At 35.9% G+C, this 105,541-nt stretch overlaps 6 protein-coding genes across 8 annotated transcripts; 4 read left to right on the forward strand and 2 right to left on the reverse strand.

Annotated features, from left to right (window-relative positions):
• Positions 1 to 13,368: 13,368 nt before the first annotated feature.
• foxb2 (forkhead box B2) lies at positions 13,369 to 15,363 on the forward strand. The gene has a single exon (XM_058785666.1). The coding sequence runs from the start codon at positions 13,684 to 13,686 to the stop codon at positions 14,632 to 14,634; it is 951 nt and encodes a 316-aa protein (XP_058641649.1). The 5' UTR covers positions 13,369 to 13,683; the 3' UTR covers positions 14,635 to 15,363.
• An 8,720-nt stretch (positions 15,364 to 24,083) lies between these two features.
• LOC131546238 (C2 calcium-dependent domain-containing protein 4C) lies at positions 24,084 to 30,088 on the reverse strand. The gene is made up of 2 exons (XM_058785665.1): positions 28,967 to 30,088; positions 24,084 to 25,265 (listed from the first exon to the last, which is right to left on the reverse strand). The coding sequence occupies exon 2, from the start codon at positions 25,239 to 25,241 to the stop codon at positions 24,084 to 24,086; it is 1,158 nt and encodes a 385-aa protein (XP_058641648.1). The 5' UTR covers positions 25,242 to 25,265; positions 28,967 to 30,088.
• Positions 30,089 to 30,561: 473 nt separating this feature from the next.
• On the forward strand, positions 30,562 to 53,437 carry LOC131545353 (glycerol-3-phosphate acyltransferase 4-like). The gene is made up of 13 exons (XM_058784079.1): positions 30,562 to 31,072; positions 32,508 to 33,015; positions 35,386 to 35,458; positions 35,729 to 36,062; positions 39,546 to 39,620; positions 39,746 to 39,835; positions 41,746 to 41,839; positions 41,934 to 42,049; positions 42,224 to 42,279; positions 43,004 to 43,089; positions 46,587 to 46,715; positions 47,256 to 47,335; positions 48,891 to 53,437. Exons 2-13 carry the CDS (start codon positions 32,848 to 32,850, stop codon positions 48,997 to 48,999), a joined length of 1,410 nt encoding a protein of 469 aa, XP_058640062.1. The 5' UTR covers positions 30,562 to 31,072; positions 32,508 to 32,847; the 3' UTR covers positions 49,000 to 53,437.
• Positions 48,890 to 87,399, forward strand: inpp5l (inositol polyphosphate-5-phosphatase L). 3 transcript variants are annotated; one of them, XM_058784081.1, is made up of 16 exons: positions 48,890 to 49,018; positions 67,775 to 67,816; positions 69,400 to 69,500; positions 72,778 to 72,865; positions 76,103 to 76,166; positions 77,475 to 77,578; positions 77,917 to 77,969; positions 78,299 to 78,418; positions 79,507 to 79,591; positions 79,684 to 79,779; positions 80,505 to 80,579; positions 80,672 to 80,745; positions 81,298 to 81,409; positions 81,547 to 81,615; positions 81,718 to 81,784; positions 84,731 to 87,399. In XM_058784081.1, exons 1-15 carry the CDS (start codon positions 49,010 to 49,012, stop codon positions 81,757 to 81,759), a joined length of 1,134 nt encoding a protein of 377 aa, XP_058640064.1. In that variant the 5' UTR covers positions 48,890 to 49,009; the 3' UTR covers positions 81,760 to 81,784; positions 84,731 to 87,399. The 3 variants fall into 3 exon arrangements, with proteins under 3 accessions (XP_058640064.1, XP_058640065.1, XP_058640063.1); XM_058784080.1 differs by lacking the exon at positions 48,890 to 49,018 and adding an exon at positions 60,432 to 60,877; XM_058784082.1 differs by lacking the exons at positions 48,890 to 49,018; positions 80,505 to 80,579 and adding an exon at positions 60,420 to 60,877.
• Positions 87,400 to 89,012: 1,613 nt separating this feature from the next.
• On the reverse strand, positions 89,013 to 93,326 carry nkx6.3 (NK6 homeobox 3). The gene is made up of 3 exons (XM_058785076.1): positions 92,134 to 93,326; positions 90,761 to 90,930; positions 89,013 to 90,475 (listed from the first exon to the last, which is right to left on the reverse strand). Exons 1-3 carry the CDS (start codon positions 92,549 to 92,551, stop codon positions 90,245 to 90,247), a joined length of 819 nt encoding a protein of 272 aa, XP_058641059.1. The 5' UTR covers positions 92,552 to 93,326; the 3' UTR covers positions 89,013 to 90,244.
• Positions 93,327 to 98,679: 5,353 nt separating this feature from the next.
• On the forward strand, positions 98,680 to 104,789 carry LOC131545879 (uncharacterized). Its single transcript, XM_058785079.1, has 11 exons — positions 98,680 to 99,546; positions 99,633 to 100,130; positions 100,229 to 100,357; positions 100,478 to 100,600; positions 100,709 to 100,947; positions 102,055 to 102,198; positions 102,330 to 102,544; positions 102,660 to 102,927; positions 103,010 to 103,170; positions 103,386 to 103,624; positions 103,726 to 104,789. The coding sequence occupies exons 1-11, from the start codon at positions 99,543 to 99,545 to the stop codon at positions 103,989 to 103,991; spliced, it is 2,286 nt and encodes a 761-aa protein (XP_058641062.1). The 5' UTR covers positions 98,680 to 99,542; the 3' UTR covers positions 103,992 to 104,789.
• The last annotated feature ends 752 nt before the right edge of the window (positions 104,790 to 105,541 follow it).

Consider the following 105,541-nt stretch of genomic DNA (forward strand, 5'->3'; position numbering starts at 1 on the left):
CCCGCTCGCCTCTTACTGCAGCTACAGCGCGGCTCACAGACGATTGATCGCGCTGATAATAGACAGGGCAAACGTCCTCGGTAGATCTGTTTAATGTTTTGACTACATCTTGCCTTGTTTATTCGACAGAGATCATGGAGAGAGCAGGGGAATTGGATCCTGACAGGTTGCAAGCTGGATTCGAACCTGCGTCACCCATGTGAGCACCAAAGCGCGACAGAATGTGATGTGAGCTTGCGGGGTTTAAGCAGACTAAATGAAGAAGTCGTTTTTACCAATATTACCCAAAAAAAAGGTTTTTAGGGGATTTGTTTAAAGGAACAGATACGATCATACTTTCCCCAGCTGATTAATCACAGTAAATTAAGTCAATTGTTTTGTATTACAAGTTTAAATATGCAAATGGGGTATTATATTTGCATATTTATGTTCTAATTTGCATACATTTCCAGAACAGAAAACTGAACATTGGATAAAGCCAAGTTCAAAACCGTTTCATTTTATGGACACATTAGAGTTTAAGGTTTTTACAGGATTTTGGATATCTCTTTTGATGAATATGAAAGTACTGTTATATTTTTAGGTATAAAATGTTATAGAAGTCACAGATGATTTATTTTGCTGATAATAGACAGGGCAAATGTTCTCAGTAGATTTGTTTAATGGGTGACACTTTAGTTTAGGGTCGAATTCTTACTATTAAAGTTATTTATCAGCATACTACTGTTTATCAGTACGTATAAAGCTCATATTAATGCCTTATTCTGCATGACCATATTTAAGATCCCTTAATTCTACTCCATACCTAAACTTTACAACTACCTGCTAACTATTAATAAGCAGCAAATGAGCAATTTACTGAGGCAAAAGTTGAAGTTAATAGTTAATAGTGAGAATTATTCCCCAAACTATAGTGTGAGTTTTGACTACATCTTCTTTTGAATATTTTATTAGACAGAGATCATGGAGGATGAAAGGAGATTGGATGAAGACGGGTTGCAGGCCAGAATCGAACCTTTGTCACCCACATGAGCACCACAGCTCAACATATCTGACATGATTACGGCTTTAATGACACAGTTCTGGAAAAACCAGCCCCGATACCTCAGGATTTAAGCTGTGTAAGTTGTGTTTTTCATTTGTCTTGCATCATCTGTACATCATGGGTGGTAAATACTGACATTCTGTTCAAAAAATATATCCATTTATGAACATATCATGAAATGAAGATACATTGGAGGTCATACAAAACTCTCAGGTTGAAATACTGAAGGTAAAGTGGAATTTGTGAATATTACTGTTGTCCTCTAAGTACACACGTGAAGAAGTGCATTAAAAGTTGCCCCCTCTCTGTGCAAAGTGTACAAAGTGCGCTAGATGAAAAAGTACAAGTGCCACAGCACAGAGGGGGTACAGAAAGCCAGACTTTTTGATTAATACTCCTCTAAATTAACTGTTTACTCTACAGACTCTTAACATTCCCAGATTATGATAATTTTGTGACAGGCAGAGAGATTGATGTTTGAGAGCTTGTTTTAATTAATGGTTTTGTTTGTCTCTGGAGAATGGATTTTTTTTGTTCTTCTTCATGGTTGCTTTTGAACACTTTTTTTTAAAGAAGCTTTACAGCGAAGTAATGGGACCCCCATGTGTGTTTTGAATAGAAGTGAAAAAGTGTCTACAACGATTATTTCGTGTTTGAAGGAGAGGCTAATCACACATGCCGTCATGTTTGCTTTTTTTACTTTAATGCTAGAGTGTTTATCGCATTTTTATGACTTTTGAAATGATAAAAAAAGAAATTTGATTGTTTTTGAACGTGTGTGTGTAGCGCAATTGTTAAAATCTCTTATTTATGTGTTTATCGTCGAATGTACCATATTCCCTCAAAGTTTTAAGTAACTTTGTTTGAAATGCACTTAAAGTAACATTATTTCAAATCTTGTTTATGTTCACATAATCATAATGTTATGTCATGTCTTTATTAAAAATGCACTTACGTACTCCTATTTTAGGATGAAGACGAGCATTGTTTATTTTTAAATCTACCAGTTAACCTTTAAGAGATCACTTTTGATTGATTATTTAAATTTTATCTTAATATTCAGAGTCTTAATAGCATTGAATCAATATTTTACACCATGCGTTCGTTATCAACCTATTTTGTTCACTTCAGATTTTGTGGTTTTATGTACTTCAGAAGCTCAACTAAACACAACAAAAATACTAGCGTTCACTGGTGATGAAGGGACATGAAGATGCCGTCACCTAAATATCTAGAAGAAATCATTTTTAATAAGAATCACGATGGTTGAAGTTGCATTGTGAAAAATTACAGTAGTTTAAAGTTTATTATGTGGTGAATGACACTCAAAAATAGCAAATTTCATGCCGAAAAGCCACAACAAAAAAAAAAAAGCATATTATGTTTTTACAAAATAGTTCTGAGAGATGTTGATGAAACTATTTTGTTTGTATATTTAGATTCATGTCCTTGTAGGTCATTCCACAGGAACTACTGACAGACACAGATAAATGGAGAGGTTGGTAGGAAGGCAGGGAGTGAGGAAGAGAGTGTGGGAAAAAAAAGTAAAGCTGACAGGAAAACTGTGTGCATCCATTGCGTTATTACCATCTCTAGGACAGGGTCGTTTTTCACTACAGATACCCTGATGAGAGCTCTGACAATATCTAGTCTTAATACCCCTCTTAGTAACACTCTTCCAAACACGAGTTCTTTAGTAATGATGACACCTAAACGCGGGGCCGTCGTCAGGTGGACCGGGCCCTGCGATGTGGGGGCCCACTGTGGTATACGTTGGGCCTGAGGGTGAGAGGGGCCACCCTTAAAACTATTTAAATGATAAATCTTTATTAACCGACGAGACTTGTATTTTTGCAAGAGCAAAATATTTTTCTTCTGCCTTATAACCTTTCTAAATATGTAATGTTTTGTTTTGTTGCGGTTGTGCGCTCTCTCTCTGCAGGCCCTCCACAGGTAACGGCTGTTAAACAGTGAATTTCGGCTTCTCCGACCTGCCATCATTATGTAGAATCGCCTAAGGTCCAAACTCCTGCTCGATAACTCATGCCCCGTGCAAATTCCCATGCAAACACAGTCAATGCAAAACACATTTCCTGCTGTCAACAACATCGCTGGCGAGAATCAATCAACCGTTCATCCATTTACACTCTTTGCATACCCTTATGTCAAAGAAAAAAGCGCTCCGAGACTCCGCAGCTCTTCTGAGGCGATCGTTCCATCGTTCTGAAGAATCCATCAAGCCGCGTTTGATTGATAAGTCTGTCTGCGCGCACAGCAGTACAGCTACAGCAAATGGGGTGGCAAAGCGCGAGCTGACATAATGCAAGTCTGCGCAAGTTTGGGAGACAGACTGAGCGCGTCCGTGGGGGGTAAAAGTTTGATGCGACATGCTACAAGACACACACAGCACTCGTGATGGCACACACAAGCTGCCCCCCTGTCCAACCCCTCCACCAAGACGGAGTTCAGCATGTCTTTGTAAAAGTATTTTAGAGCTTGACACCATTGTGGGTTTTACGTCGAGATTTATTTTCAGATTTAACGGCGTGTGTTTATCAGTTGTGGCGCAGTTGTTTTTGGAATAAACTTTTGATACATCCAGCTTGTCAAATACTTAAAACATGGATAATTACAAAAATAAGTCAGGGTGGTTACTGCAGTGCCCCTTCCAATTTTTAGAGTTGGTCATGGCAGAAAAAAAGACATTTTATATATTGCGCAAGCAGTAGGCTATAAAGGCCTGTTTACACCAAGGACGGTAACTAAAATGATAACTATATTGACTATAACTATTAATACGTTTTAATAATTCTATGAGAATAGTAGCTCATTTCTGCCATGGATTAAAAAGAAAAAAAAAAAAAAATTGTGACATTTTATCTAATAATTCCAAATTTTTCCCTTGCAATTCTGAGTTTATATCTCAGTTTATTTTTCTTGTAGTTCTGGGAAAAAAAGTCTCAGAATTGTAAGTTATGAACAGTGTTGCCACTTGTGCTACTTTTATACTGTTGAAGCGAAAAAACAAAACAAAACCCATTCAATTCAATTATGACTGAGGTATGACCCCCCCAGAACGCAGTTTTGGAAAACTTTTCAAGTTTCTTCAGAATTCCGAATTATTTCTCAGAATTTTCAGTTTATAAAAAAGTCAGGATCGCAATTACCACATATTTAACGATAACGACAAAGAGCAATGATGACTTTGGAATCACTTTCACAATTTTTTTCCAGCTGATACATGCTGGAAATCAGAGCCAATCAGAATCCACCTGACTTTTCCACAAAACTCTAGTGCACACTTATAATAAACAGAACATTATCATCCATTGAAATGGTTGCTAATCATTATAGTTATATTTAAAAAAATAATTTCTAAATAATTATTCTTACTGTTAACTATTTACTTTTTTTCATCAAAATGTCATAAGTGAATCTTCCATGGAGAAAACAACATTATTCTCTCTGGTGACGTAAGCAGAATTTCTCCAATCATTTGGTAAACCCCGCCCCTGCAATGCCCACATCTCAAACAAGCCCAATCAAGAGCCAATGGATGGAACCAAGTCCTCACCCAATATTATTTTTTACTATTTTGATAATAGTTCATGTTTAATAGTCAATAGTTAACTCTAATTGTTAACATTATGTGAACGAGCCTTAACCCGATTACCAAAACTAATGACTCTAATGAGCCAGTACATTTAATAAATAGTTTAAATTAGTCTGAAACACCTCCCTGTATAATTTACAAAGCATTAACACAGAGAGAATTAATTTCTGCAAATTTAAGCAAAATTATCATTTTAACTGAAGTACACTGAAACGAATCACACTCCAAATCTAATGAGTCTGAATTAAATCAGAATCCAACTGAATCGAAATTATTCACCCTCCCATGAAACACAAAAGCTGTTTTTTAATAATAAAAAATTATTTAAAATAATGTGGCATTTTAATAATAATTAAAAATTAAAATATAGATTATTAATATTGAAATATTAGACATAATCACTTTCTATATGGTTAGGATTAGGGTTTGGCTTAGGGTTACTTGCATATAATTATGCAAAATTTATTGTTATTATAATAGTAAATACATGTAACGTATAACAAGTACACCTTAAAATAAAGTGTTACCTAATGTGACATTTTAATAATAGTAATGAAAACCTGAAATATCGCTCACTGTCTGTCAAGTTCAATTGCATGATTCCCCTGATTGTCACCACCAAGTCTTTGGATCCGATGAGATTCATCCAGTGAATTTCAGCACTTTATTTTGATTTCTATCAGCAAGACATGTCTTAATGACAAAGGTCCTTAAAAACAAGGCGATCTTAAGGCCAGCGTAATGGATCTCACACTAGGGGCCAGCTGCACACAATGCAACGCCCCCCGTGCGGAGAAACGCCCCCCCTGCATAAAACACATTATTCTTCGGGGGGTATGTCGAAGCGACACGACCCATTCGCCTGTGGGACCCGAGGGAGGAATATGGGCCCCCTCTTCAATCTGAGTCCCTAGGAGGGCCACCCAGCACCTGCTAACCCAGGGCAGTACTCATCAGAAAAGCATTTAGCGCGCTTGCTAACTCCAGGCCATAATTAGGGTGGGTAATTATTTACAGGCAGCACTGGGCAGAACTGGCCTAGCATAAACAAACAGGCGGCTTGGAGACACACGACAAACATCGTTAGCTCTTCGCTCATTTTCGCCCAAACGGCAAAAACACTAGCAGCATGTAGACTCACTCCCGGGGAAAAAAAATACCCAAAAACTTCTGGTCTGAAAAGCAATCGTTTCCCAAATAGCTAGCACATTTGAGACACGCAAGTAGGCTTATTGTAACATCTGTAATGTGCTACGCACACACACACAAAGAGATACACACCCAGACTCACACGCTCATGAATATGATAACGTGTGAAATGACAGATTTATTTGTGTGTGGCTCCAGGGTTTTATCTCTAGCACAGTTCATCAACTCCTCAGCACGAGGACTGCTAACCAACGCAGCGCCTGCACATGCTAATTACTGGACCATGGTTAGCTTCAAACCTCAGATCTGCTCCCATCATAATATGTGCCCTGCTTTTTGCTTTTATGAGATTTTTATCTATCTGTAAGAATGGGGGAAAGAGTAAAGGTTTAAAAGTTTAAATTAGACTGAGACTTTCCGTAGCCTGGAGTGCATGTTACAATGCTAATGATGCTAATTGTCACCAATCGGAATGAGCTCTTTTTGTACACACAAATGTACTGCTATCTATTCATTTTCAATTACCAGATTAAAATGAACTTTAATCTTCATAAAGGTGAATATTTCTCTCTTTTATAAATATTGTAATGAATTTACATAGGGATTCAAGCCAACATGCTGTAAAGATGTTCCTCAGACAGGAAGGATGACTGTGTACAGGAAAAAAACAAATTGTTGGTTAATCACCCCGTAACGCACTGACGTAATAATCATTTCAAGGACTGTAATAGTTATCAATTACAGTAGTCCTAAATTTCGCAGTGTGTGCTGTGTACATAGTGATAGTTTGACTGTAACTAATAAGCTACGTTGTTTTAGTAGGCCTGGTTGTTTCAAAATCGCTGGCTAATTCTATTTGAAAGTGCAACACTATTCACTAAGCCATTTCTCTAGTGCATATTTAATTTCACAGGCAGTAAGACGGAGAGAAACGAGAGGGGCTGAGAGTGCTCCAGATGGCTCCAACGCTCCGCAGAGAACTAGGCCTCATTGTTTGATTTTTTTTTTTCTTAAGTTTTAATTAGCTGCAAGAAAAAGAAAGGAAAAACTTGTAGGTTTTCTTTAAAGAGTGGGTAACTGACTGTTGTCAAGTAGAATTTGTGTCTACTGAGTGAAAAGTTAATAAATTAAACAGGCAGCGAAGATGATACTGATTATGTCTTTTAGTTAAAAATGCACAACAGTCAGTTTTGGTTGATATTGTACATGCTCATTTACCCTATTTTTACACTTAGATTACTTTCACTGTCATGTAACGCTTATTTAAAGTTTTAAAGGTTTGGTTCATCCAAAAATTAAAATCTGTCTTCATGTACTCACCCTCATGTTGTTTCAAACCCATTTTTTGTCCATCCATTGAAAGTCAACATTTTTAAGCTTGGCGAGCACGTTTGCACTTCTGTTTACCATATTTGATGTACTCTATGTATGTGTGCAATGAACAAAGTTTATGTATGAATAAAAGCCTAAATTAAATCTGTTCATAAAGCCGTCATGAAGACTTAAACTAACTTGATTATAGACTTTCAATGGAGAGTATTAAAAATATATTTATTTGTGTAACAAAGATGAACAAAAATCTTATGGGCTTTGAATGGATTAATGTGAGAGTGAGAACATTCATTTTCATTTTTGGCTGAACTTTCCCTTTAATCTTTAAAAACACTAATAATTTAATGTTAAATTAATCTCAATATGAATATCCATTTTTCATACTATAATATTATAATGTTGATGCTCAAATTCATTTGATTACGATTGGTTTTAATTTTTAGTTTATTTTGTCATTTATTTAGACAAACTAGTATTGACTATTGATTTATTATCAAATTTATTGATTATATTTAATTAAATATGAAAATATTTAAAGGTATTATTGGTATCGGTGTGCTTCCAAAGCATTCGTACATTGGTAAAGAAATACTGTCTTAGCTTAGTGTGTTTTAAGGCTTTCTGAAGCACTGGGATCTTCCATGGTTATTGTCACACTTGACTGAATAAGTATCATTCTGTCATCTGCACAAACACATACAGTGAACACACACACACACACAGACAGACAGCCTACACACACACTTTAATGCACTAATCAAAGCAAGCTTATTTAGTCTTTTGTAAAGCATTTACGGCCTGATCCTAAATGCTGTGCTCGTGGCTTTGTTCTCTTCTCAAACACAATTAGAAGATAATATATAAATATATACATACTGCAAATGACATGCATATGACGGCTTCATTTGAAGCCCGCTCAGGTCATTAGTAACCCAACAGGGCGCTACAGAGCCGCCGGTCCCTTTCTGCCAGTCGACCAGTGGAGATTTATTTGATATTAACTCCCTAATGGCCTAGCTCCTTTTCTGGTAAAATATGCACAAAAGTCCAACGCGAACACTGCCATTCAGTTGAATGCTTATTTATTCACTAAACGAGGATCTAATGTTCAATGTTCCCTGGACGTTAAGGTAGTTCTGGGGGAGGAAGGCTTCCCCCTACAGCTATATACATCATTTATTTTACACATATCCCGGTATCACACACTGGGCAGCGAGGGGAGAAGAACGACTTTATGAAAATCAGAACAGTGAGTGTTACGGGGGACATTAAGAGTTGGAGGGGGAGAGCTGTGAATGGAAGCGAAAGAGGGGCGAGCGAGAACATCGGTGCTGGAGAGAGACGATGTCTCTTGCCCACCACCCACAAGCATAGCGGGCTGCGCTCGACACCCCTCTGGTAGGAAGCGGGCTTTTGCTTACCGCGTCTCTTGAACTCCCAGGCCCTCGCAGCCCCGACAAATGGTCGTTATCGCGCAGTTCGGTTTCCACATCAACTTCTTTAAGGCATTAGGAAGGATGCCTATCTTGCGCGTTGTTAAACACACTGTTAATTTAGTTGTAGCGCTCATGGTCATGAGGCTGGGCTGAGATTGTGTTAAGTTGGCTCTGGTTTTTAATCAAGTCTTGTAAGATTCGGCATGAATCCCAATGATGACCTGACAGAAATTAAAAACTCTCATTAGCTCTCACCTGTTTCTCACCATCTATACCTAACACTTTCCATCCAGGAATTGGATCAAATCCATATAAAATCCATGGCCTATTTGTTTTAACCTTACTTTCTCAAGTAATACCTCAAAATAATACAATTTTCCTAAACTTTGCTGCTTAGACCATTGAAGCTCCACAAAAGCTTCAAATACTATTGCTATTACTAATCATTTCTATTGATATAATATTATTATTATTATTAATAAAAAGGTTCTGATCCATTACATGCCTACATCCTTGCATAAAACAACCAAATTAAGTTTTTTTCCCTTAAATTATGAAACCACAAATAATACCACTTTTCCCTATTTCACCTGTTAAAGCTCCACTCAGTATACTGTTAATACTAGTAATAAAAGTACTGGTAATAATACTAGTATTACTACTATAAATTTTATATATTATATTTATATTTATATATGAACTTTTATTATAATATTACAATATAATTTAATATAATTCATATTAAATTATATATTTATTATAAAAAATATAATAATTTGATTTGGTATGTCACATATAATATTACATATAAATAAAGTTTTTCAAATGTATTTTTCTCAAATAATACCACAAATACTACTACTAATACTATTTTTTTCCAAAGCCTTGTTGCTCAGAAGGCCTCATGTCACTTCGCTAGTATTTTATTACTAATATTAACTTTTATTATAATATAATATAATATTGAATATGTCCTTCTTCTTCTTCTTATTGTTTATTTATTTATTATTTAAATATATTGTTTTTATTTTTATCTGCTACAGCGTCAATGCTTGCATTACTAATATAATATAATGCAAGATAACTAATATTAAACAATATATTTTTTATAATTTTTTATCATTATCATCAATGAACAATCGATAGATAGATAGATATCTGATTCACTACATCACACACGACCTAACATAAAACAGTTGGACACATGCAGGACACTTTGAGTGTGAAGAAGGGTCTAATAGACATATGTGACATATAGTGACTGATTACCGGACGGTGTAGAAACCAAAGCTTCACTACAGTGTGTTTAGCTTATAAAGAGTAAAATGGATTTTCGAAGATCTGTTGGGAATGGATTATAGCAGGTCTGAAAATAGCAGGAATATGTTGATGTAGGTGCGAAATAAGCATAGTTAATGAATTGTGGCAGGTATAAGGAATAAGGAATGGATTGCGTAAGGTAAGGAGTAACTGTAGGGAAAGGGCTGTGGTAGGTAAGGGCCACTGACTGTGGGCCCCTGGGTGTGTGTGTGGCGGGGGAGACAGACTCTGCCAACTGCACGATTCACTAAGCTCACACCAGGGGAGAGAGATAGATAGTTTTAATGCGTATGTGTGAGTGAAATAGAAGCGAGCGAAAGAGAGGGAAAAAAATACAAACACAGAGAAACCAAAATGTATATTCCATATTAAGTACGAGAATGGCTTTTGTACTCAATTGTGTATGTCGGCCTGATCTGCAGGTAGGAAGATGAATGAGTTTGCCTGCATAAATATATAGACCGGAGGCAACGGGAAGGAAGTACAATTATATAAATCTACCTCAAGTGCGCCATCTTGAAGATATCGTCGAAGTGAGTGAGTTTATGGACGGATAAAGCCTAATTTTAAAACTTTGCTTTAGGGGTGAACCTTGAAATATCTCTTACAGAGTTTGAGCGCTAGGCATATGCCCTGATACAACTGATCTAGAATTCATAAACTTTAAAACGGAGCATTAAAGCGATCACCTAAACTTATGGGAGGACTGCCGCGTCACACTTAAAGCGATCATATGTTAATCGGCATCCATAAATCATTCGGTGGCCATGAAGTCCTCTTGCTGGTGCCAAAGTCCCATTTCCCAACAGGACCACTCTAATTGATTTAAATGCTTCGTCCTTGCGGCAACGCGACTATGCTCGCTTAGTAAGGGGTCTTTAACGTTATTATTATTACTACCGTGATTGCGGGTTTCTCCATTTCCTATTGTACGACGAGAGTCAGAATCTCTCGCCCAAAGCTGAACAAAATAATTATTAGCATCTTGGAACAAACAGACGAACCCCCCCACCCTCGCCTCGCGGCCCAGAGCCGACCCCCTCCTCGCGCGCTCATCTCCCCGTCTCCGTTTTTGCCACGTTCAGCCCTTAATTTATGCAAAATTAATTGATATATCTTTTATAATTGATGTGCTGTAAAATTAATGAGTAATTTATGTAATTAGTCAATTAAGGCTAATTCCAGCATATGTTCAATATGCCCAGAAGGTGCACTTTACAAGTTGTTATTTGTCCAGGAGTTGAATGCAGCGAAAGCCGTCTAATTAATTTCCTATGCATATCAGCGTGTTGTCTACTTAACACCGCGCTTTGTGGGAGCAGGTTTAATATTGATCTAAACAACACGGTGAGGAGGAACGGCAGCCTCGCAGGGGCCTTCCGGTGCCAAGCGCGCCGCGTGATGCGCGTGTCAAAGGCGCTTCTAAACACACGTTATTCTTCAGCGGTCCGGCGCTCAAGTTGCATTTCAAAAGACATTAAGCGCGGGACATAATGGCGCTGGGTGTGAAATATGCATGCGTCTCGTTCGCCGGTGACCCTTTAAACTAGAGGAACACCGGAGCTCTTCAGGAACATAATGAGAAAGATCTGTTGGCTAATTAATTGACACCGTTTTGAATATTCATCGCTAATATAACCACTTCGCCTTTAATTATATTGTTGGACATCTCTCTCAGGAAGGTAAATCACTGAAGGCTTAATTAATGTAATGTATTCGCGACCCGCCGGGAACCGCGTAAGAAGGCGCCTAGCGGGACCGTGCCGTGACACCTGGCCGCGCAAGAGCGGCGGCGCTTTTGTTGTTCTGTTTACCGGAGTACCTGTTCTCGGGGGTTGTGGTTAGGAAGTGTTTATCCTTGTGAAATACGAGCAAAGTGCAAACAGCTTGACAGGTTGATTCTGACTCCGCTCAGCGCCGGTGAAAAACGGGCGCGCAGACGCGTGCGCTTCTGAATGACTTGCCACAAAAATTTCACCTGAAATCACTCAAGAGTTGTGAAATAGTATGTAATTTTGGAAGCAACGTGTTTGTCTATTACTGGGGTCAAGTTTTCACATAAGGTATCCTGTTTATGATGGATCATATTCAGAGAAGAGAAATGATGAATAGATCCTTTTATCCTTTTGTGAAGATGTGGTTGTCCTGGTGTCGTCCCTTTCTCTCCCTCTCATTCTCTGCGGTCTCTCTCCATCTTTCACAACGATCTTTTCACTATTTATTTTTAGCTTAAGGGGTGAGCAAAAAATTGTGAGCAAAAAAAATCAGCTTTGATCTGCAGATCTGTGTCAGAAGACCTTAAGAGGACAATGTTGTGGTTCACAAAAATAAGTTAGGCTAAATAAATAAAAAGCCACATTTATTTCCGAAGCTGCTCATGATATTCTGTATGTTAATATTATGAATATGTCTTATTTCAAATGATAATTATAAAAATAATATAATTTAAATGGATTTTATATAATAAATAAAACTTTATGCAATTGTAAGAAATGGCCTACTGGAGAAGGTGATGCAAATAAATCATTTCCCCTTAAATATAAATCTCTGGTGCTTATTTTAAACAGAAACAGAAAATAATGTGAAAACCTCACTGTGAATTGTTTTGTCTGATATATACTGTATATAACAGAAATATATATATATATTAGATGGAATTTGTATGACTCTATTTTTCATAGTTACGTAACTGTATAGGCCTACTATAAATTTCAAAATATATTGATAATACAGAAGTGGTATAATGGAAGTCCATGACCTAAAGTTTATCAGCACATCGTCAGCAACTGTGGTGTAATGAGACAGAACACAGTGTTACTCACACGAACACAAATCACCATCAGGGTATTACACATGCATTCAAATAATGCTAGCAGTAACTAAACAGCATAAAAATCAAACACTCCAATGAACAAAACTGATAAAAAACTTAAAAAAAAACTAACTTTTTATATTATAGGCTAAATATAGAAATACATGTGGTGGTTTGCATGGGAGAATGTCCTTTTCTCCATAAATATTTATTTCTATTTTTATTCATACTGTCTTATAGAACGGCTTTATTTACAATATTCTACATTTGAACAGTTTTACCGTGCATTGAGTGAGAATTAAACCACTGTGCACAATGCAGGACAAATATTAACTAAATTCCCGTTTGAATAAAGTCTAAACTTCAAAAAAGTTGGATTTTCTGGAATTCGAGACATTTAAAACAATTCCAGTGCACTACAAAATATGGATCATTCACATTCACGTCATTAGTCTTGCAGTGTGTGTTATCATTATCAGACTCATTAGCGAGCGCGCTGCTCTTTGCCTCTGATTGGTACAGATGAGTAGGGCTAAACGCATATGAAGTCAGACCCTCCCCCTATTTACCCCTTATTCGTCCTAAAGTCAGTGTCATCATAATAAAACGCAACTAGCGGGGGGTCTGGACCTCTGCCATTCTTACAAAAGCGTCGCGGATCCTCTGTGAGTCAAAGCCGAGCGCGCGCATCCTCCGAGAGAACTTCCCGCGCTCTGAGAGGAGTAACATTAGACAGGTAACTTTCAAACGGTCCCGTTTTCTTTTACATACTTGTGGATTTTGAACTTTGTGAGATGTTTTTGTGACTAGCGTTTTATAAAGCAGCTGTAAACATAAAAAAAACTAACAAAAAAATAAACAAACAAACAGCTGAAGTCAATCGAAATTAGGCTATTAGTGCGCTGAATGACTTTTTTTTATGTCAACGGACGATATGCTGGCTTGCTTCTGATTGATCCTGAAGAGATTTTCAAAAATGCCTCGGCCAGGCAAGAACTCCTACAGTGACCAGAAACCTCCATACTCGTACATCTCTCTGACCGCCATGGCCATTCAAAGCTCCTCTGAGAAGATGCTCCCCCTCAGCGACATCTACAAATTCATCATGGACCGTTTCCCGTATTACCGCGAGAACACTCAACGTTGGCAGAACTCGCTCCGGCACAACCTTTCCTTCAACGACTGCTTCATCAAGATCCCCCGGCGGCCTGACCAGCCAGGAAAGGGCAGCTTCTGGGCCCTGCATCCGGACTGTGGAGACATGTTCGAGAACGGCAGCTTCCTGCGCCGCCGCAAGCGCTTCAAGCTTCTCCGGGTCGAGCATTCGGCTTGCAAGAGCAGCCCCGTGCTGCACTCCTACCACTCTCATGCCCAGCATGCCTTGCACCAATCCCACCACCATTCAGGCAAGCTGGGCGTGGGACACCCGGAGTACCTGGGCACCATGGGGCGGCTCTCGCACTTCCAGAGCTACACGCTTGGTGGTGGGCAGAGCGGCAGTTTCAAACACCCGTTCGCCATTGAGAGCCTGATTGGCAGAGACTATAAAGGAGTGATGGCCAGCGGGTTGCCCATCGCCTCGGTCATGCATCACCTCGGGTATCCCGTGCCCGCTCAACTGGGCAGCATGGTCAACTCTGTGTGGCCACATGTGGGCATGCTGTCTGAGCCGGTGTCATCAGAATACCCACCGTTCAATGTGGCGGTCAAGGGGCTGTACCATCATCACCCGGGAACCCAAAGCATGCCTGCTGTGCCCATGCCCATCAAACCCACACCAACCCTGGGCGCAGTCCCGTCCTTGACTGGCATGACGCCGGGAGTAACGCAGCTGTGCCCGAGAACAGCAGCGCTGATGGAGAGAGACGCAACAGCTCTTGTTGAGGAGAAAAGCGGGTCTCTCCATCCTGCTCTCCTGCAGTCCTGAGCCAAACGTTGAAGATTCAGACACGAGGGTACGTAGAGCATGTTTTGGGGACGGCTGTGGACTGATTTGAGATGCCAGCTTTTTTTGGAAGATCCTTTAAGAACTCTTTTTTTTTGTTTTGTTTTTTGGCTGTGTTATATTCTGCAGAGTGCAGATTGTCAGAATTTGGCTCTGCAGTTTTCTGCTTTATGGTATGTGTACATGTTTTAGCTTCTTTAAAAAAAAAAAACAGTGTACTGTACAAAGGACTGTATAAACTGGAAAAAGAAAAACATTCATGTACATTTTGTAAACCCTTAAACATTAAGCCTTATAAAAGCTACACAGACTGTGTATAATCAATTAAAAATGATGACTTGCATGCTTGTGTGCCGCTGTTGAAACAGTGGATTGCTGTGCGTCTGGGAGAGAGTCATGAAATAACCCAAAATGAATTTTTTGCTAAATTATTGTATTCATGTAACATAGAAAATACCTTTATGTTAAAATGTTGTTATATATTATCATAAATGTTATACATGTAAATAGGTGTAGAATATCATCACTTACAGCATTTGAATTGCACTTGTGGTATTTACTAACACAACGTTGAAATATTTTATGAAGATGAAACAATCAAATAGACAATTCTAGTGAATAAAAACAGGCCTGGTTTACTGTGCTGTTTTAAAGTGGCATGTGCGTTTCAAAAAAAGCAGTATAATTGTATAAGATTTGTAAATTAAATATTTTTAGAGGAAAATCACAGTTTCTGTGCAGTGGAATGTCTTTATTTCTTCCTGACTGTCTTTTTCTCGCTGATTTGTTCATTTGGTTATACCACAGCAACATCTCTAAGCTGAATTTGCTCTTATACATGTAAAATTATAAGCATATACATGCACTTTGCACATATGTGTTTATAAATTATAGGCAGTAATATGAGAACATTCTTTAAAATATACTTAAATAAAAAAGACTATTTTGTTTAATACAAAATTGCATGTTTATGAATAGGAAATAGTTATTAAATAATCTTTACATTGTGCTTTCACTGAATATTCTACTTTGTGAATTCTTTCATTTTGATCTGTTTCCCAGCAGACAGTGGCTGAACATCCACAAGCATAAATAGCTTAATAGTAATGGTTTCGCTTCCTCACCATTTTCGAACATTAAGACAATTGTTGCTCCAAGGCACAGAGACGAAAGACTGAGTCTATTTGCCAAACCACAGAAAACATGGCGCTGTCCAGCAGAGGAGCATTGACCTAATAATCCAGCCTGTTGTTGAGTGCTGCTTTATAAGTTTAGTGCTGTTCAGTTCACCGCTGGACTGAATTCATTTCCAGCCATCAGTATTTTATGTAACTTTCTAATATAGCCAGGAATATATTTCAATAGTGATGATGCATGCATACCTAAAAACATCTAAAATGTTCAAGACGGTTTTCCGTCATGTATTATATTTACCTGATCTTCCATTTGAAGTATACCAAGTATATGAACTTTCAAGAAGCAAACACATTTGTTTTATGTAGTTGAAAATGTCTATTCAACTTCAGTGTAATCATGCAGTTCAACCTGGTGGCCTGTTTTTTTTTTTTCATTTTCATTTGAATTATCTGATAAAAGTGACACTTTCTTAACATTTTGCTGATTACACGTGTAGATTTCATTAAAATAATGTTGATACATGAATAAGGACAACTAAAGGATCAATTCAATTATCAACTTAAATGTCAGTCTTTGTTGAAAGGTTATTCTATGTGTGTGTGTGTGTGTGTTTGTCTGGGATGCTGTGCTTCACGTAAAGCGCCGGTCGAGACGGCCGCATGACTTCAAAAGCAGCCGTCTGATAAAGTTGTTTTGTCCTGATCGTCTTGACATAAATTTCACCTTTGAAGTTGAGAAGCTGGTCCTCTTCACAACACAAAAGCTGCCAGTTGGGAGGCCATTTAGAGTGTCACTGTTTAGCATGGCAAAGGCTCTCTTATACGTCTTGATTTGCGCGCTGCAGCACACGCTCACACCAGGAGTGAGCCGAACCTGCCCTCTGAACAAATAAGATGCACAAGTGGCTGCCTGATGTGAAAACTACACCCACATCGCATCTAGTCAATGAAAATGATCCGTCTCTCTTTCTTGCACTCTCTTCATTACTCTCCGGATTCATTACTGTCTGACGGTAGCAATCTCAATTTCTTGGCATCTTAAACGACAAAAATTTGTCTTTTACCATAAGCAGCTACAGTGTAAATTTCAAACAAAATGTGACATTTTGCATATGTAAGTGCCTGTTGAAAATGAAGCATACGCCAAGTGAAAAAAGCAAATATGTGACCATTTCTTATTGCAATTATGATTACGCTGTGACTTTTTCAATAAGGAGGATATGCTGATTTTTTTCAACCCTTGAGTCTTTTAAATATGGATTATCAGGAAAGTATGATGAATAGGAATGAGGTCATCGTGAAGTTGCTGGTCTGCGGCTTGTTGAGGGGCAGAATTTGATATGAGATATTATTGTTAATTACTCTGACTTCAGCAGGGGTGGAGGTGACACATTCATGCCCGTCTTAATGACTGCAAAGACCTCGTCTTCATAATGAAGCGTTTAATTCATGAAGCTTCTTGCCACCATGAGCCCCAGCAACAGCACAGCAACTTAGTGCAATTCTTCATAAATGTTAGAATTCTGGCCACTAATTAAGTGTGGATTAGTAATATTATAATAGATATATTGTCTTAATTCCTCATAACACATAATTGAACTGAGAGATTCGCTGTTTAACCGGTCTGCCTCTTGAAATGTTGATATCAGGGAAATTTTTACTGTTAAGTGGCGTTAGTATAAAGACTGTTAGGTACGATGATGGAACAACAGCAAACTCAAATACCATTAGGCTTATATGCATTATACTTATACTTTTTTCTCAAAGGTTTGTGGCCGGAAATCTATATATTTTTTAAAGAAATCAATACTTTAATTCAGCAAGGATGCATTAAATTGATCAAAAGTGACATTAAAGGCATTTGTAATGTTACGATAGATTTCTTTTTCTTGTTCGTCAAATAGTTCTGAGAAAATGAATCACAGTTTTCACATATGTGAAGCAGCACGACTGTTTTTAACATTAATTATTATGAGAAATGTTTCTTGAGCAGCAAATCAGCATATTAGAATGATTTCTGAAGGATCATGTGACACTGAAGACTGCAGTAATGATGCTGAAAATTCAGCTTTGATCACAGGAATAAATATATTCAAATAGAAAGCAGTTATTTTAAATTGTAATTTTTTTTTTTTTTTTGTGATTCTTTCAAAACCATTAAAAACTCCAATACGAACCCCAAGCGTTATTCGTTTAATTTGGTTAAATATTACAACTTTCAATGTTTTTAACTTGAATTATATTGAATTTCTTTCAACTTTCATGATTTATTTAATCATTTATTTTTGCTACATTTCAGATGCCTTCATGCATTGTTTCTTGTTATTATTAGTTTCTTATTTTATTTAAATTAAAGACTTTCTTCTAGTATGAAATTTTATAATGAAAAATACACTTTTTCATTTTTAATACTAAAAAACTATGAGTGCATAAAAATGTGTGTATTATTTTCCCCTTAAATTTAAAATGTTCCTTAGTTCGAGACCTTATTTCCACTGACTGCAACCAACAATTTTAACACTAATTAAAATATTAATATTTCTAAACTATTTTAATTAGTGTCAAAATTGATCAAATCTATAGATGCAAACAACATGTTAACTGTGGTGACAGTGGAAATGACATATATTCAGATTCAGAAACAATGACAAAATGACATGTTTCTTTGGCGATGGATGAACATTGTTGGTAGACAAATTCAAACCGAGGGACGCATTCAAGTGTATTTCCTCACAGAGATGTTAAAGGACATCATACAGTATAGTTTCTTGCTCTGCAGGTTGTGATTCATGTGTTAGTGGCTCTCAGGTGCCGGAGTTCAGTGGAAGCACATTGATTTGTTCTTTCAGGGCTGAGTTTCATTACTTGGCGTGTGCCTTCTGCCTTTCCCCTTCAACACACCTCCAGCCATAAGTCAGCGGCTCATAATAAAAAGCTCATCTGCCATGCATTAACAAAAGATGAGTAGAGGTCACCAGAGCTGTAGTGCTGATCACTAAATCTCTCTTTCACAGTGACTCACTAAGAATAGACAGCCGTGTTCGGAATGCCCCGAGGGCTAATTGAAATGGTTGGAGGTTGTCCTTTTAACAAGGATTGTTAGATGCAGCCAAGTCCCGTGTTAATGGTGCTCAATATAGCAGATTGTCTGCTACTTCCTCTGATTACCTCCATGAATTCTCAAGGCATAGTGTCAGTGTTTCTAAGACCTTTATGAAGTTTTTAAGCTTTTCATAACTTTCAGCTGTCCTAAAAGAACAAGAACTAAAAGAACTAGCTGTCATGCTTTTACTCTAGTGAAAATTTCTGAAGGTGTGTTTTTTTTTTTTTAATAATGAGTATGGACACAAAAAAGATTATTGATATTTTTTCAATTAAAAGATTGTTAATGAATAAATAAGTAAATGTATAAATGTTGTAATATACTAATAAATAGCAAAATTATATATTAGTAATAAATTTTTAGTATAGTATTTCACAAAAAAGAGGGTTTTGAACTAGATGTTTGAGAGAGAGAGAGAGAGAGAGAGAGAGAGAGAGAAAATCCATGGCTAGAAAACACAATTGAGTAATTGGACATTTGTTTTAAAACCTCATATTTCCCGAGATTATAACATTTGTGACAACTTGCCCCGATTGCAGTGTGTTCCTCAGTTTAATGAAATGTATAATATCCTTATATATATATATATATGTATAATAGCCATATTTTGTGGAGAAATTTGGTCCCAGAAGTGAGAAGTGAGATAAACATGACAAAACCGCTTTTTTGGGTAGCATCCTAATTTGTAAAAAAAAAAAAATAATAATAATGAATTAAATAAATAAAGGTTACAGAACGTTATATAACTGGCTGTATATACAGTATAAAAACAACAGAAGTCTATGGCATGTCCCCATTTAGATGGCTAAGGGAGCATGTGTGTGTGTGTGTCCATGCATGCATGCTCATTTTTTAAGCGAGTGTCTGATGAGTGTTGAGAGATGCACACACTGCTCATTTCGAGTTAATTGGCTGTTGACAGCAGTTAAAGGAAAGGTCCTGCGCTGCCTCCCTGCACATTTATCTTGCTATTAGAGCAGGCACTTGGGTTTTTATTGGACTAATTAGCACTCTCTTTCTATCTGCTTAACACTGGCCTTACAGCATGTGCACTCCTACAACATGTGTTTGTGAAAGAGTTCATACACGGCACATCTCTGCAATGATTATCTCAATTAGGCAAACACTTTGGCCTCTGTTAACTGGTCTTCATTCTCCTTCCTGTAAAGTCTCAGAGTGCTTGAGGAAGTCAAAGCTGAGACCCGATAGAGGAAACTCACGCTCGCCCTCTTGTGTTCAGAGATTGTATTCAGTTAATGAAACAAGGCAAGCTGTCATATTGATGGTAGGACAGTTTGTTGCATGTCTTTTATTTTATTAAAATTCTTTTCTCCAAAAGAATCGTTTGCTATTTTGTATATTATCCCTGACGTTATTGTTTGTGTTTCCACATTTGTTTTGCTGTTGGTTTACCTGAAAAGCCATTAAATAACCTAGAACACATTTGAAATGTTTCTAGTTTGTAATTGAGTAACCGAAACTATAACAAATGATTTACTTTAATTGAAATAAAATAAATTGAAAATATTAGCTGAAAAACATAAACTTAAAAAACTAAAACTGAAATAAAAACAAATTAATGCTAAAAACACAAAATCTATTTAAAATAACAAAGTACATAAATTTACTAAAACTTAAACTGCACTGTAAAAAAAATTCCGTAGTTTTTACAAAATAATTCTGGCAGCTGTGGTTGCCAGAATAATTTTGTAAAAAATACAGAAAAACTGTAAACACATTTACAGAACAAAACTGTCAAATTTACAGTATAAAACTGCAATTTACAAACAGGGAAATTTGAATGTAAACCACTAAATTCAACAACACACACTGATATTAAAATCTGTTTTGTACCTTTAACATACCGACAACCACCATAATGATGCAGGTGGTAAAAGAGAAAGCCACATGAAGAATCAAAGATCATCGCAAGTAGCTTCGCCACAAGCAGAAGTATATACTGATATGTAGAAGGTGCACAGAGTCATTCATGCAAACACAAAACACCATCGTGGTAACACACATGATACTTAAATAATGCAATAAACTTTCATTAATCAACAGAAGATGTAACATAAAGCCCAAATGTACATAACTGATAACAAAAACTATTAAAAAAACATGATTATTTAAACAAAATACTTTCAAATGTGGAGTGTCACGCAGGGAATTCTGGGAATATCAGTTTACTGTAAATTATACATTGATTTCTTATGTTTACTTCTAAAAACTGTACAATTAACAGTATTTTACTGTAAAATTACATGAAATGTCTGGTTAGATCTTTTACAGTTTTTCCCTGTAAATAGTACAGGAACTCACTGTTAACATATTAACAGTTTTTTTCAGTAGCGTTTTTACAAACTTTTACAGTTAAAATTACACTTATTTTTTACAGTGTGAAATTAAAGTAAAACTTGAAAATATAAAAATATAAATGCTTTAATTGTATATAAAATAGTATATAAATGATACTAAAATGACACTGGAGTAAACAACAAAATAATTTTAAGTATTGACAAATCAGCAAATTTTATAGTTTTATTTATTTATTTTTAAATAATCGAAACAGACATCCTCTTTTAAATTTTGCCTTTGAAATTCTATGTTATTTCTGTACTTTTATGAATTGTTTTCTTTTTATCTCTTAAAGGGGTGGTTGATTGCAATTTCAGTTTTTTAACGTTAGTGTGTAATGTTGCTGTTTGAGCATAAACAATATCTGCAAAGTTGCAGCGCTGAAAGTTCAATGCAAACAGAGATATCTTTTAAAATTCTGGAAGTTTAATGCCTACAAAAACGGCTGGTAAGGGACTACAACGAACTACTTCCCGGGTCTGATATGTCACTGAATCGCGATTCTGTCTTCTATCGATTCTAATGGATTCACAAGTTTCAAAATTAATGTTCTAAAACAGCAGTTCTTAATACTGTTCCTCACCCTGCTCTGCATCTCTCTCTCTCTCCCTCTCTCTCTCTCATTCAGATCAGCTCCAACAAACTGTTCCAATAATACATTTTCACATAGCAATGAGAAGCGTTATACATGGGTATGCGGTTGCCGTACTGTATTAAAGCTTTAATCAGAATAAAACCGTATATTAAAAGCTAACATAAGCAGTAGCATAATAACAGCGTATCTAAAAGTATGAGACAACAAACAAGCAAACATACCATTAAGAGCCGTGCTTGCACAGGTTCTGCGCGATCCTCTTCATTAATATCCTCTGCGTCTCAGTCGGGCTCAAATTGATAAGCAATATAGACGACGCCATTGTTTACAATACAACCGGAGCACATGCCGCTGAGCTGAGGAGCGGGACATTTAGATGCACGCTCGGCGGTTTAGTGAATCACAACACACTGAGCCAGCTAACCAATCAGAGCCCATCACGTATTTCTGAGGGAGGGGCTTCATAAAAACAGGAAATAATTGAGGCGTTTGTCAGAGAAGGGACAGAGCGGTGTGGAATAAAGGTAAATTATATGAAAAATAATGCGTTTTAAAAAAAATGAAGCATGAACACATGTTAGACTGCACCCCATAAACACAATCAAGTCTAGAAAAAAAACAGTAAACCACCCCTTTAAATCTACATTTCAAGATATTTAAACTATTATAATGTTTATTTAGTTTCATAAATGTGAGATGCATACAGTAAATACTCACAACACAAGCATCATGATGCTTAATGCTCAGCCATCAGCACATATGTGTAACATCTGTGCAGTTCAAAAGATCTATTTATTTACAGTTCATTTTTTACTTTATCATTATGGCTGGATATAGGTTGTGTTTAGAAGACTAATTAAACACTGTCAAACACACAGCTCCAATTATAGTAACTAGCATGTAATTTCCTAGCATTACACAAATAAAGGATAATCTGATTAGAACTGGAGCCCCTAAGGGCACGTGGTGAAGGAAAATATATGGGAAGAAAAATTAATTTGTGTTCGTTGCTTCTGTGTCAGATTTTTTGTGAGCAAATGCAAAGTTTCTTGGGAAAAATGTGAAAGTTTTGCAAATAAATGTAAAGTTTCTTGGGGTCAATGCAAAACTTGCGATGGAACATTTTTCAGGGAACGCAAAAGTGGACACAAATTTCTTGGGGGGAAATGTAAAAGTTGTGTGAAAAAACAAAATTTCGCTAAGTTTCTTGGGGAAACCAAATCTTTTGCGAGTGAACAGTTTCTCAGGAGACGCAAAAGGTTGTGAGTGAACGCAAAGATTCTCAAGGGGATACAAAAGTGTTGTGAGGGAAACGCGAAAGTTTTGTGAGTAAAAACAGTTTATTGGGGATTGTAAAACTTATGAGGGAGAACGCAAAAGAATGCAAGTTTCTCAGGAGAACGCAAAAGTTTTGTGAGCACATGCAAAGTTTCTCAGTGTAAAGCAAGACTCAAAGGAACACAAAGTTTCTTGGGGAAACCAAATCTTTTGCGAGTGAACAGTTTCTCAGGAGACGCAAAAGGTTGTGAGTGAACGCAAAGATTCTCAAGGGGATACAAAAGTGTTGTGAGGGAAACGCGAAAGTTTTGTGAGTAAAAACAGTTTATTGGGGATTGTAAAACTTATGAGGAGAACGCATAAAGAATGCAAGTTTCTCAGGAGAACGCAAAAGTTTTGTGAGCACATGCAAAGTTTCTCAGTGTAAAGCAAGACTCGCAAAGGAACACAAAGTTTCTTGGGGAAACACAAAAGTTTTGCGGAGGAATGCAGAGTTTCTCATAGCAGTGCAAAATTTGGTCTAAAATTTATTTTCCATCACCCATGTCCCTTTAGGAGCTCCATACTGAACAACCATTTTTACCCATTCATTTTTAAACATGTTTGCAACATCAATAAACCAGATCCTTTTGGATCATGGATCAGTACAGCCCTGTTGAAAAAAAACAGCATATGCTGGTTAGGTATGTTTTGAAGCATGACTGCTGGTTTGAGTTGGTTTGAGCTGGTTTAAGCTGGTTCTTAGCTGGTCATCTGCTGGTCCTAAGCTGGTCCTGAGCAGGAGCTAGTTGCTTAGGACCAGCTTAGGACCGGCACATGACCATCTCAAACCAGCAGTCATGCTTCAAAACACACTTAACCAGCATACAAAAACACTAACTCTTGCTAATTTAGAATTGCAAACAGAGCACTATCACACATACAATACTACAAATGGAGCATATTTCCATGTGTGTTTGTGTCACAGTGGCAGTAGCTGACAGAGAGGTTTGATGACAATTCCCAGCACCACTCCTCGGCCCAGTCCTGAGGCCTTATCCAGCACCTTCAGTCTGAGCGCCAGATCTCCCAGACTGTCCTGCTGCTCCTCGGGCTCCTGGAAGAAGAAATCTTCATTGAAAACAGGGTTGCGGCAGTTCCTGATGATGGCGCTGTGTTGCCGCTGCAGCTTGCCTGGGGTGAGGTTTAGGGTCAAGCTGCAGGTCAGAGGTCGAAGGTCAGTGGGATCTCTCAAGCCTTCCACCGAGATCACGCGGATGCGAATTGTCGTAGAGCACTGGGCCGCGCTGGTCCTGAAGGCAGAGACGCGCACTCGGCCTCTCTGAGGAAGAGGAAGCACGTGCTCCTGATGGAAGCGTTCCTGGCAGTGCAGCATGTCCAGTGGGAACTGGATGGGCGGGGCTAGTTTGGCGCAACGGGACGTTTGAATAACTTTCGCACGGTGATGGACTTTGGATGTGAACTTTTTGTTTGGAGTGGAGTGAACTTTCTTTTTCTCGTCTCTGGAGGCATGAACATCTTGCTGAAGCGGCTCTTCAGAGATGGTGAAATCCTCTCTTCTGATTGGTGGAGGTGTTGAGTAAGGGGAGGAGTCAGCAGATGGCGTATCACTCTCAGTGCTGGCCGTCTTCAGCACTGCTCTGCAGGACAGTTTGGGTGTTTTGATGGTCATTCGCTCTAGTGTGTAACTGGTTAGTGTCGAATGGAACAAAGACTCTTTGCGACGTGTGTTTGGACTCTCGAATAAACCGGACTCGTAGCATTTCAGTGAATATGGGATGGGTTTGAGTTTGTTTAAAGCCGCTGTAGATTTATTTAGACTCGCTCTCAATGGCTGGATGGCACCAGGTCTTGACAGTGATGTTTTTGCGAAGCTGGGAGCTTTTTTTTCTTCGTTCAGACACTGTGAGATTTTTTCAGCGTCTGCCATGAGGCAGCGCTTGGTAAGCTTGGGCGGCAGGAAAAAGTCAGGGATTTTATCAGGTGTGAGGACGTTGCTGTGCAGTTTATTGAAGATGCTGGTCTTGGCTGAAATCTCCTCTTTGTTTTTGCTGATGAGGTGATTGATCTGCACCGGGAGACTTTCTGCTCCCGCCTGCATTTTCTGGAGGATCCACATTGTGACTGATAATACTGATCAGCTCTGCAAAGTGAAAGAAAAGGTTCAATGGTTAGTTCAGTCAAAAATGTAAAATTCTGTCTTTATTCAATCTCATGTTCTTCCAAACCTGTTTGACCTTTTTGTTCTGCAGAACACAGAAGAAGATATTTTGAAGAATGTTGGTTACCAAACCGATACCCATTGACTGCCATTGAATTTGAAAATAACAACACTGAGACATTTCTCAAAATGTTTTCTTTTATGCTTCACAGGAAAAAGAAAATCATACAGGTTTGGAATGACATGACGACAGAATTTTCATTTTAGGGAAATATATATCTTAAATTGTAAATTAATATCATTTAAACAATTGTGAGACATAAGTTGTGACCCAAGTGATGAACTATCAGAGCTGGGTAGGTTACTTACAAATTGTAATCCGTTACTGATTCCAGATTACATGACAAAAATTGTAGTCAGTAACGTAATCCGCTACATTACACATTTTAGATAATATAATCAGATTACTTTTAGATTACTTTTAGATTACTTTTGATTTAACTCGTTTATCACATAGATTTAAATAGCATTATCTTGTACCATAATGATGTAAAAAATGCAAAGAGCAAGAAAACTTGTTCCATTCATTGTAATTTACAACATGAAGTGCATTAAACATTATATTACATCAAGGTTTCCTAAACTAGGGTTCGTAAAGGAACTGCAGGGAGGTTGTGAGTTTAATGAAAGGCTGGCAATTAATTAAATCATAAAAAATTAAAATAAATCATTTTAAAACAAACTCCCTTTCAAGGAAATTCTCTTCACTCGGTGGCCATATTTGCAACGTCCCAGGCAGCTCGTATAAGACCTATCTTAATGAACGGGGGAATCCTGAAATCTCAAAAACTGCTCGCTGAACTCACAATTAAATTACATATGTCAAATCAGCAACAAAGATCTGAAATTAATTGCCTCATGAATGTTTTTTCTTGTGCTCAAATAGCGTTTAAAAAGCTTATTTTTCAGTCTAGACCAGCCAGTGCATATGCGGAGTCATAACGTGCTTATACAGCGCATGTGCATTGGCTGGTCTAGTCAGGTTTCTTTGGGAAATGTGGCTCTTTCATTTAGAAGGTGGGACTATTCCTCCATATTGCACATTGCGGTTTCTCCCATTCATAAGTATAGGAGCGAACTGTCTTTGTATTTCTATAGCCTTTGTTTTAAATAAAGCACTTACTAAAAAAGATTTTTATTTACCTGCATGCCATGTGATCATTAATCAACATCAAAGAAACCGTGAACATGCAAATGTGATAATTAATTATTGAAATATTTATTTTAAAATCTCAGGGGTATTTAAAGCAAATATATTTGGTGAATAAGGTTTAGATGACAAAATGTTTTGGAATGCCTTCATTACATGTAATGAAATAACGTGAATATGTGCATTTTAATTAGTTATAATCGGTGTTGGGCAGTAACTAGTTACTAGTAATTTAGTTACTGTAATAATATTACTTTTTGCAGTAACTAGTAGTGTAACTAATTACTAATAAGATTTCAGTAATAATATTACAGTTACTTTCCATAAAACAGCTTAGTTAGTTACTTTTGATGCCTCAACCCCGCTGATTTAAAATCTAACAATCAAATAATTCCTAGATTTATTTTCATAGTTTTCATGACTCGCACATGCATGTGATGTCCCCACTAGTCCCCAGTGCAGCAGGAAAGCTTGGAATATGGAAAAGCTTACATTCAGCAGATAGAAATATTGCATTATATTGATTTTGTCAGGAAAAAAGATCTGTTGTGTAAGTTGTGGCTTTACTTTACTCTGGCATTACATCCCTCTGATCAGCATGTGATACATTATATTAACATAATTCAAAATATTTTTGGAAAATTAAACAGTTTCTTACAAACTCATGTGATTTGATAAAATACATAACGAAATTCAATCGCAAAAAAATGAATTACTTCAAGCTACACATGACAATTAATGAGATTAATACAACACTTCTACTTGAATGCCACTATCAATCACTATTGAGTGTTGGTAATAACTTCTGACTGCGATCCAATGTGGATTTTGGTCAAATGATGAGGCAGAAATATGTTGTTAGTAACATTCTAGAAGAATTTTATGTGGAAGATACACAGTTACAACTTCTGTGGGGCGTGAAGAAAAAGCAATGTAACTAGTAGTGTAACTAATTACTGTTGCCAGAAAGTAATCAGTAAAGTAACAATATTACTTTTGAAAGGAGTAACTAGTAATGAGTAATATATTACATTTTTTGAGTAACTAGCCCAACACTGGTTATAATTAATAATACATGGTAAAAAACATATTTTTTATAATGTTGAAACACTTCTTAAACCTGAAATGGTTTTTGTAAATCCAGAGGTCAAATGCAGTCGCCACCCGACTAATGACTGATCTTTGTGTGAATGCCCACAAAACTGGACTATATATACATATTTAATATGTATATAATCGGTAGGCTATTTTAGAAAGGAAAATGAAAAAAATGAAAAAGAGAAATTAGGGAGAATCAATTAATTATGAATAATTTATTGCTATTGTGTGAATAATATGTAATCATGTAATCCATAAAAAAGTAACTGTAGTCTGATTACGAGTATTTTAAAATGTAATTTACTCTAATTACAAGTACTTAATTTTTGGATTCTGATTACGTAATCCAGATTACATGTAATCAGTTACTACGCAGCTCTGTGAACTATACACGTCTTCTTGTTGGAATTTTCAGTGTTAACACAATACACACAATATTTATTCTACAATATGTCACAGAATAGTGCATAAATAGACAAATTGGGACACACCTATAATAAAAAAATAATACAAATACATTTTAAACTGTAATCTATAATCTTTGTTTGAATAAATATCTTTCATCTTGTGCAAATTATGACGTTGTGTGTAAATTAAAGCTAAATAGAGGGGAATTTATTTATTTTCACATATTAAAAATCTACTTTCTTTTTATATGTGCCAACACTAATATTAGCACTAATACCGGTATATTTACATTAAAAAAGGCCAGATATTTATATTAAATTTATTAGAGTGTTAGAGTTGCCCTCATTAGAAATAACCGCTTAGAGGTAACTGTAACTCTAGAAAAATAATAATAATAATAATTTACTGTATCTCAAATAAGAAAGCATAAAATTATTAAACAGTAGTGATATAATAGTTTATTATACTTGTTAATATTACTGAATACTTGTAATGGAATAACACCAAGTCTCAGGAAGAGATACATTTTACTAGATCATACTAGACCAGTTTTCTACTGGATAATTTAATAACATTTGTTACATACAGTATTTTCAAGAATCAAAGGTTATAGTTCTTATTTTATAATATAACTGTAAGTTACTGTTTGAGTTACCCAAACTCAGTCAAGATCAAATCTTGTGTGGCAGCAATAGAAGACGGGCATCTGTTAATGTTACTTATAATTGTTCATTGATAATTCATGTCTGTTTATTATACATTAATGTTAAGTTATACAGCTAAAATGTTAAAGGTGTATTAGTATGTGTAGAAATTAACATTAACGTAGAGTGTTGAATGCAAACGTATTGTTTATTGTTAGTTCATTATGTCTAATGTGAATGATAACTAATTTGAACAATATTAACCTTTTTGTGAACTATTAGCATTTATTATGTCAACTGTAGATTGATGATTTTGTCCTTACCTGTTTGGATGATCTGCAGTGGAGGTCTGTGAGTTACTCTGTGGTCAGTGTGTAGTTTTAATGTTCAGGTCAGGTCAGTCCATCATATATTTCAATGCACAGTGGCCAATCACAGCAGACTTTCTGTCCTACAGGCTGCCTCTCTCTTTCCTCTCTGTATGTAGCCTAGAATAGTTTCCTTATCAACTAAAATCCTTGAAACTGATTTCAGAAAAGCTCTCACAATCAGTAACCTATAAAACATTTCTATCACAGAGAGCCACGCTGTTCTCAGATCAGATGCACATAGATAATGAAATATATTTTTCATTTTCTTTCACATTTAAAGGTCAACAGTGACATCACTGGTGTCGCTTCAAAGAGAAACCTTTGCTTAGAAAACAGTCTGGTCAGGCTCTGTTCTCCGCTTTAGCCTTCATGTAGTGGGGTCAGAAGTCCCGCTGAGTCTACTGTCCCCATTAAAGGTTGACGTCAGGGTTTTGGTGGGTGGAATTATTCACAAAACTGTGCGCAGCTCGTTCTCTGGGTATGCCTTTTGTTGTGTATCTGTTTGTTTGTAATGGAAGTTTCAGGATTTTTTTGTATGTATTATGTAATTATCATTTGAGGAGTTATTGTTTGCTTTAAGTGGTTTTCATCTGCTCACATTATGGCACTTTTACACACTGTATGTGTATATAATCACATGTGTTGGAAACTCAGAAGCGAAGACCAGGAGACTCTTGGGTATTTTCAGCAGAGTTCTTTATTGAGAACGCGCTGCGTCATCAAAAGCCTAACTAAGGCAGTGATACATTGTAGTTTATATACATTTAGGGGGCAGTGCTTAGGAATGGAGACAAAGCACCTGGGTGACGACCTTAAACAAGGCATGCAAATGAAGTATTCAGGTATAGCAACATGCCCCATTTAACAACTCCTAATCCAATCAGCATAACTGCCCAAAGATTGGGGCAGAAGCACCAAGAGCCATTACAAACAAAAGGTGAGAGTCTCCGTCATCTGGCTCATTTGACTTACAATAAGAGAACAGGAACTGGCAGGAAATATTTATTTCCTAATGTGATTTTCCCCCACTTTCACTTTTTTTTTTTTTTTTTTAAACTTCAATTAAAGGTTAGATTTTTTAAATATATTTTTGAATGAAAGATCAAATGGATAAACAATGCAGACTTATTTTCACAGCCTTCTTTGATCATATTTACCAAGGGTATGAATAATTTTGAGCACAACTGTGTGTGTGTGTGTGTGTGTGTGTGTGTATATATATATATATATATATATATATATATATATATATATATATTATACATTGAATACAGTGCTGCAGCACCACCTGGCGGATTTTAGTGTAAGTACTTATGCTTTTTGAACAGTTATTTTTAGGATTTTTTTCAGTATCTCGGCAAGGTAGTCTACATATGGATTATTTAGTTGTTAGGGTTACCAGAAAGCGCTTTTGACTCGCTGATACTGATCATTAGAAAAAGAAAACGGTAGGGTTAGAGACTCGAAAGTTGTCTCTAATTGGTCAGAAATATAGTAATTCCTATATTTAATTTTTTCCACAATTTTTTGTTAAATTAAACGCTACTTGAGCTTCTCAGTTTTGCTGTAAAGATGCGAGTTATTATTAAACCTGTAGCGGAAGCAGCGCATTGCTAGCGCGATCACACACGATCTGTTACTTTTCTCAGCGCTTCTCAGGATTAACCAATCACATTCGGTTGTGATTGCTAGCTACTTTATATAATACATTTGTAGCAATTTCAAGAGCGAATCTGTATCATTTATACCAATCTTTTGAATCTAGGGATATAACTAATGGTTTTAGGGTACACATTTCTCCAGTGAGACAGAAGACGCGTTGAGGTGCGCCTGTGTCGCAGTGGGGGATTGTGTTTTTGAGCCTCCCCGCGCCTCCTGGTGGCAGACAGGCGTGTGATTCCTGTGAAAACTCCAGTGATGTGGTCACAGACACGCGTCAGCTCGTACGTCACTCACGACACGCGGATCTTCGGTCTCGCATCTTCTCTCCGGGACAGTCTGCCGGTGTGAGGAGGACGCGCCCTCGGCTCCAGAACGAGCAGCTCCGTGAAGCGCCGAGTAAGTGTTTCTATAGATACCGCGCACGTGACGCGCGAGACTGTGAAATGATCGGCGAGGCGTTCCGTCGATCCGCGGCTCGTCCGTTCATCTGAAAGCTTTAGCTACCAGAGATGCCCTGCTTATAAAGTCATGTAGTCGATCAGTTTTTGTTTCGAGCAGGGATATAATATAATAACCCGACGTGTAAGTACTTGATTAATTGTACTTCATTACTATTACTACTGCTTAAGTGTTGTGTTTAATTGTAGTCGTGCTATTGAAACCCATTAGCCTAACGTTACTTATTCAACTACATTTCTAAGGAAAGTTTTTGTTTCCTCCTTAAAATGTTATTTAAACCTCGAAATCAAATTGATTTTACTTATTTTTTTATTTAGAACAGTCAATGAAATGCATTTGAATGAAAAAAAGGAGAATTGTCATTCACTTTATTTTAACGTAAAACAAATAATTTTAATCAATTTAATCCAAATTATTCCCAGTTAATTTACCTGGATAGCCCAATAAACGGTTCCTCAACTGCATGCCCTTTTTTCTTTTTTAAGAGTATTACTAAGGTCAGGACTATGAAAAGAATAGTTATTTAAGTGGGTTACTTTGCATAGTTTAGTGCTTCAGATTTACTTAAGTGAAAATCTTAACTGTACCTCAGTTTTCTTTGGTCAGTTTCAGTTATTTTAGTAATATTTATAAATTAAATAGTTATTTAATTTATTAATACTATTATACTATTTATTGATGTTTAGAATGATCTATGTTATTTTAATTTGAGTATAAGTTTTTAGTAATTTGTTATGTGCTTTCATTTTTATTAGTGTTTTTAATATTTAGCTTTGTTCATTTTATTACCTCATTACTTAGTTACTGAAATGTATTTAGTTTCAGTTATTTGCCAAGGCAACATTTTGAATTTTCGTTCGAGTTTTTTTTAAGTTTAGAAAAAATCTAGCATTTCTATTTTGTTTTATTTTAGTTTTATATCAAGTACTGAAAACAGTTATTAGTAGTTTGAGTTAACAATAAAAACAATGGTTTCATATTGTATGGACGGTATATTTTAGTTTGGTACTTAAAGTAAAATTCAGACTGAGTTGCTCTCTTCTCTTCTCTTCTCTTCTCTTCTCTTCTCTTCTCTTCTTCTCTTCTCTTCTCTTCTCTTCTCTTCTCTTCTCTTCTGTCCTCGTCTCTTCTCGTCTCGTCTCTTCTCTGTTATGTAAGTGTGTCTCCCACCACTGTACTCGTGGGATCTCTAGTACTCAAACGTGTCCTTGTTTGAGATCCTAGTGTAGTTCCAGGCCACTTTGTTTGGCTTTGTGATCAACCTGTTGCGTTTACTTTGGTGTGTTCAGTCTCTATTGGTTTGATTTGAATAAGCCTGTACTCGAGTGAATTATAATCCTTTTCCTGTTTGTGTTTCCTCCACATTCTCCAGGGTTCTTTATGTCAGGGTTCTGAGCGAATAGCTGTCAAGTTCTGAGCCTACAGTCATCTGAGTTGCCGGTGTTGAAGAATATGCATCATTAAATGCAAAGTAAATTGCCTCTGGGCAGTGCCTCTTGCAGAATGATGTTTTTACTTCATCCAGTCATGCGCCATTGGAAATGAAAGACTTTATAATGTCACCTGTCTTCTTTATGAATCCATTCCACCTCATGCTCTGGAGACTTTGACCCTAAAAGTGCCAGAGATAGCTGCCTTTTGGGGTGTCCACTTTCCTTTCCCAATTGATTTATTTTCTTCCTAAAAACAAACCACTTTTTCATTTTGTAAAAATGGGCCCTTTTATGTCTCCGTTCAATAATCTGCTGTGCATGCTGTTGGGCATCTCTTTCACTGTCTGGTTCACACTGCTCTTGGTCTTCATCATCGTTCCTGCCATTTTCGGTCTGTCCTTTGGTATCCGCAGCCTCTACATGAAGACGCTGCTCAAGGTGTTTAAGGTGAGTTGAAGGTCATCTTGCTCTCTTTCAGGATGCTGTTGTTCAGACTGATTTATTTGTGGCCTTGCATTTGTTTACTGGATAGCATAGAGTTGACAGGAAGGCTGGAGTGAGAGAGATAAATAACCAATCGTTCAATCTAGTTAAATCAGTTGTTTTAAATACAATAAGTGACTTTAGGCATCACAACATTGTAATGTACAATAAGACAAATTGATGTGTCTGTTATAATATTTGCAAAATATTGCATTAAACTTTTATTAAATGATTAGCATTTTTAAAGCATTGCATTTTAAAGTTTTTTTTTTTTTAGTTTTAGAATTGAAACGTAAACATTTAACAACAGTTAAAAATGTAGTATTTACCAGAATCAAAAGATTACCGATATGATAATGATATATTGCATCCTGATTCATGTGCCATGTTATTCAAATAATATTAGGGTGCTATCATAATACATGTTCAAAAAACATGGTATTATCACAGTACCTTGTCCAAAAAACTATGGTACTAACATGGTGCATTTTGATACTTTTTTTTATTTATGGAGTGCACTTAGTAGCGTGAACTTTTCATGTGCTTCCAGAGCATTCATAATGTTATATTATTGTGGCCATCTGATAAGATGCAAAACCTGTTAGGGTCTAAATATAAACACAGCTTCTGTGTACGTAAGAGGCCAGGGACAAGAAATGAGATCTGGATGAGGAGGACATGTTGATCAAATGTACATCTGGTGAACGTTTTTAGAAAATGCATAATTTCCTTCCTTTACTGGCATTGTTTCCCCCCGTATTAATAATCATGGAGTTGAGAGACAGGCATGGAGGTGGAGTGAAGAGCTGAGGGGCTGCTCCTCTCCAGCTGTGGCTGATTTACATTACCTCACGTCCGTCTGAAGCTGTTATGTAACCGTTTGTGTATTCGCACAGCATGAGCAGACATGCGTGTGACTCTAGTCCTGCTGCCTGAAATTTCTGGAAACAAGTATTTTTCAACAACAAACAAGAGAATAAAGGAGAAATTCTAGTTAAACTTCATGTTGTTTGTGTGTTAAACAACATTCAGCTTGACCAACCTTGTCACGAGGAAGCAATAACGAGGATGTTTGATAGATAATATTGTTCCTAAAAATAAAAACAAAAATAAGAGTAAAATGCTAAAAAGTGCTACTCCTGACTGTGTGTAGCACCTACAGCTCCGCAGTTTGAGCTGCACATTTAGGATTGCAAAGTCTTACTGTACCGTAAGCTCCAAGGACAAAATAATAAAGACTGCGATGTCTATATTCTGTCCTCAACCTCAAAGTACTCTTATTACATCCCTAGTTCAGATAGTGAAATAAAGACAAATTAATAGGCTAACATTGAGGCATTGAAGTTGAAGCAAAGCCTGTGTTAATTTTGCAAGATATCAATAGCAGGCCTTCAGTGTTTTCTGATTCTCAGTGCAGTAAGTCAATTGTGTGCATTGTGTGCTCCACATGCCTGAATTAACATACTGACATTATTCCTCCTCCCACAGCTTTTCAATAAAGCGCTTGTTGTTCCCTAAGGGGAATATTCAGTATGTGTGTGTTTGTGCTACAGTCCACAGCAATATGTTTTCAAACCATGAAACAGGCAGTTTTATTTTAAGGTCCATTATGATATAATCCATTGAGGATATGTATGAATTTTATTTCTCGATAATGTCTGGCTCACTGTACATTAGAAATGTAATAGTGTGCTGTAGGCCAAAACCCGGAAACAAGTTACTGTAGCATTTTAGCACTTTCAGTTCCATTGTCCTGAAGTCAATACGTTTTTGAATGGCTTTTTTTAATCGTTCTTTTGCGCACTCAAACTTTCAAGGAAAAGGTTTTTTTTTTAAATAAAGACTTTTGAAAGTTTAATGGTGGTGACGTTGAAATCATGTGAGTGGTGTAGTCCGTTTATAGCCTATGTTAAGTTTTTTACTTCTGCTGTATTTAGGCTTCAAATTTGTTGCGCTCATTTGTGAAGATCATCCTGATGATTTAAACATGTAAGAATCATAAACTTTAGTTGGTCACAGAGCTTATTTTCTGCAATAATCCAAAAACCAATGGAAAACCCTACTGGGTTTTTGTAGTGGCAACCAGAGTGTTGCTAACCTCTGTGCTGGCCTACAAAAATATGTTGTCACTGCAGCAACTTAATTTAAAAAAAATGCATGATCAGAGGGTCATTTAGGGGGTCATTTAGAGGGTCAGAGTATTTTTAAATATTTAGATGATAATTAACTCATTTCAACTTAAGATAATTCTTACTATAGAAAAACAATACTAGGATGTTGCGGTGGAAATAAGATTACATTAAATCAAGTTTTTTTTTTTTTTTTTTTTTCCAGTGGGCCACAGTGAGAATGGAAAGAGGAGCCAAGGAGAAGAACCATCTTCTGTACAAGCCTTACAGTCTTAATGGTACGCATGTCAGTGATTGTGTAAACACTGTGTGCTGTTACACCTATGGGAAAATGATCTATTACTCCTGCTGTGTGCTCATCTGCTTGTTAATCTGAGCGGCATTGCTTGTTTTGGCTCTGTCAATCTCACGGGATGTGTACTGAAGTGTTTTTTTTTCAGTTGACCTATCTACAGTCAACAATTACCTGCGATGTCTGTTAATTCGGTTGCATATTAAAAATATAAATTGTTCGGGGTTTTGATATTGTATGTATTGTTTAATCTCAGGCATTATTGCTAAAGAAATTACATCGCTGGAAGAGGAGCTCAAAGAGATTCGGCGAAACGGCAGCAGCCGAGAGTTGGATGGCTCCGCCTCCACCACCACAGGCCCCTCCCCTTCCTCATCAGAGTTTGAAATGTCTGACACCTTCTATTTCTGCCGCCGTGGGATTGAATGCATCGTAGACGACGAGGTTACCAAATGTTTCACGGCAGAGGAACTTGAGTCCTGGAACTTGCTGACCAGGAGCAACTATAACTTCCAACACATTAGCTCCAGACTGACCGTGCTGTGGGGTCTCGGCGTTGTCATCCGCTATGGGTTCCTGCTGCCCCTCAGGTGAGGAAGAAGGAAAATGGGGTTTGATATTAAAATTCTGGCTGATACAAATACATTTTATGACCAATAACCCATAAATGGCTGATATTACAATTCTATACTATTTTGTCTAAATAAATAAAAAATATTAAAAACTAAAATCAGTAATTTTAAATGCTACTAGTGAATTTAGGTGTCACATCATTGTGATGACCAGTATGAGAAATGGATATTCATTTTGAGATTTGCTAAAGATTACATTTAAAAATGTTATGAAATGATTTCACTAATAACGTTAGTGAGCGTTAGAAGGTAATGTGAAAATAGGAGAAATGAGCATTACAATTAAATATTGAGTATTGGCAGATATACTTTATCCAATATTAACTGATATCAAAACAAATCTCTCATTTTGGGTGGTAACCACTGAGCTATAATAGAAAACTGGATTGCTTGTGACGTCATAAAAGTGAAGCCGCCATATTGGTATTCCCATACATTCTTTTGAATGAATAGGAAATCGTTTGATTTTAATGACTAAACATCACCTAACTAATCAGCGTTTTTATATCTGAAGTATCCTAGTACACTCTAAAAAATGCTTGGTTAAATACAACCCAGTGCTGAATAAAATATGGACAAACCCAGCGATTGGGTTGATTTCAACCAACAGTTGGGTAAAATGTTTAACCCAACCTTCTGGGCAATATCCCAACAGCTGAGTCAAAGCAACCCAACCACTGGGTTCTTCCATATTTTACCCAGCATTTGTTAGACTGTACATTCTTACAACACAAACGCAAATGTCGGGAATTTCCTCTCCGCATAAAAAGTTACGTATCATATTTATTACCGTAGCTTACATCAGATGAACGTGATAAACATCAGATGGATAAGATCCTCAACATATGCATTTCAAATTACAAAGTGCTCATGAAATCTGAATAAAGATCTATACTTTGTATATGTTAATTTTCCTCGAAAATTCACCGTTTATGTAATTGTTGTTTATTCGTACAGTAGGCTAACTGCAAGCGTTTCAACAATGATTTCGTTAACAGCATGCATTTTGAAGCAGTTAATGATTCAAACGCTGGTTAAATTAATATTGAATTAAATATACAAAACATTTTACTTCTATGCAAACTGAAATGGTAGTAAAATGTCATAGAATTTGCGCAAATCTTGAAATAGATGTTGCTTCATCAGGACATAAAAAATACACTCATTCAGAGAATTAATGCTGACTACATATGGTACGGACTTAGTGACTTGAAGATTTATTTCCAAGATGATGCATGGTAAGCTACAACATAGAGCAGTAAAGTAACAGGGGTTTGTATTGTAATATTTATTGTATATTCGAATCAGTTTCTGATACTAAGACCAGATATATGTTCATGTTTAATATTTCTTGCGTAATTACGTACATGAAGAAATATATTTTGTGTTGGATGTTACCTGTGTCGGCAGTAGACACGACCACATAAACGATTTCAGTATATCCCTTATCCTGCCCCAACAGACATAAACATTGTAGATAAGATCTGAAGTAACAATTCATTACATACACATAACATAAAAACTTCAAACGCTTCAAATCGGGTGATTTTAGGTCAGTGTTTTGGCTGTCAGTCAATGATGCACTCTGCTGGTAGGGAGTAGTAAGATGGCCACTCGAACACTTCTGGTGGCTTCACCGTCGAATGGCAGTTTAGAACGCAATGAGCAGTGGTGGTGACGGATGTGGTAGATTAGCATCATCACTGATGTGAAGATTAGAAGAGAAGTATGCTAAAATGAGAAATGAGGCCACTGCTAACATCTAACAAGTGCTAAAATGTACTGTGATACTACCAGGGCTTTTTAACACACATCATGGTAATTTTTATTTATTTTTATTTTTTTAACATGTACCATGGTAGTGCATTGGTAATCTTTGAAGTACCTTGGCGTACAAAGTAACACCACCATATGTAACAAATGTGACCCTGGACCACAAAACCAGTCATAATGAATTTTTGAATAAATTAATAAATAAGCTTTCCATTGATGTGTGGTTTGTTAGGATCGGACAATATTTGGCGGAGATACAACTATTTGAACATCTGGAATCTGAGGGTGCAAAAAAATCCAAATACTGAGAAAATTGCCTTTAAAGCTGTCCAAATGAAGTCCTTAGCAATGCGTATTACTAATAAAAAATTAAGTTTTGTTATTTACAGTAGGAAATTTACTAAATATCTTAATGGAACATGATCTTTACTTAATATCCGAATGATTTTTGGCATAAAAGAAAAATCGATAATTTAGACCCATACAATGTATTGTTGGCTATTGCTACAAATATACCCGTGCTACTTATGACTGGTTTTGTGGTCCAGGGTCACAGATTATTATGGTATTATCTTCTGGGTGTTTTTTGGGGACATAGCATTCAAATTAGAAACAGTTGCTTCATGAAGAAAGGAGCAGAGAGAACTGCTGTTACTCTCATTTACATGTCTGTGATAAAACAATCCAGCATAGATACAGTACATGGTTCATTGTTGGGTACATTTGTACATTAAATACTCACCCCTTATAATGCTTACAGGAACCCCTGTATGTCATATGACAGAGCAGAAAAAGCAGCTCTTGTAACATTCTGCTGCCAATTAGAGTGTTAAATAAATAATAACTCTTATTTTTGATTGGCTGACATTATAATTTGACATCATTCTAACTGGTCCACCCTGAGACACTTGCTCTGTTCTGGCACACGAGTCTGAATTTAGCGTCTTAAAATACAGGCTAATTCTGACGCCCCCTCAGGGCCATATGGAGCTTGTGTAGGATTAATGTCAGTCAGGGCCATGGCCTTAACCCACATTCTTTAATAGAAACTCCTCACCATCCCATGTGCACATCTGAGAGGAGGAAGAGCGCCTGATAGCTGAGCTCTGTTTAATCAGATGTTCTCACCTGGGTATTGTGGGATTAATTGAATCATGGACAGAAACCTAAATGCCCAGTGTCATTGCTTACATTTTTCAGCAGCATGCATTGGGTCAGAGCTGTGGTGCGGTGGGGAGTGTGTGCTCGTGGAGCTGTGGTGATCATATAGCTATGTAGGTTTATTTTTGACCTGTGACATATTACAGTCTCTCTATTTCATTCAATGAATGTCCTGTTCTCTCTTTGTATCTCCAGTCAAAGCTTCAAAAGTAAAAACTTTACTTTTTTATATTAAAGGTGCGCTCAGTAATTTACTGCTAACTTAAAAAGTTCAAAAAAATAATAAAAATAATTTGAAATAAAATGATGAAATATTAAAATTCATGAGATTAATACTCTGAATATTCTACATCTAGTAGGTCGCTTCCTCATAAGTATGTTTCACAAATCCAGAAAAATGCAAACAAAACTTACTGTGTACTTTTAAATGAAAAATAGTTTAAAGGGTAAATTTTGTAGAGATTGTTCCAGTGTTCGAGCTGAAATGCCTTGTTTTTGGTTTATCAGGTTAACATTAGCAATCACAGGAGTGAGCCTATTGGTTGTCTTCACCACCATGATTGGTTTTCTGCCCAATGAGAGGTAGGAAACTATATATATATATATGATTTTTTTTGTCATTTGTTTTGCTTTCTTAAACTAGTGCTGAACCAACATATCTGTGAAGCCATTAACAGATGTTAACGTGTCACTATGTGTGTTTGCAGGGTGAAAAATTTTCTCAGTGAGAAAGTACACCTGATGTGTTACCGTATCTGTGTGAGAGCACTGACTGCTATCATCACATACCATCACAGGTAAGAAGCGTCACAGATGTGTGGAAGAACATACGCACGCTTACTGGAAATTTCCAAACATCTGGAGCCTTGGCATTTTGGGTCATTGCGCAATCTTAAATCGCACGTTCACAATCACACATACAAGCTCACACAATCAGATGATCACACTCACATGAGCATCCACATGCAGGCACAGTCACACACACATAAATACTCAATCAGAATAATCGCAATCAAACACTCGCATTCAAAATCACATGCTCACAATCACTCTCACAATGAGATTCTCACAATCACACACATACTCTTACAATCAGACATTCACAATCAAACATTCACATACGTGCACAATCACAAGCATACTGTCATAATCAGATGCTCACAATCACACACATAGACACTCACAATGACATGCTCGCCATCACTCTCACAATGAGATTCTCACAATCATACAATCACACACATACTCTCACAATCACACACACATACTTTCACAATCAGGCTTACAATCACATGCTCACATACATTCACAATCACACATACTCTCACAATTAGATACTCTCAATCACACAGACATTCACATACACACTCACAATCAGACTTCAACGCTCAACAAACATCACACACACATTCACAAGCTCACAATCAAACACTCACGTACACGTATGCAATCACACACACTTTCTCAATCAGGCAGTCACACAATCACAATTACACAAACTAATATACATTCCAACATTCATACTAACAATCGTTCATGCTTACAATCTCACACTATCACCATCATGCATATTGCATATTGCACACTTAAATCATTCATTAAAAATCACGCAACTCTTAAACTCAAGGAAGCATTTTGAAGAATGTACTAGTCACTCTTTTCACTTTGTTACAGTGAATGAAAGCTGGTGATTGAGAATATTTAAGGGATAGTTCACCCACAAATGAAAATTCTGTCATTAATTACTCACCCTCATGTCGTTCCAAACCCGTAAGGCCTTCGTTCATCTTTGGAACACAAATTAAGATATTTTTGATGAATTCCGAGAGCTCTCTGACCCTGCCATAGACAGCAAGGATCCTACCACGATCAAGGCTCCGAAACGTAGTAAGGACATTGTTAAAATTATCCATGTGACGTCAGTGGTTTAACTGTAATTTTACGAAGCTACGAGAATACATTTTGTGTGCAAAGAAAACAAAAATAATGCCTTTATTCAACAATTCGTCTCCACCCTAAAGCATCATTTTGGAGAGTATCACATGACATATGCTGTTCTGTTTCAGCAGCACCGTATGTACGAGGATACGTTGTTTACGCTTTGATCTGAACGCAAACAACGTATCTGCGTACATGCGCTGCATACGTGTTTTTGCATACTTAATTTTTGGGTGAACTATCCCTTGAACTCTTAACAGGTTCTGTATCAATGCTGCATTGGGCACTTTTAGATTCTAATGTCATCTGAAGGATAGAGTGGCGTCAGATGTCATAACACCCAATAGGTAACAGCGGCTTGGTTTTTCAGTGTCAGATCAGATTTGAACTGAATTTGAACTCCTCCAGTGCCATCTTTGTCATTATCTCAGCTTGTCATTCCTGCGTCGCCCTAATGTGATCATGTGTGGTATTTCAGGTCATTGTCCTCATGTGCATTCTTCTTTTATCTTCCTCCAAAATACGATACAAATAAAGAAGAAAAGTATTTTTCTCAGGACCTTTCCCTTGACCAGTCAAACTGGTTCCTTTCAGACAGACAACAAAACAACAAAACAGCATGAAGAAGACGCTACTAAACAGTTGGATGTCAGCACAAACGTTTTCATTAGATTTGACAGATTTGACACAACTTGCATTGCTCTGCTTCTCCTGCCACTATTTACACTCTCCGCTCACAATCTTCTCTCTGTGTCTTTGTCTGGGACAGTGAAAATAAACCCAAGAATGGAGGCATCTGTGTCGCCAACCACACATCACCCATTGACGTCATTATACTGGCCAGTGACGGATGCTATGCAATGGTAAGTGTGTATGTGTGCGTTTCTTTACTGGAACTGTAGTTGGTGTGTGTGAGAAAGAAGCTCTGAAAGGGTTAATTGTACGTGTGTGTTATAGGTGGGTCAGATCCATGGGGGCCTGATGGGGCTCATTCAGAAGTCTATGGTGAAAGCTTGTCCACACATTTGGTTCGAGCGCTCAGAAGTCAAAGATCGCCATCTAGTGGCTAAAAGGTGACACAACATCACAGCTTATCTTGTTTCTGTGGCTTTTGAGCAGAAGTGCTGGATTCTTCTAAAAATATTGCTTGTAACATTATTAGCTCAAATATCTCGCTGAATTGTGTTTTTTATAACACTCATATGTACGTATACGTATTGTCATTAATTAAATGAATTTTATTTCAGGTTGAGCGATCACGTAAAAGACAAAAGCAAACTGCCCATCCTTATATTCCCCGAAGGTGAGCTGAACTCATCCTCAGAAATTATTATTATATGAAAGGGAGACTCGAGGAGACCACTAAGTTTTTTCCTTCATCCGCTATCATTAAAAAGTTTGGTGCCAGTAAGATTTTTAATGTTTTTGAAAGAAGTCTCTTATGGACACACAGGGTGCATTTATTTTTTCAAAAATACAGTAAAATCAGTAATGCTGTGAAATATAATTACAATTTACAATAACAGTTTTTTTTATTTTAAAATATTTTTATATGAGCAGCCAGTACTCTAATCTTCAGTGTCTTGTCTTCGGATCCTTTATTATTATCAATTTTGAGAACAGTTGTGCTGCTTAGTATTTTTGTGGAAGCCGTGATTATTTATTTATTTTATTTATTTATTTTTTCCTGCTGACCCCAAACTTTTGAACGGCGGTGTATATATTTTTAAATTTAAAAGCATTATAACTTTAGACGGCAGAAAACAAATACTGGACATCCATAATTCAAAATCAGTGTTTGTTGAAATATTTTTCTCACAAAGTGAACTAATCATAGTTGTTGATCACAGGCAAAGAAAGCTTTCTTGTTTGTGATTAAATAAATTACAATTGACCTTTTACAGTTTCTCCACTAATTCATATACGCATTTAAACTTCTAGTTACTAACATGGAACAGGTGTCGTGAACTGGATGTTAATATGGTATTATGTTTGTTTCATGTGTGTATCATATCATTTGTCTTCAGGTACCTGCATTAATAATACATCGGTCATGATGTTCAAAAAAGGAAGCTTTGAAATTGGCTCAACTGTCTACCCCGTCGCCATAAAGGTCAGAAATCTCACTTCTCTAATGAATACTCTGGGTAAGGGATGTGAACAAACCTTGATCATAAGTGTGAAATATTGGTGCACAACTTTGTCTTGTAATGCTCATGCTATGATCATAAATAATACCAAAATGATAAACATTGTAGTCTGAGACCACTAATGAAAACACTGCTTTTTTATGAATTACATTATCAGCATAATCATTTGAATTAAAAAATGACCATGAATAATTTGGTATTTGGTTTGCCCTCTTTTGCTTTAACAACAGCAGCTTTCAAGCTGAATGAGCTTTTGCGTCAGTCCTGATGATCATGTTGGATCTGTTTACTGGATATGATCTTAAAATACTGCATACATATTTTGGATTTTTTTTTGTCAAATTTCTTTGTTTTTCAAAATACTAAAATGTTTTCTCCAAGTTTAAATGAGAGAAAAAAATCCCAGATTTTTGGACCACGCTATAAAACTGAGACATATGTTGAGTTGATGTGTGCTATTACTTTTCTCTGGGCTGATCTGAGTTAATACTGATGGATGATATAACAGTCAAAAACAAAAAATCCCATAGATGGAGATACCTGAGCTATCTCTTGGGGACTTGGGGGTGGACTCTTTTGACTTGGTCCAGTAAACAAGCACCTAGATATCCCAGAACAGCATAGCAACAAGTTTAAACCACCCACAACACCCTGGCATCAAGTCTCTCAAAGTGTAGAAATCTACTAAGACCACAGTGTCCTCTTTTGAGTACTAAAAGAGCTTATTATTTTCTTTCACTGATCATTTACATGTGCAAACACCCTCTGACGTGTGCCTTTTACACTCAGAACACACTGGACATACTGATTATTTCAAACCTAGAGACTGTTTTGAATTGTTAGTATGCTCTGTAAATAATACTTGTATTTTTAAACGGGTCATGAACTGCCTTTTTTATTATTTTGTACTGTTCTCTGAGGTCAACTTATAATGTTATCAAGAATTTACACCAAAAAACATCATTTAGAAGACAGCTATTTTCTGTCGTAGGCTAATTATTATTCGAAAAATAAAAACACTAAATGCACTAATATAATTTATTATATTGCTAAATTATCATAATATCAGCACCACAATGAGAAATCACATGAAATCCAAACAGCAGTTGACTGAGGAAAGACAGCTGTCTATTACTGTACCCCGTGTGAGCCGAGAAGAGAAAAGCTTCCTTTTAAGTTTCCTTGAGGGAGAGTGGTTTAACACTGTTATCTTCATCGGCGCGCATTCTTATTGTTATTAGACTGATGAACAAACTTTCACCTGAGCATGTGGATTTATTGTTTTTCTCAAGATTAACATGTGAAACAATATAAACACGATAAACATAGGCAGTAAGTAACTTTGCAACTACATGTCGACTAGCAGTCGTTAGAGTCTATTCTGAGAGTTAGTAGACATGTAGTTGCAAATTAATGAGAATTAGTTGACATGTAGTTGACATGTAGTTAAAAAGTTACTTCTAGTTAGTAGAATGTCTAAAGTGGACTATCAAAATAACCTTCTTTTATGCAAAAAATCATTAGGATATTAAGTAAAGATCATGTTCCATGAAGATATTTTGTAAATTTCCTACTGTAAATATATCAAAACTTAATTTTTGACAAATAATACACATTGCTAACAACTTCATTTGGACAACTTTAAAGGCGATTTTCTCAATATTTAGATTTTTTTGCACCCTCAGATTCCAGATTTTCAAATAGTTGTATCTCCGCCAATCATAACAAACCATACATCAATGGAAAGCTTATTTATTCAGCTTTCAGATGATGTATAAATCTCAGTTTTGAAAAATGGACCCTTAATGATGTTTTATTAACAAAGTTCGGGAGGAGCACGTCAGATACTTGGCCTAATTAACACAAGAGGAATGCACTCAAGTTAATCAACTCATGGGTATAAATACAGCTGACATACCTCTATCCGTTTGACGGTTAATCAGCATCCCTCTTCCGCCCCTTCTCCACACTTATACGGGGGGGGTACTCTGGGTTCGGGCCATTCCCGAGCTTGGAGCCCTTCCCCAGAACAGCACGCCAACTACGCATCACTATACTCACCAAATACGCATTACCATACTCCGGCTAATTACATGTAAGTGCGAACTCGTGAATGACTGGTTTTGTGGTCCAGGGTCACATATATTTTTTGTTTACACACGTTTTTACCAGATAAAACCTTGAGATATAACGTAACTTCGACAAAAACTTGTCTAAAAATCATGTCTTTCTCATGAAACCTCATTTAAAAAAATGAATATTCGAATACTCGTTTTGTATGAGCCCAAATATTCAAATACAATATTTTTGAAAAATGCTCATCCCTAAGATGGACGCTGATGTGATTTAGTTCAAAAACGCGTAAATACTCTGTAATAACGGACAAAGCAATAGTAATCACGTAATGAAAACAGTTACTCACACTTGTGTGTTGGGATCAGAAGGAAGGCAACGCAAACACTGTTTTTCTACAACTTGGCACTGCTCAGTGTCTTGTTGTATTCGGAGCCATCTTTATCGTGTGGTTTCTGCGTAGACCTGTATTCACCTCTCTCGTTATTTACACTACATGTGTGAATCGGTGGGCGGGCTAAACAGGCAGTGATGTAGAAGCAGGTGTTGATCTTCTGCAGAGGCGATGCTTATCTACACTATTACATCATAAAGTGGCACATTCCACAAGCTGTTGTTTTGACAAACTGCCTTCAATATAAGCTTTTTTTTAGACTAACGGGAAGGTTTCGAGTTCTGAAACTTACAGGATGTTTTTTTTTTTATGGTATAATGACCTCTTATATATCAAAATATCAAGGGATTTTTGGTTTCTCAGTTCATGACCCCTGGTAGGCTGTATGATTTCACTCTAGTTCTGAGCTGTGAAGCTGCTTTCAAAGGTTGAAGTACATCTTCTCTTACTTTATCAGCTCTTATGGTAAGAAAAATGATGAAGGGCAGATGATTAGGATGTTAATATCCTAATCAACAATTGTCAGCAGTAACATCTAAACATCATTAAAACAAGATTAATTGAGAAGCTAAATTGTGAAAGATATTATTATAATTATAGATCTGGTATTATTTTTGTTTTGTATTAGCTTGCAAAAATATGTGCTTAAAGCAAAAATTGGATCTACATTTGAAATGCATGCTTTTTACTGCAATATTGTTGTGTTGTCTTTTGTTGTATTTTTCTTTTTTTTTGGGTCTACATTTAGAGTTTCAAAAGTTTTATATGTAACTTAAACATTTAGACAAATAAAAATACATAGACCATATAAACTTAATTCAAGAAAACATGTTTTACTTATTACAATTTGTTTTCTTGTTTTAAGAATATTTGGGTGTGTTTACTGGGGAAAAAAATAATGATTATGGAAAATGGAAAAAAAGAAAATGACCTTGTTTTTTGTCAGCATTGTGGTGGTGGTTGCAATGCATTTTATTTGCATGTCTTTTCTAGTATGACCCTCGGTTCGGGGACGCCTTCTGGAACAGCAGTAAGTTTGGGATGGTGAATTATCTGCTCAGGATGATGAGTAGCTGGGCCATCGTCTGCAGCGTGTGGTACCTACCTCCGATGAGCCGTCAGGTAAGGCTCACACACATGCATCCTCTGTGAATGCAGTAAAATCTGTGGTATGAATGAGTTGCACTGCCCTTCCCATTTTTGCATTGGTGCATTTAATACACAAATCAAGCACAAATGAGCCCGTGTGGGTTTGGAGTTTTGTCCACCCACCACAGATTGGAAATGGACATCTGTGTTTGCATGTGTGCATGCAAATAAACAAATAGACCATTGTTTTTAACGCATGTAAAAGACTCCCATCCCGAAAAACCCCCGAAATGGTCACCATAGGTAAATCATTGGGCTGGTGTGATCTGCCCCACCTTGAATGTTACAAAAGTTCTCTGTAAAATCACTGGAATAATTTTGGAAGTCTTTCCTTTATGTATTTGTAGTTTGTTTTGAACCATTTCAGAAAATAATACCTGTATCTTCAGTTAGAAATGAACATGCTGTTAACTGAAAATAATTGTAACAATTATAAAAATAAATTTAGGCACTAAATCAATTTTAAAACCAAAGGTCAAGGATTTTATCAAGGTCTGTTTTGTCTCCTTGCAGGAAGGTGAGGATGCAATGCAGTTTGCTAACAGAGTAAAGGCAGCCATTGCCAGACAGGGTGGTCTGGTGGACCTGCTGTGGTAAGTCTGCTGTCATTATCTGACTCCGCAGCTGTGCTTGTACTATTATGAAAAAAAAAAAAAAAAATCTGTAAAAGTTACAATAAAAATGGTAGCTGTGGTTGTCAGAGCTTTTCCTTTAAAAATGCAACATTTCAGGTTTTACGTACTGAATTTACATTTACGGTAGGAGGTGCTATTACGCATCTTCTGAAAGACTACAGAATGTCTGGATCAAAATAAGGCAAAGAAGCAGCAGAAAAAAGCATTTATAAAATAACACGATCATCAAACATTAAACCGCTTATCAATCGAAACTGCCTAACAATACCGAATGAAATGACGGTCCAGGAAGTGGTTTAGGATCGTGCAAGCTTTGGATGTGTTGATGGAGGCGATCTATTCCATCTATGTTTTGATCATCGTTCTGAATCTGATCTGGACATGTTTGTTTTTTTTGGGGGGGGGTTTTAACGTATTTTTTTCAGCTTCTTGTTCAAAATGATGCTTTTTCATGAAACTTACCCACATTCAAGTGTTGATAAAAAAAAGATTGCATGAAGCTAGAATAAAACACTTTTTGTTGTTGTTAAAAAGTAGAGGCTCAGTTTTTTATTTTTACAGATTGCATGTTCAATTATTCGTACAACAACATATTCTGGGGGGAATTAAAAATGATCAAAAATGCTTGCGGTGGCTGGGAAAAAATATACGCTGGCAGGGAAACAGTTAATATACTGTACCTACCAACTGAAGTGCTGAAATCTGTTTTGTACCTTTACAATACATTTATAACCACCATAAAACACAGGTGGTATAGAGAAAGCCACATGATGAATCAAAGCTCATCACAAGTAGCTTTTTCACAAGCTCAAGTAGATACTAATATATAGAAGGTGCACGGTGTCATTCATACAAATACAAAACACCCTTATGGTAACACACATAACATTACTTTAACAACATTAGATGAACCCTAATGTATATATATCTGATAAGAAAAAACATAGTTATTTCAGTTGAAAAAAACATAAACAGGGAATTTTTTTATTTAATTTTTTATAGCATTTACTTATAAAAACTGTTAATTTTACAGTAAAATTTCCCTTTTTTTTTTAAATTTACAATTTATTTTATTTATTATTTTTTATACAGTTTTTCACCATATAGAGTAAGAGAATTTAACGCTAACCAATTGACAGATTTTTACCATAGCAATTTTACAGACTTTTGCCATTAAAATTATGCTAATTTTTACAGTGTAAACACTAATGTTGAGGCCAATGAAAAGTAATAAAAACACTAATATAAGCTGTAGATTGAGAGATAAGTGACAACTGTCTGTTAAACCAGAAAATGTCTGGTTTTAGCTGGTTTAAGTTAATCTACCAGCCTGGCCAGCTGACAACTGCCCAAAACCCTTCTAAAACCAGCCAACAGGGAGGTTTTGATCAGACTGGGAGACTAGCAAACCAGCTTAGGCATATCAAAGCTGCTTTTCTCAGTAGGTAAGTGGCCTTTCTTTTGGCAAAAGGCAATTTAGTGGAAACTGGATTTGTGTGTTTTGTTTTTTCAGGGACGGTGGGTTGAAACGAGGAAAAGTGAAAGACACTTTCAAAGAGGAGCAACAAAAACTCTACAGCAAGATTTTGGTTGGAACGCAAGAGGACCGCAGTCGTTCTTGAGGAGAGGAAGATGAATCAGGTGAGGACCTGGAGGCCAAGAGACAGTTCTGACACCTGGACAACGACGTTATGCTTTTGTTTTACGTCACATAGTAAGAACTGTCCTTGTTTAATTGTTCATCAAAGGACCAAAGCGTGTCCAGTGTTCGGTCAGATCGTGATCAAAACACCATGAGACGTGTTTTGATGCGTAATGTTCCTTTGACCGAAGTCAATGTAGCGTGATTCAGTCTGTAGTGGCCGAGTTACCCAAGAGGAGTCATAAGGATGCAATACAGCAGTTTAATGGTTTCTTTCTCTTTATTTTTTTATTTGTTATGGTTTCTTTTTCTTTTATTATCATTTGCTCTTAACGTGTCATTAGGACGCAGTAAACTATTAAATCTGATGGCCATGTATGGTTGACGGAAACGCTTCATCAGGCTCTACATAGGTGTCCGAAAGCATTTCCATCTCTCTGCTATACTTCTGCTGCGTGAATCACTGTAATCCTGGATTTTACCAGGAGAAAACAGCAGAAATATGCATGGAAACTTGCAGTTTATTTTGAGGACATCAAGCTTATCCTGACCTTTGCAGATGAATAATCTGCATTAGCTTTTCAAAATACCTCTGGATAAACAATCAAACCTGTGTGAAGGGTTTGAGAAGAATTTGTTATTGTTATGTTTTTGTTTAGTTTTTCGTCCTTGTGTGAAAGATCCAGAACTCTTTTCCATTTCCATTTCCATCTGGGAGTCAAATCATACGAGTCTTAATGACATTGGCCAAGTGATGGCCAATTGAAAACTCTATGAAGTGTTGTTCAGGTACTGCACACATTCAAATTAAAACCATTACTTGTGATGTTTAAACAACACTATGCAGCATGTACTGTACATATGCAACCAGTGTTTCCTACAGGATATTTGTTTTTTAGATCAACCACCCTAAAACTTGTTAAACAATAACCCATTTTTCAACACATCAGTAAAATTCTATTATTATTTAAAAATAAAATACATTTTATCACAACAAAACTCAAGTTCTGTTGCAAATTTAAAAACTGCACACAACACCGTTATCAGTTCTGGGCTCATTTTGAGTTCAATGATAATATGATCCAATTAAATAAGCGATTCAGACCAATGCAAATAGGCTGAATGAGCATGAAAATTCACTCTCTGATAGTACGTGCCATATTTTACATGTAAAATGTAAATTGCATTGATGACATGCTTATGTCTGAACAGATGCATCAATTGCCATTTATTCAAATTAAAATATTTCTCGCTCTGAATTTTTACACAGAGCATTAGTCTTAAACAGGGTGTCAGACCTCAAACTAAAAAATGCCACGTCATTGCAAATAAAGCATTAGCGCCACAATGTCCTGAATATCAGTGCAGGAAACACTGTATGCAACTAACTAGCTCTAAAACTAAAACACTACGGGCTCATAATGAAGCAGAATCAAAACATTCGGTAAACAGAAAAGCTGTCTGAAATCGTATATTCTCTGAATAGGTGCTTCTTTTGAATAAGTAATTAATTTGTGACCGCTAAAATGTGTTTTATATAGTATGAATGAAATCCAGATGTACTACATATGTCATGTTGTCATTTGTCATTTGTACGTCTGTTGCCTTACTGTTGTTCACAAATCCTCTCCCATGGCATTATCTGGATACTTTTCAAGCTGTGTAATTCTTAAAGGGATAGTTCACCCAAAAATGAAAATTCTGTCATTAATTATTCACCCTCATATCCAGTGTTGGGCACGTTACTTTAAAAAAGTAATTAGTTATAGTTACTAGTTACTTCTCACAAATAGTAACTGAGTAAGTAACTCAGTTACATCATTATAAAAGTAACTAATTACCAGGAAAAGTAACTATTGTGTTACTTTAAAAAAAAAAAAAGTTCAAATATGTCAAATAACTTGGATACCCCCAATATTAAATATGTAAAATGAAGGAAATGGACACTAAATAGAATGAATTATTATTATAATACATTGTACACTAATCTACACTATTTTAATGTTACTGTGGGACAATGTGAGAGACACCTATCAAATTGCAAGGGGAATAAGTCTAGATATTTATACTGTAGATGCTGCTATATTAACTATAGGCTGTTATATGTACACTGGAAAAATAAAAAAGCTTTCATGGGCAGCCTAGAATATCATGCACTTTCACAACAAAATAAGCTTTTTTTGTTTATTAACAATATTGTTAATTAATTATTAACAATAAAAAAAAAAACCTCTTTTGTTCTCTTTCTCTGGACCATTGTTTCTACACTGGTGATTTTTTTTCAACTAACTTTATTTATACCAAACAAGGCCATAATCTAGAACATTAGGGAGACTATTGTTTTGAGGAAAATATTAAGACCAGACCACTATGGTAATGGTAAAGCAACTAAATAAATAATACGATTTTTTGTAAAGTAATCAATCTGAACTGCAAATAATATTTTTATATTAAAATATGGACCCATTCAATTTTAGTTGTATTCCTAATATGTTGAAAACGCAAGTCAGAAAAATTCTATTGTCATCGCAATAATTATGAATTACACGAATCACGTAAAATAACAGCCCAACTTTCAATTCACAACGGTCACAATTTAAAAGATCGAATAGTTTGCATCACTGGATATTACAGTGGAGCCGACTGTTGCTATAGTAAGCTAGCTGGAGGCAAAACAAAGGAAAACTGGAGGAGGCTACATAAGGAGCTTAAAATATCATCTTGTTGTGATCAGGGCTGTACACAGGTTTTTATAAATACCGAGGTCCCAAAATGGAGATTGGTATGGGGGTTCGGGGGCATGCTCCCTCGAGAAAATATTCCTGACCTACATGTGCGCATTTTAAGATGTTTTAAGGCTCATAAATTAGATAATAATATAGGTTTAAAACCAAGTCAGTGGGCAGTAGTAGCATAAATAATTTTTCAAGATTTATCAACAGATTATTAAGCATGAAAATCAGATTAAATGTTGCAATGAATGATCCACAAACTGGAAATAGAGAAGAGATAGTTTGTTTGTTTATGAATTTAATAAACTCAGTTATAATTATCCTGGTAGGCTTCAGTAAAATCAGGTGTCTAAAATGAATTTAAACTGATTTTTACATTTTATGGGCATTTTTACCTTTATATAAAGCCTTTTTTTTTTCTAAAAGTTTCCATTATCTTTTGAGTCAAATTCTTACATTTAATCAGTTTAGAATAAGAATAAGACATTCTGGCTGATACCAAGCAAGTGAAATCAACACAATCATTGTCATCTGAAGTGACATTTAGACGTATTTACACAGTGTTTAATGCAGGACATAAATGCATTTAACCTGCAATTACAAATGCATAAAAAATGTTTTGATATATTGATATTTGAAATGATTTAAAACTTTAGAGAAAGTCGAAATGTGAAATTAAACCCGCCAGTAGGTGGCAGCAAGTCATGTTAATAAGTGAGTCATTGCGATTGAACCGAATCATTTAAACAGTAAATTCATTCAGGAACAAAACACCGTCATGTTGCTCAGAGACGCAAAACAGTGCTGTGGCTGTGTTTGGAATGAATTATTTTGTCGAAACAGAGCAAAAACAGGCAATATAGTGTCTAAAACATAAGTCTCTTAATTAACTTATTGTTTATTGAGCTGTTGTAAAAAATCTATATCACATTTGTAATCATGGTAATTTTTGGAGAAAAATGGCACTCTTCGTATGAAATTGATTAACTATATGAAGTGGTGTAAATATACATTTTCTGCCCCCATGTCTTTAATTTGTGATCATTCTAAATGCCTTTTAATAGACTGAGTCATGCAGAGAAAGAACGCACTCTAAATGCGCACACTAGTGTAGACTTTACGTAACGTACCCGTGCACTCTAGGGGTAGTTTTGAATGGTTTTTGCAAAATACTCGATAATGTCAAATCGCACATCGTTAAAACAACAATTAAGATATTAGGCATCTCTGATGAGAAGATCTGTTATCTTGGCTTTTTATCCTTGCAGCACCAAAGCATAATATAAGGTAATTTTACAACTTCTGTTACTGGAAAAATACCGAGGTCCGGACCTCGGGGACCTCAATGGTGGGTACGGCCCTGGTTGTGATGTTGGGTGCCAGAATCGACATAGTACAGGCTCCAATTTGAAATTTTATCGCATACCTGCTGCCCAAAAACCGAAAACAGCTGCGGTTAAACACGATAAAACGAGCGGACTGGACAGAAACGATCGGCAAAAATGCTCGCGTTTGCAGCGCACACTTCTTATCAGAAAAGGTTTAATAAACTATTGTCTTTTGTTGTTATGGATTATGGTTTGTGTTACGTGTCTGAAGATTTCTTATGCATCTCACGACTATATCGTGTATGAAATGTCTGTGTCTGTGTGTGTGTGTAAATTAAAACAACAAACTGACGATTTATATGCGTAATCATCTGTAATATACATTGTTGTGATTGATAATGGCTGAAATTTCCAAGAACTTGGTAAGAAAGAATAATCAAACACAGAAAGTTCAAAATTAGTTTCTGGACTTTTTATGTCTAGAAAATGTTCACATTTTACTTTAAATGTACTGTATGTAAAGTATTGTAAAGGTACTGTAATGTCACCGTAAACTTAACTTACATCATTTACAGGATGTAAAATAACTATTTGGCCATTACATGATACATACATCTTCAAATAATATATCCATCACATTGAATGTTTAACTTACTTTTTGTATTTTGGCCCAGTTCACCCTCATGTAACGTTAGCTGTAAAAATAGTTGCCTGCTGAAATTTAAATATATATATCTTCATGACTAGACAGACACAGGTGAGTTTCTCTTTACTACACGTTAGGTTTCTCTATAGATGTGGTTCACTCAACCGGAGGTAACTTGATCCTGTCAGATCGTCCGTCCTTTGAGTGAGTACAGGTCGGCCAATCTGATTTAGTACTTAAAGTTAACTTATTTAAATAACAATCATGGTCCTGCACAGTGAGTGATCTTATATATGCAAGTAAAATTGGATTTTCTCCACTAATTGTTAAAAAAAACAAGCTAACAAACTTCATAGCTAGGTCAGTGGGATCTTTCTGCCTCCACCTAAGCTCTGCCCACAGAAAAAACGTCACAATGTTTACTAACAGAAAAAGTCTCTGTTTGCTTAACGCAGTACACGTAGCAAGGTTTTTTTTATATATAATAAATAAAAAGGAAACAGATAGAATAGAAAAAGTTAGTGTTAGAAGCCTTTTTTTTTTTGCTTTTGTTAATTGTATAATAAATAAAAAGAAAACAAACAGATAGAATACAAAAAGATTAGAAAAGCTAGTGTTATTTATTTTTATTTTTTTCTTTAACAGCAAGTCAAAAGGGGTAAGCTTTCAACTGAACTGTATAGCCTAACTGCTCAGGTAATTTCAGTGGTAGGCTATGATACATATTCGTGTATTAAACTCCTCATAACTCGCAAACTCCCCGTGAAATATTTCTGCCCGTTTTCGCTAGTTGTCAGCCTCTGCTTTTCTGCAACAGACTGAAGCCTCCGCGTGAATTCAGCGCGCCTTGCATTCAGCTAATAAAAGAAAAATGCTATTTTATGATTGTTTGGGCAGTCTCAAGCTATAGTTTAAACTTCTCAATATACAGTCCTCTTCAGATCAGTTTTAATCTATGCACAAAAAAAAAAAATAACGTAATCTTTATCTAATTCTGATTGTTTGGGCAAGACAGTCATTTGGGTGGGCTCAGCCCACCCCTGCCCATGCCTGGAGCCGGTGTTGTGCCGAATTCTGCACCCTGCCAGATTATGCACCCCCTCATTGATGTCACTACTTGATTGCCTAATCTTAACCCCATCCCTAATCCTAACCCCTCCCCCACACCTACTCCTAAACCTACCAATACTAGGGGGTGCAGAATTCGGCACAACACTGGCCCTGGTCCACACTAGACGCGACGCGACACCGCGATGCGACAGAATCAATCGAATATCACAGCCAATCAGAAGCGTTGAAATGGAAAAGTTTATAATCGAATTCATAAATATTAAACCTTTTTAACATTATTAAATAGTTGAGTGACTGATACCATCTTTATAGAATACGCTTGTTGGTTCGCATTGTTTAAACGTACATCTTTGCTTTAATTTATTTACAAGATCTGAGGTAAACTATGTTGTTGCTTTCAGTATGGCTATACGTCACGTAATATGACATTCAAACTCATATTAGACACGTTTAACTTTGAATAAAGCACATAATCACCTGAGAATTATCTACTGTCATATAGTTTGTATGTTGTTTCTCTGGCCGTGATGTCGCGGAAATAGAAACCGTTTCTAAAATAGACATTTTGCGTGCCGCCGTCGTGGCTAGTTAGGACAAAATTCAGATTAACATGGAAAAGATACCTTTTATTGCGTGTCGCAGCATTGTGTCAAATTATGATATTTTTGATGAATCTGAGAGCCTTCAGTGGTTCCACCATAATTTTATGAAGTTATGTGAATACTTTATGTGTGCAAAGAATACAAAAATAACATTATATAATGAAATAACATTGTTTTTGCGCAAAAACGTATTGTCGTAGCTTCATAAAATTACGGTTGAACCACTGATGTCACATGGACTTTTATCAATGTCCTTACTACCTTTCTGGGCCTCGAATGTGTCAGTTGCGTTGCTGTCTATGGGAGGCTCAGAAAGCTCTCGGATTTCATCAAAAATACCTTAATTTGTGTTCCGAAGATGAACGATGGTCTTACAAGGGGGTGAGTAATTAATGACAGAATTAAAATTTTTGGGTGAACTATCCCTTTAATATAAACCCTTAAATGGGTGTGTGCAGTCAACTTGCACCGATTGGATTGTTATTATTAGTTTTTCTCATTTAATAATCATTCATTAGTGTAGTGTCAGAACAGCATCTCTTACAGAGCCAGGTCATCAGCTCAAGGAGGCATGTACTGTATGATGGAGTTCCTCCAATGGTTTTTGATTTAAGAAAGTATGTATTTAAATATGATTAGACTTCATCTACAAGCTTAAAAACTGAAATTGAATTGGCCACAAGCGGTGCAGTACTTCACTAATTACAACTTTAAAGACAAGTAAGCCTGTAATAAACAGACTGAATATAACTAAGGTTTAGATCTCCGCTTTGAACTGAAATAGCACGACTACATACCAGCATGTGAATCAGTTCAGCTGCTGGGCTCAATACGTGGGAATGACTCTGTACGGTTTTAAACCAGTTACTGAGGGCATATAAATGGCTCTGTGGAGACAGAGAGAGAGGTTGGATAAACATGCCTCCGATCACAATGTATCAAATACAGTTGCTCAGACCTTCATTTAAGGGCTGATGTAGTTCTCAGCTTTATGAAGAGGTTCAACTGGAGATCAGTGTGTGGAGGGTGTCACTGATCATGTAGGACTCATTCCAGTTCACTGACTTTGTGCTCTTTCTGCAGTGTTTTTGCAGTTCATCATCAGTTCAGTATCCTCCTGGGATCCAGCTGTTCATCTGTAGATGGCATGTATTTACAGTCAAGTCTATACATGTCCTCTTGAAGATTTCAAACTGATTTGGCCATGACAAATTCCTTTCATTGTTTTAAAAAATTTCTGATATCACAAAAAACATCTACTTAAGCAAAATAAATGTTTTATTGAAATTATTCTAGGTCAAACATCTGTTTAGACAAAAAGGGAGCAATAGTACAGTATTGTTTTATTTTAAAACGTCCACTATTGTTCAAAAGTCACAGTAAAAATAGCTATTTTCTATTTGAAAATATTTGAAACTCCAATTTATTCCTGTGATGCAAAGCTGAATTTTCAGCATCATTACTCCAATCTTCATGATCCTTCAGAAATTATTCTAATATGCTGATACACTTTAACATTTTTTTTTTCCAGGAGAAAGTTCAAAAGAATTTATTTGAAATAGAGATATTTTCATTTAATTTATGTATATTTTTTAAATGTCTTCTATTAATTTTGATCCATTTAAAGTGTCCTTGCATTAAATATAAATTGTGTATGTGTACATTGTTAATTAATTTTTAATGCATTATTCATATTGTCAAAAATAGAAATTCACTTCTCGCGTGGCGGGGAGACATTACAGGTGAATTGGGTAATAGAACAATCCTATGAAATATGACTCAGTTTGTCATATTTCATTAACTTTCATTGACTTTTTTTGTATTGCAAGTTGCAAAACATTGTTAATATAAACTTGCTTCTTGCCTTCATTTTTAATGTAAGTGGGTCCTGATGTCCACAACAAAAGACATGCAATCATTTTTTTTTTTAGGTTTATTTTTCATTTCATGTCAATGGAAAATTGAAAACATTACAGCAAATCCTAAACGAACAAAAACTCTTTTTGCTGGCTCTCAGGAGGATATGTAACATGTCCTTGCTACTGTGTCTGTGACACATTTTCTTTGCTACACTAAAAATAAAGGTTCTTTATTGGATTCTATTCCACAAAAGGTTCTTTATAGTAGAAAAAGGTTCTTCAGACTTTTGAAATGTTCTTTACACTATGAAAAGAATGGTTGTTTTAAGAACTGTTCACTGTAAGGTTCTTTGGGGGACGTTTGGATGTATGTTTTGACGGGATGGGGGTTTATCTGTCATAACAATGTCGCCAGTGATTTGACTGCTGCCACGCTCTGAAACAGCACCTTGCCAACACATCCACCTATACAGTACATCACTGACTGATATATTAGTTAAAAATGTTCCAATGTGACAGTCATATGTACAACTATATAAAAATGTCATATATGTAAATAAAAGAACTTCAACACAACATTCACTGTCTCAAGTTTGTGACAGTTATGTTGCTATTATCCTTTGCGTTTTCTTGAAGGATACACTTCAAATGCACCCTTTTAGCCTCTTGTCCCAGGTCATGTGACAAAAGAGGCCCACCAAGGTGCAGTAGCTGACTCATCATGCAGGCACAGGAAAGATGTGGCCCATCCATAATAGCCTGTCGTGGGCCTGCTGAGGTGGAGCAGGTTGTAAAAACAAATGGAAAGCTGGACATGGTTATTAGACTCTACATTGACATATGACTGGAGAATCGAGGCATAGGGACAAGTTGTTCTGCCAGAGTCCTTTCACTTAACATGAATTATAAACATTCATTCAGCCTGCCACGGCTGGGCTGGAGTTGGACCTGAGAAACAGAGATTTTCCTTCATGGTGACATTTCTCTTGAAAAGTGCCAGCTCTTAGGTAACAGCCTTTAGACCAAGAGGGGATACAAAGAGCTGATGGATGGGTCACAACACAAAAAAACAGCATGCGGAGTACTCTAGCGAACTGCATGCTCATTGTTTTCAAATGTTCGGTACAGAGGATTCAATTTAGATATTTAGGGATCTTTAAAATAGCCATAATCACTTCCTGTGTTTGGATCTGGTGAATATCAGTTCTAGATCTTCAGATCAGGTTTGTAGGACATTCATTCAAAACGACGAACTGACCCCAATTATGTGTCTGCCAGAGCACACTGGGCATGTGAACATGTGCGTCAGTTTCTAAACAATTACCTTCCCTTTACCAGCTCTAAATCAAACTAACTTGATTATCAACTGATCTGTTCATCTATCTAATTTGTGGTGCTGCGACAGCACGGAAGCAGAACAAACTACTTTCATCCGTTTTTGTTTTTATTTTAGTTTCACAAAATCTTGGCGGCGGGAGTTTTTTAATCCCATGATGCAATAAATATTAGATGAGATACTGTAAATACCATTAATAATGTATATGACATTGTCATTAAACAATAGTACTTATTGAATTCTAACCTGAGACCAAGCAATTCATTTTTGTTTGTTGCATTTATTCATTGTAGAGGACATGATATGATGTGTGACATAAAGTCAATACAATTATAAAATATTAATGTTGTATATATAAAGCAGAACCGAAACTACATTCATGTATTATTTGTGCCTTTTTGGTTTTGTTTTTGTAAAATTTTGACAGCTGGAATATTTATTAAATGCCACGATAGGCTACAATAAATATTACAGAAAATTCTACATATAAAATTATTTAATAATATTGTAATGTACCAGACATTTTTTACATTATTGCCATTTAAATTTCGCTGTAACATACATCCCAAAATGTGTTAATAATAAGTGATAATATATGATATTATGCTATAACAAAATATTTTATATATTACCACTGTAACAATTTGACTGAGGAATATTAGGTTTGTCTGTTTGTTTTGTGTACAAGTTTGTGTTTGTGTGAAACTCGATGATAATGTTTTCCAGCGTGATTTGAGAATGATCCAAAGAGCATCTTGTGCTTCAATGGGAGGAAATCTGACCTTTTGAATAAAAGAGTTCACATGATCCAGGTCACAAATTTACTCATTGAATTAAAGTCCTAAAATCTCCAAACTCCAAAAACAGATTTTAATGTGGTCTCCAACTTTTGAACACACATTGACCCATTCGTAAATCAAAATGAACATACTGAGCAAACAGTTTTCAGTACGTTGTACTCTAAAAAAGTAAGTAATTACTAGCTGCAAATTGCTCTAATTACTCTCTCTTGCGTTACTTATTACCAAATTCTATATCAAACCTGACCAGTTGAGCAATACAAAGATAGACATGAAACTTCTCTTTAATGCTTTCAAAAAATATAAAATTTCATATTTTTTTTCTTGATTTTAAGATTAGACTTTAAATTTAGATGTTAAATTCAATTAATTTAAAAAAAAAAAATCTATATAGTCTATACAGTAAAATGCAATTGCACCAGAAGTAACTAGTTACATTACAGAAAAATGAAAAGTAATCCCTTGCTTTTTCAAGGGAAAAGCAATTACAGCAGCCTAATGAATTACTTGGTAATGCGTTACACCCACTGTGAGCAAACTAGCTCCTGCTTTCAGTTTCCATTTCCATTTTAATGTATTTCATTGCCATTACAGTAATATTAACGATGCATTTTTTTTTTCTACAGATGCTCAAACAACTACAATACAAATCTTTTAAACCTGGGAACAGGCTAAGTTTTAAGAGAATGTTAAATAATATTAAAAAAAAAAAAAAAGGTTATGGCATGAAAAAATATGTAATAAAAATAAGATTCTGCACTATTACGTTAACTTAAATTGCTATGTTGAAGCATTTTATTGTGTGTGTGAGTGTGTGTGTATGTATCTGTATATATATATATATATATATATATATATATATATATAGTAGGCCTACACACACACACACACACACACAAAGTATATGTACTTTTTGTGTGCGTATACGGTATGTAACCTGACACAAGCTCAGCAAGCACAAAAGGCCTAGATACATTTGCGTTGCTTCAGTCTGAGTGACACACGGAAACTTTGACGCGGCGCGTTTGTACAGTAGCTCATGGTACATGTGCAGGGCGGAGCTTCGCATGGAACATAACATTGACAGCGCAACTAGTTTGGTTTAGTCTGGCACGGCAGGAACTTCGAGGCTACAGATGCGACCGACGCTGGCTTAATTCAGCTTAGAAACCTAGTCCAATTACCATGCAGACAGGAGGAGAAATCCCTCCGTGTTCACCGCCGAGCAACTGAAGACTGTGGAGCTCTTTCCTCATGACAGCAGGACTGGAGATGCGAGCGTCGCTCTCGTGGGCTCCGTCTTCAGGGCGAGATAGCTAGACTTTTCTAATCTTATCTGTAAGCCGTTTGTTATTCTTCCACCAAAGAGCTGCGAGTGGGATTTCCTTCGTCAGATTAGACTTTTTTCCAGCTCGCTTCTTATCATGGAGATGCACACGGACGTCTTACTAGTCACTGCAAACGTCGGATCACTGTTTGACAATGTAAGTCACCTCTGTTTAAATCCCTTATCATTTTCCAGCTTAAATATTCGCAGCGTAAATGAGTCGACGCAGCGAATTATTTTGGCGTGAGTTATTTCACAACTGCTTCGTTTGCAACTGAACGCGGTTGGCTAACGTTATCCAGTACCTGGTGCTGAACGCTACCTGTGTTTCTTAGGTGTCCTTAAAAACTGTCGTTATATGAATAAAGGTAGGCCAAAACACCCCCCTGAATAGCTGACGCTTTAAACCGCTCCGAAAAGCGCGTTTAATGATTTCAGTCTGTACATTTCAGCCTGTATTATTATTTTATAACTCAGCCGTTGTTATAGTGTAAAATAGCGTTCACAAGGGACGCCTTCTTGCGGCAGTCTGCGCTGTTTTATTGAGTATTAGTATTATTTTAATGTAAACTCCCGCTAGACTGAAGCCGCCGTTGATTTTTCAGATTTGGGCGTTTTGTATCAAGTTAAAAGGAGTTCAACTTTTAAAACGCGTCTCCGTTCAGTTGCGCTGCGTCTCGCAGTTTCGAACGCAAGAACGCGTCCTGCGCGAGCGCCACCGACGCTTCTCTCTCATCAGTGATAGAGCTGGACCTCCTCGTGCGGTCCCTCCATACTGAAGGACGGTGCTGCAGTGAAACACACTTCAGGTTTTCTTCGCTCCACTGGGCCTTTCTCGCACTCGAGTCCCCAGTCTAGAGTGATCTCGCCTCCCATTCACTGTGTGCTCTCTGACAGCACCTCCCCACAGGTCTAAGGACCTATCACACACCGCGCCACCGGCTCAAGTGTGTATTCAAATAAAACAGGAAACTGACAGACAGTTGTGAGATTTTTCAAAGCGCTACCGCGAAACTGGGGCGCTGAGCTGCTGCTGCTGCACTGTACAGGGTACTGCTAATCACTGTCCTGCAGTTATGGGCATCTAAAATAAGACTGGATAATGTTAGTTTATACTGAAGAGAAAAACTAAAACATATGTAGCCTACTTGTGAATATAGACATCATATGGACATCATTATTAATATTTTACTTATTGTCTGGTATATTGGAGTCTTTTGTGCTTCATGTATGATCGATGTTTTTCAGCACGCTTACATATACCTATGGAAGGTTGTGTGTTGTCGCTTTATGTGCTTGTATGGCTGATTGTCCCGATGCTTTTAGTGTTCTTGATATTTTTAAAGGGTTTTAAAACATCTTGCCAAAGGATTGCTGTTGAAAATTAGCCCACATTGGCAAATTTACAGAAATGTTAATTAATGTGTTTTGTCCTTATAATTAAAGAAACAAACATCTAGAACAAGACAGGAGAATGTTAGTCCATACTTGTGAGAAAAACAAATGCACCTGTGCGTGTGGATAGTAGCCTAATGTACTGTTACTGTAAAACCATCAAAAACATTCATGTTTTTGTAAAATATATATATATATATATAAAGTAAATTTATTTTTAACTAATTGCCAAGACAGCATTTCTCATTTTTGTTTAGTTTAAATTGTGAGTTTACTAAAATCAAAACAAAACTAATTGAATTATGATGTACTAAAATAACTAAAACTAAACCTGAAATAAAAAATTAATAGACCAAATGTATAGTATATACTATAAAAATGACAAAAACCCAACAAAATCACAAAAACCTTATATATATATATATATATATATACATTGCTTACTACATGCTGAGTCGACTTTTAGGTAACCACGATACCTTTAAAACATGAAAACTGTCCTCTAATTTAAATGGATAGTGAACATTTCGGAGAAAAAACATTGAGTTTAATGCTAGCAGCAGGTGACTGATAAACTGATTGATATTTTTTAAAATAGTTTGTCACACAACAGTTTGAGACTTTTACATTGGATTTAGCTCAGTTTGTTCATCAGGTTTTTAACTTAAGTAGTTTGCCCTAAAAGGCATGTTTGATACCAGAGTAAAGGATTGTGCTACATTTTTAAATGATCGCATTTCCGGATGATAAAACACTAAAAAATACTATACGTTTATACTAAAGGAGGGCACAAGCATTGTCTGAATGCAAGGAAATCTCATACAACACCCTAGAGCATTGTTTTTTTTTTTTTTTTTCAGTTTTTTTTTTTTTTGACCACTCACATTTTATTCAGAAAATAAAAACCTAGTTAAAATCTTGCTGTGGAGTTAATTTTCCCTCATACTGTGCATGTTCAGTCCAGATTTTCCGGAGTTGTGGTTTAGTCGTATGTGTTAGAGCATTGGCTTCACTCTTCATTCTGAGGACCAAAGCTACAAGTGGAAATTTGGCCCCGTACCCAGTTTCCTCCAGCCATGTTTGGCTGAGAAAAAGCACATGTCACAGTCCATTGTGACTGTAAACAGATGAATATCTTTTCCCTAAGGACTTCAACCCTTCCTCGCTTCTTTTTTGAATAGGTCGGTATAAATGTTGTAGCAGACTTCCAAAAATGGTTACATTTTTCCTATCCACAAGAATGGTTTACCAGACCTGTCAAGTTTTGAAACATCCTTGAGTTTAGAGTGTTTAGCTATGATTCATCATGTTTAATGAGGTGATAACATTTGGGGTGTATCTCACAGAAAATGTTGAAATGTCCTGGCCTGCATTTCCTAAAGCATAATGTAGAGCCTAAGTGGCGCTAATGGTTTCTATGATCCACTGAGGCCTGGTGATTCGCCCAAAATAAAAATAAAAGTTTATTTTACAATATATATATATATATATATATATATATATATATATATATATATATATATATATATATATATATTTATTTGTAAAATAAACGTATTTTTATTTTTATTTTATTATGTTAGTTTAATTGCAATGAAAGCACATTTTTGGACTTTTTTCAGCATTTTGTACAGAAAATATTGTCATGATGTATACTTAAAATTGTACTTTAAATTGTAATTTTGTAATATAATATTTCAAAATATTATTATATTATGCATTACGGTAAAATGATAATGCTACATTTTGTTAAAAATAAATGTCATTTTGTTATCACATTTGGTCTAGAAAGTGTATGACTGCATAGGGCGCTTAAAGTATGCTATAGCTTCTTTGCATAAATCTTGTATTTTCTTGTTCTGTCATGGCAGATCATGCGAATCCTGCCAAACGAGTAAATGTCAATACGTTTATGACAACTTACTTAAATTGCAACAATTCTGTTCCTGCATTCTTGCGTGAAGTACGTTTCTGTCAACACGTTTTTGTAATGCACCAAGTGTTTCGGCAAAGACATTGCTTGTTTTTGACATTGCATGGGTGTTAGATGAAATCATACGGTCATGCAGCTATAACCAAGCGCCCAGGTGCAAGCGTGTCTGATGAACTCTTTATCAGCACTTCATCAGAGCTGGTTAAAAATATCCAGTGTCCCCTGTAAGACACTGCAGTGTTTACCTGCCATTTAAAAGCACGTTAAGTCAATGAACTTAGTCCTTGTGTGCTATTTTAAGTCTAATGTTAGCACTGGCTGGAGCTGGCAACAGGAAATGATGCATTGCAAATTTGGGAAATCCTCTTGAGAGCTGAGATGAAGGAAGTTTCCATTGGCCTCCCCACCCTTCAAATTCAGTGGAACTAAGAACACAAAGATCGAAGGCTTGTGAGCGACAGTCCATAAAAGGTCTTTATAAGATCAAAGTAACACTGTACATTGCATCAGATGCAATTCTATTCTAGGCCCTGTCAAATTCACTAAGTCAATGTGATCCTGTGATTCTTTCAGTGGCCGTGCAGTCGAATTCTCTTGACCTGGTTTCACCATTTGCTTGACGGGCTGTGAAGGGAGTGGTTGTGTTTGCACTTTTTAAGTGGTTATAGCATGAAAGAGAAAAGAAGAAGGAGGGCAATTTGTACAGCAGTGTCTCAGGCAGCCTGCAGACAGACCGGCAGTAGTCTGCTCTTTATCACAGTTCTGTCCTTTACCTTACTGCTCTGCGTTGAGTCGAGAGAAGGAGTGAAGTAAATTGCATACTTGTGGTTATAGTATAGCAGACCACAGGGGCACACATCTGTGACATTGATAAAACCGGTCTGTTGTGTAGCAACCAGTGTTATTAGGAAGTGGATAGAGATATCTTTGAATATGTTGTGTAACATTTAGTCATTCTGTGGCTGATTTTTTTTTTACTACGCGCTATACTTATCCTTTGAATAGTTATAGTCTTCATTATTTATGAGTCTGCAGTTTCACACAGAATTGGACCGTTCTTAAGTCACAAAAGCTTCTTATGTATTTATTCAATATTTTTGCTAATGATACTTTTAACTGCTAATAATGAATGCAGTAAAAAAAAAAACTACGAAATTAATTCACACGTTGTGGAAAAAGTCCATATGTGAAAAAGAAGTGTGGTTAGTAGTATTAAATGTGTACTTGTAGTGTACTAAAATCTAATGTTCGTGTTAACACACTTAAGTGCACTTTCAAAAAGTTTTTATATTAAAAAGTTTTAATGTTTTATCATGCTTTAAAGAAGTACATTTACTTTGATGTGCTGACTAATGTAAAGTACTGTATTCAATATTACATTTAAAGTTAATTTATTTTAAATGTACTATATTGCAAGCTCATCATTATAAATGTGTAATTACATTATAAATGTGTAATTAAACATTAATTTAGCATAAATGCTTTTTAGTATTCGTCAGTACCATATTTCAAAGACTATAGAATTACATATAAAAAGCAAGTATGAGTTTAGCTGCATTTAATATAAGGCAGTGGCTATTTGCACTAAGTGACACTTGACTATCCCAATCACACGTTGGTGGGCGGAGTTAGTGTAAATAGCCTCTGCCAACAAGGCAGGCTATTTGCACTTAGTGTAAATAGACACTCCGTTAATATAAATTTCAACTTAAATGCCGATAATACAACATAAGGTTAAGTGCATGTCTGAAAACATTGCATTATATTATTTTAAAGTATATTATTTCCGTAATAAATACTCTTTTTAAAAGTATTCTAAAGTGTGCTTCTTTTTCCCAAGGGACTGCTTGAAATAGCTGTAAAAGATATGACACATCAAAGAAGATATCATAGTACCTAGTTCGCATCCTCCACCCTCATAACTGAAATATCTAAGCTCTTTTTGAACCCACATCACATTCTAGAGCTACATGCTTGCTGGTTTGTCAGGTCAATCTTAATTCCTTTTGCGTACTCAGTCAAATCGCAGGCATTTCGGCAATGCATGACCTGCAGCGGCAGGGCTCAGATCTTCAGATGCAAATATACACAGGCACTGCTTCATCCACAGAGACTCCCTCAAACTAGTCTCTAATCACATTTTTTACTATCAGCAGAAAGTTTGTTCCAGTTTTCATCTCAATCTGCTCAAGAAACACCCTTTTGAGTGGTTGAGGAGAGACCCCCCCCCACATGATGTAAAGCGCTTTGGGTGTATTGCAATACACAATAAAAAGCGCTATATAAATGCCTCATTCATTCATTCATTCATTCTTTGTAAAAAATGATTTCTCTAAATTTCTCCAAATATGGCTCTGTTAAAACATTGATCTGTTTGTTTGAGCAACTCAGCCAAGGCAATATGTTAAAATTTAAGCCTATAAATCAGTCCAGTCTCTTCCACTTTGATTTAAATGCTAAGTTATTGTCTTCAAATTGAACCTGAAACATATTGTCAATGTAAAATGTCTAAAATATTTTTATTTTATTTTAATTTGTTTTATATTTTTAATTTTTTTGCCCTATACATTTAATTGACCCTTCTTTATTTTTAGGTTTAATAGTTTTAGGTTTATGTTTAAGATTTATGTATGGAAGTCTGTTTCCGCCACTGAAAAAAAAGAAAAGAAAGAAGTAACTTTTTATCTCACGATTCAGATTTTTTTCTCGCAATTCTAACTTTTCTCAGAATTGTAGTTGCGAGTTATAAAGCCAGATTCTAAGGAGAAAAAAAGTCAGAATTGTGAGAGAAGAAGTCTTTTATTTTTTATTGAGTGGTGGAAACGGGCTTCCATATTTGATGTTTTACCTTTACTTTTTAACGATATCCAAAGTATCAGATGTGCCTGTGTTTGAAACCTGCTTCTCAAAGCCAGTGCTTCAGATAATGGTTTAATGGTTTTAATGTTTTCCACCGCACACATGCACACACTTGCACACACTTGCTTTAAATGCTTTTTGCTTTCAGTTTTTCATTTATTATTCATTCAGTTTTTTATGTTGATTCTTTTCTTTTGTATCTTTGTTCATCATTTCAAACACACAATAGCCTCATTTAAGGATGTAGTTAGACATCTGGTCTGTCAGCAGCATATGTTGACTGCATATACCGTCATCTTAGTTGACACTATACTGTGTAAATCATTTTTTTTTCTCTTGTGTAGTTTGGCAATAGTATAAAGGTAGAAGGGATGTACTGTACTTTCACCTCATGGATGGATGAGGTTTAGACTCTTCATGATAAATATCACATATACAGCTGCTTAATTGTTTTATTATCATTTAAATTTCAACTGTGATATACAAACTAAATGTGCAAAGTGCAAAACACACCTCTAGTGTACAATCTGTGCAGTATAACTATTATTATACTGTGTGCTGTCAATATGTCTGTCTAGTTTAGAGAACTTTTTTATCCATTTAAGATGGAAGTAATCATGATGGAAGCACTTGTTATTATTGGACATAATCATGATGCCTTTAAATGGTTTGATACAGACCTTCAGTGGCAAAAATGCCTGTAATGTCACAATTGAAAGCACTCAGTTACTGAATGTGCTGCAGAAATCCTTTATCCAGTAAATCTAATCCACACTGCAGTTTAAAGCTCACAGCGGAGGTTAATCTGACCATGCTGTTGGTATTATAAAAGTGGCCTAAACAGAGAAATCTGGTTGTTTTCCTCAGGTGGGTGAGATTGAAGGAGACTGGCTGCGAGAGTTCTTCATGGTGAGTTTGATGCCCTTCACGTGTCCTTCATTCAAACACACACATTTGATGATGCTGAATGTAGCGTTGTAGAAAAGCTGTTTTTTAAACATGCTCTTTACTGTTCTAATGGTCACACAGACATTTTCAGAACTCTCCATCTGTTCAAACCTGCTATAAACACACACGCCTTTGCAGAGTGAACTTTACTCTGCTAAACGGACACTGTAAACCTAAAGGCGTTTGTCTCATTTATACAACCTGTCTTTTGTGCACCATAAAATCATTCTATGTTATCTGCTGTTGTCATGTTGTGACCACACGGAAGTTGATTTTCCTGCTAGATGTAATTTGTACACAATCTCTGTTGCCTCTTTTACATTTAATTGCCATCTCAGTTAATTGTATTTGAAATCCAGCTGGCTCTAAATGGTCATGACACTGTAAATTTTGTTAAAATAAAATGTCAAAATACATTGTCCATGGGCATTTATAGTCTTTCATCAGTACTGAGGCACAGACCCCCCAACAAAAATGTTAAAAATACTTTTGGATATAAAATGGATATAAATCATCTTTAGAGTCATTCACAAGCTGCACACACAATAAATAACTGTTTCGTCAATAGAAGACATAAAAGCAATATAGAAAACATGATAGGGTTTTGTTTTCTACAATAGATTGTAGGTACATATCCACCTCATCCAGCACTCTGTTTCTTGTCTTGTAAAATGTCCTGTTACTATTTCAGTGTGAGAAACCACTGAATGAGTGAACTGTCTGAAAAATCAAAGTGAACCATGAACAGTTTTAAACCTTTTTGCCAAACCGGTTGAAATCCAGTCATTTCTATAGAAATCCATGCATTCAGGAGCTTCACATGAGGGCAGACAAGTTCCCCATCCAGATATCGCTCATGTTCAAGTTTTTCTCATGGATTTGCCGCACTGGGTAATTGAAAGCTGCTTGGTTTGAAATTGACTTCTGTGTTTCATTGCTACACTGTTAACAATGGACAATATATTTTTTTTATTTAGCTGAAATATCACTATAGCACTGCAGCTTTAGGCTTTTTTTTTAAACAACAAATTGTTCTGAATGGGTCATTTTTTGGTGCTGTGTCTTTAAGATTGTGGTGATCCATTTTTAAATAACGGACTTTTTGTTAAGCTGTGAAAAAAAAATAATCCATGGTGAAGTGTGTGGTGCAAACTGTTAAGATGAAACTGACACAAACAACACAGTGTTAACCCACAATACTCTAATAGTTTGGAGTGATATTATCTATCTTGGTTCCTTCTCTAGACAAGTTTCTGAAGACCGAATAGGTATCACTGACATCACTGTAAATGTGGAAGGTCATGTGTTGATTCATTCTTCTGATGTCAAAAAATTGGAATTGGAAGTTTGGAATGAAATAGTTTTGCTGCTCAGTTTAAAAAAATGATGAATTTGAGTTCTGCTAATTACAGTATGTTTTTTATTTGAAATCCGTGTTCTTATATGATTCTCAGGATATGAGCCTTTAATGAATTTAGAGGTGCAACAGTGGATAAACACACTGGAAAATAACAAATTTCCTTATGTAAATCATATCTCCTTAGACGGTGCACATGCATAAGCCACGCTTCATCGCCCTGCACTTTCAGGAAGTTGGTGGAAAGGACTATATGGTGAACATGGGCCATGCAGAGAACTTTTTCAGGTGAGAATATTGCAAATTCTGGACTACAAACTAGTAACCTTATTATACTGTAGCATTGCCATGGCATTGTACAGTGTCAGTATCAGATAGTAGCAAACCACTGATTACCGTGTTTGTATACCATGATATTTACATGGATAACATCAGAATGTTAACAAGTTACAATATTTATTGTCTCTTTTTAAATATATATATATATGGATATACATGGACACAATTATTGGCACCCCTAGAAATTCCATCTAGAGTAAAATTTCTCTGAAGTATATTCATATTCACAATTTTGAGCACTCCAGAGTGATTATGAACATGAAATTATCCAGCCATGGCTTCCTGTTTCACAGAAATATAAATAGGAGGGAAAACAAAGCCCAAATTCCCTGAATCATCCATCACAATGAGAAAAACCAAATAATATATTTCTGATGTGCAGCAAAAGTTAATTGAGCTTCACAAATTAGTGAAGTGACTTTAAGAAAAGAGCTAGAGCAGTGAAAATTCCCATTTCCACCATCAGGGCAATAATTAAGAATTTCCAATCAACATAAAATGTTACGAAACTGCCTGGAAGAGGACGTGTGTCTATATCGTCCTAATGCACGGTGAGAAGGAGAGTTTGAGTGGCTAAAGACTCTTCAAGGACCACAGCTGAAGAATTGCAGAAAATAGTTGTGTCTCAGGGTCAGAAATCTTTTTAAAAAATTGTCAAACAGCACCTACATCACCACATGTTGTTTGGGAGGGTTTCAAGAAAAATTCTCCTCGCTCATCCAAAAACAAACTCCAGCATATTCAGTTATCAGACACGACTGGAACTTCAAATGGGACTGGCTTCTATGGTCAGATGAAACTAAAAAATGAGCGTTTTAGCAGCAAACACTCAAGATGGGTTTGGTGAACACAGGGATAAAAAGTACCCCATGTGTACAATGAAATATACTGCTGTATTTTTGATGTTGTGGGCCTATATTTCTGCTGGAGGTCCTGGACATCTTGTTTAGACACATGGCATCAAATACCAACAGATAAAAAATCAATAAGTGACTGACTCTGTTAGAAATCTTATAATGGGCCATGTTTGGATCTTACAACCGTACAATAATACACAAACCTCAAAAATGGGTCACTGAGCACAAAACCAAGCTTCTGCTGGCCATTCCAGTCCTCTGAACAGAACCCTGTAGAAAATGAGTGGTGAACTGAAGAGAGGAAGCACCAACATGGAGCTGGGAATCTAAAGGGTCTGGAGTGATTTTGGATGAAGAAATGGTCTCTGATCTCTTGTCAGGTGTTCTCTAACCTCATCAGGCATTATAGGAGAAAATTTAGAGCTGTTAAACTGACAAATGGAGGTTTCAAAAAGTATTGAATAAAAGGGTGCCGTTAATTGTGGCCAATGTGTATTAGAGAAAAACATTTGTTTCATAATGATATTTCCCCCCATTTTAAATTCTTATTATCCAATGAAAGGTTAGATTTTTGTGAATTTATTTATTTTTAAATAAAAGATCAAAAGGATTAACAATGCAGATTAATTTTCACAGCCTTCTTTGATCATTTTTTACCAAGGGTGCCAATATTTTTGGCCATGACTATATACATACATATATATAGTATCTCACAGAAATGAGTACACCCCTCACATTTTTGTAAATATTTTATTATACCTTTTCATGTAACAACACTGAAGAAATGACACTTTGCTACAATGTAAAGTAGTGAGTGTACAGCTTATATAACAGTGTAAATTTGCTGTCCCCTCAAAATAACTCAACACACAGCCATTCATGTCTAAACCGCTGGTCACAAAAGTGAGTACAAGTGAAAATGTCCAAATTGGGTCAAATTAGCCAATTTACACTGTTATACAAGCTGTACACTCACTACTTTACATTGTAGCAAAGTGTCATTTCTTCAGTGTTGTTACATGAAAAGGTATAATAAAATATTTACAAAAATGTGAGGGGTGTACTCACTTCTGTGAGATACTGTGTGTGTGTATATATATATATATATATATATATATATATATATATATATATATACTGTATATACAGTTGTGCACAAAAGTTTACATATCCCTTGCAGAATATGGAGAATGTTAATCATTTTAACAAAATAAGAGGGATCATGAAATTGCATGTTATTTTTTATTTAATACTGCCCTGAATAAGCTATTTCACATAAAAGATCTTTATATATTTTCCACAAGACAAAATAATAACTGAATTTATAAACATGACCCCGTTCAAAAGCTTACATACCCTTGAATCTTAATACTGTGTGTCGTTTCCTGGATGTTCTCATACATAACTATTATATAAGGTGAAAATGTGTACTGATGCTCAAGAAGGCAACACAATGCATTAAGAGCTGGGGGGAACTTTTTGAATCAGATGATCAGGGTAAATTGTACTTGAAACATTCAAGTATTTATGTAGCTTCTTAAGTGCAGTACCAAATGAAAAAAAATATGTGCATTGTGTTGCCTTCTTGAGCATCAGTAAATGTTTTCACCTTTTGTAATAGCTGTGTATGAGTCGCTAAATTGCCCTCAGTGTGAAAAGATGGATCTCAAAATCATACAGTCACTATTGGAAAGGGTTCAAATATGCAGAAAATGTTGGTCAACCAAAGAATGTGCAGGAGCTGGAGGATTTTTCTGAAGAACAGCAGGCAGTTAAACTGCTCAGGACCAACAAGGAACTCATTAACAACTATCACAAAATATAAAAACAGTTGTGGATCATCGAGGAAATGACACATAGTATTAAGATTCAAGAGTATGTACATTTTTGAATGGGGTCATTTTTATAAATTAAGTTATTATTTTGCCTTGTGGTGTATATATAAACATCTGTTATGTAAAATAGCTTATTCAGGACAGTACTAAACAAAAAATAACATGCAATTTTCATGATCCCTCTAATTTTGTTTCAATTATTAACATTTTGCACATTCTGCAAGGGGTAGGTAAACTTTTGAGCACAACTGTGTGTGTGCATATATATATATATATATATATATATATATATATATATATGGTAACATTTTAGAACAGGGGACACTAATTCACTATTAACTACGACTTTTCCCTCAATAAAGTCCTAATTTGCTGCTTATTAATAGTTAGTAAGGTAGTTGTTAAATTTAGGTATTGGGTAGGATTAGGGATTTAGAATAAGGTCATGTAGAATAAGGCATTAATATGTGTTTAATTACTGTACTACTAATAAATATATGCAAGAATTATATTGTTTTTATCTCTTTTTTATAGGACCATAGAGACCAGCTCTGAGATGGCCGACTTCGACAGAGTCTGTGTCTATGTAGATAGTCATTTCAAGGCTGTTGACAGTTTCACGGTGAGTGATATGGCTGTTGCAGTATCTGGCAAGATGATTTCACTTGGCTCCTTAGTGATTTAGTTCAAAGGAAACACATCTAACTAATCTCTTAATGCGTTGACTCTTGCACCACCAGAGTTGTGGTTGGTTTGAATGTCCACTAGGTGGAGCTATACAACTATTTTGAATTCTGCCAGTACTCGCCTCACTCACCTTCCTGTTATTGTAGTGCTACTCTTATCTATAATCACAGCAGTGCTTCAAAGTTAAAGGAATAGTCCATCCACCTAAAATAAAAGCTTTTTTTTTCTTTTTTACAAAAGTGAATGAGGACAGGGGCTTTCAATGTCAAAACATTAAAAAAAACACAATAACAGTACTTATACAAGTTGTGCACTATATTGAAAGTCTTTTGAAGCCATGCAGTAGTTTTGTGTGAGTGACAGACTGCAGTTAAATTTGTTTTAAAATGTATTATTATTTTCCCCAGTGAGCTGTTAGCTGCTGCAATCAGATCATTGAATCAGTGAGATCAATGGGTCAGTCCAATTTGTGAACAGATCAAACTCATAATTTCACCACCCTTGAGCTGATTTGAACTGGTCAAAGTGCTACAACAGATCTCAAAATATTAAGTTATGCAAAATAAAGCATACACTGGGGTCTTAAAGTCTGTGAAAGACCACATTGAAATAAGGATTCAGAATCTAATTTAAATCTGCAAACAGAAATTCTAAAACAACAACAAAAACTTTCTAAAAAGTTAATATCATTTCTAAACAAAAATACAAAGACCTCTTGACTTGAGTAAGTCTATTCCTAGTCAGCTGCTGTCTAACAACAGTGACGGACCAAAGACATAGCCCTGCAGCACCCCTTTCATTACTCAAAGTAACTTAGTAAAATCTGTAAAACGAGAGAAGTTGCTGGTGTTTGGCAGGGTATTAACCCCCAGCCCACCCAGGTGAGAGGTGCAGGGTGTGTGTGTTTGTACACTATGTGTTAGGTCTGTACCTTGATGGACTGGGTTAATGTGCGGGAGTGGCCAGGCAGCAGACCGAGTCAATACGTTTAACTCCAGATTAAAACTATTGATTAGGTCCCTCTCATCTGAACATGATAAATAAACTTAAGGAACGTGTGTGAGTGAGCGAGTGTGTATTTGTTTTGTTGATGCAGGAGGGTTTGTGAGTTTTTCTGTATGTGGACCCTTTGCCAAACCTACTTCAGTTTTTGTTACCAAAAAATATAAATGTATGTAAAAATTTTGAAATGCCACACACAAATAATCTTTGTCAAACCAGATTTGGCTCTTCACATGAGCCTGTTTCAACGTGCCCACACACACACACACGTACACTAAAATAGAGATCAGCACACTCACAGCTTTACACCTATCTTCATCAATCAGGCCAGTGCAGCGTTTAATAAAAATTTATTGACTTAAAAGTGATTTTTTTATCTAAACACCATTTGTACGATGAGTGTGCCAGACGCTCTCTGCATTTACACACACACACACTCTCTTCCCAGTCAAGCGATGATTCACAACCCTCAGAAAACTAATTACAAATCAATACAGATGATGTGAGACAAATGAGAATGAAGATGGGTGTTAACACAGCCAGTGGCTATGTGTGTGTGTGTGTGTGTGTGTGTGTGTGTTAGAGAGTGCGTGAGTGAGTTCATGCAGTGCACTGACCTTCATTATAAAAAGTTGCAAAATTTTAGCAAGATTAGTTTATTTTATGCCATCACACAGTAATTTGTTTTGGCTATCAAAGAGACTCATTTTTCCCATGCCTCAGTGGTATTTCAAATATAGTAGATCCTTGTCAACAGCATTTAATGATACTTTACTGCAATACAATATATTGGCTTTTAGTTCTTTAGCCTCAAACTGTGGAAGAATCGAAATCTGGAAGTATGTAATTTGAAGTCAGTTGTCTTCGCTCATGAGCTAACAAAAAATATACACCACAGTTCTGTAGTTTAGGGTCAGTAAGATTTTTTAACATTTGAAAAAGTCTGTTTTCATTTGATCAAAAATGCAGTATTTTTCTATTTTAATATACTTCAAAATGTAATGTATTCTTTTGATGCAAAGCTGAATTTTCAGCATTATTACTCCATTCTTCAGTATCATCTTCAGAAAGTATTCTAATATGCTGATTTGCTGCTCAAAAAACATTTCTTATTATTGTCAATGTTGAAGAAAAGCATTTATTTGAAATAGAACTTTGATGACAACAACAACAATAATAATAATAATAATAATAAAAACTGTACTTCCCCCAAACTTTTGAACAGTGTTGTATAAATATTATGGATAATCCATTTTATGTTTTTAAAAGTCTTCCAAAAACAAAACAATGTAACTGGCAATATATCTATTATAATACAATTAAAATATTTAATTATTAAAAAAATGCTAAAAAATGTATGAATCATCCAAACTTTGACCTCTTGTTCAAAAAAAGTCAGAATCCAGTAATTTCCCAGTCTCATTCCCCGTCTCCCTCCCCAGTCACTTGGGTAGTGCTTGTGCCTGCTGTAATGTCCAGTCTCTCAAGACTGGTCATCTAGAAAGCACTGTCATATTAAAAAAGCATAATTTCTCTCACAAGATTTATATATTTCTCCTGGGATGGATATTTGTAAGAAAACATGGCTGTGTGTGTGTGTGTGTTTATGGTGTGCCGTGCTTCATGTCAAAACATCCCTCAACGGCAGGTCATTTTTCTCTGCCATGCACGGGGCTTGTGTTGGGCCAACAGCAGGGCTCTGTGTTTAATCCCTGTGTGATTGTTTTAATTTTCTGTCCGTATTGATCTCTGCGGGACTGGATTGATGTGCACTCACTGGAGCAAGCAGCTAGTACATTAAATCCATTCAGCGTGCTGTCAGAAAAGACGCGGGAAGTGTGTGTTTGTGCGTGAGGTTTGTGAGAATCGCACTGGTATATCTGGGTGTTTTTTGGGTACCAAAACTACAGGCAAGTCTGTGATGGGATAGTTCAGAAAGATTATTGACTGTGATAGTGTCTTGAAAGTCAGGGTTTAAAGAGTATGAAGTGTGCCCATCATCAACATTTTTCAAAATCAAAGCAGCTCTTTACATTAGCGATCTCTGTTGAGCCCTGCTTGTGCATGACTCAGTATCCAATCAGGACATTATTAAAGCTTCAATCAGAAGAACACATGAAATCATACATGATTGTTTGTTTGTTTGACTAATTGATTTATTTGTTTTTAGGCTCTGGGAAGCATGTATTTCATCCACAAGTCACTGAAAAATATCCAACAATATGACTTCAATTGTAAGTTTTTATATTAATATAAGGTATTATGGTTGATTTTCATTAAATCTATCAAGAACAAGTCCAGGTCATATTGTAAAATCAAAAGAAACAAATAAGGAATAATATGCGGTCTCAGCCTTGATCACCCTTTTGGGGATTATTTAGCAAAATGACTAGCTGAATATGAGTCATCCTGCTTATCACACGGATATTTAGCAAATAAATAAATAAATGGGCATGAAATAGTCAAAAATATATAGAATACAATCGTTCTAGAGTGGTCATGCATTGTAACTTGGATGAGCTGAGATTTCTTCAAAAGTATTTGAACACACTGAATGATGTGAATAGACAGAATTAGGTTTTTATAGAATTAGGAAATTATATTTTTATTTAAATAAATAAACCTATTTTTAGGACCATTAATATTGTGACAATATTTTCTTGACATATTTTAGTATTTTAACATGAAAAATTATGGTATATTTTCTAAATGTGATTAAAGTACTGTAGCACTGCCTTTAATTTATACTTATAAAAAAACGTAGTATTAAGTAACAGAAAATGACAGAATTACGGTCTATTGAGAATCATCATTGAAAATAATGTGAATGAAGAGTTTAAAGTAAAAACATTGGATGATTTACAGTAATTAGAATTCAAATGTTCAAAATTTAGGTTAATTCATATAATTTAAAAAACAATACTGGTTCTCAAAATTATTGACTATTATATATTACAGTATTAGTATTTATGTAAATGCTAAATCAATAGTTTGTTTGATGATTTGGTCATTTATATACAGGGAATTATGTTGTGAAATGGGTTAAATGGTCCAAGAATTTAACAATTATATTTATAATATTTTTTGTACAAAATCTGTACTTTTAAGATTTTTTAAAAATTTGTAATAAAGCTATTAATTTCAGTGAAATTCACACATAATCTCACAGGTCGAAAAACAATACATTAACTGCCATTAACAGAGAGATAAATTTCCACCCAACACAACACAAATAAATGTTCTCCTTCGACTCATTTGCTTAGAGTCTCTGATAGAACAGGATTTAACCTCATAAGCTTTTTTCACTAGCCTTCATCTGTTCTAGTCACAGCATCTCATGAATAAGCTCTCAAGAAGAGGACTAATAGAAGAGCCATTAAGATCAGCGGACCAATGAATTTGGTGTCCTATCAAATCAGTGTCTCATAGATCCTGTGCTCACAGCCTACAGCCGCGCGACAACTCCAACATTAGTATATTGATTTTACATTTGCATGCTTTTCTTACAATATGTCTTGTTTGTTTATTCCTCCTCCTTGTAGTGAAGGAGTTTAAAGCCGTCTCAGGCCATAACAAGTACATGGGCTCGCTGGAAGGAGTGCTTACCGTTGAAAAAGAGAAATTCCCTAAGAACTTTTGGCCTGATGTAAGTGTGTTGTGGCGGTGGCTTTTTAATTCTATCCACTTCAGAATCTCATGTGTCACACACTTCTGTTTTGAATACATTATTAGGGTTCATTTTGCTCGTACTTGTATTGCTTAAACGTACAATGCATACAGCATTTGTTGCATAAACCTTGAAACCCAGAGAAACACTGGAAGCAGAACGAATATGTTCCTCTGTACTATTCTTGAAAATTACAGTATTACTAAAATACAGTTATTTTCAATTCCAAAAAAGCACTGTTACTCATATGTGGTCTTTTAAACTATATGAATGCATCCTTAATTTTAATATGCATATGTGTGTGCATTTAATTACAGTTCAAGTGGTCCAGAAAAGGCTACATGAGGACACGATGGCTCATTCACAACCAGTATGTTTGCGCACACACACTTCACCATTGGAGTTGTCCCTTATAGTTTTCTTTACAGTCTATCGTGCATGTGTTTTTTGGCCTCAAACACATTGTGTTAGCTGTGTGTTAGTGGAATCGAGTGTCATCAGAAGTGCATTAATTGCAGACATGTGGCAGCAGTACAATAGAGCAGTGACTGAGTGATAAATGAATGGAGCCTGTGAACTCCATCCTATCAGCTAATGTCCTGCATCAGTCAGAGAGACTGACAGGATTGATAGACCCCCCCCCCCCAATATAATATGTCTTGCATTTATCTGTGTGTGTGTGTGTGTGTGTGTGTACAGGGGTTTTGACCTGGTGAATGTTCACCTGTTTCATGACGCCTCCAACCTCATAGCCTGCAACTCTAGTCCATCAGTGTATTCTGCAAACCGCAAGAAAGCGCTCCGATACGTCATCAACAGGTTTGTGCTTCTGAATTATTCACTTGAGTTATTCACATGAGTTTGTGTAAATTAATTCAAGAAATAAAAATAACAATGAATGCAAAGACAATATGAAATTAAAATTAAATAACTTGCATTAGTGCATGTTATATCCCTAATTCATTAATGCAGAACAAAAATGAAAATTTGCTGAAAATGTACTCACCCTCAAGCCATCCAAGATGTAGAAGACTTTTTTCGTCAGAACAGATTTTGAGAACTTAGATTACTTGCTCACCAATGGTTCCTCTGCAGTGAATGGGTGCCGTCAGAATGAGAGTCCAAACAGCTGTTAAAAACATCACAATAATTCACAAATAATCCACACGACTCCAGTCCATCAATTAACGTCTTGTGGGGTGAAAAACTGCATGTTTATAAGAAACAAGTCCAGTCATTAAGACATTTTAAGTTAAAGTCCATAATTCATAAAAACACTTCCTCCATTGGAAAAAGTCCTCTCACGTCAAAATCCACCAACATGTTTGTTTACAACTGTTTTGACTTGTAAATAATGCTTGATCTGTGTATATTTCTCACCTGATTCAGGCAAAACGACTGTTTCACTGGAGAAAGCAATATTTATAGATATAAGTATTTTAGCTGGAAGTGACAGTTTGAAGTTAAAAACATTAATGATGAATGTATTACAAACACACAGCTCATCAACACAGAGTCGTGTGGATTACTTGTAGATTATTGAGATGTTTTTATCAGTTGTTTGGACTCTCATTCTGACGGCACCCATTCACTGCAGAGGATCCATTGGTGAGCAAGTGATGTAATGCTACATTTCTCCAAATCTGTTCTGATGAAGAAACAAACTCATATACATCTTGTTTGGTCTGAGCAAAGTACATTTTAATAATATTAAAATAATATTACGCTATTATCATCACAAGCTGAATAGAATTGAGCTCTGGCCAACGTTATTTCCAGCTAAATATTTTCTTACACACAGAAATACATCACAGTAAAATGCTGTGTCATGTTATCTTTCAGCAGAAAAGACATGGAGTATAATATGGTTGGTGGTCCCATTTCTAACTCTTTCTCTTGTCTTGCAGGATATCAGACAGCAGCTACAGTCCTCTCCCCTTCTTCCTTTTTGGGGATTTCAATTTCCGTCTTGACACACTTAGTCTAGTACAGGTAGATCTGACTAATATATGATATATCTAACCACTGAACACATAAACACATAAATTATATAAAGATTCATATGTGTATTTCTTTGTGTACAGAACCTCTCCATGTCGGCTGATATCCAGACAGTAAAAAAAGACAGTAGCAACGAGGTAGAAAAAATCATTTGTGAGGAGAAAGACAATGACCACAAGGTGATTATTTATTTTCAAAGTAGTTCATTATATGTATTAAATGCATGTAAATGCATTTCTATGCATTTATTAATTCATTATATGATATGATGATTAATTAAGTAAATTAACTGCAAACTGTTTTTTTGTTGTTTTTTTTCTGAGAAAAGCAAATTTACAGGCTATTCACACAGTCCATTACTTGTTGGTGTTTATGTACACTGCCATTTTTTAATGAAAGAAATTAATACTGTTTTATATATATATAGTAAATTGACAGCCTTATTTTTATTTTGTCATTATGTTCTTACAGAGCCACCAGCAAATCTACCGTCACACTTGCTTTACTAAGACTTTGTAAACATAAATGTTAAAGGCTCTGACTTTGCGTCCAGGAGATGATTAATATTTTCTTTTTGTGTGCGCTCAGACATATCCAGTACACTGTCCAGCCAGATTTATGGTTTTTGGAGGGTTGATATTGACTTCTTGCCAGTCCAGAAAATGCGAGCTTGCATTTAGATCGCTCCTGCAGACGTGTGCTTCATTTTTTGTGCCAGCAAAGTTGGAGTTACTCTCCGTTCTTTGCTAGTTTTTATATGCCCTGCATTAACCTCTGTCCTTCTCTTTTCACCTCTTTGTCTTTCCTGTGTTTATTTTTTCTTTACTCTTGTTTTGTTCCGTTGCTTTCTCTTCCTTTCCTCATTCTTTCTTTCTGTCCTTTTTTTTAATCACTCCATCACTAGGTCCTCCTTCATATAGAGACCAAGTTATTTGCTTACTTGCACCAGGCCGCGTTCAGAGAAAATAACGGAAAAGAGGTCTGAATTTTGTTTTTTAAGAAATGAGACATAGCGTATAATCAGAAGAGTATATCATTAAGTCTGTGCTCATGTGTTTTTCTGTCTTTCAGCTGCTGAAGTACGATAAGGAGATCTCTGCATTCCATGACGTCATCACAGAGGAGGAGATCCACTTTCCTCCCAGGTGAGCATCTTGAAGAAGTCTTGTTAAACACTTGACAATATTCATTAGTGCAAAACATTCTGCATATAAAAATCAAAGCACAATATTGTCCTTTCTGCAAGATGGAAATGTATCATTTTAAACAACATTAACTAAACCTGAAAAAATGTATCACAGTTTCCACAAAAATATGAAGCAGCGCAACCATTTTCAACATTGATGATAATACGAAATGTGTCTTAAGCAGCAAATCAGGATATTAGAATGATTTCTGAAGAATCATGTGACACTGAAGACTGGAGTAATGATGCTGGAAATTCAGCTTCACATCACAGGATTAAATTACATTTTACAATATATTCAAATAGAAAACAGTTATTTTAAATAGTCATATTTATCTGTTACTTTTTTACTATATTGTTTGATCAAAAGAGACTTTCAGAAAAATGTCAAAACCTTTCCAACCCCAAACTTTGAAGCAGTGTGTCAGATTACAGAAGTCAAATATCTTTCAATAATGTATTGTAATTGTCATTCCAAAACAGTGTAATTTTCTTGTTTCGATGTTTTCAGTTATCCATACAGTGAAGACTACACTAAACCTACACAGTACATGAACACGCGATGCCCGGCATGGTGCGACCGCATCCTAATGTCCCACAGTGCCCTAGACATCATCCACCGGGTGAGTTTACATTTATTACTGGCATTGTGAGCTTAAATACGTTTTGTTACACCATAACTAAATCTTTTCTTAGCTATTACAGATCCAAGGGATTGGTTAAATGAATAACCAGTTGATTAATTGTTTGTTGTCTGTAGAGGCAGGAGGGTGAGTGTGGTGTTGTTTATAACACAGTGGGCTCCAACATCTGTATGGGAGACCACAAGGTGATCGAACATCCCATCTTTATCAACATGAATAAACAAATGACTATGAATGAATCTGTGAATTATACTAACTATTTGCCATATTAATGTTTATCTCTCCAGCCGGTTTTCCTGTGTTTTCCAATGAAGACAATTACACATTGACACACAATACTGGGAGAGTCAGAGGGTGAGGCATGTGATTGTACTGTTTTTGCTGGGGTTTTTTTAAAGAATGATCTCAAATGACAAAAATGTTTCTTATAATTATAAAACTATCAGATGTCTTGTTCTATATATATATATATATATATATATATACATACATACACACACACACACACACACACACACACACACACACACACACACACACACACACACACACACACACAGTATATATCAGTATGGACAATATAACAATAGTTTTAATGGCAAGAAATACAATAAAACAGTATTGGCATTAATTCAATTCTATTTTCATATATGTTTACATGAATTAGCTTAAAAATGTAAAAAAAAAAAAAAAAACATAAACACCAATAGAATTAACTTATGTAAAGGATCTATTTTTGTAATATTATTATGCATGGTGAGCAGCTTTAAAAAGTCTTGTTAAACACTTGACAATGTAGTACACAATATTTATAAATGACAATGTAGTACATAAAAATCAAAGCATAATATTGTTCTCCGCTTCTAAAAGGCCAAGATTTGCCATAAATATTAACCAGTAATATTAGCCATTAGTTTGGGGTCAGTAATTTTTATTCTGTAAGAGTACATTAAATTGCTCAAAAATGACAGAAAAGCCATTTCTTACATTTACATGTATTCAAACAGTTCTGTTTCAAATAAATGCTGTTCTTTTGAACATTTTATTCATTAAAGAATCCTGAAAAAATGTATCACTGTTTTCACATAAATATGAAACTGTTTTCTATTATCAACACAATTTCCTATTATCAACATTGATTACAGGAAATTATAAATTTTAGGTAATTCATGTAATTTTATGTTTTAATATTGATTAAGTCAACATATTTGTATCAGTATTTGTACTTTTTAAAATGTATTTTTCAAGCTGCAGGGCAAGTGAAATAATGAAGGCAAAAAGGTGATATATATATATATATATATATACTATATACTGTATATACATACAGCTATATATATATTTTAATGTAGCATGTTAAAAAGGTTCATGCCCACATTATTTGTCACACAAAGTACACATCTCCCATTACTGGATGTAGTCTCAGAAAGGCCGTCTGTCCGCTCAAGGGCTCTGTTCTGATCTTCCCCGAGGAGCCATTAGCAGCCCCTCGGCCCTCATTTCCTGTGACGCTGAGCTGAGATGAAGCACCTCAGTGCTGCGTGATTAAAGACGCGTCCCGCCGCTCGTCTCCTGATCTATGTCTGCTGGATTCTCTGTCTCTTAAGCCTACGCAAGCAATTCTGTAAAAGCAGCAGTGTTCATTAATTACAGATACACAGGACACAGATCTATCCTGCATCGTTGTCCTCTATTGGCATTTTTAGGGCAATGATTTTGTTTTGCTGCCAGTTTTATGTGTGTTCTATAGGTTACGTTTGTCTAGGGTTTAGATGGCTTTACTACTGCTGCTGGTCTGTCATTTAGTCTGCTATTGCTGTTCAAATAGACTTACATTGTAGACATTAGTATTCCTAGATACTTAAATCCGAGAATTGGGGTGTAAAAGAGTTAATAAGATTTTTTTTTTTAATTATTAATAAGTTAATAAGATTATATGTGTAAGACCATACAATATACATTGTAAAACATTTCAGTCAGCTAAAATTGAAAACTTTAATTGCTTCTAATCACATTTTTCAGTAAAATAGTAACCGTTTAGACCGCTTTGAATGTAATTACAAGAAAATCCAGAAGAAACTGAATATTCAGTATGGATGGAATAGAAATTACAGCAACTAACCCTAGTGAAAAAATACACTAAAATGTATTTGAAATAAATTTATTTCATGCTAAATATACTACACTACTGATACAAATATACCGATTGTGCTAAAGTGGAACTACTGCAAGTATACTTCAGGTACACTTTAAATATCTTGCTTTTAAAGACCGATATTATCTAAAGATCATAGAATCCTCATCAATAGTGACATTAAAACACTTTTCAGGCATAATATTAAGAAATATGCATTGTGCACAAGCAGTACTCCAAATAAAGTTTCATTATAATTTTTATATCAGTAAGTCTCGAGCGATATGTCAGTAAATATGTTAATAGATTTGAACTTAGTATGAAATAAATTACTAGGAAGGTTTAATGGGTGGAACCAAATATCTTGTTATAATGTTTTATACTACATTATAGTACAATACTGAATACAGACGCAATACAGAAAAAATTATGTTATAAAGTATCGTACAAAACAATACACACTATACAGTATAGTACAAGCTGTCCGATAAAAAAAAAAGTGTACACAAATTGAAAACATGTGAAAGGATTTAATATGTTTCAAACTTGCTTCTCTGCAATATTAGACAAATATTATACATTTTATTACGCAACATTTTCTTCATAAGTCATATACGTTCATAAACCAATTTATTTCCTTATATTTACACTGTTTACACTTTTTCTACACTAATTAAAAAAATTAATCTAATAACGTTTTTCATTTAGTGGAATATACACAGTGGAAACTGTAAACTACTTTCACCAAGATCAAGATTTTGGGTTAAAAATTCTGTATACTGTGTTATGGGAAGTTAATGTTACCACTTTTTCATAATTTTCAATCACCCCTTTCTTTCAGTAATTCATTTCAGTGGCCTCTAATACTCCAACCAAACAAATGAGTCTGAAAGTATATATATTGTATGTATGTATATTTATATACACGTTTCTAATTCTAATAATCCATTTTTGGTTCCACAAAGAACCATTCAGTCAAAGGTTCTTTAAAGAACCATCTCTTTCTTACCTTCTTATAATCTGAAGAACCTTCTTTCGCAAACAAAGAACCTTTTGTGATCAATACTCAGTACTCATAAACCAAACAAATGAGTCTAAACGTCTAATGCATGTTTTCATATATTTATACTGTATATGTTCCTAAACACTCTTTCTCTCTTCATCAGGGTTTCCTGTGTTGTTGATGTGTACCTAGAGGTTGTACTGTGGACATCTCTACTACTGATCATGCCAGGGCTCTACAACAAGTACACACACACCGAGACATGAGCAGACCCCTACACCACCCACCCACCGCACGGGACCCCTGAAACCTCCTCCTAAACGCAAGCAGGCACAAAACACAGGAACTGTTTATTTCTGAAAGCTGTGTTCACCGGTTTCACAATATACATTTAACAAAGACTTCAAGTATGTTCAGCATGACTTCAGAAACACCTGAACAAAGCAAAATAGGACACAATCGAAGAAGACCAAGTGAAAGAACACAAAGGCACTTCTCAAAGCTCTCAACTCCTGACTTTTAGGTTTACACTTTGCATAGAGCATGTAAACCTCTGCGGATTACTATGGCAAAGCTTTATAATTACAACTCCATTGGTGTGCTTTTACAGTACTCATTGTTAAGGGTGTGAATACAAGTACACGTATGCTAAGCATATCCAAACACAAGCTGCTGCGACGCACAAGCTTTGGTTGCTGTTTCAATTCAGAAGCCGGAAACGCTTTGCATTGCAGTTCATTCATAGGGTGTAGAGATCATTCTGGTAAAACACTGTTCGGCTAGTTGCTTCTCAGTTCTTATACTTCCTGCATGCGTGAGTATGGATTCATAAGCTCGTGTTTTTGCATTTACACTGGCCTCAGCACTTACGGCTGTCAGCTTCAGTCATTGTCTCTGCGGGGTTGTTAGTCAGACTCTTGGATCGATGGAATATGTACAGGACAGCAAGGGACGAGTTATAAAGCCATTAGCACTTGTGAATTATGGAAATCCCACCCAGAGTGGCCTGGCCTGGAAGCCCCCAGACTTTTAATTAGACCACTAGTGCAATGCGAATGCTAATGTGGTAAGATATTTTTGTTGTTTTAATTGCATTGAATCTTGGGTAACTGGTATTGTTTAAAAAAGTTTAAAAGCTCTGTATAGTTTCTCGATGGTGTTGGTCCAATGTTAAATCCGTTTGACCAATTTTCATATTTTGTGTGGTAATATGCTGGTTTGTAAATTGCTTTATGAAATTACTTTAAATTGTAAATATGTAGCGCTTCTTAACTGTTATTGGATCACCTTCTAAACTGTTGCAGTGTCACAGATGCTCAGACATGTTATTAAAGGGATAGTTCACCCAAAAATTGAAATGAACTCATCCTCAAGTTGTTCCAAATCAGTTTGAGCTTCTTTCTTGTGTTGAGCACAAAAGAAGATATTTTGAAGAATGTTGGTAAACAAACAGTTGACGGTAGCCATGGGCTTCTATTGTATTTTTTTCCATACTATAGAAGTCAATGGCTACCGTCAACTGTTCGGTTACCAACATTCTTCAAAATATCTTCTTTTGTGCTCATACAGGTTTAGAACAACTTGATGATGAGAATGACAGAATTTTCATTTTTGGGTGAACCGTCCCTTTAAGAATCAGAAGTTGACACACTTTTATAGTAAAATATCCCTTTAAATGTCCTCAGCAACATGTTCCTCATTTCAAATCCAAATCAAACAATTTACAAACCTCTACAAGCAATTATATCCAGATATGACAGGGCCATGATTTTGAATTTATTGATTCAGTCAATATAATCTGAACACCCCCATGCATAATTTACGCACGAGGGTTAAACCGTACGGCCCACCTGTCAATAATGGACTTGTTGTAGTTGATTCATGATATGGTCAACATAATTTACTGTTCTCGAGGGCATCGCTTCAAACCGTGGTTCAATAGGAGGCCACGGAGTCGCTCAGCATCGATGTCATTTAGCATTTGAGATTTTACAGATAAACACAAACACTACAGTCTTTTGAGATTTATGTGCACTGTTATTAGCATGCTATGTTAAACGTGTATGTAGCCGTTCATGTTTGCACTCGTTTTGGGGAATTATTTTACTTTGCAGTGATGTGAACATTCGTAGAACATAGTACATTATTATAATTTTTTTTTTTCTTAGCAGTTGTGAAATTAGACATTGCTTATTTTATGTTAACCTTTTTAAGTTATTTCTACTTTCTGTCTCTGACTTTCTTCTTTTCTTTTTTTATTAAAACAATTAGACTAGGCATTGTAATGGGATCTGCTGAAAACTATTGAAAAATATATTCTACATTATTATATAGTGACTATCCAGAAGATGGATAGTGGTGAAAAGTTTAAGATAAATGGTGACTGCTGGGCCAAGGGAAACTTGTCGATAAGATCAGAACATTTGCCATTTGAAATTATAGGTCGTTCATAGGTTTAAACACAAGCATAAGTCTTACAACAAACAGTCATATGCATACCTAAAAATTGCAGAAGCTGAAAAAAGACTCCTGACACTCTTAAGTGATTGACACACTGTGCCAAATATTTGTTTATTTCCTCACTTTTTTTCCATTTTGTGACTTGTGACAAACCTTGTGTTTGGTAGATCTGTTGTAACGGATGTAAAATGCAGTAAGATAGTTGCAATGCATTTACTCTAGCTGTACCTCACATGCTGCCGAATGTTGGACTGGCCTAAAACGGTCTAAAGAAAGACCCTCTTACTGTACTATACCTTCTGCGGCACCTATGAATGTTTTTCTTAAATATATTATGTCTTATTTCCTAATAAAATGTATATATTCATCAACTGAGAGGTTGCGTTTTTTGCCAACAGGTACATTAATAGAATAAATGAATATTTAAATTGGGTAAACAAATGGTAACATCTATTCAAACTAAAATATTGAAATTATTATGTATTTTAGTTGTGATATAGACCATAAAAGCAATTTGAATTGTGATTGTTGGCCTATTTATTAATATTTTATTAAACATATGAACACACACTACTGTTCAACAATTCGGTAAGATTTATTAATGTTTTTGAGAGAAGACTCTTATGCTCACCAAGGCTACATTTATTTGATCAAAAATGCAATAAAAGCAGTAATATTTCGAAATGATATTACCGTTTAAAATAACCGTTTTCTATTTGAATGTATTTCAAAATGTAATTTATTCCTGTCATCAAAGCTGAATTTTTAGCATCATTACTGCAGTCTTCAGTGTCACATGATCCTTCAGAAATCATTCTAATATTCTGATTTGCATATTATATTTGCATGTTATATGCATATCTGAGCAGCATTTATTTGGAATATAAATCTTTTGTAACATTATAAATGTCTTTACTGACACTTTTGATCAATTTAATGCATCCTTGCAGAAAAAAGTATTAATTTATTTAAAAAAAAAAAAAGAAGCCTCACTAACCTACTTGGGTCAAGAAAATGTACTGCATAGAAAGAATGCTAATTTTATTTAGAAAAAAACAAAAAAACAAATGATATTTGATATTTCTTGATAATTTTAAATATTGCAACAGGTGTTAAAATTAGCATCACTGAGAAGATCCATTAATGATTGTTTGGTCAGTTGTTTCAGATCGACTCAGTTCACAGTAATTGATCAATCCAAAGTCATTATCATTATGAGTCTATTTAATTGAGGTGTGCAGTTAAGATCCAATGCAGTGTCCATAACAAACAGATGCTCAACAAACACACACACACTCACCCTCCCACCATCTGCTCTCTGATTTAGATGAAAGGATCTGAGATCTGACTAATGTCTGCATGTAGACATCTGATCTCAAAGGAGCCATTAGTTAAATGAGATTCGTCAAACTGACAATGACCACTTCATATGGAGTGTCTGCTGATTTGCTGTAGAATTATCAGAGTTGGTTTAACATTCACTGACAGTTCAAACAGCCTCTTCAACAGGTTTAAAGCATTAACTTTGAGGCATTAGCTTGAAATGTAACTTCCTATAAATTGTGATAAAGATTATGAAAACAATGAGAGTTGCGGTTATTATTGCGGTTAGAGTTGTGAGAGTTATTTATTACTGTAAAATGTTAAAGTTTGGGTTCGTTAAGATTTTTTAAATGATTTTGAAAGAAATCTCTTATGCTCACCAAAGCTGCATTTATTTAATCAATAATACTGTAAAATCAGTAATATTGTGAAATATTATTACAATTTAAAATAACCGTTATATACTATAAAATGTCATTTTTATTATTTTTTTGCAAGTTAAGCATTACCTTCAAGGCATTAACTTAACAAAATACCCTGAAAATTTCATTTACATTTTCACCTCTTAAAAATTTTTTTTTTTTAAGACAACTTTATGATGTTGAAAAGAGATTTCAACATGACAGTACAAACTCACCATTCAAAACAGCAATTTATTGTGCATTTTCATCATAATTCATTTACAGATCATATGTATTATATGCCTTTTAGATGTTAACATTTTACTGTATTTGCGGTGTATAACTGAATTTATGTAATTATTGGGGGAATATCTATCTACCCTGTCTTCAAGAGCTTTTAAAAATCAATAAATAATATCTCTTTGCAGTGCTTATAATTGAAAACATGCTGTTTTATTACTAAACTGATCTGATTCTGAACCCCTACTTGATTTAAGAGAGTTGCAGGTTAGTTTAAGGTCACTCGCACAACATGAAATGCTTGTAACCAGATGAAATGAGAATGAGAGTTGAGAGGCTGTCTGTGAACTCTGATATTGTGCCATTTTAAGGACTAACATAAACACACATTTCATAATCATCAGAAATTTTTGAAAGAAAAGAAGAAGGAAGAACGTACATCCACAGTAACAAAATGACATAAAGAGAGTGAGAATACAGTTCATTCAGAAATTATTTATGTATCTGCTTGCTTTTACTGCTTTTATCTGTTTATTATTCCTGCAGTTTTATGAGCATTTATAATGCATTTTACCTCAAAATAATTTTGAACAAAATTAAAATCGAAGACGGGTAACACTTTCTATGAAGCCTTTAAATAATGCAATTATTTCTAAATCCTTTAAAATTGATTCTTAATGCCTTGTAATACAATCTACTGTCAATTGTATGTTCTTGTAAATAACTGTCACCAGTTTCATTATACAAACGTATTCATAGTTATATATTTAGAGAATAACACAATCAATAAAAAGTGATATTTAGGCTAATAAATGTTATAATAGGCCTATATATTTTTTCCCAAATGGAGCCACATCAATAGTTCAATATTAAAAAGTATTACAATGAGCATAATCTGTAGAATGTTTACTCAATATTTTTTCTTCTAGAGGAAATTTGTTACAATAGGCTATATTTATAGCTTAGAATTTATTAATTGCATCCACTGGCCAAAACATTTTGTATTTTGTTACCTTTTAAATTTTATTTTGCCATTTCATACATTGTTAGTGTTTACATTTGTAGCTACTAGTAAAAAACCTAACGGGCTTATTAGTGGCAGGTTCAATTTTAACAGTTTTTCTGTATCTTTTTTTCCTTGGCAAAAAAGGTGGGACTTCATAGAAAGTGTTACCGATAACGGTTATATATTTCTGTGTATTTGTATAATTTGAGGCCTCTCGTCTGTTGGCTTGAATTCGCGTGAGTTCTCCTCAGATGTGATGCGGTCCCAGGCGCAGAACTGAGAAAGCTCTGCGGTGTTTGCGCAGCAGCTGTCGGATCTTCTCGTCGTCTGTGTCGGGGTCCAGCGGTTTGTTGTACTCCTCGTCCTCCACCTCGTTTTCCGAGCCGTCTCCTCCGCTCTCCCCCCGCGAGGCCTGTGTGGAGCTGGGCTCCGTCGCGCTCTTCTTCCGCCATTTTGTGCGCCGGTTCTGGAACCAAACCTGAGAGGAATCACAACATCGCAGACACGCAGGTGCTGTTAAAACTCATTACAGATAATTAAAATAAAGACATTCTCTCAAAACGTTTGAAAATGTTAGTAATGTAAACAGAACCTACTTATGTTTAGCTTCCCAACATCTTAAGCAAAGTTAGGCTACACCAATTAACAATAAGTTACCCTGGTATGTTTTACAGCTTGGCTACTGAATAATACACAAATGCAGAACTATTAAAAACTGTATTAGTTGAAAAAAAAAAATGAAATTACTAGTATGTTATCTTACTTTAACTTGTGACTCAGTCATGCCTAGTGAGTATGCCAGTCTGGCTCTCTCTGGTCCTGCCAGGTACTTGGTCTGCTCGAAGGTTTTCTCCAGAGCGAAGATCTGGTGCCCACTGAACGTGGGTCTTGTGTGCTTCTTTTTCCCCACAGTCTCAATGTGATGCCCGCCATCTACAGAGAAAACACAAGACTGTGTATCACAACTAGACCTGCATCTCCTGACACATTTGAAGAGTTCAGATGCAAAAACCTTGAAATCCTAGCTCTGAGATTTTTCTTTTAAATGAGCATTTTAATCAGGCTCCTGTGCAAATAACATTGGACAAAGGCATTCAGTAAATGACCTTTTGAGTGCCGTTAAAGTGAAATTACTGAACCTAAACTTAAGAGCCCGATAAAAATGCTCATTTAAAAGAAAAAAAATCTCAGACGGATTTAGAGGCTTTTGCATCTGAAGTCTTCATTTTATCCCACTTAATTTCTTTTGTCTGTTTAGCCCTGCAACTTCAAAGCATCAAATGTTAAAATGGATGAAGCATAAATTGGTAAAATGGAAACAAATAAATAATTGAATTAGCATTTACATTGACATTTAGGCCTGCATTTTATGTTAGAAACACTTTTACAACTGAAACTATTAGCTGAAAAAGAATGATATGAGATGACATCTGGAATCATTTTGAAGAATTAAAAGTTTTATTTTTCATAGTCAACAAATTTCTAAGGAAAATGTCAAATTGTTTTATTATGTTATGATTATTTATTATATTTTATACACAATTCTTTCAATATATACTTATATTTTATAAAGCTTATAATAATGAAAGGATTTTAAAAGGATGATTTTTTTCATTAGACAATGTTTTTTTGTTTACTGTAAAAAAGTAATTAGAAAGATTCTCCACAACCATTCATTTAAATTTAATTTGCATCATATACATTAAGATGTATATAATAATATCACACTGATTTGTTAAATCTTTTTAACATTTCTACTGAAAGCTTAAAATAATTACCTGTTTATTAGGATGAAGGTTTTTTTTTCATTAAATGATTATATTATATTATATTATATTATATTATACATTGTACTGAAAAAAGTAAACTTTCATTTCACTTTACATAATCAATTTTAGATACACTAATAATATCACACTGACTGGACTGATATTCAACCTAAACAAGGTTTATCAAGTCATGTTCTTAAATACAGTACAGTGTAATTGGAAAACTTTTTAATGGTTTTTCTTCTGTTTGATATTCTTATTCAAACAATTTACAAAAATGTACTAAATTAGTGTGGTGAATATCACTGTGTCGGTATCACATCACACGTAATGCTCCAATTCAAACACACATATTGCACAGACTTACTGTTGGGACACTGCTGTCTGGCTCCTCTCCACTCGTACCCTCCGTCCACCCAGCAGCTGCTGCCTTTACCCTTCAGACCCGAACATTCGACTCCGGGTTTAGGGAAACTGCTCAGTCCCGCTGGGGCGTAATCCCGGTTATAATACACCCCTGGACTGGGCACAGCTGTCCCAAAGCCACCCATGGAGGGGTACCCGGACAGTAGCGCAGGGGTTCCCGGGCCGCCCACCATGGATCGACTCAGGATGTCGCTGATGCCATGCGGTGTGCCGGCCTGGAGCTGAGAGTTGATGTTGGCGTGGCTGAGCTTGTAGAAGGAGTTGGGAATGGAGTACTGGCACACCGGGGCCTTGATGTCTGAGGGGAACTGGTTCAAGCTGTTGTTGAAGAGGAAGGACCCTGAAATATTGGACTCCATGGACACCCGTGTGCACTTCTTCTGCTTCCCAAGACGACGACGATGGCGATTCAAGACTGATTTCTTACCAAGGTCCTGACATCAAGTACTCCGAAGGGTCTAGTCCAGTTCAACACAACCTGACAACTTTCTGTGTGAGTATTTCCAGGGCTCAGTGTGGTCCTCACATCACCCCTGAAATGTCTGAAAGATCAGGTAAGAGTCTGTGTTTTTACTTCCTCTTCTCAACTCTTTAACTAGTCCATAATGGATCTCCAAAGTGAACACCAAGCACCACTCTCACTTTCACAGACAAATGTCCCACCACCGGCTCTCTGGCTGCAGGTCATAAATAAGATGCACCTTAGACCGCTGTGGCACTTTCCTCATAATGATGGACAGAATTAGAATGGCCTGCCTTGATTGGTTGAGCGCTCAACGTGCCTGGTCTCCTCATTGGTCTGTTCACAGCAGGACAGCCTTTGATTGGTTGTCAACAGATTAATAGTTTTTTAAAAAGCCTGGGAGAGAATAAGTTGTTTTTTAATGGGGCGTCTGTTGTGGCTGTGGAGGAGCAGCTAGCAAGCGTAACACAAGAAAATGGGATTTTTGTCATCTTGTAATGGTCACTGGGAATGTATTACGTTGTCTTTTCCTTCATTATGATTGCATTTTAGAAGATCTGCTTTGGTGACCATGTCTGACAGATTTTTTTCTTTGCCATTACTAATACCAGATGGACAATTGCAAAATCCCCCTTTCTCTTAGTTAATAGCATGATTCCTCAAAATAGGCATATTCCTCAAACAAATAGTCTACAAAGGTCTGGAAAAAGGTCAAATGTTTAATTTTATTTCATTAGTAGAGGTGGTTGTTAGGCAATTTCTTATCTACGTACACTTAACAGTAACAAGTGCACAAAGGTAATGTAAAGACAGTAGGATGTAATATGTCATGTAATAAGTGTAAAAGATCGACAGCAATGAAAACTCCTTTTTGAGTCCTGACCTTAGACATCGTCCTTGACTTTCTGGACTTAGACTGTTTGATATTCTGTCCAGGACAAGAAGGGTTTTACAATTACTGTTTGTACTGAGCTATTGATTATGTCTAGGTTCATGCATAAATTCCTTAATTTCTTGACACAAGCATGGTGTATGGTTTTTTTCTATGAGGTATAAAAAAAAAGGTTTAGATATTAGAAAAACAATCTTAAAGAAAATGATAACAAACATGGTAATTTTAGTGAAGGTCATATTGAAATATATGATCATTTTATATATACTGTATATATGTGTGTATGTGTATATATATATATATATATATATATATATATATATATATATATATATATATATATATATATATATATATATATATATATATATATATATATATATATATAAAAGATTTTAATTATTAAAAATTAATATGTTAGAAACGTATAAATTAGAAACAAATTACACCTTAAAGTAAAAATACAATAAATATAATAATAATTATAAGAAAAACATAATTCTTTATATTCACAGTATACTCACCATATTTGATGGTTTCTATAATGCAAGGATTCCCAAAATTTAGTCAGCCATACCCCACTAAGATTGTATATTAATATAATAATTATTATTAATTATTAATAATTTATCAACACATTTGCATGTTCATGGTTCTCTTATGTTGTTGAATGGTCACATGACATGCAGGAAAACAAAATATGTATTTTTTTAGAAAGCATTTAATTTTAAATTATTTTAAATTTACATTTTAATAATTTAATTATTGGGTTTTGAGCTGATGAAAAGCTAAGTTGGGGAAATCCTGCTATAATGCATTAAAATTCCATAAAAATGTTAAACCTTTCACCAAACACACAGGGTGGTGAATACAACAGCAGGTTTATTGAAACGGTAGGCAGGTGAAAACTAGTCAACGGTTTCAAGGTTAAGTATCCCAGGAGCGTTTAGGGTGATGGGTTCTTATCTGGAAAACGTGACGATCCTCTTTCTCTTTGTAGGTGATCTGTGGGAACAATGGAGCGTTGGAGTGGAGGAGCACGTGGAGCAGGTCGACGGGAGAGCTTAGAGGCAAGTAAAAACAGGTAGGAGGATTCACTGATAGAGGTCAGGTGTGAGTGATTTATGACAGAGTGCAGGTGAGTGGCAAGAGGGATGCTGGGAAATGCAGTGCAGCTCAACCGGTGACTGAGACAGTCACCCCCCCTTTAAGGAGCAGCTTCCAGACGCTCCAACAACAACAAAGTCCTGGAGAGAGGCGGAGCAGTGGAGGAACCAGGGGGGACGGAATGCCAGGTCCATGCAACGGAGATCCAGGGGAGGAAGGCAGAGCAGGAATCCAGCCAGGGTGGAACAGATGGAGCTGAAGCCCACCAGGGCAGAGCAGGTGTAACTGAAACATAGGGCAAGGACAGATTACCAACGACCACTACGACTGCAACAGGGTGGGCAGTGGGTTCACATACAATCTCCCTGGCCATGGCGGGACATTCCAGTGGTTCCTGAAAAGCCTCCTTGGCCTTCAGGACAGAAGCAAGCATTAGAACGAACTTGTGAACTGGAACTGGCTATGGAGCAGAGATCTCGGGATCTGAGGCCCTCCCTGGGCCAGTCGTGGGAACAGGAGCCCTCCCTGAGCTTAACTTGGGTACAGGAGGGTGCTCTGGAAGAGTCTGCACCGGACTCTATCTTGAGTACCGGTATAGAGCAGTTCAGCAGGATCTAACAAAATGGAGTCCATCCTGCTGTTGTGTGTTGAAAGGTCTGGTCTTCTGTCACCAAACACACAGGGCTGCACAAAGGCTGGTGAATACAACAGCAGGTTTATTGAAACTGTAAGCAGGTGAAAACTAGACAACGGTTTCAAGGTAAGTATCCCAGGAACATGTGTGACCCTGGACCACAAAACTAGTCATAAGTGTCAGTTTTTATTATTATTGAGATGTATACATCATCTGAAAGTTGAATAAATAAGCTTTCCATTGATGTATGGTTTGTTAGGATCGGACAATATTTGGCCGAGATACAACTATTTGAAAATCTGGAATCTGAGGGTGCAAAAAAATCTAAATACTGAGAAAATTTACTTTAAAGTTGTCCAAATGAAGTTCTTAGCTCGTATTTACGATAATTCTGATAGCACGTGAATGCAGCATTAGAGACCAGACAGTGCACGTATGGATGGAGTGTTGTCTTATAGGGAGCTTGATTGGCAGCAACAGGTGAGGAGGATTCACTGATAGAGGTCAGGTGTGAGTGATTTACGACAGAGTGCAGGTGAGTGGCAAGAGGGATGCTGGGAAATGCAGTGCAGCTCAACCGGTGACTGTGACAAAACCTCTTCCAGCAACGTTTAGGTTTTTATAAAGAAAAACTTAAATTACAAAATTCCCCAGCTGGGTTTTATTGTTTGAGTTGTTTTGATCTGATTTCCTCTGTAGAGGGCGATAGAGGATCGCCATGATGTCAGAGATCTTCCTATATTCCTATCTTCCTAGAGACCTATTGACAATCCCCTATTCGGTGCATGAAGACAAAAGACCAAGCATGAATAATGAAAGTGTGTAATAAAAAAAACAACAACAACAACATTACAAATGCAAAGTAATGTGTCCTAATGCCACTATGGCCAATATGTGCAAGTACTTTTATTTCATGTCTTGCTGTACTGTTTCATCACTGGCAGATGCTATATACAAAGATCAATCTAGGATTGTCAATGCTTAAAAACAACTGCAAGTCTGTCATCAGCAGGTAAATCAAGTTGCTGAACTTGTCTCAACCTGAACTTGGCTTTGTATTAAGACATTTAATAGAAACCGATGTAATCGAATCAAGTGAAACCAGCCTCTTTGTTCACTTTGGGGCTTCATATTATAATAATATAGTATTACATTAATTTAGGAGTAAAGGGACGCTTTAGGTCAAACAATTGCATTCTTGTTTACACGTGACACAGTTTCATGTTTTATCTGATCAGTGGGTTTCTTCATCCCAGCACTATCTATTCATCTGGGCTGTTTTGCTGCTGCACACACACTGCCATATGTTTGCAGAAAGCTGTTGCAAGTTCTTCATAAGACACATTTCAAAGTAAATAAGTAAAGTTTGCACAGAACTTTTCCATTATTCTGGAGAAAGGAATGAAATAAATGTGTTAAACTGATAATTATATACTTTTTGACATCCTTTGGTGGAGAAGGCATGCCAAGAATTCAATTTCTGTGGAAATCTGTTTTCTGTCACAGTTTTGACTGCCTTTAAGTATGAAGTGATAAACCTTTCTGCAAAAATGGCATTGTACTACATTTTTGCCACATTACATTATTTAGTTAGTGGCGCTTGGTTATTTTACAGTTTTTTTTAAATGCAGTTTTGTGTAAAAGTGTATTAATGATTTACTGTAAATAAATAAGTGCAACTATTACTGTTGATAAGTGCACTTGTTACTGTTAAGTGTACGTAGATAAGAAATTGCCTAACAACCACCTCTACTAAAGAAGCATAGTTTTGCTTTCGTTATGACAGTGTTCTTGCCACATACCTGTGAAAACTGGGATGGGCTCTGGATCTCAGGAGTTTTTGAAACGACGACCTGCTCTCTCTTGGTTTGTTATGATTTCAGAAAAAAGAAAAGTATTGCAGTAAAATGGAAATTCTACAAAAGGGGGGAAACACTATGGAAATTGACCATAAAAAATATAGTAAAGGTGTTTCAAGTATTACAGGATGGCATTTTGTTAAATGTACATTTAATAGCTCATAACTACATATTAATACTACATTAAAAAATTGATTTAAAAAAAAAATAAAGTTAAAATAAGATTGCCTACATTACTATTAAAATCAAATCAAATGTGAACATCTGGGAACTCATTGAAACCATTTTAATATTTTATTGTAATAAATTAATTCATATTCCACATTTCTACATTATTTTACATTAGAATTATTGTCCCAACATCCCATTTTGCTGGGAGATCTTATATCTCAGCATTAGATCCATTTGCATGCTTGAAACCCTCAAACATCATAAGGATAATACAACATTTTGTTTGTTTTCTTAAAAACCAATCATGGCACTTTTTGCCACATGCCTTGTCTCGTCAGTTTTGCAAAGTTATTCTTTCTGTAAGCTGTCTATTGTAGCTTAATTTAGAAACTTGTTTGCCTCCTTTCAGGACACCGATCTGCAAAACAAAAATTATCTCACTGGGTAATCAAAAGCTGACTTTCTTTGTTGTTCTCCAGCATGTGACTTGAAGCAGTAAATAGCAAAAGCAGTAAAGTACAACTCAACTTTGACCTTTTGTTCATTATGAGAAAGTTTAAAAAATCCCAAACAGTATTGCACAAATAATATGACATTGATATAACAAACATCATGTGGTTTTAGTCATTTATGCAATTTAAATAAATCTTTACTGCTATAAGAAATGCATCTACAAATAAATGACCTTGTTGATTATAGTGCTGTGTTACAGCCATACATTTCATCATCCCTGAGGTTACAAATTGTGGTGCATTTTCTTTACATTCAACTAGAAACAAGGTGCTTTCCAGTCATGTCAACAGTCAGAAGCAGATATGCCCGTTTCCTCTAAAGGGTGGAGATATTGACAAGAGTTATGCTAATATGCTTGTCTGTCTACATTTCGTAGTTAAGTACAATGATGAACCAGAGATTAATCATACAATTAATCATGTAAGAGTTGTTTGGGCATAGCAGAGCTTTAAAATAGCCAATTTATAAAGTATATTTACAAGTATAAATATAAGTTAATTATTTTTATATTTAAGATTTATAGTTGTTGTATACAATTTACATTTAAATTCCAAATGTAAAATTTAATTTATTTTGAAGATTTAAACAACTAATATATATATATATATATATATATATATATATATATATATATATATATATATATATATATATATATATATACATATAGAAAGAGACACACACATTGATTTAAATAGGATAATCTTGTACCATATTTATAGAAAATGAAAAGGAAAAAAAAAAAAAAAAATATATATATATATATATATATATAATATATTCCATTTGTTGTTATTGTCAACTTAAAGTGCATTAAACTTAAATAAGCGATAATTAATTAAGCTCTGTTAAATAATTAATTAAATCATAAAAACGTAAAATGTAAATAAATCATTTTAAAATAACATAAATCAAAATAAAACACTTACTAAAAAATTTAAATATTTTATTTGTTTACTTTCCTGTCATGTGACCATTAACCAATGTCAGAGAACCGCAAACATGCGACTGTGATACCTAATTATTAAAATATTTATTTTAAAATTTCTGGGTTACTCATAACAAATAAAAATGAACTTGTTCATTAGTAGTTGATGTAATGTTGAAATGCTAAGAAAACAGAAATGGAAATTTTAAAACGGAAATGATTTTTGTCAATCCAGTGGTCAAATGTTGTGTGGCCTTTCAAATTTCTGTGTAATTATATCCACCTAAGTAGTGACTTTTTTTCTTTCTTTTTTTTTTTTTTTGTGAATGTCCACAAAACTGGAAGAATAAGTTAAAAATAATATATTTTCATTTGGGAGTAAAATGTGCTGTGATGATCTCAAGAGGTTTTTATGAGATTCTCATACTCCACCTAATTTCTCAGGCAGCACATTTCTTAGAAAAAGAAACTTGAACACAAAGACACACTTCATTTGAATCAGGATTGGCTTACCATGCAACAAAAAAAAACTTGTAATATAATTAGTTGAATGGAAAATCCAGAAAAATCAGTCAGCCAGTAATTTCCCTCACTCTGCTCCACCTGCACATAAGCTCGTCCCCTTTTTCTTTTAACTTCATTCAGCCAAAGCAACTAGTCATACAGGCTTTTGTGCTCTGCTCTGAGAAAGGACGATAAAAGCGGGAGTAACACGATTCGGTTTTAGTTGCATTCACCATCTAGAACATCAGGGCCATTTCATGAAGCAAAGACAAACCAGCAATGAGTGAGTACAACACAAAAAGTGTCTCTATATACTGTAGGTTTATTGGTTTGTCAGACTCACGGTGTGATTCATTTGTATCATTTTAGAGCACGTGTGGCAGTGTGGCAGTCGATGTCTGGGTCCGATGACTTTCAGTGTGGACCTGACAGGCCAAAACGTGACCCTCAGTCAAGAAGGACAACTCGCGTCCAGAGACACCTCGTCCTTTATGAATGGTTTGGCGTTTCTCAGCCGCACTGTAAAGGTGGATGAAAAGCTGTGTATATGTATTGAGGAGCGCACCTCGTTGTGGGATGGATCTCTTCGTGTGGGTTTCACCAACATCTGCCCACAGAGAAACAGTTTACCACCTGCCTCAATACCAGACCTCAGGGACACACGGGGATACTGTGTTGTGCCAGTGCCTGAGGACTTGTGTAGGTGTGGTGTACAGCTTCAGTTCTGTATAAACTATGCAGGCATGGTTATTGTTCAAGAGATAGGTGGGGAGAAGTATTACCTCAAAGCAGAAGGACTGAACCTGAATAATCCACTGTGGGTTTTCATTGATCTGTACGGGAGCACAAGCGCCGTCCGCCTTCTGAGTGAGTGTGAGAAAATAACTCATTTCAATTGTCAGAACTGCTACTTGAATCTCTTTAAATATATGAAATCTTTTGTAAAAATGTTGAATGTGCTGTAGGATCAAGGAGGGGCAATCGAACATCATGCCCGGTTTGTCCTGTAGACAGTATATCTGGTAACAACTGGCTAGCGAGAGAAGCTGAGCGACAAACGTCAGAGGAAGAGCATAGCTATAACCATAAAACAGGTAATAATGTTTTCTTAAGACACTGAAATCAAACATGAATCATCCAGCAAACAACATTCACCTTTGTAGATTTAGTACCCAGTGTACGGATATCATTGACCTTGTTTCCATTATACTTAGAAACCAGAAAGATCCAGAAAACATCATCTTGCTGGAAAGCGAGTCTCTTCCTTGTACAGTATGCCAGCAAGATGACCATCCCAAGCCCCCGAGAATGTTCAGAACTCACAAGAGCTGGTTTAGGTACATTATCTGGCCCCTTTCAGCTTAAAATACATCCCCAGCATTGACAGTTTTCTGTAGTACTCATAACCAGTTGGGAATCTTATGTTTTCTCTGTTCGCATTCTAGGTGTACCTGTTCAGGAGTCAAGAGGGGTAGATCTACACTGGACTTGGCAAGAGCTGAATCAGTTCATTTGCTCCAGATATCCTTTGGTCAACCTGGATGTGATTGGTTTCCATTTTGCGAAGGCTGATAAGCATGGACGACTTTGCAGATTACATGCAAACACTCTGAAGAAAATAAAAAAGGAGCTAGCTGACAACATTCTTTATATAGTTCCTCAGACAGACATTGTTCTAAATGAGGTATAGTAGAACATTCTTATTTACTTTTGATTTAATCAGTTCGTAAATACTGTGGAAGTTCCACTCAGAAAACTAAGGTGAATGTTTAAAGGGATAGTTCAGCCAAAAAAGAAAATTCTGTCATTAATTACTCACCCTCATGTCGTTTCAAACTTGTAAGACCTTCATGCATCTTCGGAAAACAAATAAAGATGACACACATTTTTTATGAAATCTGAGAGCTTTCTGACTCTGCAAAGACAGCAATGCAACTATCATGTTCAAGGCATGTTCAAAGCATGCGTGTGGTGCTGCTGATGCAGGAGCTGGCATTCTGACGTAGAGCCTGGCTGCGCTGGCTGCGTCTTGTTTGCTAGCAGAGGAATGAACTAGGGTGACCATACGTGCCATTTTTCCCGGACGTGTCCTGGCTAGGATTTCTATATTGCCTAAAACATCTAGGTTTTGGCTTTGCGTGTGCAGACCGATCGGTGTATGACTTCAAAGTACCATACAGACGGTTCCTTATGCTTTTAAAACGCTCTCGAGGTACTTTGATGTCAAACACTGATCGGTCTGAGCCGTGCCGCTTTAAGTCAAACACACCTAATATGTACGCGTATTTGCATCGCTTTGACCGTAGATCCCACCTTCTCACACACACCATGAATGGTTCATTATGTACAACGCCTGCATGTTATTGGTCAAACTACTTTTCGATCATTACCTTGAGGAAACAGGAAAACAAAGCCAAAACTAATCCTGGCAAGGACGTGTCCAGGACAAATGGCACGTATGGTCACCCTAAATGAACTTACATTCGTCGTGGTACTGAATGCACGGCGATCTCTGACATGGAAGAGAAGAAATTGTTGAACAAAGTCATTATTTTTGTTTTCTTTGCACACAAAACCGTCAAAAATATCTTAATTTGTGTTCCGAAAATGAACAAAGGTCTTACGGGTTTGGAACGACATGAGGGTGAGTAATGACAGAATTTTAATTTTTGGCTGAACTATCCCTTTAAACACTGCTGTTCTTTGAAGGCACTTTTTTGCAACTCAACCTGCTAGTTTACATTTACTTAACAATACCAAACAATTAAACTGTGCTCTTTCTTTTTCACAGATGATCACGCACCCATTATCATCAGTCAGGAATGCAAATTCTTTCTCACAATCACGTTCTCCTCCTCCTGTTCCTGAAAAACAGAGGCACCGGTTGACTTCAACCAGCAGTTTTCTTTCAGATTCAAGCCGAAACTCTTCAGTGGTAATAATATTTATTATGATAATCTTACATATTATTTTACATGTGTATTATATTGTATATAAGAAATACACACAAATTTGCATACACCTTTAACTAGAAAGAATGCTTTATTATTTATGTCTCTTCAACAGGAGGACATGGACTTTAGCTCTTTGCTCAGAGAGTTCCAGCACATGCATCTCAGTGGCAGCGAGCACGTTCCAGTATTGGTTTCTCGTAACAAGGTGCTGCAGAGAGCTAAAGATTCTGTTTCCAACTCTAATTTCCCTTGGACCAAAATCCCTCTTGTGACATTTGTTGGTGAGGAAGCCCTTGACTGTGGAGGTCCACGGAGAGAGTTTTTCAGGTATTCCTCTAACAAACAAGAATAAATATTCTTTTACAAGAAGTAAAAGAACAGTTTTCAAACATGATCACAGTTTTGTTTGACATCTGTTGTTTCCTCTTTACCCCTGCCTCAGAATCCTGATGATGGAGGTGCAGAGCTCACTGGGCATCTTTGAGGGGCAGCCTGGACACTTGTTCTTCACCTATGACCAGATGGCCTTGGAGGAACACAAGTATGAGTTGGCGGGGAAGCTGATTGCGTGGTCTGTGGCTCATGGCGGCCCAGGACTCAAGTCTCTTGACCCCTGCCTGTACCAGCTGATGTGCACCCAGGAATTTCAACTGGTAGACTTTAACTGGCACCTAATACCAGATGCTGACATTCAGGACAAACTACAAAAGGTTTCTATACATTTCTTCATCAATCCATTGATCTTCACCCTTTTTAACAGGAAGATCTCAAATCATTTTATCTTGCGTTTAGATTTCATCATGCAGAACGATGGCAGATCTCCAGAGGCTGCAGATAGAGCAGGGTGACTGGATCTGTGAATGTGGTTTCCCTGGAATATACAGACGTGAAATTTCCATTCAAGATGTGCCAAAGATTTACTCCTTTGCAGTTCGACACTACATATATCTAAGGTACTTATATATAACTGAAGGTTTTCTTATTGATTTGATTATCACTCATTTAAATGATAAAAGTTACTTACTATGTTTTTATCAAAGTAACACTCATTTGACAGTTAGTTCTGGTCCTCTAGAGATGGTCTGATTGATTGAGTTAATACTTAGTAATGTGTTGTGTTGCTTAAGTACAAAAATGGACATTTAACAGCCTGTGTTAATTTTTGCAGAACATCAAATATGATTCATCAGTTCACAAAGGGACTGAATGCTTATGGACAGTTCTGGGATATGGTAAGAACTCACTGGGTTGAGTTTTTGCCCATCTTTACCAACATGCATGAGTCCCTTTCCAGAAGCACATTTAAAGACCTGTTCCAAATCCACTGGAGTAAATCAGGGACCAAGAAGAGAGAGGCTGAGGAGGAGACTATACACTACTGGGAACTGGTACTTAAGATGATTGAAGGTAGGTTTCCTAGTTATTAAATGAACTGTGAATAATTGTGCATCATTGTGCTTGTAATTGTCAATTCGTTTGAACTTGCGCTTGTAATTTTCCCTCATCAGATAAAAAACCAAAAGCTCCACAAAACGAGTTGCATTTTGAGGAAATTTTGGCTTTCATAACTGGAGCGGATGAAGTCCCACCACTTGGGTTCTCCCAGAAGCCCAGCATTCACTTCTACCAACCAGAGCAGCGTGGATGCCGTCTACCGTATGCCAACACATGCATGATGGGATTGTTCCTGCCCAGGGTTGTAAAAGATGAAGTGGAACTTTACAGGATGCTCCTGAGAGCAATCAGAGACTCAGCTGCTTTTGGGAGAACATAAACGTATATAATTCTTTATTATAATGTACACAGTCAATATCCATAATAATTAAGCATATTTATAAGCTATATTCCATTATTTATTTCATTACTTAAGAAGAAAGCACTTACGCACTTACTGTATATTTTTGACATAAATATGTTTTGTAAAACAAAAATTTGTATTTGTAAAAAAAAATATATATATACATACATTTTTTTACATGTTTTAATGTATCGCGGCCGCTCAAGGTGTATATAGACAAATAAAAATGAAAATAGATCCTTTTACTAATGTGTATTATACTTGGAATGTATCCCTGGCAACTTAAGAATGGAGAGGCGGTTAACATCACACACAACGTGAGTTTCAGCAGAGCATACATGTTAAGGCTTTTACACAGCAGAAATAAACATGACACCAGCCACTATAGTTTATATAAGATAATAAACACACGATTACGATAAATATGGTCTGTATGTGATTTTCTTGAAATTGAATGTGTACATCTGAAATAGGCTTGCCACCTTTAGCAAGGCAAAATAAGGGACACCCATTCACGACCCCCCCACCTCAAAAAAATTAAAAAACCAAGGACACAAATAATTACCAATAAACCATGAGAAAACATGCTCAAGTATGTAAACTTGCAACAGAACACATTAATATTTATAGTTATTAATTATTATTATTGGTCTTTTTTGACAGTTCTGCAGCTGTTCCCTGGATGGGATGCATTTTTATTATTTATTTATTTTATTTTTATTTGCTTAAATTAGGACTACATTATTACGTAATTATTTGTCCCATTTTTTTATCTGCATAATGTAGCATTTTTTTAAAACTTTTTTTAAAATGCCAAATTGTTGTAGTATGTATATTTATATTTATTATGTATATATGTATATTTATTATGTATATATTTGTGATTAATATAAATGGTAAATTAATAAATAGGGTCTAACATTAATTCTAACCTATTAATTCATCTGTCTAATCATGTTTAAAAATATAATAATTATGTCTACCAAGCTCTGATAATGTATGGAATATTATATTAACACCCTATCAAAAATTTTAATAAAACAATAGGCCTATACGATGTGTCACTTCAATGCTATATGATTCACCCAGAAATGAAAATTCTGTCATAATTTACCCAGGTCTTTATAAACCTGCAAAAAGTTGTTTCTTCTGTTGAACACAAAAGTTGATACTTTGAAGAATGTGGGTAACTAAACAGCTGCTGGTCCTCAGTAACTTCCATAGTATTGAAAAAATACTATCAGAGTCATTGGGTACCAGAAACTGTTAGGTTACCCACATTCTTCAAAGAATCTTCTTTTATGTTCAACGGAAGAAATAAATTATTACAGGTTTGGAACAACTTGAGTGTGTGTAAACGATAAAAAAAAAATAATTTTAGGGTGAACTGTCCCTTTAAGTCAGACAGTCCACCGTGAGCAAATGCTTCTCTGCAAATTGTGCGTTCATCATTAGATACAGGACAGACCATTGATAACTTTCCCATTCAGCCCTACATCTGGAGAGTCTTGTGTTTAAAGGGCGGA

Source organism: Onychostoma macrolepis, chromosome 08, assembly GCF_012432095.1.
Source record: "Onychostoma macrolepis isolate SWU-2019 chromosome 08, ASM1243209v1, whole genome shotgun sequence".
Classification (NCBI taxonomy): domain Eukaryota; kingdom Metazoa; phylum Chordata; class Actinopteri; order Cypriniformes; family Cyprinidae; genus Onychostoma; species Onychostoma macrolepis.

Excerpts from the sequence above, each read along its gene's own strand:
- foxb2 (XM_058785666.1), top strand. The coding sequence starts at position 13,684 with ATGCCTCGGCCAGGCAAGAACTCCTACAGTGACCAGAAACCTCCATAC.
- LOC131546238 (XM_058785665.1), bottom strand. The coding sequence starts at position 25,241 with ATGTGGATCCTCCAGAAAATGCAGGCGGGAGCAGAAAGTCTCCCGGTG.
- LOC131545353 (XM_058784079.1), top strand. The coding sequence starts at position 32,848 with ATGGGCCCTTTTATGTCTCCGTTCAATAATCTGCTGTGCATGCTGTTG. Across the intron at positions 36,063-39,545 it reads GGGTTCCTGCTGCCCCTCAG|GTTAACATTAGCAATCACAG; the intron begins GTGAGGAAGAAG and ends TTGGTTTATCAG. Across the intron at positions 39,836-41,745 it reads ATCATCACATACCATCACAG|TGAAAATAAACCCAAGAATG; the intron begins GTAAGAAGCGTC and ends TGTCTGGGACAG.
- inpp5l (XM_058784080.1), top strand. The coding sequence starts at position 60,818 with ATGGAGATGCACACGGACGTCTTACTAGTCACTGCAAACGTCGGATCA. Across the intron at positions 76,167-77,474 it reads CCAACAATATGACTTCAATT|TGAAGGAGTTTAAAGCCGTC; the intron begins GTAAGTTTTTAT and ends TCCTCCTTGTAG. Across the intron at positions 79,780-80,504 it reads AGAAAGACAATGACCACAAG|GTCCTCCTTCATATAGAGAC; the intron begins GTGATTATTTAT and ends CTCCATCACTAG.
- nkx6.3 (XM_058785076.1), bottom strand. The coding sequence starts at position 92,551 with ATGGAGTCCAATATTTCAGGGTCCTTCCTCTTCAACAACAGCTTGAAC. Across the intron at positions 90,931-92,133 it reads CAGACAGCAGTGTCCCAACA|ATGGCGGGCATCACATTGAG; the intron begins GTAAGTCTGTGC and ends TTTTCTCTGTAG. Across the intron at positions 90,476-90,760 it reads TGACTGAGTCACAAGTTAAA|GTTTGGTTCCAGAACCGGCG; the intron begins GTAAGATAACAT and ends GATTCCTCTCAG.
- LOC131545879 (XM_058785079.1), top strand. Across the intron at positions 100,358-100,477 it reads TAGCTATAACCATAAAACAG|AAACCAGAAAGATCCAGAAA; the intron begins GTAATAATGTTT and ends CATTATACTTAG. Across the intron at positions 100,601-100,708 it reads ACTCACAAGAGCTGGTTTAG|GTGTACCTGTTCAGGAGTCA; the intron begins GTACATTATCTG and ends TTCGCATTCTAG.